General features: G+C 40.1%; 1 protein-coding gene and 1 long non-coding RNA gene across 2 annotated transcripts; both read left to right on the top strand.

Annotated features, from left to right (window-relative positions):
• The first annotated feature begins 59,967 nt into the window (after positions 1–59,967).
• LOC126751959 (tubulin monoglutamylase TTLL4) lies at positions 59,968–68,530 on the top strand. Its single transcript, XM_050462437.1, has 11 exons — positions 59,968–60,100; positions 61,863–62,474; positions 63,206–63,758; positions 63,829–64,206; positions 64,272–64,458; positions 64,644–64,814; positions 65,652–65,776; positions 65,852–66,291; positions 66,358–66,801; positions 67,663–67,915; positions 67,980–68,530. Exons 2-10 carry the CDS (start codon positions 61,884–61,886, stop codon positions 67,819–67,821), a joined length of 3,048 nt encoding a protein of 1,015 aa, XP_050318394.1. The 5' UTR covers positions 59,968–60,100; positions 61,863–61,883; the 3' UTR covers positions 67,822–67,915; positions 67,980–68,530.
• Positions 68,531–68,591: 61 nt separating this feature from the next.
• Positions 68,592–143,710, top strand: LOC126751962 (uncharacterized). The gene is made up of 3 exons (XR_007665950.1): positions 68,592–69,109; positions 123,264–123,314; positions 143,476–143,710. It is a non-coding gene; the product is annotated as an uncharacterized LOC126751962 (long non-coding RNA).
• The last annotated feature ends 469 nt before the right edge of the window (positions 143,711–144,179 follow it).

Here is a 144,179-nt window from a genome sequence, read left to right as displayed (position 1 = left end):
TGCCAATTCAGGCCGAAGTATCACCTGTTGGCAAGAGTTATTCTGCGTTGGATTCAACAACAAGTACTTTGGAGTTTATAAGAATCTTAATGAACGTCAGTAGAAAAACGATTCGTATTTAGTCAACTTTATTATTTTACGGAGCCCTCCAGTTGTCGGGAAGTGATCCTAGAAATACTATATATAATATATTCTCAAGTCTGGTGCCGCACTTAGACATCAGAGATCCAAATTGCTAGACGAGTTGATAACGAGTGTGTTTTTTCGAAAGACTAATCAGGCTTAAACAATAGTCATTCAAGCCCATGTCTTAAGATTTAGCGATCGTTTTATCCTCAGTAAGATCCCTAATTTTGGGGCTTTTAACGAGTCATTGCTCTATTGGCGTCCACACAATAAGGCTCCCAGCCTACCAAAAGTCATCTGCAGAAACTGTACGTAAGAAGATAAGGTGGAAACACTTGGCAGCGCATACATTCAGACATCCCACCGAGCTGGCGGGAATGGAAATTAAACGCCTGTGCAAATTTGTATTGGCTGCTAAGCTTTTTGTTAATTTAAAAGTTTGATCACAGGAGTTCTTCTTTTCTATGACCTTACAAGGGGCTACAAGAATACATATAGCAGTCCACGTGCGATCTTTGATCAGCCATCTAACCTAACCAAACAGTGTCTCATACTAAATGTTTCGAAATATGCCACGACATTATAGAGATTTCGACCTAATCGACTAAATATTATATTGGAGTTTGCCTATCCACATGAAACACGTCACAGAGTTTGGAATGCACAAAACATGTTTCCAATTTTAAATTATTTTTAAATAAGTTAGGTTCGGTTAAGAGATTGATCCTAACATCCGTCTCACTTGAACAGCTTAGAACATCGGTCCGTTGTGTTATCTGAAACTCGTATATAATATATCATAAGACCCTTACAAATTGACAAGGCGCTTTAAGCCTATCGCAAATTTGTTGGGACGGCTAATGTCAGTTTCGGTTATGCTTTCTTATTCGCCGAAGGTAAAACAACCGAGATGTTTCTACCTCTGTTTTGTAAAGGCTGGATAATGAAGGAGAAAGTGCCTGGATATTTCCGCTGTGGGTCGTCGACCAACCCCTTCTAAGTGCATGCGGAATCCATTAGTTTAGTGCTCGACTGCAGCACGCCAATAGATCTCGAATTCGGTTCCATTACATGTCTAGATGTTTTCGTCGCGAGTTGTCGACCAGCTCCTTCTAAACGCATGCCAGGTTTATTCAGTATTAGTACGCAAGACGCCAATGCAGCTCATTCCAATGTGAGCGGGACAAGGGTACCTCCTTTGTCTAGCAGTTGTTAGCGATTCCGCTACGACGAGGCACCCAATTGACTCTGTTGATGAAGTAGCATAATGTTATTTCTTGTAAGAAAAGCCAATCGTTGATTAGCTTTGAACACATAATAAGCGAGATTAGCGCTAGTATCGGAGTGAATGCTCACCTCTCAGAAAGATGCTGCACTTCGTAGTAGTACAGTACCTCTGTCAATAGGAATATATGTACATATGTTGATTCGATAAACAAGAATGTTGCTTGCTATTCGAGAACCTTCTTGAGCTGAGCTATTTATCTGACATATGAAATTCTTCACTCTTCCACTGAGTCAAAAGTTCTAACGGTATATTTTAATAGGCGTTAATATCCATAAGAAAGTCAGTTTCTATGGATGACCAATAACTTTGAGTTTAGTAATTAGGGACCGGAAGAGAGAGAATGTCCGTGAATGTCGCAGTTTAACTGACGAATTTGTTCCGTTTTGTAAGATAGTTATTGTTGCTGTTGTTTTTGTAGCGGCAGAAAACAGTCCTTAAGTAATTTCGAGGAATGGTGCCAAGTTGACAATCCTTGGGCGGTTAAAAATCCGGGTCCGCTCCGGTTACTTAGACCCAACGGTCGTATTTTGAATACTTTGTAAGATAGTCTTCACCATTGATGTTGGAATAGGTTCAAAACACTTTTCTAATGACAATCGTTGTGTAGAAACCCTACTCGAATATCTCTAAGAGTAATATTAATAACCTTAACTATGCCATTGTCTCAGGTCCACACTTCATTCGACCTCGAAACATGGTCCGGGTGTAGAAACAAGGTTGTAGCTCACTCTTTAGCCTTCCTGCTAGTGCTTGCGTCGCATATCCAGAAGCAACACTGTAGCCCATAAAATCTCAGCTCACTTTCTATTTACCGAGCGAACGGAAAATGATTCCGTAAATTCCCATTAAAAGCACTCAAGCAAAATTAGAAAATTATCACATATGCAAATGAGCAATTTCATAACCGCATAGATGTAATAATAACAACAACAGCAATATAAACAACAACAACGACAGCAATAAAAGGCAGGCAAATGGAGCCACGGAGCCACGGAGCCGCGCAGCCGGTTTGTTTGACAAGCTAATTTCAAACAGAGATCGCAAAAGTGCAACCGTATGGGCGAGTAATTGCGCCTAGTTGCAACAACTGCAACTGTGACGGCAGCAACAACTGATTTGTGCAACACTTTGTAATGGCATGCAACACACCTTAATTCGCGGTGCAGTGCGCGTCACCGGGCAATCACCGGTCAATATGAGGCAGAAAGCAATTGGTGCGCGCCTGAAAGCCGGCGGTGAGCTGCTGAGTATGTGATTATGGGATGCGGACTTCTGAAATTTATATTTGCCACTAGTGGAGAGTGTGCTTCGGTGCATGCGTGTTGCACTGGCGACTTGTTGCATACAGCAATTTTCGCCAAACAAATGAGAGTGTAAATTCGCGTGTAAACACTTGGAACACCTGCTGCGGCGCATGCGCATGCGCACTGCACATCTCCGAACCAACCAACGGCGGGCGGACGACAGCGGCCGCCAACTGCCGTCCGCCAATTGCCGACTTTGGGCTCTCGGCTGTGGAGTGTCAAGCGCTGGAGCGCGATGCTTGCGGCCAGCGTGTTTGTTAGCCACTGGCGGTGCTTCCGTTCCAAGTGCCGGCAGCTTGCAAATTGCATTTTGCAACATAAGGATATCGCGCAACAACAAGAACAACAACTCGTAATAATAATAACAATAATAACAAACAACAAAGACGTCAACGACCCAATCGGCAAGACGACGACGCGGCTGCTCCGCATTCAGGCAGTTGGTTGCCGGGGCTGAAAATGTAGTAGTGCATGTTGTTGTTGTTGTTGTTGTAACAACGCGCTGCGACAATAGGCAATCATCGTAGCGCTACTACGCTTTTTGCGCTTTACCGCAGCTACAACACAATTACAACAAAAAAAACTGCGCATAAAACGTAAGCAATGACACCGCAAACGAGCATCTACAATGCAGCAACAACAACAAAATGCTTTTATATGCACGTGTAACGGTGTGTACGGGCCATGAAATATAAGCCAATATCGCAAGTGCAACAACAAATGCGAAAAACGCTTATTAATCGCATAAAGCGCACGGCAAACGTTGCAGTCGGCCAAGAGAGTCCGCAATAACAACAACGCTGCACAACAACAACTAACACAAATCTATGTATATGAAAAAGCACAACTACACGCCTGCGCGCTGTGTGCGTGCGCAGTGAACGCGAACAACGAGCGCAACGAAACGCAAAATGCAGCGGAACGCGGCAACAACAGCGCACGCTGGTGATAAAAAGGATCACAGCATGTCGCCACGGATGCGTTGATCATTCATTATTTGAGGATTGAAAAGTTAATTAACATTTTTTACCAAGCGCGACTCCGGCCGGACCGCGTTGCTGCTGCGGCTTTGTTGGCTGGCAGCCCCTGTGGTTGGCGGTGCGCAGTGGGCTTTGGACGCATTTTTCGCATGGCGACAATGATGATGAGCTCGGTCGGTTGGTCGGTGGGTCAGCCGGCTGGCTCATCGGCCCTCGTTCGCATTCGCAACGACTTATTTATTGAAATTTCAGTAATGCAAAAGCAAATTATTATTATTGATAATATTTAAGCTGCCTTGGACCCTTGCGTTGCCGCGCTCTCAGACATTCCCATATATGAAAATAATAATGAAGCCTAAAAAGAGTATAAATAAAGGCATATCCAATGATTGAGACACAATCGAATTTGGTTCACATGGCGCAGCAGCAGCGCATATAAATATGTAAGTGACAAAGTTGGTGTATGCAAGCAATTATACAAGCGGCTGCTTTTTAATGGAAAAAAATTGAGCAGAAGTTCATGGCACAACTTTTTTTGTAGCACATCTTATCTTCAGCGGGCTGGCGTGGTATTGCGGAAAGATTTTGGCTCTTCCATTAAAGGTTTATTGTGATATCTAAGGGTTATATAATATGAGGTGTAGTGAAGCATCTTTTATGACAATATATGGCTTTAGTAATCTATGGATCGGTTGTAGAGGTGTAAAAAACTTCTCAGATGGTTTTGTGCTTGCTAGACTCAGTTTGAGTACACGTCAAAGATGAACACCGGCAAAGAGAAAAAATTGCATTTTCTTTGATAAGACGAAAAAACAAGACAGGTGGCGCAAAGCGGAGGCCAAGTCAGGATTGAACGGCAGAAAGGTCTTGCTATGGGTTGGGATTGGCATTATTTACTTTTACCCTTACGGTTAATTAGAATCCATCCAAACAACTGAACCGCTTGAAGTAAGCGATACCCCAGTAGTGGTCAACTTAGGAAAGGAATTGTGTTCCTTCAGAACAACTCCAGGCCATTCACATCTTTATTGACCTGACAGAAGCTCCAGGAGCTTGGTTGGAAGTTTTTTTTTATATCCATTATATAGCATAGTGCGGACCTGGCACCGAACCGTCTCAAGTGAAGCTTGTGAAAATTGACTGTCATAGTTTTTTGCCAATATGAACGAAGAGTTCTTTGAGCGTGGGTCTATGTTAGATTAAAAGGTCGTTCATAACAGGGATCTCACTTGGATCGCTATTGCTGAGACGGCCAACGTCCGTTTCACCTAGTTCGCCGAAGGTAGGATTGCCAAGATGTTTCATCCGCAGTCTTGCAAGGGCTAGCAAATGAAGGAAAAGGTGCCTGGATGTTCGTTTAGAATTTATTTTTAAAATGACGAACATGTTATCGAAAAAACGATGCAAATTTGACCTAAATCGAATCTTTCTAACAAAGCTAGCAGGCTTATTGAAAAGTCCCGGGTCTTCCATGGTAAAAAACATTTTTTTGGCAAAAGTTCTTTTTTTTTATTCAACGTGGTACATTTGTTGAAGTTCGATTTGACCCTTGCTTCAAAAAAGGCCTCAGTTTCGGCGATCACCTCTTCAATCGACGAAAATTTCTTCACAGCGAGCAGTCTTTTGATATTTGAGAACAGCAATTAGTCGCTGGGGGCTAGAACTGTAGAAAACGATGGATCCGAAAGCAATTCGAATCCCAATTCATGAATTTTTCCACCGTTTTTACTGACTTGTGATACGGTGCATTGGATTGGTGAAAAAACACTTCCTTTTTCTTACAAGTCCGGCCATTTTTCGGCGACATCGTCCTTCAAATGGTCCATTAACGCTATGCAATAGTCACTGGTAATGATGCTTCCAAAGCAGTTGAGGAAAATTATTCCATGAGCATTCCAAAATACAGACGCCATAACCTTGCCAGTCGACTTTTGCGTTTTCCACGCTTTCGAGCGGGATAACTCGGAGGACTGTCGATTGGATTTCGAAGTGAAATGAAGGACCCACGATTCATCCATTGGCACATAACGGCGGAAAAACTCGGATTTATTTTTCTTGAACATCTCTAAACACTGCTCCGAATCATCAACTCGTCGTTGTTTTTGGTTGAAAGTGAGCACCACTCGGCACAGAGCTTTCTCGTAACCAAATATTCGTGAATGTTTTGATATACACGTTCAGTTGATAACTACAGAGTGCCTGCCATTTCGGACAACTTCATTTTTCGGTTATCCAAAGTTATTTTGGGGACTCTTGATGTTTTTGTCGGTACCAACCTCTATCCACTGCGTTCACCGCCTTCGGTGCTCATTTCACCACGTCTTAACTTAGCATACCAATACTTGATGGTTGATTTTCCTGGGGCAAGTTCCGGAAACTCGTTATCAAGCCAAGTTTTTGCTTCAAACTACTACTCTAAGTTCACTTGATCGGTTATTCACTTTACGACCTACATAGACATTAAATCATTGAGACCCCCCAATTCTAGCTACAATTTTTGTTCCTTTGAGAATTTCTGCAAAGTCAGCGGCCAACGGTAAACTATTGAAATCGGCATCCTCAAAGATTAAATAACTAATAGCACTGCCATAAACCACAGAAAGACTGCGACAGTTTTATATCATCCTATATATATGTGAGCTTTGTCCCTGAAAGAAGCTTCTGAAATGTTTCATTAATATTGATGGAAAAAGTTATGTTTGGGTTTTGAGCGAATTTCCGTTTTGCCTAATCTAATTTAAGGAAAAATTAGTCCTAAAAAGAAAATCTAAAATCAGCAATCTTTATTTACTAGTTTCTTAAAAACAATTTATAATTTTCTGCCTCAAATGACATTACTAACATATTTTCCACCCGCATTTTCAACATTTTTCACTATAACCCGCAGCATTTCTGTCACATTTCGAAGCGTTAAAGTTTCAATTCCAAGCATACCGCAGCTTTAGCTCCATCATTAACTGCACTAATGCATAAGTAAATAGAACACTTCATTAGGTCACAACTAGGCATGAGTACACTTAAGGGTTTTCCTTGAAGCAGCAGCATCATTTCAACAAGCGACGCACCGGAATGGCCCACGCGGCTCACACGGCGCAGAGCAAGGACTTGCAATCATAAGTAAACCGAACTATAGTACGAGTACACTACAAATACAACAAATGCAACCGTAAAGTAAGCCAAATAAGCTTTGTTGTTAGTCTCATATGTCAAATTGAGTGTCAACTGGCAATTTGGTGTTACACGCTGGGGTTACAAGCGAGTACTCGTAGTCAACGGCTCAGAAGTGTTTGTGTGTAAGGAAAAGTAGTACACTGAGAAGAACAAATGATTTTACATTACATTTATTTATACCAGAGACCAGTGGTAGCCAACAAAAGACTTATAGTTGGAGCGCTGAGTATGGTTAGCTGACTTACACCATCTTTAGTCCATCCACCTGATCCGCAATGTCCATTGTCTGTATTAGTATAGTCTCGTGTAATCTTGTTAGTATTCTCTAGTCTATATGTTTTTATGTTTTATAGTAAATTTTCGTCGGTTTCATCCAATGCTTAATTATTCGAAGTCCGCTCTCTAAGATCCGTTTCATTTTACCTGTTCTCTTATTGCTTATACTCTTTTGATCGTCTCATTTAGTTTCATCATCTACAGCATGTTCTTGAGTACCAGCTTCAGTCTACTTTGAGGCCTTCGTACAATTCCTTCGTTTTATTAGTCCAGCATATGATGTACAGGGTCGTCTAATGACCTCTGCATTTTGCTAGATGTCAAGTGTGGATGTTGTTTGATAGATGTTATCGAAATTGTTCTGCTTTCTTGACTGTTCCGTTCGTGTTTACCCGACTAAAGTAAAGTAGACTAAAGTATACTCAATGGATCTCACTAATTTAACCATCCAAGAAGTTCTTTGAAAGTAATCTCCTGAGTGTTTTTGTGAATTATTGATTGTCGACATATCAAGTTCAGACCTTTTCTGATATACTGGTATGTCCTTCAGGTCGGAAATCAGCCTAACCTAAGATTTCTCCGTATTGATCAAGTACTTTAAACTTCTTAATTGTCCTCTCTTGAGCGGGTTAAGCTCCTCGCACAATCCGCGTATTTTTTCCAGTGTACACTTTTCTGCATATGCCAGCATATGGAATCGGTTGTAAGCTGGCCACTTACGGCACCGTAAGTATCGTAAATAGCGCGGTGAAGTGCAATAGTTGGTTGCTTGGCGGTACGGTTGCTCGGTTGTTGGAGTGTCATATTTACTTTAAGCCTATTAGTCAAGAGTCAGAGGTCGGCGAATGCCGCAAGGAATTGTGGGTGTGCAACAATAACAACACGGAGTCAAATGCGTGCAACACTATAACTTGCCGCAGCATAATGAGGTGGAATCGGAGTGGCGTGGTGCGCACTGGACATGGGGTGGGTTTCGGTGGCAAGTGGATGCTTCAGCGGCGGCTTAGTGTGACAGCTGTGCGCGCTACTCAGTATTATTAGCTTATTTTTATTTAACATGTCATTTGCTTAAGGCCGATAAGTTGGAAAATCAGGCAATTTCATGCGCCAACAACACCAACAAAAACAGCAAGTAAGTATCGCGCCGGAACTACTTGTTCGCTGTGAAATTGTCCTCAATTACTGCTGGAAAATGTGAAAAAAATACTGAAGAAAGAAAATATCCTTGGCGTTCGCCAAAGAACAGCTGCTAGTTCTTATCCTTGCCACTCTCCGCTCGTTGTCGCTGAGGCAACGGCTGCAAGTCATCATGTGATACCTTCCGCTGCCGTCGCTGCTGCTGCGCCGCTCGGCTGTGACTGTCGAAATCAAAGTTGGTCAAAGGCGCAATCGCATATTTTCATACATTTGTACACACATACATACATACTAACATATATAAACTAACATATATGTGCATATGTATTTGGTTTGTGCGTTTGTGCCCAGGGACTCCTGCCGTCGCATTGTGGTTGGGCATATCACATTTCAAAGCCTTCTAATTTAACAATATTCTCATTAATGTGTACACAACCCGCTTGCCATTCGGCGCTTGTCAGTCGTAAACGCTTACCCGACCGCTTCCCAACTCCATCCATAAGTATATCGCTTGGTTTTTGCTCACAGTTCATAGCTAAGCGGACTAACATATACTTATTGTTGTTATTATTATGTATATTTTTTTGTTGTTTGCCCCGAGCAGGGAATTATGCGCACCATCAGTCCACGCAGCGAGTCATCGTCGTCGTCATTGCAATGCGGTAGAAACATTCAGTTGTGCCAGCAGAGGTGGTGCGCTTTGACTGTGCCTATTGGCTGTTCGGTAATGCTCGCGATTTCGCACAGTGGGTAAAAGATGACCAAAATCAAGTTATTAAGGTTCAGAAAACATCTAACATTTTTCGCAAATTGTTTTTTTTTGGTACCTCAAACATCGATTTATGGCTTATGTTTTTTGCTCTCTTTCTTCTACTTAAAGTATTAGGAAGCGTTTTGGGAAATATTTTTATTCTCACTGATTGCACATTCCTTTTAAAGGGGCTTATTGTCCTCATCGTGGGTATGATAATATTTATAAAGCTGATTAAGGTGTCAAATGAACGCTTTGGTTGTTTTCTGAACTCACCGACCTGTGTTCCTAGATCGATTTTACACAGCGTTGGACTTCTTCACTCCACTCCTTCCACCCCTAAGAGCTTTGTGCTTGAACTTGCATAAAGTTTTTGATCATCAGATTCACAAAATCTTTTGTAGGTGTCTTAAAACGGACTCTACGAACCTTTACTTATCATACACGCCCTCGACGGACAATGTCGCGACTACAACGGAAAATAAGGTAGGTTGGAGTGCTGGTGTCATGCGCTCAACTAGCGCTGAATGCGCTATTTTTACCTTATACTATCCCCTTTCAAATCATTTGGTACTCTCGGTGAAACTTTTGTCCACTATGCTTTTTGTAGACAACCATTCAAGGTTTGGTGCCTGATGGGTTCCTAGTATTTTGTATCGGGTTCGTGAAAGAGGTGAGCATTTACAGAGAAAGTGGAAAAATAGGAGTTTAAAGCTTCCCTGCAATAGTTTACTACACTGGAATAATTCCCTGGCGTCGACAAGGTCAGCAGTGGTGTCTGTATATGGTTGCTTTCCGTGCCCTCCCGTGACTATTCATTAAAATTCCATAGGTCTTCTCTATACCTAGAACTTCCGCTTGGAAGATGCTGCCTGAGTTTGCAGGCGAATAAAAACAGTTATATTAAGATATTTGGAGTATACTCCTTCCCTTACCCTGCAGTATATTTTGGTCCCGGCGGCATAGATGGAGGTAGTATATTCATCCTAATCTCCATTCACGTCTATAGGGTGTACTCGCCCGAAAGTGACTATTGAAATCTTACCTTGGGAGGGTACAGTCTGATTTACCTAGGTTAAGTCGGTTCAGGATGGCACTATGTCCATATTCTTTCCTGTTCCAATATCCTAATTCCCTTATAGTGAGGCCGAACTTGCAGCTACGTTCCGAGTGAACTCATCTGTGAGCAGTTGATGCAGATCTATGGGACATGACTTAATAGCCCCCTGAAATTGTTGTACCATTGAATGAGAGAAGATTAAATTGAGGTACTTTTGTTTAACTCGTGAACTGCATCAGTTTCGTTTTACTAGGGTTCACACCTAGTCCGTTCTTCGCGGCCAGTAGAAGGAAACATTCCTGATACCATCAGTACTTTTTCGTTTGCATATGGTACTGCTTACACTCCTCCTCCATTAAGGCGAAGTAGTATTCCATATATCGCCACCACCTATGTATAGGAAAGGACACCTCCTTGAGAGACGTCTCTGCTTACATAGCTTGTGTGTGTCGTTGAGCCATTTGTTGGCATAATCATTCTACAAAAAAAGCTGTTCTTCCTGAAAAACTTCCGTCAGTAGCACAAGGTATTTATCAATTTCCCTTCTTTTGGATAACCGACGTTCGCAGGGCTTGATGCTCATTTGTTCGGACAAGGAAAGCGAATATTCGAACGATTGAGAACGAGCAGGTGTTGTGCACTAGGGCGCTGAACCTATGATCCTCACCCGTAATCAGTAAGCGTTGATCAGCAAAGCGCTTTGAAGACCTTTTTGACCCATTCATAGGAGTTCTGGGCATCACAACGGACAAGTGTCTCTGGCAGTCCAAGTGAAATTGTTCGTGGTCTCACGAATATCAGCCTATTTACCTAATCTAACCTAACCTAATAAAGCATAAGAAAATAAGTACGAGCACAAATTAACCCACTGTACCGCCACAGTAACAATACCACACACAAACACACACACATACAAATAAAATACGCAAATTTACATTTTGTTACAATTTCACGTCGGTTTTGTTTGTGCAGATTTCAACAGATAAAAGGTACACAAAAACATTTCAATTCTACAAATGCACAAACATACATACATACACACAAACATACTTATGCACATATATGTATCGTATCAGATGTCCGATATGCGATATAAGATATCCGATATAACTAATCAGGCAACCGACCAAATAGTCAAACAAGCAAACGCCCGACTGAACAGTCAGTTAAACATAACAAATTGCAATAAAACAAACAACGTACAATATGAAGCGGTAATACGCGGTAATACACAACAACAACAACATATAATAATGCGAGCAGCCGGCAGAGGGTTGACGGCGCAGCGTTGTTGCCTCGTTTATTTCATATTGTGTAAATAGAAATGTAAATAGATACATAGGCGCACACACAGACACATATATGTTGATGTTGATGTATATATATATATATTTATATAAATGCGAATATCTCAATCTGTGCGTGTGTGTGTGTTCAAAACAATGCAGTCGATTTGAAAATTAGAAAATCGTTACAAATTTATTTGAGACCGCCTCACTTTTAGCATTTGTGTTGTATTTGTTGTTGTTGTTGTAATTGAATCTTTTTGCACAATATTTGCCTTTTGTTTTTGTTTGTTGTTGCCGTGTTTTGCACATTTGTTTGTCGGATTTAGGCGGTTCATGCAATCGCTCATGCGCAAAGCTACTCACGCACACACATGCATGCATACATACATATACGCAACCAAATGAAGTCCCACTTTGCGTATTATCGCATTGCCGTCTGCCATTTGCCGCTTGACATACAAATTAATGGCTAACAAGCTGCTCAAGCGGCGCACTTTACTGCTGTTCGTGCAGCCGCTGCACCCCTCCGCGCTAACTCCATACCTTCAGTGGAGTCTTACGCAATGTTGCCTTTTCACTGTTGCTGCTCGCAGGATTCACGTATTATTGCATATTTGCTCGGAGCTTATCAGCGATCGTAATTCGATACAATTTTTATGAATGCGCATACTCACGCACACACTCATACATATACACACATTCAAGCGCATGGCCATATCTACAAATATGCTTCGCAAGGACGTTGCCTTTCTTTGCTCTGCACTACTTTTGTTGTGTTGTTACTGTTATTTTTCGCTGTTGCTGTTGTTAATACGCTTATTTGTTGTTGTTTTTGCAACGCCTGCAAATATGCCACGACAGAAGTTTATCAGCAATACCGTTGAATTATTACAATTCCAGTTGGTCAAATGAATGGACATTTGTTCGCCGAGGACTCAGTCAAAACAGCTCGAATTACCTGCTTTGTTGCTGCTTATTTCGGCTTTTGTTTTATTTGTATATGTTTTCTATAGTTTTTGCATAAATATATGGTTAATTTTCTCACTGATTCGTTTCAAATGTCAATACATATGGAATAATATTATACAACATCCATATAAACATATATAATTCTATGGATGTGTTGAGCTCCTCATAAAATAATATATGAGTAGATATGTATGTATATAGATATGGTAGGTATCAAGTTATAAACTCGTCTTTTAAGTAGAGAGTTTCATAGACCGAAACTGAGAAAGAAAAATGTAAATAAAAAATTTTATTATAATATCCTACCATTTCATTTTTCGCAATCAATACTCAAAGTTTCTTTAAATCTTATTTGACTAACTCATAGCAATCATAATTTGAAGTCATATTACATACGCCCAAAAACCTTCAAAGTATGTCTCTAATTTTATCTCTACTGCCTATATTGCGAACAATATCTCCTGAAAGCCACCAATTGGTTACATAACCAGTTAACTACCCATTAGCTCTGCCAGAGCTTCTGTTAGAGTATTTATGAGTTTTTTAAGCCCAATTCGCAATTCTAACTGAAACTTTATCCCTTTTTAACAAAAATACCTTTGAGTTACATGGCGTGTATGCGCATATTTTATATATTGGAGTTTTAGTAACCGTAACTTTCTAGGTATATGTATATCATCTGAGCTCAAGTGGGTTTATGGCTGCCCTTAGAAAAAGTTAGTTCAGATCTCTGAAACAAGCCGAAACGTCAAAAGGTAGAATTCAATTTTATTATTTTTTTGTGTTTGGTTTTAATTTGAGAATTACCATTGTTCTGTGCGAACCCCATTATACTGAATAATTGTAAATTAAGTTACTATCTTGTAAAATAATGCCCAGTTTATTAGGGATTCAAGATAATTGCCCCAATCGCGTTATAATTTTTTGATTATTTTATACAAATTTTCCCTGTACAAATATTCCTTTGTAAAATACCTAGGCTCTTTAAAAATTTTGGCTCGTGGTACCGTACCTACGGAAATCAGTCATTAATGCTTTGAATAGGTTTGGGGTTGAATCGATCCTGAAGCATCTGATCTTCAAGGTTTTCTGCGATAGAACGATCATGGCGGAATGGAGTAGTGCGCGGGCACAACGGAATTTGAGTAGGGTACAAAATTTAGAGTACGCGGACGAAGTAGCTGTCATGATTGAAGGAAAATTTCTGAATTCCGTGTATGAGTTAACTCAGGGGTATCTTAGCATCGTGGCAACTGGTTGCAACTGGGGTGCTGACAACGACCTTTTCATAAATCCTAGCAAGGTGTATAACCTCGAAAGCTGCCCTCGGGCTCAGAAAACCTAGGCAATTTGGAATATCCACACGCTTTAGTTTTATTCCAAACCTCTTCGATTACCAAAACGCTTAGCCCGTGCTCTACCCACTCTGTTCACATATTTTCGAGGAAGCCATGAGAGACGGATTGGTGGAGGATTATACTGTCGGCTACTTTCCATAAGCTCCTGTTTTAGGCTTTCTGTCCACTGCAACGTCTTCCAAAAGTAGGTGACTGCCATATAGGTAGCAGTAGATCTACAGTTCTGAAGTATAGTCTCCTTCAGAGTGGTGATTATCTACTCCGACTGTGCGCTCAAGACTAGTGAAAGGGCATCTATCTACACTCCTTATCTCTAGCATGCGTTATTTTATCTAACCAACAACAGTATATTCGCAAAGTCCTTCTGTATCAACGTAGATCGTAATTGGTGCAGGGGACTTATCAGTAAGGTTCAAGTACCAGAGTTCAACGACTTCTTTGTAAAACTAACCTGATACTTTACTTACATATTTTATACAAATAAAATGAAGTAAGAGAAAGGAAGAGAGATATGCAGATAATAAGAAAGAAAAACGGTGCTCCACAAAGAAAGCTAGACTGACTTCATTGACAAATTATTGAAACAATGTTCAGTATAGTGAGATAACTTTCGAATAGGACCTCCTCGCACTAAAGGTAACGATGGATCTCGCTTGGTTAGCTGTGAACGTTGCTCCTTTCTGATACCCAAAAACTCCTAAAAGTGGATCCACAAAGCTTTATTAACTAAGTTATTCTAAACTATATATTCTCACTCAAAATACGATTTTTTCAGAGAGTGCGGAAATCCATATTACATCTAATAGGTACTACACATGTGTATATTATACAAAGGATTTACAAGACCATATGGAGTTATAAGACCATCGGTAGGGAAGACTGTAGGAACATGATCGGTATACTAAGTGGTCACTCTCTGGTGGCGACACACGCCCGCAGAATAGGGATGACCGATCGAGATGACTGCAGGAAATGTTTAGTGCAAGGCACCAGGGAAACAATGGAGCATCTCTTGTGCACTTGTCCCGCATTGGCAAAACTACGCTGTTAGAAAATGCGGTCCTCATGATATGATACGCTGGAAGAGGTATCGATAGTCAAGCCGCAGAGTCTACGGACGTCAATCGCAGACATTTTAAAGGATGTCTACTTCTCATGGACCTAGCAACTGAACTCCATCTGGTATAGCAAAGGACCAAAACTGGTCTATATGTGGATTAACCTAACCTAACTTACAAGACCACATATGTACATATATGTACCTAGTTATATAGTATACCATAATAATATGTATGCCTGCCACTTGACAAAGACTCTTCGAGTGCTCTTCATAGAACTTCTTTGGTAATTACCTTCCAATAAAGAGCGTTCCCCAAAGTTTTACCACTTTTAACTTAATTATTTCATAACGTAAGTGCCACTCAGCGTGTGTTATATGAGTAGAACACACAACCATAATATAATATATAGTATACATACAACAACAACAGCACTGTCATCTCGGCATAATTGCTGTGTGTTTATGTTGTGCTTTGACGCATCCTGTATCTGACAAATAAGCGACCATTTAACTCAGCTGACATGCCCACAAACATACATACGCGTATGTGTGTATATACAAACATATATACATATTAATATGTGTACCATATGTGGCTTCACTGCCGATTTAGGTAATTCGTACTGATTTGCACACATTTATTTAAATTTATTTTTTCAGCTCACTTTAATGCATTTCCCCCCAAAGAAGAAACAAAACAAAGCAAAAGATATATGGAAAAAAATGGCAAAAATATACTTCAATGTTTCGCTGCTCACTCGCTTGTGTGTACAAAACAATCACAGCTCCACAAAATAAATGCGAATTCGAACTCGCGCAGAAGGACACGCTTTTTTGCACTTCTGCTCCGTTGCTTCCTTGCCATCAGCTGCCATTTGACCGGGTTTATTGTTGCTCTTATTGTTGTTGTTGCTGCTTATGTTTGCTCGTGTTATGCTCAAAGTTTCGTTTCGGAAATCTTCTGTTGAACTCAAAGTGGTGCGCTTCTGTTGTTAAATAAATTAAGCGACTGGATTAAGTAAAAAGATATCGAATTACACACCTGATTGCCACATTCAATGGAGGACAAAGCCACCACTACATATGCACGTGCATATCTATGTATGTATGTATATCAAAACTTTAAGCAAAAGGCTTGGCGAACACATATAGACACATATTCGGTTGAGTTCGTATACTTACATATGTTTTTTAGGCCAATTTTTCAGTTGCTTCTGACAATACATAGGTTAGTCGTGAGCTTAGTGAGCCCAAGTTTTTGAGAGGGGATCCCGTTATATTAAACTAGAGCAGTTCCTGGTATAATAAGAAAAGAGGTGATCACTAATTTAACTTCGTTTCATAAGGTGGCGTTTTTAAAAAATTGGCTACACGGACCCTATGCGCTATAGAACAAAGATCAAAAATGAACCGGATTAATAAAAAAGACTACTATGTGGAAATACTTTAGTTCATATCTTTATTATCGCTTTTAAAATTATCTTTAAGGTCATATGTACCCGAGGCACTTCGAGACAAATATCATAATTGACCCGGACTGATAAAAACGTAGATTATATTCTCACGTATTGTAATGCAAATCTTTAATAATAATCCTGAGCCAATACACACAGATCGCCTGCAGTGCCTTTAGCGAATTTTGGTTTCTTCGGTTCCCGCCCATTTTTGGAGCGCCATTTCTTAGGTAGCGGACAGTTTCGACGCAATTTTCATAAGTCCACATCTCGTCACTATTAATGGTGCGTTTGATGAGTGTAGAGTCCTCAGCTCGATCTCAATTTGTCAAGCTTCTTTTTGCGACCTCTGCACGACGTCATTTTTGGTGCGCGTCTAGAGTTGACCTGATTCAAATCCTAAAATACTTGTGTTCGTGATAAAATAGATTCCATCAAACATTTCGGCGATCATTTCGATCGATTTCGTAGTCGTGATTCCTTAGGAAATGCAAAATTTCAAGCAAACTCGTTGTTAAATTTTTTTCCATAGCAAAAATCGACGGACAAATTTTTCGCGTCTATCAGACTTCACACGAACACAAGAAAAGGTCGTACCAAGTCGGTATCTATAATGAAGTTTTCGGACGTCCTCAATTCTCGCTCCCCTGAGGGTTCCAATAAAGAACAGCTCAGCAGGAACACCTATGTTCGAAAATTTTTCGAAGAACAGATCAGCGGAAACTAAAAGACCTAAAACCTTTAGTCAAACTAGATGGTTCCAAATGGATCATCCGAGTGGACGAAAACACTCCAGCACTGAAAGTTTTCGACGCAGTACCCGCCGGGGGAGCAGAGGAAGAGGAAGGCTTCCACTCCGTTGGAAAGACCAAGGGGAGAAGGACCTGTCTTCGCTGGGAATCTCCAATTGGCACCGTATTGCGAAAAGAAGAAGCGACTGACGCGCTGTTTTAACTCGGCTAACAAAGAAGAAGAAGAAGATGGTTCCAAAGTTAAAAATGTAATATGAGTCTAGGATATGGATTCAAGACTTCGATGAGAAAATGGTCGACAATGGTCTGGGCATCACCATGGGCAAGCGACTTTAGCAGTCTAAGTGGGATCATTCGTGGTCTCACGAACATCTGACTATTTACCTAGCTGATCCTAACCGACCTAAAGTGGTAAGCCAAAAATACGAAGGGAAAGTGGCTCTAATTTCAAGTTCTAAAAGTCCAATTGTAGCGAAACAATCGTGTATCCGAAGGCGTAACAGATATCCACGAGATATTTTTCAAGCATTATATTACTTTTATTTGGAAAACTGCCATAGACCCATCAATCAACAAATTCTGCGCTCTTCTGTATATTTTCGCATAGAGTTCAGCGATAGCGCTCATATTCGTCTACCACCCTTCATTTGTGGACACTTTTTCAGCATTCAATTTCAGGCACTCAACACCTAATCGTCAAGTAATTACGCCGCAACGGTACTACGTCGCGTTGTGGGTACACAACAACCGTAAACCCCTTTCCGGCAATAACTTTTGCGCACCGCAAATGTGCTGTTGAACAACCTGTGCACACACTTACCTACAAACAGCGCCGTTCATATACACGCGGCTGCACGGCAACTTGAGAGTAGCAACAACAAAAGCAAACCGCTGTTTGTTTGCTGTAACAGCGTTAAAATGTTGTCAACCAACTGTTGCAACTTACAACTACTGCTGCTGTCGCTGTCATTAATGCGACGGCGTCACAGCGCGCGTCCTGCACTTTTCACCGCGCCTAAAATAACCCAAAAAGAGCCGCACATTCGCCGACCATTTCGCTTGTGCACGGCTGCTTACTTTAGTAGTCCTAATGTTGCCACCATTTTTAACGGCTAATAACCGTCGGCAGTCGACAATCAGAAATACTTTATGGGTATTAAAGCTGCAACTGGCAGCGATTTTTCGTGCAACTTCAAAAGCGCTGTGCCGCAACGCCGACAACCGGCGACAAACGGACAGCGGCGAATGACAATCGGCCAACGGCAGTCACTTCTCGGAGCCGCCACGACAGCAGTACATGGCAAGAACAGCAAAAGCACTGGCAATGGCAATAGCAATAGCAACAACGGCAGCCGCACAAATCTGCGCCGCCAATTTAATGTGTCGGCATGTTTATCGAGCTAATGAAGTTGACAACACGCGGATTAGCGCACTTAAGAGCTGGCCGGCCGGCCGGCCGAGCTGCGAAAGACCGAAAAGGACGCTGCGGCTGCCGTGAATCGGCGAATTGATCGCAATGCGCGCGCGCGCTCGCTGCGGACGGTGACGGAAGGCTGGCGATTCGCTATGGCGCTGCATGATATCGACTAACCAAGCAACAAATCGGCTAACCGATCAAGCTACTTGTATGCCTGCTTATTGCCCCCGCCGCGGTTAGTTAACGAAAATTTTTGTTGTTGGCGACAAAACTGTATTCGGTTGTCGGTTATGAGTGGAGCTTTCTATGCGATTGGGTGCGGCGGTGTTAGTCGGGTGGGGCGTGCAACTGGCTTGTTCGGCGCACAGGAGTAGAGAGGGTGGCACTTGCGGCTGACGATAGCGGTGATTATTATAATTAATATTGGAATGTTTGTCGCATTGTCGGTGTATTTGTGGCTCCCAGTTTGCCTTTTGGATGGGTGCACGGGAGGTGCGGCAGAGTGGTGTGAAGACAGTGGGATTTCATAGTCATGAACTGTGATTTGAATTAGTTACCCTCTTGTCTTGCTTAGGCATCTTGAGCTTCTGAAAATATTTGGTAGATATTTTCTCTTACAATGGTTATATGGTATCTTCTCGGTTCTCCGTAAGGCACGAAACATACTCACATTTCTATTACCTTCTCATAACCTTGACTTTTAACCCAATGTCCTCATTGGAGTCAAACATCGAAAACCCACCCTCTCACCCAAAGTGGTGTTCTGGCTCTAAGTAACCATAGCCAATTAAGTTTTCTGGGGTCGTTGTCTCGTGAAGGGTGCCTGGAAAAACCAGTAAGCTGAATAGCTGGAACAAAGAGCGACCTTCATAAGTCTCTATGTGCATTAACGACTACCCGAACAATGGCACTCAATACGCTTTGCATCTGTAGGCATAACTGGTAGGTGCCTGGCGGCGAAGCCTGCTATTAAATTTGGCTAGGCTAAGTATACAAGGGGCCATGCATGACCTCATTAGCAACAGCTTCAAGCATCTTCCTTATTAGACTCTTATGGGTGCCCGGTCACAGCGGATTCACTGGAGACTCTAGTCGATGAGCTGGCTAGCTAGGGCGGCTCTTTCTTCAATTTCATCCAACTAGAGCGGAGTCGATTCTCCGATGTCTGCTTGTATTCTGTCGTTGGACCTCCTATGAGCTCAGTAGGTGGTTGGTCAACAACAAGAACTTGTGCGACCGCGAGATCCTTCTGGCCCAGAAAAGTCAAAGTGTTGTAAGTGTTCTGGCTGGACATAGTCTAAAAGGTTTACATCCGGTGCGGGTAAATATTCTGTCAGACGGTCTTTGCCAAAGCTATATGGAAGAAGCCGATGTGGAATCACTTACTTTTCTATTGCCAAGTTTTTTTTATACTAATAGTGAAATATCTGATTAGTGTCCGAGGGAATTCGCTCCTAGGTTTGATTAAGTTACGAGCTCACAAAGAATCCCACTTCATAATTGCAAAAGTCGGTCCTTAGTAATGCCAAGTACTTCGAAGATTGGTTTAAAACACCTTAATGTATCATCTAAGCGCTTTGTGGATATAAATAATTCATCCGGATCCAAAGGTAAGACTCTCAAAATCAAAATCCGATGAAACCTGCGCTGAAAAACTGCAAAAGGTATGTGCAAAACGAACCGGAAGTAACCGAAATTCCGATTGGCACTCGCAAAAAGAGACTATAGGAATATGATGGGAATACTAACTGGTCGTTATCTGGTGGCGACGTAGGATGGGGCAAAACGAGAAGAATGCAGGAAATGTCAAGAGCAGAACTTGTATTAGCAAGACTGTAAGCAACCTGGGTCCCCACGGTATGAGGAGATATCGATAGCGAGGCCGCAGAGTCTGTTGAAATTCGCGTCAAACGCAGGCATTCTAAACGTTGACTACTCCTCTTGTACCTGTTGTACTGAACTCCATCTGGTAACGCAAAGGATCAAAACAGGTCTATGCGTGGCTTATTGGCCTACCGGATTAACTGAACTCTAAATTTTTCTCCAGTTATTACTACCGCGCGCTCCACTGTGCTGCACCTCTCAAATATCTTAATTTACCATTCGAACTTAAGCCTTAGAACACGATGCTTTGCGGCAAAAATGTAATGCGTCTCATAAATGCAACAAAATTAATGTGTGAGAGTGGATGGTGACAGAAAGACGACGCCGTCGGTGAAGAAAATTAAGTGTGGATATTTTTATACGATTAGATACTCGCTTTTGTGTTTTTTTTTTTTGTAGACAATAGAACCGCTTTACCCCTTTTACAGCTTATTTATGCAAATTTATCAGTCAGTTGGTGCGACAAGCCAATCAAAGTTGTATGCAAATAATGTTGCAAGCTGGCAAATGTTGCCATAAAATTAAATGTAATATTATAATAAAATTACAAACAATTTATGAGCTCGCTTAGTACCTCATTCACTTAAAAGTTAGTTAAAAGTTAGTAAAAGGTAAAATATGTGCAATTGACATTTAATTTCATGCGGTACTCAGCGCCGCCGCCTCGCTGCCCGATAATTTGTACCGCTATTAGCGGCTGGCAGTAATGTGATGAAAATTGCTATTATATATGTGCTCACCTAATGCCCGATCGGAAGCTAATGGCGTATGTAAATGGATATGTGTTTGAGCTAATAGTTTAATGCACAGTTTTACAGCGACACATTTTGTTATTGGCAACATAAAAGCGGTAGCAGCAATTAGCAGGCACGTCAGCAAATTAGAGTGCTTCCTCACTTAGCTGGAAATTATAGCGAACACCTGAAAGGCGCTGTGGCATGCTAACCCAATACGAGCTTGAAGTTATAGTTGCGTCTAAGTATTTGAATTTCCATCTTGTTCTTAAAATAATCGCATTTTCAAGCTGTAAAATTTATATTTGCAAGCATTATTGGCATGAACTGCAGAAGTTCGCATTTAAATTAATAAATTCTTGTGAGAATTGGCATTAAGCTAATTGAAATTGTTGCCTAACATGTTGTGATCCCTGCAATATTGTACGCGCATGCATGGACCATGGCCGGCTTGCTCTTTGATGGCTCAAGTCTCCTACTTCAAAGGTGTTAGCGGTGGACACTTCACAGGATAATTAAAAGTTAAGCACTTTGTATCCTTCAAAGGATAATTAAATATTAAGCACTTTGTTTCATTTAAGTTCATGCTACCATTTCTATTATAACCATTTACGCTTATGGTCTTGCTATAGATTTACGCTTTAATGGCTTACACTGTTTCTTGTTCTATTTGGCAAGCTGTCTGTCATTCCATCATATAATTGGTAGCATGATCATTCTACAGTTTTACTGCGCATTCCAGCTGCTTGGAGTCAGCTGCCTCTATAACGAGTGGAGCTCTTGTGATATTTCCAAGCAGACAAGGTATAGTTTATCGTGTGATCTCCGAGCTTGGATCATTTATTCGCACTTTGTTTCTCATATACTGTAATTAAAGCAGCTAGCCGAAACAGATTTCAGCTGTACAGTCTAGTTATATTTTACCGTAATACATTTTAGCGTCCTCTTTCATTATACTTTCGTGATACTGAGTGCTACCGATTAGAAGTTGCTAGTTGAATTTGGTCGACGCAAAGAAGCTTAGATATTGAGCTTCTGGTAGAGAGCTTCCACGCACTTGTCGCAATTATAAATTGAAGTGATCAACTTTCTGCTAACACATACATATCTGGTTTTCTCTTCATATAAATTTCAACTAAGCTTCTTGCTAGCTAAGAATGTATCGGCTCTGTTTATCTCATTCCATCTTCTGAAGTCGAAATGCTTGTCCAATTAGTATTTGATAGAGAGCAGTAAATGATTCAGCTCTTATACCAGACAGAGTGAGGTTTGGTTAGGCAAATAGGATGGTATTTGTGAGACCACGAATAAACCCACCTGGACTGCGTGTCCGCTGTGATGCCCAGAACTACTGAGAAGAGATCAAAATGACGTTCATATATCTACAGAGCGGCTAGAGCCAGCCATAAATGTATTCACCTAGCGATATCTACTCCAGCCATTTCGCCGGGATCGTAGATAGTATGGTAACCTTAGTCTGCCTAAAGTTGCACAGTGAAGTCGAAAGTATCTAGATGTTTCCTTCTCATATTTCTCCTTGCAACTTTAACAAGTTGCGTCATCTAAAATCTTTAGCCTCACCGCGTGAATGCCAATGGAACAATGTTTGGACACCGATCATTGCAGTCAAGTGAACCTTGCTTGAGCAATTAGTTGCATGGATCTTTTGTAGAATTATTTTCTGTTTCAACACAAAACTCTTTATCTAATTACGAATTGACAGACTTTATTGAGAATTCTGAACGTTTCTAGAACAAAATTGCATTTAGAGATCATTAGACTCCTGATCCCCCCATAAACAATCTTATAGAATACACTCGCTGAGCTCAAAAGAATCCTCTCCAGCCAAAATTTTTAGCGTCTCAATCTCCAAAGCAATCAGAAAGATTTTTATTCTAGATGCGACTGAAGTAACCGATATTAGTTTTCAATGTAGTATTTGGGGCTCATAAAATAGAGAAAACTTAAAATGAATGGAAAAGGCAAAGAGATAACTGAATATGGAAAAATAGTAAGATGACTTTACAGTGTTGACTACTAGAAACTGGTGGCTTTCGGAGTCAAGATGTTACTAAAGCGATAATGACTATAAAGAGATTAGAGTAATGATGTCAGTGTTGAACGTATTTGGGTCTGAAGACATCGAAGCGACTTAATAAAACGGGTAACGGTAAGGGGATAACTGACTGTGAGAAAATAGTAAGACTCTATAATCTTGAAGACTTGGCTTAGAGTGGCTTAGAGTAGAAGGCAGGAGATTTACGGAAACACTTGCTTTGAGCAAAGTTCATCTTGCCGCAATCGGCAAATTTTACTGAAAACTGGCCAATAGGCATCCATGCTAAAGATCCTGTTGCATCCAGTTGTCAATAGAGGAGATAGTAACATCTAAATTCTCCTCCCTTATCGAGAGTATATTCGGAAAACCAGAACACATTATCGACACTGGAACAAATTTCTATAGTTTTTTAAATAGTTTTATGATAGTATATATAAAGGATCGAAATTAACCTAAAAGAAGTTTCTAATTCTCAAGATTATTGAAATTTCAATTTACTTAACCAGCGGTCCGAGAGCCGAGGCCGTAGTCATAGCGATATTTAAAATTCCTCACGCTTACAAACACACCTTCATACACTGTTCGTAAAAGCGTGTAGAAATCAAAAACTTACAACTCATTTTCACGCTATCCACCCATCGGGCTATTTAAGAGCCATTATCCCCCACCGAATTTTGTTTGTTTAATATTTTTCTTTTATCTTCTATTGTAGTCACTTATTGTAATCCTTTTAATTTATTTACTTTTCAATTTTTCAAAACATTTGTGCCAGAGTGTGTGTGTGTTAATGCTTTACTGGTCACTCTACAATTAGAGTTGTTCGTCATCTTTTTCTTTCATATTTTGTTATTGTAGGCTTCTTTGAGTGTTTTCTTGTTTGTATTGTTTAAACAAAGCGTTAAAGTCCAAAGCAGCCTAAAAAATTTTAAAGAAAACATTACGAGATGAAGATTAGAGAGAAGTCTCAGTTGGTATTTTTTATAATATCGAACATTTTTTTCTTTTTTGATATAGAAACCGAGGCAAATTGCTAGGTATTTGCTAAGTAAATTCGATATGTTTACAGATAAGGTATAAAATAATATATCCCCAATAGTTCTTTCTTGATAGGAAACTAGACTTTAGTGTTGGTTAATTTTGTATTATTCCCGTTATTAACTGCTTTTCATCTCCAGTTTGAGAGAAAATTGGAATTTCATTACTGAGAAACAGAAAACCGTTTCTTCTGTTTAGTTTATACGAAAAAAAATTACTCCGAATTATTCCGAATAACTCCGAAAATTATGAGTGTCGCTACTAATAAAAGGAAAACACATTTTTAAGTGTATTGACATCATATTATCAAGAATAAACCGAAAAAAATTAGTCCGAATTGTTTGTTTAAGACAAAAATTGTGAAATGAAGTAGTGAATATGAGGCCGCTATCTAATTTTCAATTCAAACTTCTCATTCAAAATTTTTATTGACTCAGAAAAAGTTTTAATTGCTCCGAAAAATATAAACTATTCGGAAAAAACATAACTACTCCGAAAACTTATAGCCTTAAAGCAAGTTTTCATAATCGATGAAATTTACTCCGAATTATTCCGAATAACTCCGAAAATTATGAGTCGCTCTAATAAAAGGATAACACAATTTTAAGTGTAATTAGGTCATCAATCAAGATTAAACTTAAAAAAATTAGTCCGAATTGTTTTTTAAGACAAAAAGATTGTACACTAGCACCTCGCGTACCGAATATGAAACCGCTATCTAATTTTCAATTCAATCTCTCCATAATACATTTTTTCTATCCAGAAAAAGTTCTAATTACTCCGAAAAAATCTAAACTACTCCGGAAAAATTCGAGGTATTCTTGAAAAAGCCTAACTATACCGAAAAAAATGTTAACTACTCCGAAAACTTATAAACTCAAACCAAGTTTTTATCAATCCTGAATATTTTACTGTATATAATACCATAACCGTAGTTCCAGCCTACTTCTTATATACTAATCTTGATTTAGAGCCTTTAAATGAATAATACCAACGCTAAACACAGCAAAATAATCGAAAAGTGCCACAGCGTTTTGCCTTTTCTCCATCCAGAGCATTACATAATGATCTCCATACAAATGAAATCAAATTCACTCATAACACTGTTTGCCAGCAATCCGTCACTTTGGACTTCAAGCATCCACCGACAGCCAGCGAGGAAACCACAAAACGCATACCACAGCTCACCAGCCACAACAACAAAGCGAATATTACACACATTTTTGTACGTTTCGAGTATTTGAAGCATTTTTTTCGGGCCATATTGATTAATGGATCAAAGTCTTTTGACACGAGCTATTTTGGTTTCAACAAAACAACCGAAAATAAAACACCGAAAAAAGCACAAGCGCAGAGCCAACGAAAATCCTTTGTTGATTTCGCTGTGTTATAAACACATTGAGTATTTAAAGTACGTTTTCTTGTAGTTGTTTTTGTTTTTTTTTTTTTGTATTCAATAAATTTTCAATTTTGACTGATTGTGAGTGAGCCAAATGAGATCGCCACAACAATTGCTACTACTACAGAGCGAAATGCTTGAGATGCGAGTAACAACAACACAAAGGGAGAAAAAATAACAGTTAAGTGGGGTAAAGGTGGTCGAAATGCGGGCCAAATTGACTGTTAGATATATGTATACTGATCTTTCCTTCTTTTAAGTAATTTTCGAAGCTATCATATATGACGATAGTTGGAAAATACATACCATAACCTACACTTAAGGCACTCGTATTACCGTTTCGAAAGAGAGCTTTAACTACTCCGAAAACTTATAAACTCAAACCAAGTTTTTATCAATCCTGAATATTTTACTGTATATACTAAGTTGTGGTGGAAGTTTTTACTGTCAGAAGCTCTCTATCAACTCCAGCTTCAGACTTCCTGACTATTGCAGCCTTGAACTCATTAACAGTGCGTTCGGGTTGGTCAAGGAGTGCCTAACCTCGTTATGAATAGCATCGAGTCTCTTTGTGCTAAAATTGGTAATGGGTGTCTGGTCATAGCGGAATCGCAGGCAATTGTAAAGCTGATAAGCTAGCAAGGAAAGCCTCCCTAAAATCGCTATCAGCAGAGTGGGAGCGGATCGGTGATCCCGTATCGCTTCGCCAGCGCTGGTCTATCATCGGATCATGCGCTGTCGCAAAATCCTTTGATCCCAAGATCGATCGCAAGATATCTAGCGATCTTTTTGCCGTCAGTAAGGCTCGCCTCTTAGTTGTGGGGGTTTTAACAAGACATTGCGCTATTGGCGTCCACACCGTTAAGCTGGGAATTTTACCAGAAGCTATCTGCAAAAGCTGAAAGAAGACAAGGTGGAAATAACTTCCTTCTTGACTGTGATGCTTTTGGGAGGTCAAGGCTTCAACACTTCGAAGTGCATACTTCCGACATCCCACCGAACTGACGGGAATGGAAGTGAAACAATTGTGCAAATTTGTATTGGCCACTAAGGACTATATATAGCAGTCCACGAGCGATCTCTCTAGATCAGCTATCTAACCTAACTTAACCAAACTCGGTAAAACTTTTTGGCTTTCAAAACGCACCGTTATTAGGAAGTTAGGAAGGTTGTGAGACCGAATCCCTTATGAATTAGAAAAAGCTTCGGCTTTTATTAAGATATTTCGGAAATCAGGCTGACAGAACCCTATACTGTTCTTTTCAACTAATAGCTCCTACAAACAACCGTTAAGTGGTACAAACTGCAATAACTTATTTAAAACAGCATTGCATTCGGGTATAAAAAGCGCGTTGGTTGGGAGTTTGGTTGTCCAAGTGTCTCTGAATGAAGCGTAACGGATTGGTGTATTCTTTTTTTATTCGAGCACCGATTGTCTTACTTCATAATGGGGGTTACAGTGCGTATTCCAAAGATCATACACTACGAGTAGTAGTTGTTTTTGTTGTTCGTGTTGTTTGCTCGATCATTTGTTGTAGGTGTTGGTTGCTGCATTGCCACCACTACAGACTGCTCTCTCCGACGCTTTGTGAAGCAACGCGCGGCTGCAGTGGACCCGGAGGCCACGTGCGGGTGGTTGGACGACGAAGCACATACACACAGGCTTGGCACTGCTTCTTGTTATTGTTATTGCTGACGGACGCACGTTTCATGTATTCGTCATTGCATTATGCGCCGTCTGTCCGTCTGGCGCGTTGTTTACAAATCGTGAGTCAAGTAGTTGCGGCGGCGGCGTTGGCGGCGGCAACTATTGTAATTGCAATGTAATTCGTTGTTGTTATTGCTTTTAGTGGCAATATCGACACTAATGTGCTGTTATTGCTACTCCAAACACACACACACACACATGTCTTTAATTTCGTTACATTCCAACAATATATTTGGCGTTCCGCTGTGATCTTCTGTTGCATTTGCTGTTGTGGTTGCGCTGATGAGTAGATGGATTTTCGTTCATCTCGCGCTGGTGTTGTTATTATTGCTGCTTGTCACTATTATTTACGTATGGTTACTGTATGGCTGTTGTGGCAGCATGCATTGTTGTTGATCAGTATTGTTGTTAAACGATGTTGTTTTGTTGTTATTGCTATTTGCTGTTATTTTGTTGTTTTGGTACTACCAGCAGAGGTACCCAATGCCGATCGATTGCCACCCTATGCCACTGTGGGGTTTTTTGAGGTGTCTCGGGCGATTATAGTCGCGTAGTTCGCTCTTTCTACGAGCTTCTACGTAGATGGTTGGTTGTCAACTTTCCAAGATAAAATTATAGTAAGAAGTCCTCTAAACCAACAGATCGACAATGCATATGTAAGGTCGGAATAAGTTAATGTCCGTCACCGACTTTCCGAAAGCTGTGGCAAGGCATATTCCGTTATCCGAAGAAAGTATCTACTTTCGGTGAAGTCAATGAAGAGGGTGGCGACAAGTAATATAACGATTCTGGGTCCTGGGACATTCGGGTCTACGTAACAGGAACGGTCTCTGATTCTTATCCGGCCAAGGGTTGTCAAATCGGCAGCATCCCTCCAAATTACGTCAGGAATGTTTTATGCCGCTCTAACAAGAACAACAATGGTGTCCGTAAGAGAGTGTTACCGAGGGTTGGAAAGTAAAACAAGTCGAGTGTGTATGAAAAAAGATTTAACAGTGGGAATATATTTTGTTTATGAAAAAATCTCTGGTTCCGGATATGATATTTATTATACATATTATACGAGGTTATACGCCTTTTTATAAATTTATCCATAACCCTCCGATACCACACTTTTGAAATACAGGGTTTGTCCGGAAAGTAATAGGACTGAGTCGATTTAAAAAAATTTATTGAACCAATCGTTACAATTCTTTAAAAACTTTCAAAATAGGCTCCTTCTGCGTCGATGCAGCGCTGTCAACAGCCTTGAGAGCCGAGGTGCATGCTGCTTGGATCCCTTCTGTCGTCTTAAAATGCTTGTCTTTCACAGGCCTTTTCTGACAAGGAAACAAAAAAGTCCGGGGGCCACATCTGAGCTGTAGGGCGGCTGCGGAAGCGTTGGGATGCCGGCCTTAGTTAGGTAGTGTCGTCGTAATGCAACTTCCAATCGGATGCGAGGTCTTGTCAGACCCGGGTGACTCCACGAAAAACTTTGTGTTGATGGTTATCCAGGAGGAACAAATTCATGGTAGACGATGCATTTGATGTCAAAAAAGACAATGAGCATCGTTTTCACTATGGATTTGCTCATTCATCATCCTCCAAAAAGGCCTGGTGCCTGTTACCGAAACACACCACTGCTTGCTAAAGCAACATCTGGGTAAGCCTGCTTGATCATATCAAACGTGTCTGTCGCAGATTTACCGAAGTGTTCGGAGACAATTGACCAGCCGCTCGTTCGTTAGCTAGGAACGCACTCTACCGAATCCAGTCGGATTTCAGCAATCTGAAACTAGTGAAACTAAGAAATAGTCGCTTGAGGTTAGTTTTTTGGAGATTTCGGTTTTCAAATGGCCCAAAAACGGTATGTCATATCTATTTCAAAAGGACTCATTTCCAGTAAAATTGGAATATATTTTCTTCAGACTTCTACGCAAAGCTCTTAAGCCTCCTTAATTTGAAGTAAAAGCTCAACAAGCTCGCAAGTATTTTTCTCGCGAGTCAATCACTGTGCATTGAGTAATCCATCTCGCTTTAAAAGCGCTTTACTGCTCAAGCCTTTTTGTGCTGTTTGTTTACAAAGCGCCTCAAAACTTTACTGGTTGTTGGTGTTGCAATTGCCGCAGGCTGTCGCTTCCATGGCTAGTGGCTATGTGTATATATGGTCTCACTTTTGTCAGCCATTGTTGAGCGATCAAAGCGAAGCGCATTCCTACTCCTTTATTGTTGTAATTGTTTTCTCCTTACTATTGTTGTTGTTGCTGCGCGAAATGAAAGCAAACCACCAAACGCGAACAAGTGACTTTGAATATTTTTGGTTGCGCACGCGGCCACTTTTGTTTTTGTATTAAAATGTAATTACTCATTTACACTCATTTAAATGTCAAATCTAATTGTGCGCGCGCTGTGACCTAAAAGAGTTACAGACACTCGCTTTTCACTGTCCGCTGTGTGGCTTCGTGTGTTTTTCTAACGCCCGCTAGCCCTCGCGCTGGCATGCGGTCAACGCGCAACCCCGCCGACCCGCCAACCCACGAAACGAACGGCACTTGAGTTAATGTGGCTTACCGTAAGCGAGCGCTTTTCAATTGTTATTGTAGTTGTTGTTGTTGAGGCCTCGATTTGGTTATTTGTGTAAACAATTGACGCTCGCGCGCCTAAAAGTGCACCTTTTTCTGTTTTGAATTGTAGTTTCTTTCTTCAACTCTTTCAATTCAAGACTTTTTAGCTTCGCTTCTTCTACAACAAAGCAATCAACAACAATAATATGTGTGCGGTATAAACGAAGAAGACTAATCGCGGTTGACTGCCAAAGACTGATGATGATGATGTTGAGTTGTATGTGTAGCTGTTGTTGTTGTTAACTTTGTTCTTGTTGTTGGCATTTCGGTGTCTTAACTGCTCTGGTAAATGATCTGTTAATTGTTATTGTTATTGTGGTTGACCACGCGTTACCGTTATTGCTGCTGAGCGTGCCTTAAATATGGCTTTAGCGCTGCCACTGTTGCAACTCCATTGTTCACGACCTGACTCATGCACGAGCATCAAGTAGCCGAGCGCGCACAGCAAGCCAGCGCGAGCAACATCATTCATTTTGTTGCACAAACAATAAGTCATTGATTTAGCTTTATCTTTATCTTTGCGGTGTTTATTTATTCATTGTGAAAGTTCGAGTTCCGAGGTTCGCTAGTTTATACCGAAAATGTCGTCTTCATATCTACATTGCGATCCCGGTAACGTTTAATTACGATAAATGTTTGTAAAATGGCGTTTAGTCTACTGACCCACTCAAAAGGTGGATCTGTGGATCTATTATGTATAGATCACTATTATGTGTATAGCCTTTCCTTATATGAGGTCTAGACGTTTGCCTGCTTTTAGAGCAAATATGTAGTCCGAAAGACGGTGATTGTCTACATCACTCGTCTTGCTTCTCATTGCAGTGCATTTTCATTTTTACTTACCGACACTTCGCGGCCTGATGGAGATCCACCGAATATGTGCCGAATAGGCTTAACAATTACTCGATAAAAACGAAAATGGTTCATACAAAAAAGTTATGTAAGGACCCTTCGGATTGTGTACGCATCATGAGTCTTGGCATCCATTATTATAATATATATTTTGCTCTGGATGGAGTAGATTGATAACTCCGATTTCTGGTCGACCTGAAAATAAAATAGGATATAGGATGCGGTCAACTGATCCCTCTATTGTTGGAGATAAAATTTGCAAAATATTGTTGCAAAACATTGGGCTGCTCTGAGAACTTCGAGATCGGGAGCGATTGTCCCGGATATCTCCCAAAACTCTGATTCACTGCTCATGGCCAAAAATACCACTATTTTTTAGGATTATTCCGATCCTAATTTTGCCTTAATGAAATTAATAAAACATTGATAGTGCCTTAAAAAAGAAACATCGGTCTTTCAACTTATCGACACCATTTTCATAGTACTATAATCTTTTGATTCAAAAAGCCCTTAATCTCGGCTATTACCACTTCATTGCTGCTACTCTCTTTAACTAAGTGAATATTGCTTTGAAGTCTTCTTCTTCTTCTTCTTTATTGGTGTAAACACTCCTTATACGGTTAAAGCTGGGTTTACAACAGGGCGTCAGTTGGTCTTCTTTTTTGCTATTTGGCGTCAATTGGAGATTTCAAGGCCTTCTCCAACTGGTCTTTCCTACCGTGTGGACGTCTTTCTCTTTTTCTGCTGCCCTCGTTCACAATCAGACCCATTTGCTTTGCTACCTTATACAGTCTGGGTACGATTTCGATGGAACAGATGGACGAAGGAGCTCTCTGTTAATGCCAAAGCTTACTTACATGAACGTCAAGCGAAATCGGTCCTGGTCGAATCACAGGGAGCCGGTAAATTGGTGGCCATGTTAGGATTGACGGTCGGGAACTTTTTACTATATTATTGGTGGGCTTGGCAGGGAATCATATACTAAGAGTTATTCACCTAGGACCAAACTCTTAATGAGGACCTGTACTGACAACAGTTGACCCATTTGAAGGATGCAAATGCTCAAAAGCGGAAAGAATTGACAAGTAGGAGAGGAATTGTGTTCCATTAGAAAAATGGCAGGCGATACAAATTGACAGCGACTTGTCCGAAGCTCCGGCAACTTAGTTGAGTTCTTATGTTCTTATGCAACCACCTGCGGAAGTTTATTCACGCGTGTATCGTGTCAAGCCGCCTGTAAACTTATGGTCAACCTAATACAGCTTGTAAAAGAATTGAAGCCGCTCGACTCCGACTTTTTCGTGCCAAATTTTGTTCAGCGATAAGGTCTATTTCTGGCTAAATGAGTATGTAAACAAGTAAAATTGCCACATTTGCGACGAAGAGCAACCAGAAGAGATTTAATAGCTGCCATTTCAACCAGAAAAAACAAAGGTTGGTTGAGGCTTGTGGGCCGGTGGAATCATCGGTCCATATTTCAACAAAAATGATGCCGGTGAGAACATAACTTCAATGGCGACCGTTATCGCGCCATGATAACCGACTATTTGATGCCTGAAATTGAAGCTCGTGATCTCGGCGATATTTAGTTTCGACAAGACGGCGCCACTTCCCACACATCGCATCAATCAATGGATTTATTGAGAGAACACTTCGGTGAGCAGATAATTTCACGTTTTGGGCCGGTCGATTGGCCACCAAGATCGTGTAATATCACACTGTTAAGCTTTCCAATGCGGATATGTTAAGTCTAAAGTCTATGCAAACAATTGCGCTTCGATTCAGACCTTGGAGCAAAACATCACGCGTGTCATTCGCCAGTTACCAGTTGAAATGCTCGAACGAGTCATGGAAAATTGGACTCAACGGATAGACCATCTGAGACGTAGCCGTGGCCAACATTTGAAAGAGATAATCTTCAAAAAATAAATGCCAAAGAATGTTCTTTCGAATGATAATAAACATTTCCCATTAAATTTGAATTTTCTGTGTTGTTTGTTTTTAAAAAGGAACCTCGAAATGGATCATCCTTTATTATGCAATTACCTTCAAAATCATAAATGAATAGTATCATTCTAAGTATGATAAATAAACCTTAAATTTAATGCGAAAATAATGGATTTCGGTTTCGAAGAACCTATGTATATATTTTATAGATGGCACTCGATATTCCTTTTTTGTGATGATTTCGGCTTATAATTTTTCGCTAATATTTTTTCTAATTTCTATAATTTATACTAGTTCACAATAGTTTTTATAAAAATAAAAGAGAGTGTATGAGAGATCTTACAAATGAAGGGTGCGTCTATGCAACTTATCAAGGGTTCGCACTCATCTCTATCCAACTGAAGCGAAGTTTTGCGAAAACAAGTTCTCAGGCTGGGCTAAAACAATAATATGTATGTATATATAAAAATCACATATCACATATATATTTTTATATGTATGTATGTATGTGTGTATGCATGTGAATCAACATAAATGGCAAGGTATGAATGTATTTATTACCTTCCCGGTAGTTGCAATTGTTGCCGACTGCCATTGTTTAGCGCTGAAATGAGCATTCATGCGCCGGAGCTAAGCTCAATTCAACTCCCCTCAGTGCCCGCGCTGTCCTCACCTCTTTGTTTGCCAATTCGCAATTTTTTTTGCTACTCCATTATGTTGTTGGTTGGCTGACTGGTTGAATGGTTGCATGGTTGGTTGGTTGGTCGGCGGTTGATGCATTGCTGCGACAGCAATTGTTGGAAGATGGTAGCTGCCTGCCATCATTTAGTGCATTTGTGCATTTACTGCTTGTTGTTGTTGTTGATGCTGTTGTTGTTGCAGTTGATTTCGCTGTTAAACAAAATCATTTATTTCATTTGTTGTGTATTTGTGTGCAAACCTTGTTGACAGAAATCCGCACAAATCATAATCAATCAAAAATATTTGCAGCGCTTGCCTACCCTTCCAACCGTTGCCGTGCGCGTCTCCCCCCAAGGGCGGGCAGTGATGATGAGCGAGGTGACAGCCGCACAAAGGGCAACGGAAGAGCGCTGCATCTGAATGCCTCCAGAGAATTCCAGCAAATGTAAATATGGATGCGCTTCAGCGGCTACTTGGAACTGGAAATCCACATACACAAGCGCTCACTCACACACACAAACACACATCTCGGTTCTCAATAGCAAGCATGTGTCGCTGTGTGTGTGCGTTTTGATGCATCGATGCACTGCTGCGATTTGTTGGCAATTTGTTGTGCGGAATGTCATTGTCAATCAGTCAAACCGAGCGTGATTGCAACAAGCCTTCTATATGTTTGTTGTTACTGCTCTTTTCTTGCCATTCTACTTGCCACTACTGCACTTGGTCACTTGCTGTGCCCGGAGGGCCGCCTCTAACCGCAATCTGCGTAATCAATTTTCTGCCGACAACAAAAACAAACAAACAATAAGCGTGCAAGTTGAGGAAGGTACAATATGCAGAGTTGCTCAGAATTAAAAAAAAATTCAAGGAAGTTAAGATAGTTTGATTGAAATAACATTTTACTTAATACCCTTAAGGAGGCAGCTTGCTTTAGAGGCTTCAAAAAATCGATTTTTTGAGGATTTTTTTTGGGAGGGAAAGAAATAAATGATTAAAGCGAAATTTCTAGGGTTTATAGCTATATGTTTAAACATAATTCACAAATTTTTTTGATACGAAATCTTTGATATTCAGCCTTAAAGCAATTGCCCGATGCATCTCGCATGTGCATTTGTCGGACGGCGGGCAGGATGCAGGTCGCATACAAAAAATTCAAAGAGATTCATATTTTCTAATAATTTATCCTCTAGTTAAACTAAAGAAACTCCAAAAAAAGTGTAAAATTTTACAAATTTTTTTAAAATTGAAAAAAGTGTGGTTTTTGACCAAAAAAAATTTACTTTACATTGTTTAAAAATATGTCCAAACTTGGCTTTTCTCAGTTTTTTAAGTTTAAATAGAAGATAATTTTTTGCCAAAGATACTAAACTTTGCCCCAATTCCATACGACGTTTAGTTTTTCTCTATCCTGCCCGCCAATTAAGAAAGATCGTAGAAATGAAAAACCGAGAAATCGCCCGTCAAATTTTTCGCTTTCTGCCCAATTGCTCATACATATGTACATATATCTGCTAGACGCTCGATCACTATTTCCCTTCTAGCTTCGAAAATATTTCGAATTCCCATCTAAAACTTTGGGGACATATTCTTAGATTATTTTTAAAGAGATTTAAGCAAAAAAAATCCATTTTTTGAAGCTTCTAAAGCAGGCTCCCCCCTTAAGACGGTATATTGAGGTTACCACCAAGTTTGTAACCCTAGAGGTGCATCGAAGACCCTATGCAGTATAAATATAAATGATCAGCGTGGCGAGCTAAGTCGATTTAGCCGTGTCCGTCGGTATATTGGGTAGTCGAAAAAGTCTTTGCGTATTTCTAATCAAGCTTCAACATTTTTTTTTTTTATATTTATAATGAACTTTAATGAACCAAATATGTACCATTTTGGTCGACCACTTTTTGTCATTTTTTCGCTAGAGACATTAATCCATAAGTATACAACTTTTCGGGTTTCTCGTCGAAAAAATGCGACAAGTAATTATCACAGGCTTCTCTTAAAGCCAACTTTACTCCATTAAGGGATTTCTGCATTGACCGAAACAAATGGTAGTCCGATGGAGCAAGATCAGGACTATATGGTGGATGCGTCAAAACCTCCTATTCAAACTCTCCCAGTTGTTGCCGAGCCATCAAAGATGTGTGTGGTCAAACGTTGTCCTGATGGAATACGATGTCCTTTCTGTTGATCAGTTCTGGGCGTTTTTTTTCGATTACTTGCTTCAATATCAACAGTTGTTGACAGTAAAATGTAGAATCAATCATTCGACCAGGCTGGAGCAGCTCATAGATGATTCCTTTCCAATCCCACCAAGCACTCAGCATAACCTTTCGAGGCATCCATCTTGGCTTTGCGACCATTTCTAGAGTTTCACCATGCTTGGACCATGATTTTTTTTGCACATTATTGTCGTATTTGATAATTTCAGCAAAGAACTGCAGATTCATCAGCTCCTTGTTTTTGATCAAAAGTGAGGTCGCACGGTACCCGCAGAGCTTTCTCATACCCAAATCTTTTTGAAAGACATATTGAACACATTCAGCTGATATCTTTTGGGATTCCAATTCCAGACCGCCTCTATGAGTCTGGCCGGGGACTTTTCAACATGATTTCAGAGAAATGCTTAAGCTTTTCGAATCGATCAGAGAACAGCCGAAATATGAAAATTTGATAGTGAAAACCGAATGAGATCTAATAGGAAACCAAGGCGTCATAAAAGTCATTTACCTGGAACATTAGCCGACTATTTGCCTGAGCGGATCCTTTGGCCAATTTTAATATTAATTTCCGTAATTTTTATATTCCCAGTATTACTGAAATTGTTTCCAACCTTCAATTCATCTTTGTACACACTCGCGTCGAGTCCATTATGCATTTTTCACAGGATCATGCGACTGTCAAACTTCATCCGAAAGATGTCTGTATGTATGCATTTAAATCCATAAAGATTTAATAAGCAAAATAAACTGTCAGCGAACAAAACAAATCAACACAGTAATAAACACACATTTCCAATAAATCCGTACAAATACAAAGAGTACACATGCGCACACGAACAAACATACATACAAGAAATCACGTGGTGTATTTACGGATAGAAGCAAACGAGTATGTCTCAACGCATTAGCGATGTAGCAATGTGTGAAAGTAAGCATATTCGCAAATAAATCCATGCGGACATATTTACACAGCGTGTAAGAGCAACGCATGCGCAGAACGTCACACGGCATGGCACAGCACAGCAGAACATAGCACCGCACAGCAGCCAACTTGTCCAGCTGTCCGTCTAAATGTTGATATAATAGACGACGGCAAACAAATCGGTAATCCAAATCCCAAGTCAACAGCGGTACTACAACGCCATGTGACAATAAGGGAACACATGTATATCCTCGAACAGGGGGCTCGAGTAGTAGAAGCCGGAATAAGCAACAGTGGCAATGCGTGAAACAGCAGGATATGAACGAGGGGCAAGTGGAGAAGTGCAAATTTGAAGATGAAGATGAAACTGCGCTGACAAAGTGGCTGACAAAGAGGCTATCAGCCAGCCAGCTAAGACACAGTACTTATAGGACACCTGGGAGAGGCAGCGGGCAGGCAAATGAGCAAGCCAAAGCAAAGATAGAGATGGATGGATGGATGGATGAATGAATGGTGGAAGGAAGCAATAAAGGCTATGCAAACGAAATCATTTGAACGGCAGCAAGCAAATTTCGGACGATTGACCGTTTGGCTCGAATGTTTTCGCCTTTGTCAGCAGCGGGATAAATGCCAAAAAACGTCGAAGACAGTAGTGCGGACCGAGGCAGCAGAAGCCAAGACGGTGGCTAGTGGCTAGATGGATGACTGGATGTCCCGCTGCTGATTGGATGCATGCTTTACGCCGGTATAAATGTCACTTTCAATAGCAATTCGAACATTTGCGACGAACTGGCTGTTGAGCGTAAAGAGAATAGCAATGCATGGGGCAATACATCATCGTCGCTTTGTTGTCAGCGTCAACAGCAGGAACAAAAACTACAAAACGAAGTGTCTTCACGGAAAGGCGAACCTACAAATGTACGCATGCCAATGTGATATGGAAGTGGAATTGAGTTGACTTCACTTGACGCGAACGCGCTCGGCTGGAGCTGAAGATCCGGACGGAGACTGCTTGCTGCCACAGCGCAGCAGAGGCAAATGATGAGCTGCTAAAGTGACGTAGACACATATTCATATGTATTGTTTCGGCCACGCTTGTGTCCTCATTTCGCTTTGTGTGCCATGCCCGAACTGTCAGTGGGGGCAATAGATCGATCGCATACCATTCGACGAAACGCCAGTCGGCGGTCGGCGGTCACCGGCTGCTGGCAACAGTTGGTCTGCTGTTGCAGCAAAATAAATGTGTGGTGTATGCTCAACGAAAGAGTAAACGAGAATGTTAAGAAGGATGCCACATCGCGTATGCCAAAGAAGCAGCGGGTGTTCGCCCGAAATTCACGAAAATCGCTCATACACAGAATTCAAATTGCTTGACAGGGATTAAGGCATATTTGTTAATACAAATTGGGTTGTTGTTGTTGATTTTTGGTGAATTTTTCGTGTGATGTAGTCTACAGCGTGAGAGAAAAGAGGCAACTGGAGCTTAAAGTAAGCAGCTTGTCGCGGGAATCGGACCGGAATTTTGTTTATATGATTAAAATGTTAATTTACGTGTTTATGTATACCTACGAGGGCGGTTTGAACTTGAAAGGCTTAAAGACGCCACTATCGCAAGAGAAATTCATTATCTTGTAGTATAAGAGGCCGAATAGGACGTAGGATAGGAAAACTGGAGATCGGTCGATAGTTCCATTCTTGTTTTTATTAGGGAAATCCAGCACTGAAATCCGAGAGTGCTTAAACGCTGTATACAGTGACTCTTCTTCTACGATAGCGATCGTCGAAAATTGGTTTAACATGATCGCAAAGCGGCTTATGATCAACCATGTCCGGGAGTCCCAAAAACGACTAACACGGAGAATGGCGCAGCAAAAGTAAAGATAGCTGAGTAAGTAGAAATCTCAAAAATCGGAACAGTCAAAGTCTGTAGTAAATATGGGCATTTACTCATTCCGGACAACAAGCGTAATCTTGAGACCACTTCACAGCTGAATTTGACGATGCAAATCCGAAGCAATCTCTCATTTTTTGACCCTCGACGATATTTAGAACCACATATGCATACCTGGGATCAAGAAACTTTCGAAACACCCGGCGAACCTGTTCCGAAGATAGCTAAGCGTGCCGAATTTTTATCGGCCAAGGACTGTCAACTCGGCTCCAACCCTCGAAATTACTTCAATAATGTTTTCTGGCGCTGAAACAGCAACATTCCCAAGATAAGATCTATGCCTACCATCTGAAAAAGGATAAAACGTCTGCCACTTTTTTGGGGCCGTTTCGACGTCGGATTACTGGAAAAGTCTCCGTTTAGCGTGAAAAAAGTGCTCTTACGCCTGAACATCTTTTCGGATGATACCTCTGCCGTCCACAAGGATTAGACTAAGAACTGCTGTCATGAGATTTTAGAGACCTGGGTTAAATATATTGAGTCAAGAAGAGATCACCGAACCATTTTTCAAAACCTTCCGAATTCCGATTGGCAGCATTAGGTGAATTCTTTGCAAGGATCTTTGACCATACCTCAAAAAAGTTAGACCACATACCAAAATGTTTCATTTGGGAGAGAAGGTATTACGTCACACTAATGGAGGGTTGGTGGCTCAGAAGCCTTCGACCCATTAGCGGAATTTACAACATCTATACAGATGGATTCAAAATGGCTAATGAAGTGGGAGCCGGAATCTATTGCTCGGGGATGGATGTCAGTTAACCCATCAAGCTTCCGGAAAACTGCTGTATCTTCCAGGCAGAAGACTTTGTAATTGGGAAAGCGGCCGAAATAGCTAACAACGCAGGAAACAAAATTAAATGGATAAATATATACGTCGATAGCTAGGCAATTAGGGCAATAATGTCATATCGCATTATGTCAAAGTATGTCTTTAGAAACAAGGAAGCAGGGAGATGGAATGTCTTAAGTACATGCAGGATGCTAAGATCTAGTACGGAGCCCCTTCCGAAAACTCGTATGCTTCTTATTCACACGGTCTCCAAAGAACTGCCGGAAGATTGTTGGTCTCTTGAGAGGTCACAACCTGTTGGAATCACATGTGAGCCGGATGCGGCATAAGTTACGAGGATACATTCATAAACGCTGGAACACCTCCTATGTCGCTCTCCAGCACTATCTAGAACTTGTCTTAAGTAACTAGAAGCTTGGAAGTTCAAGGGACTAGACGAAGTATAAAGCGTAGATATCAAGTCGCTCTTAAAGATCGCAAAAAGCGTTGACGTCCTCTATGACGGGTACAGCCAACAGCTCAAATTAAACTGAATCTCCAGCTGGCATTACTAAGGACTAGTAGATCTACGTATGGCGTCCAACATAACCTAACCGGATCTGTGTAAGCCAAGTATTTATCCGACCTCCACCGTATGTATAACTTTACATACATACATATGTAGGTATGCTATAAATATGTGTCATATTTGTGGTCACTTGCATCTCAAAGAGAAAGTGCCGACATTTCATCATTCAACTTGCCATTGAATTTTATATTATGTGTTTCGCGCTTTACTATTTACATAATCGATAATAATGCAGATCGCACACACACACCACACACACTGCCAGAAGAGAATATTGCGTCTGTTTCTGAGAGTGTGGCTGAAGACATCGCACTTAACTCATCTTGGTGTAAAACCGTATAAAATACACGTCGGTACTAGACTGTTTGCGTGGTTTGTACGCTGGTGGCACTCGGTCGTAAAACTCAGTGAATGGGCCCTAGAAAAGCTGGCAGAAAATCCGCTTTTTTATCGTTCAGCGATGAGGCTTTGGCGGCAAGTAACGCTTTGATATGCCTATAAATTCTGCATTTTTCCATATCGAACTCCGCCTTCAAGTAAGAAAATTATGAATTTTATGACTTTTTAATTTCCTCGACGCGCATTTGCATCGAAAATGGATGGATTGGTGCAACCGAAAAGGGCGCAATGAAAATTTACATACATACATACAAACATACTATATAGCTTTGGATAAGTTTTCGATACGCCAGTTTGTATATTTCTGCCTCGACAACTAAATAACAATACAGACACCAACAACATCGTTATAATCATCATCTTCACCGGCAATGTTGACAATAATAACAATCTACGGCTTATTAAGGCGCATGGACTCGCCTGTCGCTGCCGCTGCCGCTGCCAACTGCCGCACAAACAACATATTCATTTCGTTATAAATGTCAGCAAGAAGGTCCATAAGAACGTCTGTTCGCCCGTTCTCAGGCACACACACACACACATACACATCCGCGTGCATAATAATCGTCATATAAAGAATATAAAGTAATAAAGTCGTAATAAAAACAAAAGCAAATAAACTAAAACGAAGCGCAACGAATCAATTCGTATTGTAGCGATTTGAATGCGTCCAATTTGAACTCCGATCATACTGATCGCTGCGCCGACACACTGACATTCTCTCTGACAACAGCCGGTAAATGGCACAGACGGCAACGCCGAATGCACGACAGACGTGTAAAGTGTTTCAGTTCGGGTTCGGTTCACAACTGTGCGATGCGGGGCACACAGCGACGCGCTGTAATGTTATTTAGTGGAACCGGAAGGTGGTCCTGCTGTGTGGTGATCGGCTAGTGATCGCCTTGTCGCTACACTGACACTTTGTAATTAGAAGAGTGTTATTTTAATTTAAGCGTTGTAGGGTTACTTTCTTAATGGTGCGATTAGAAATTTTTATTAGCCGTTATCATATATTTCTGAGCTATTTTTCCACCCTTTAACTATCATAATTACTTTTCTTTAAGTTCGTTGAGTTAGCTAGAAAAGTGCTGCGTAAGAGCGTTAGTCAAGAGTTAATTTTGCTTAAACTTGGGGCGTCTCTTCCCCTGGAGCCTAGTGGTGAACGACCTTTTGAAAGAACTTGTCGTCTGCGAGGCTGCCGTGTAATTGCACTCACAGACGACGTAACTCTTTTGGCAAAAGAAACATTTTTGAACACCGTCTACATTCTTACTCAAGTGTGTCTAAATGTAGTTACCAGGTGGGTGGAAAGAATTTCAAGCGAAGCCAAGTCCTTCTCCACCTGGTATTACCAACGGAGTGGAGGTCTTCTTCTCGGCGAGCACTGCGTCGAATACTTTCAGAGCTGAAGTGTCTTTGTCCATTTGGGCGACATGTCCTAGCCAGCCTAGCCCCTGTCTCTTAATTCGCTGAAATACATCAATGTCGTAGTATATAGTGAAGAATGGAGTGATATGTCGAAGTTCACGCAAGTGACGAAAGTTCTCTGACTACCATTCACTTGGGAGGGACAAGAAACGATTCTTTTACATACGACTCAAGCAGCTCACGACTCCCGATCTTAGATCAAGTATTGTCTGTGCAACCAAAACACATCCGTTTAAAGGCGGGCTAAACTGAGAACCATCCTTCCCCAAGGTTGTACGATGGGTTTGGGACCCGCTACGAGCGAGCGGTGGAAAACGCTTGGAAGAACCACAGCTGGAACTTGTTCAAAAAGCGCCCCTCATAGGCCTCTGTGTACACGAAGAATTATCCCAATACTATTCTACATGTGGCACCTGTAGGCATGGTTGGTAGGTGCTTGGCAGCGAAGGTTGCTATTAGACTTAGGAAAGCTAGGTATATGAGGGCCCCGGGCAAGGACACACTGAAATTCTCCACTTCTTCGATTGCATTTCTTACAACCTAGTTCACTTCACCGCAGAACCTTCCATGACAGTTCCTTCTCGGCTCACATACCTGCGTGATATTTGTGGACAGGGCGAAGCCGTTGAATTAGAGGTGCTTTGAGCTTCGTGATGGACTGACTGAAGTTGAGGGGGAGAGTAGGTAGTATACTGTACTTGCCACATGTAGCAGCCGCAACTCTTGTATCAGATTACCAGACAACTATATTTCAAGCGAAGGTGGCTGCCATCAAGGCATTAGTGGATGTACTGCTCCGGAATGCAGCTTCCTTTAGAGACTTATGCAATCACTCCTACAGCCGAGCGGGTAGACCGGCTCTGTGCTCGCTGACTAGCGCATGGTCTTCAAGCTTCTTTCATATTAGTCTAGTTTGGGTGCCCGGCCACAGCAGAATTGTCGGAGTTAACCGTTAGAGATCATCCGAACTGTCTCTTAGCAAAGCAAATCGCGTAACAATCCCTTCCGCCGAAAGAAAATTATTTGATTGAAAATCAGTTGCCGAGCCATAAAAATCGTATGCTCCACTTTATTACAGTTAACACTGTACTTGCCACATGCTGCAGTCGCAGCTGCTACTCTCTTCACACAAGCCGCTGTCGTTTTGTCATCAAAGCGCTCAAATCTGCTTAAATATTTTAACACAGGCAACAAACACACACACTGAGCCACAAGTGCCACAAAGGCCAGCCAGCTATTCGGCGCGTCTGTCACTCATACTCAGGTGTGGAATGGTAATTTGGAATTATGCCGGTATATGTGTGTGCATAATAACGCGTAACATAACAACAAAATATGCCACAACAAACGCATCGAAGCCGATGTCAAAGCGAGCGACCGCGTCCACGATCGCCATTGCAACGGGCAACAACAACAACAGCGGCAGCGGACACAGCTTTATTGCTGCTACCAGGATGATGGCGATCGAACCAGCGGTGAATGCAATGAAAATACAAAACCATAATTATATTTTGTGATGTCTTCATTTGAGCGAGCGACAAGCGCGAGCGGATGCAGCGAAGCAGCGCGGCGGCGGCTGACCAATATTTATGCGCAGCGCGGCGATAAATAAAGAGTTGTGCGTTGACTCAGCAGCGTCATAACTTCTTTGGCAGATAATACAGATTTCCTTGTTGTTGTTGTTGCTATTGTTGGTTTTTTTTCTTATTTAAATTTTTATTTATATTTCTTGGCTTTTTATATGCTGATTGTGCACCGCATCAAAGGCGCCGACGCAACGCAGCGCAGCTCAAACACATATTTATGCTTAGTCAATTGTGTGTTTGTGTGTGTGTGTGTGCATAATTACAGCCGCCGCACAAATAAGCCAGAGATGTTGACAACACATGAAAAGGGCACAAAGAGACCTGCCTACAACAAAACAGCTTAAGTCCGCTTAAAGTTGTGGTCAAGCGTGTATTTGTTGTTGTTGTTGTTGCAGTTACGTTGTTGTTGTTGTTGGCTGATAAGAGCCTAATAACCAAATAATGGTCGTAATGTGAACAAAGTGGAGGAGAAATATGTATGGGGAACAACAACATTAACCACAACAACAACAACAACAACATTTTTGTTGCTGCCTGCCACCACATACCCAAACAAATAACAACAAATCGCTTTAAGTGAGTTGTTTAAATAGGAAAAAAAATCATGTGTGACCCCTTTACCGGCAACCCGCGCATCCACCTGTGTTGCATGCCACAACTCAGCGCATTGTTGAAAGCCTTTTTGTCGCTGGTCCAGATTTTATGACACCAAAAAACGCATGCAACAAGTTGCTTTTACATGCTGTATACTCTATATATGTATATATATGTATATATGTATGTATGTATATATGTGTGTTTGTGCAGCTTAGTTGGAGCTGCATGCCGCGCCTGCCCCAACAGTTGCCCAAATCTCATTAATGTGTATCTCTATAATTGGCTACTATAAATATTTGGGCTACCTGTCGTTTGTCGTCGTATGATCACTTAGGCAACAGCAACAACAACAACAACAACGACTATAATATGCTTGTATTTACATATAAACAAACATACAGACAGACTTTACTTGTTTCTAGGCATAAAAGTCGTGGCCGCCGCCATCGCACCATTTTCTCGCACACACACATGCACACACTCATACATTGGCAACCATAGAGTCTTCGTCGAATTTGCATATTTTTCCCATAGTCGCATTTTCGAAACGATTATGGCTTAATGCAATTGAGAAATAAAACGCGTCGCTGGCTTTTGAGTGCCTCTGAGGTGAGTGAACGTGCAGCCAGTGTTGTAATTATACATAAATACATATATATACGTCTATATATAATGGTGGCATGCTTAGCCGGTAGTAATAGCTGGCTGATTGAGTGATTATGAGCGGGTAAATATAAGCGTGAGCGTTTGTTAAAAGCCATGCCACTAAATTGGTTCGGATAGAAGAGCCATAAAAATTAAGTTGTTTAACCCACAAACGCACACACACATATGTATATACACAGAAATAAGTGCCACTGCTTGCATTTGGCTGCATTAGCATATATTTAAGCCGTCGCAATAGTTTGTTTAGATAGCGTTCTGTTAAATAATATGCAAGCGTAAATGCTTCACTTAGCTTTATAACCAAAGTTGGTCAATCAGCCAATTATATGGACAACAACAACTATAAAAAAATATTTTTAGATATGTCATTTCCTGTTCACACAGATTCTTATGCCGTTATAGTTACTTTAAGACGAGAATCTTAACCTAATTCAGATTCTAAATGTCGCTCAGTGCATAGTGGTTTGGATATTCTGAAAAGAACAAGCTTCTCATTAAACTTCATGCTCCAGTTGTAAGGCTGTAAAGGTTGGACAGTTAAATTTTCTGTTATAATTTGTTGTTATTTACGAAGCGTCATTGAAAATTTTGCAATGAGTTTAGCAGAATGATGGCGAGATAACAATTCTTGGTCGACTGTATGTATGTATATATAGTATATGTATAGGGTGATTCATTTCGAGGTCCCCTACTTTGGCTTCGACTAAGTTTCACATGGTCCATCCGTTGAGTTCAATTTTCGATGTCTCCTGCAAGCATTTCGACTGGCAACTGGCGAATGACGCGCGATGTTTTGCTCCAAGACCTGAATCGAAGCGAAATTGTCCGCATAGACTTTATTTTTTACATATTCCCACAGGAAAAAGTCTAATGATGTGATATCATACGATCTTAGTGGTCAATCGACCGGTCCAAAACGTGAAATTATCTGCTCACCGAAGTGGTAAGTGGAACCGTCTTGTTGGAACCAAATGTTGCCGAGATCACGAGTTAACGGTTACGTTTTCACCGGCATCATTTTTGAAGAAATATGGACCGGTCATTCCACCGGCCTACAAACTACACCAAACCGTTGTTTTTTCTTTATGAAATGGCAGCTCTTGAATATCTTCAGGTTGTTCTTTTCCCAAATGCTGGTAATTTGCTTATTTACATACCCATTGAGCCAGAAGTGGGCCTCATCGCTGAACAAAATTTGGCTCGAAAACGACGGATTTTCTTAGAACTTTTCAAGACCCCATAGAGTGAGCGATGTCGCTTGGGAAGGTCGAGCAGCTACAGTTCTTGCGCAAGCTATATGGCACCCGCTAAATGTCTCAGTTGCCATTTCTTCTTCTTACAAATTACTCCAAAACACTAAAAATAGCAAACTCGGGGCTCTTCAATTGTCTCCTTTTAGATAGCGTGTCCTGTCGAACATTCTATTTTCGGCGATAATGCCCACCATATTTGAAATGGGTTGAGGTCTGTTGTCCTTTCCGTTTCTCCCTCCTTTCAAAAGTTTAACTTTTTTAAAACTACAGCATTAGATTCGTAGATTTCTCGAATATAGCCTGATTTGACCCAATTTTGGATCATTTCTACCGTCTACCAACGTTTCAAGCTCAATTACAGCTCACATACTTAAAGTCTCTCAATTTCTCAATAGAATCTGATATGAGATAAACAAAGATAAGTAATAGACAAGATAAAGGTAAAACCGGGGTATATGATATTGACATAGTATATCCTAACAACAGAGCCTACAGCGCAGCCTTTTTCTGCCTAGAAAAAGAAGCAAAAGAAGTGAAACATTTTGCTTTTGTGGTGAACGAGGGCAAGCAAAGTTCCCTTTGATGAGACACAAACATTCTTTGCATCTTGGAAACTACGTCACTGTTGGCAGCTATCCATTTGAAGAAGTTTAGGTCTTTGGATATCTCGGAACCAGCATAAATTCTAACAATAATCTATTTTGGAGATAAAGCGCAGAATAACTCTTGATAACAGGTGCTACTTTGGCACTGGTAGGCGATTAAGCAACAGATCCCTCTCTCGACAAATAAAAACTTGTTCGCGTGAAAATATCGAAGAAGATGGAACCACGAACTGTATAAGCTCTACGGCATGATAGACGAACAAAAATTACAGCCTATAATGCTCTTATCATTCCCATCCAATTATACGTAGCAGAAATATGGACGATGACGTACCGAAATGATAAAGTACTTAGAGCATTCGAGAGATCTGTTCTTCGCTAGATGTTTAGAGTTGTCCGTATCAGCGATGAATATCAAAAAAGATGGGACCACGAACTGCATGAGCTCTACGATATGGATATAGTTAGAGAAAAAAAATTAAACGAGTGCGCTGGTTCTGCCATGTCGTTCGCATGCAAGAGGATTCTCCCGCGATGGGTGGATAACGCAAGTAAAGGCGACCACGCAGCGAATGGAAGGACCAAGCGCATAGCGACCTATGTGAACATGGGATGTACAACAGGCGTATACAATTGTATATTCGCGGCCCAGACCGAAGTACGGTTATTGTGCCAAAGAAGAGAGAAAGAAGAAAGGCAAATCTTTACCATATATAGAACAAAAATGGTTTTTGGTTCGTTTCCGAGAAGCTTAAGCCGTAAATGGTGTTTCGAACAAATATTGGGAATCAATACTAACTCTTCTCTTAAGTTTCCTAGTTTTCTTCTAAACTGTATGCATGTGTTACGGTTAATTCTCTCATTGATGCATGTTTGGTAGGTAATATAATCTCCGCATAGAGCAAAGCAAGGCGAAGCTTCTCTAACAGTCGTAATGCAGCTACGCAGTAGTTTAGTGCCGTTAGTAGATATTTATCTTCAAACAATGTCAAAATTTATCGGCCTATTAGGTGCTTAAATAAATTTTGGCAGTTGAGCTAAGTACCGCTATAATTCGTGGATTCTTTATACGGAGGTATTATAATCTTAAAATGTAAAATTAAAAGTATGTACCAAAATTATTAGGAACTAAAATGCCGTAGCAAATTCCGATCCCGAAATTTCGGAATTTCAAAATGTTAAGACATAGTATAAATGAGCTAATGGCTAGCAAGAAAACTATAATCCTAGCTTCCCAAAGTAGTTTCTAAGGTATCATAAGAAGATATAATATTTCGCTCAAATTTAACTAAGTCAAAAGTAGCCAGTTATAAAAACCCACAATGAAAAATATACCTCTAACATATATAATTCTATACCGAAATCTGTCACGAAATTATATGACATTAAAATCCCGAAATATTTCGGGATCCCGAAATACAGTTATAAAAACCCACAATGAAAAATATACCTCTAACATATATAATTCTATTCCGAAATCTGTCACGAAATTATATGACATTAAAATCCCGAAATATTTCGGGATCCCGAAATTTCGGGATCCAAAGCAGCGGTACAATATCCGAATATATCGATCTGATCGGATCACTTTAACTTATTTATCAAAATAAAGAAATTTTTATAGCGTCTCATGCTATAAAAAAGCACCTGTGACGGCTATTAAAGCTGCGGTGCAGCCGAAGTTAACATTCCTTTCTTGTTTTCATGTTTTTTTGCCATTAAAAATTTCAAATTAATACATATTTTCCATTAACAAAGTTTTCTGTTTTTACCAACAAGTCAAACAAATTTTTAAGTGAAAATTTCTAAACTTTTTTTGTTAAGAAAAACTTTCTAAAACTCCCCTTGGACTCATTTTGCGCACGACATATTCAAAGTTTTCACAATAAAATTGTAAAATCAATAGATAAATTAATAAATAGCAATTAAACCGTTATAACAGTGTGTATGAATATGTGGACATACAGGCTATATGACCAACAATCGCCTACAGTTGCTGTTGCGCGTCTTTAAAATGCCATAAATAATGCAAAGTCGCCAGATATACTAAATGACTGACAGGAAACAATCAATTTTGTGTACAAATATTATTCGTTTATTATTACAAAAGCCAGCAACACATTTCACGGCGGCAGGAGAGCTTCTAATTGCACGCACACACTGGCGTGATAAATGTGTGTGCGTGTGTGTGTGTGCGTGCGCTAATTTAGTGGTCTCCCCACACAATTGTGACCATAATTAAGGACATGTCAGCAATATGCAGTCCAAGTTATGCGCCTTCGCATACAGAAAGTAGACACGCTTGGAGATGAGCTGCGCGGCGGCACCACCCACTGACCACAAAATACGCGCAAAGCGTCCCCTTCACAAGTATAACGCATATTAAAGAAATTACACGAAGACTATAGTTAGAGCATGTCATGGCAATAGCAACAACAATACGTGGTCAAAGCGGGCATGCGGCGCAGTTCGAGTCTCGAGTGAAGCAAAAACCATAATTTAAAATTTAAAATCAAACAAAACGTTTGGTGGTGGGTGGGTGGTGGTTAGTGGTGCATGAAGGCTCTGGCAGTTCCATGTATCATCCTTTTGCACGCCACACATATAAAAATCACTATGCGGGGGGAGCCAAGTGACAGCGTGGAGACATGAAATAAGCACCTTCCACTTGCAACACTTCCGCTCGCCACCCACAAAGCACAAATAATGCCACTACAGTCAGACTATATGTGGGTGTGTGTATGCGAATACGTGTGTATGTATGCAAATATGTATGTATGTGTGTGTTAGTGCACCACCTCATCGCTGTTTCATAACGCGGCGCTTGTTGGCGCTGTAATCAGGACACATGTGTTGGTTCACACCAATCACAACGGTAATTTAATAAGTTACAGTTATTATTAAATGTTAGTCGTGTTGTTGTTGTCATGCACATCCTGTCGTGTTGTCCACCGTGTGCTATTGTATAATTTGTTGTCTATACACACACGCAGCTGGGTGGAGTCGAGCGAACGCTTTTAAATCACATCAAATTGCTGCGCTCTCATTTAAATACAGTTAAGCGCACATGCTAGTACCGTTAAACAAGCAAAAAAAAAAAAATTGAAAATATTTTCCTTTATCAATTCACTCAGCGCTCAGGTGGGACTCCCACGCAGCGCCTGTTGTCTGCCCACACACTCGCCCCCGTCCGTCTATTCATCACTTGCTCTCGGTTGGCTGATCGCCTCGGTGCACAGGTGTAGGGTTTTATATAAGTTGCACAGCTTGTTATTTTCAAATATTTCATTTGATGATACCCAACATTTGTTGTTGCATTGTTCAAAGAGCTTTTGTATAATTTAACGCACCTGAGCCGTATTTGCCTTTGTTATTTCACATATTATGCAATATGAGATTTTTAAATTTTGGTTTTTTGTATACTTTGAAATAAGTTTTTAGTTTGTCTTGTTGTTGCAAGCAAACAAAATGTGGCATGGTAGCCAAGTCCTTTTCAACCTGGTCTTTGGAAAGGGGAGGAGGTCTTCCTCTGCTTCCCCTGGCGAGTACTGCGTCGAATACTTTCAGAGCTGGAGTGTTTTCATCCATTCGGACGACATGATCTGGCCAGCGTAGACGCTGTCTCTTAAACGCTGAGCTATGTCAATGTCGTCGTATATCTCGTACAGCTCATCGTTCCATCGAATGCGATATTCACCGTGGCCAACGCGCAAAGAACCATAAATATTTCGCAGAACTTTTCTCTCGAAACTCTCAACTTCGACTCACCAGTTGACGTCATCGTCCAAGCCTCTGCATCATATAGCAGGTTGGGAATTATGAGTGACTTATAGAGTTTGGTTTTTGTTCGTCGAGAGAGGAATTTACTTCTCAATTGCGTACTTAGTCCGAAGTAGCACCTGTTGACAAGACTTATTCAGCTTTGGATTTCGAGTTTGACGTTGTTGTTGGTGTTATTACTGGTTCCAAGAAAGACGAAATTATCTACGGCTTCGAAGTTATGACTGTCAGCAGTGACGTGGGAGCCAAGTCGCGATTGCAATGACTGTTTGTTTGATGGCAGGAGACATTTCATCTCGTCCTCGTTTATTACCAGACCCATTGCTTCGCTTCTCTATTCAGATCTCGAATAACTTTCTCCAGAAGAAGGTTGAAGAAGTCACACGAAAGACAGTTGCCTTGTCTGAAACCGCGTTTGATATCGAACGGCTCGGAGAGGTTCTTCCCGATCCTGACGGAGCGTTTGGTGTTGCTTAACGTCAGTTTACACAGCCGTATTAGCTTTGCGGGGATACCAAATTCAGACAACGCGGCATAAAGGTAACTCCTTTTCGTGCTGTCAAAAGCAGCTTTGAAATCGACGAAGAGGTGTGTTGATTCTCTTTTCACGGGTCTTTTCTAAGATTTGGCGGATGGTGAATATCTGGTCAGTTGTTGATTTTCCAGGTCTAAAACCACAATGATAGGGTCCAATCAGTTTACGATAGAACCTTATGTGCGATGTTGAGGAGGCATATTGTGGGGTCTCCCTTTTTGTTGATTGGGCAGAGGACACTTAAATTCCATTCGTTGGGCATGCTTTCATCCCACCATATTTTACAAAATGCTGATGCATGCTCATAATCAGTTCTTCGCCACCGTGTTCTAATAGCTCTGCCGGAAATCTATCGGCCTCCGCGGCTATGTTGTTTTTCATAAGGGTAATTGCTATTCGAACTTCTTCAAGGTTGGCCAAGGAATGTCTACTCGATCGTCATCGATATGGAAATCGGGTTCGCCATCTCCTGGTGTAATGCCTTGACTGGCATTCAGCAGACTGGAGAAGTGTTCCCTATGGGTATCAGTAACTAGGTGACCTCTGGAGGTTTTACAAGAGTATGCTCCGGTCTTGAAACCTTCTGTGAGTCGCCGCATCTTTTTGAAAAAAATTCGGGAGTTTTCATTGGAGACGTTTTTTACGTGACGGGTCTCAAACCCATTGTACAACCATGGAAGGTTCGACTCTCTTTTTAGCTGGCCTTCAAATGGATGTTCTTTGCCTATCCAGAGGATACTTGGTCTAAGACCGGATGCCGTGACCTGCTTGAGCCATATGTTAAAGAATCGTTTCTGGCCACTCTTAAACGAATGACGATCAGAGAACTTTCCTCACTTGCCTGAATTTCTACACATGACTCCATCCTCATTTGTTACTTGAGTAATCAACCATCCACCGCCCACCCCCTCATGTTATAGGGCAGAAGTATTTATATTTACATTACTTAATTGCCAAACATTCCAAAAAAATCTTGCAAAATTTTATTGAGAAAAATATTTTTATTTTCAAAAGAAACGTGTGAACTGAAATACACAAATTTTGAACTGAAAAATCAATAATTACGCTAAACGGTAAAAAGTGATTTTTTTCTGCTTATTAGTCTAGAGCAATTGTTTTCTAGCGAATAAGTTTAAGTAAAACTGGAATTTTCCATTTACCGAAGTTAGTCGCACAAAATCAAAATATTTGTGTTCGAATTTCGAAATTGAGCTAAAATAAGATTACATCACTATAAGCTACTAAGTTTCATAATCATTTCCCTTCACGTAAACCGTTATATCCACTCTTACACTCATAAACACATACACAATACACCAATACTATATTAAACAAAAGACTTAAGACACAAACTCGCTTTTCAAAAACCAAATTTCCCATTAAAAATCAGCCCATATACAAATCACATACTATACCTACACACATTTGCCTTCACTGTAAAAAAATATGCAGGCAAACGCCGCCGAACATCGACAAATTGACAAATTAAATTAATGCCGCTCTATAAGTCATCAGTGTGCGCTGTCAAAATATTGAAAACTTTTGCTAAATTATCAATGTCAAATAAACAGCTTCTTAACATGCTTTTAAATTTCATTTTATACCATTTGCCTGTCTCGTTTGCAGATAATTTTAAATTAAAATTTTAAACACAGCAAAAACAAAAGCAAAAATCAACAGAAAACAGCAAAAAACCAAAATCAAAAAAAAAATCTCAAAGGCAGCGCACACTCATCAGCAAGCACTAATTTTTATATTTTATTGTCGCATTGTTGTTGTTGTTGTGTTGGTCAACGCTTTAGCTGCCTACAATGATGGCGACGCGCGGTTCATATGCAAAACAACGCGTCCACCGGCCGCTAATCCCGCGCGCTATGCGGTTAGCTCCTCTCATATTTATAGAAATGTGTGTGTGTATGTATGTGTGTTTGAATATGAAATGTTGGGATTCCGTGCCTCATAAATTTCCAACTTTATTTCGTATGTGTCGAAAATTCGTTTAGCCAACAAATCGTTGATAGGTAAATATTCACCTTAAGTTTCGCGCTTGCGCACCCCAAATATATACAACAACAACTAGCAAACAAAATTAATGAATAAAATAAAAATATTTTTACTTTTTCTTTGTTGAGCCTCCGTAGCTTTACCATGCAGCAGAGCAAATAAATAAATAATAATAAGAGAATTGAGTTGTCAACTTTGAATGGCTTTTTTAACTAGCTATTCATGAGAAGCGTTCATGAGTGCGGTGTATGTACATACATTAATACATAAATATGTGTGTTTATGGTTATATAAATGCAAAGTATGTTGTAGATGATTAAAGCTTGCTACTGGCTTTTGTAATTCATAAATTCGTATTTGAGATATGTATGTATATATGTATGTATGTATATATACATATATGAATAACGGCGTATATATGTATATGTATATGTACAAAAAATATAACTGCAAATCGTTAAAAGTTTAACTTATTTCCGCTAGTAAGCTTATTATTTATCAATATAATTAAAATCGTTTCTAAGAAAGCTCTACAAGCAAGCTTTGCGAGCTTTTTTTTTTTTAATTGTAATAGCAAATCGAATCGTTAAAAGCTTAACTTCAATTCTATTGGAAGCTTTTTGTTTAGCAACATAATTAGAATCATGTCTATGAAAGCTCTATAAACAAGCTTTGCAAGCTTTTTAACAACTCAGATCAGAAAAATATAATTAAAAGCCAAAGTCCTAATAAACTTAAAACATAAGCTTATTACTATTCAATACTACTAATTTTGTTTCTACGAAAGCTCGAAAAGCTGTTTTACAACTCAGATCAGAAAAATTAATTGCGAGCCAAAGTGCTGATACACTTAACTAAAATTTTCACATAAGCTTATTACTATTCAATACTACTAATTTTGTGTCTACGAAAGCTCCAAATGGAAGCTTTATGAGCTTTTTCATTACTCAGAAAATTTCAGCAACTTTTTTATTCGTTCAAAACAGGTTACCAAATCACTTTATGCATTTTATTTGCCGAACTATATACATTTGGTCGAAAAAGATCACCGAAAGCTCAAACAATTTCCCAAAATCCACTTCTTGAAAAAGATACAAGCAGAAAAATCTTGCTCATCCCAGACAGCTTCCTTCGGAGGTCCTTCTGGATATCGTCTACGGGATCAAGGAGCCTCAAGTCTTTTAAGCCTGTTTGGAAGATGTTCTTCTGTCACGAAGGATTAATGTTAGGTTAGGAATAATGACTTTCGTCAAAGTTAGTGAAGAAATGACTTGATCTATTAGTGGATATATCATCCTATTTCACAATAAAACTGCAAAGGGCTCCCGTACATAGTGATATCCTTGGGAACTGTGAAGCAAATGGACTAACCAGTTTTTTGACCATCTGCAATTAGACTCCGGTTGAGAGGTCAGATGCAGATATTTTCGCATACAAATATGTTATAACCGACTCTTAACTCTTCTGCTCAACTAGTTTTCACGACTTTAATGTTAGGTTAGGGATAATGACCTTCGCCAAAGTTAGTGAAGAAATGACTTGATCTATTAGTGAATCTATTATACTATTTCACAATAAAACTGCAATTGGTTCCAGGACATAATGATAACCTTGGGAACTGTGAAGCAAATGGACTAACCAGAACAGGCACCATCTTAAAACTATGAATTCTCAGATGTTCAAGCCTTGATCTCGCAAAGCCAGGGGAATTAACATATACCTCGGCAGATATTTAATCTATTATTATTTTTTGCTTTTGTAGATCGTCGGATGAGGTTTTCCAAGTGGTAGAATAATAGACTTAGCCGAGACGCATACCTCGAACACTTCCTAATGCGCTAATGCTCTATCTTTCTTGCTCAGTTTACTATCAAGAAGTAATGAGTTTGTGTGTTAACCAAAAAATTGTGAATATCCCTTTGATGAAGGCTGATTTCAAGTAGACAGATTTTCAACAAAGTCAGGCAGACTAAGTCCTCTGGCGGAGATGTATTATGGAAAATCAAGCTTTAAAAAATAATAATTTTTTTCGAAGACAACTTGCCACAGAAGGTGTACCGTTATTTTCCATTATTACGAGGGTATGAAACTAGAAAATACGATTTCTCTCTTGGAAAATATTCCATCTGCATTCATTTATCTGATATTTTCCAGGTCTTTTTAATTTTTTTTTGTTTGAAAATCGCAGGTGTTCTCAGCTGAAATCATACCATGGAAGATTACGTATCACTTTTACTCCTTTTACATTTCCATTCTTTGCAAATTTATCAGCACAACACATCTTCTACCATATCTTCCCCATTTTCCGAACATCTTTAGCCACTTTTTGCCCGTTTTCCGCACAGAAAATTAGCAAAAATCTTTCAATTATTAACATATTAATAAGTCTCGATGAAAAGGTTCGCTGTCTTAATTGAAAAGGTATAACATTACCTCGAGCAGCCGTAAATCCTTTAATTCTCTTGTAAGAAGTGGGAAAATTGCAGATAACGCCCATTTGCTGGTATACCACTTTTTAATCCGCACACATAATAACCCACACGATATCGACGCTGCTACTCGACTTAATGGATCAACAATAGCGACCAGCCTACAAATTGAAAGCGAGCACTTGTGTGTGTATGTGTGTGTATAAGTGCGTCGGTATGAGCATTTGTGATTACCAACCCATCAATTAGTGGATAATTTGGAGCCGAATACACTTGGTGAAATGCACCTTGAGTTTGGTAAGCTGATCCACCACCACCGCCGCCGCACACCGCACTCAACACTCGCTCGCTGCCTTGTCTGCCGCTCCCCCTCACAGTTAGCGATAGCATTTGGAAGCCCAAACGCTTTGCACATTTGTCGATCGCGTCGATCGGCGATTGTTGTTGAGCGCGTCGAAAATCTCGTGTTTACAAAAAGGTGCCGAAAATAGCGAAAGGATAATGCGATGCGGCGAACATGTTGGCGCAATACTCATAAAAAATGCGGCAAAACACCAAACAAAGGCAGAACGTGAAGTGATGTAAGAAGAAGAGAAGTGAAGGCAAGCATGTTCCCCACAGCAGCTAGAATGTCTGGCGAATCCAGTTTTCCATTGCTTTCGAAATGTTTTGTCTGTCCAAATTAGACATATGCATTTTCTCCAACTCACAACGGAAAGCTGAAAATAAAAACGCGCGGCTTAGATGAAGGAGGAAAACGCGCTGAAACCCGGCACTTCAATTGGCATTCAATTGGCAAATTAAGAACACATATGCCGCGGAGGAAATGCGATATGCGCGTAGAAAAGAGTAGAGAAAAGGAGTAAGGTGAGGTACAAAGTGCCGCGCAGGCGCTGTCTGCTTCACTCATTTCGGGTTTCGGAGTTTGGTAGCTGACGTAAAGGTTGCTGAAAACGTGGAGGTCATGAACTCAGACTCTGGCCGCTGCAGAATAAATTGGAATGGCGTGCTTTGGAGCTCATGAACTTAGACTCTGGCCGTTGCAGACACAGTATCCAATCCAATCTGTCCTTTGTATTCGAAATATTCCTCTGATAGTCGTCTTTAGGCTTGAGATCTTCAATTATTTGGCTTGAAAACTTCTTTTTATGCTTTGGCACTACATGCATGGGTCGGTCTAGGCCGAGAATACAAAACTTCGTTCTTTGCTTTTATGATTTGTGGGGTCACGCCAGTTGTATATTCAAAGTGCATTGCGACCTGGAGGCTTTCATTGGATGCGTGGGCGTCTTTGGGCGCTTTTCGACTATATCCATGTTGCTGTAGAGCTCACAGAGTTCGTGGTTACATCTTTTTCGATATTCATCGCTCATGCGGACGACTCCAAAGACTTTGCGGAGACCTATTCTTTCGAATGATCCAACTGAGACGAGAAGTCTCCTTTGGTTATCGTCCATTATTATGCGCAATATAGTAGGACGGGAATGTTGAGAAACTTATAGAGAGATTGACCTCCGAGCTACTCCAGGTACTTTGTCTTGCTTGCGTTCACCACAAGTCCAACAGCTTTCTACGAATGACTAGCAACATTCACCGACATGGTGTGAACGGAGGCTTTTATTTCGGTGGATCCCCACACCATAAAAAAGCTGCTCTGCAAGGATGAAGCAGTGGGTAGGGAGAAGTATTGGCAACAACTCCTAGGCATGCCAAGTTGCTAATGGGTGGTTACAACCATAAAAGGTTAAAATATGTAAACGGCCTCCCAAGGGTGAAATTCAGGCTACTTGTCGCCTTCTACACTGGCTATAAAAGCTCAAGAAGCACTTATATAACACGCCGGTTCTGCGACTTGGAGTCTGAAACTCCAGAACACCTGCTAAAGGACTGCACAGCAGTCTGTAGGCTAGGGTAAAGTCCCTTGGATCCACGATTCCAAATAGGGATTACATCGTCTCAGTAGCACCGAGCAGCAAATGGGAATTTATCAATTTGCTGGCGCTGAGTGGATCGTTGTGACTTAGGTGAAGGCACATTAGACCTTAGGTCGCGGTCTCATTCTCATTTACTTATCTGATCTAATCTAAGCCTAAGCCTCCTCCAAGTAGTGAAATTAGAAGAGTTTTGTAAAGGATCAAGGCTGGACTCTGAAATTCCTGAAAATTCCATTTAATTCTCTATATAGAGATCAGTTGTCGAGCCCATTCTTGGCAGAGCCGCTGAAAAAAAGACGCAAGAAACCGTTTCATGGATGAAGTTGATCCAGGCTATATATTTTATGGTCTTAATATTCCATAAACAATCCTAAAATCCTAATGCCTGGCATTGGCCTATCAAAGCTTTATAAAAATCACCAGAACCGTTACAGTTTTTTGATACTGGAAACGACGATGCTTTTGGGATTAAAGATAATTCTTAGCGAACCAAAACTTTATAATATTTAGAGATATTTCCGAAGGACTTCATCCCATAAGTTCGAACACAGAGTTATTATGAGATTAACGCGAAATATTCAGTACATTTGAGTAAAATTTTATAGAGCACACTTTGTGGAACATTTCAAATACTTTAGAGCTCATCTCCTCTCAACAGAAGCCGCTCGAAGTTGGCTTAAACGTGTAAGAAAAGATCAAAACGCTCCATCCAGGTAAAACTCTTCGAACACAATCAAACTTCAATCTCTCAATTACGACCAGCTGTCAGCTTCTAATGCCAAATGCCTACCTGTACCGCTGCGCCGCCTTTGGACCTCCTCGAGCGCGTGTAGCGAATCGTTGCGATAAGTAATGGACAACCTTTCTCCACCATTTCTCATGCCATGGCAATAAAATGTGAGGTGTATGTCGGTGTTTGCGATAATTTTGTCATGATGAAGTCATTACAATGTCATGCAACATGGCAATATCCAGAAGCCAACAACAAAAATAGACATTTCTCCACACATACGCATACACACGCGCTTGCTACGCTGCTGTGCTCGCCACTGATTTATGTGGCAGGCAGCATGGCCGTTTAATAGGCCATAAATACACGCAATAGTCGGCAAAAGAAGTAGCTGCGGTGGCGGTGCTGTTATTGTTGTTGTGGCTGTTGCTGTCGGTGCGCCAAGTGTGCGACATGACTTTGAGTGGCTTCCGCGCGGCCACCTTTGCTTTTGATGAGATACCAATCAAATGGTGCGAACGCATGTCCGCAGCTGAAGACCTACCCGCAAGCAACTAAATTTATATGACCGTATATATACATATACATACATATCGGTATCTCCGCCGACATGTAGGTCATGTGGCAGTAGCCGGTGATTGGTTGATTGGCTACTTGCTTGCGCAACGCTTTGATGCAGGCGCTAAGCCGACACTGCCAACACGGCGATGGCCGTCGTTGGCGTCTGCGCGGATCCTTGTGCGGGCCTCTGGCCGCTTTTCGGTTTTTTGTCGGCACTGCTGGTCGAATGGCTTAATTGATGAGTTTATTTTGAAAATATGGGCGGACAAGTTAACGATTTGGGATTCTGGTTGAAACGGTGCCGTCAGATGTTTGTTTATTTTATTACCAGAAGAGTATCCTCCAGGTAAATATTTGATTTGATTGTTATGAGGGAAAGTGTAATCGGGGAATCTCACAGCATTCGGTTGTGTCTAATAAATTATTGTATTAAAATGGACCACCAGCAGCACCAATGCCACCAATTGGGTAACCATAAATATATTTTAAATTGGTTGCGCTTGGTGAAGATGTTGGCTATCGGTGAGGAATCGTCGGCTTCAGCAAACAAATCAGACTGTGAGTGGCTTTCATACAGAGCTTGATGCCAAAAAAGCTTTCTAAGCGCGTTAGCGTTGTTGTTTTGTTGGGTTGAAATGCCGAAGCAATAGTTATGCGGTTATAAAGCATTTAGAGAAGAAATGAGTAGTTCACGATCATTTGTCTTTTCGGTATAGAGACTTGTTAACTTAAGGATAATCACAGGGGGATATGTGAACCAAGTAGTTGGATGTAGGGCTATAAATAAGCTTAATTGTACACATATAGTATGTCTTGAGGTTTAAGGCTAAAGGGTGCGCAAAGTCTTCAAAGCTTTCATTTGCAAAAGCTTTAATTTTCAAAAGCTCGTTGGAGGAGCCAAAAATAGCTTCCACGAAAGAGTTTAGGAGCGACTACAAGCTTAAAAATCGGACTATAAGGGTTCGCAAAGTTTTTAAAGCTTTAACTTCCAAAAGCTCGTTGGAGGAGCCAAGGCTACAATCTTAAAAATCGGACTATAAGGTTTCGGAATGTCTTGAATATAATCTATGACCAGAGACTTACAAATATTATAGATGGCAAGACTTTTCTGGTCTGAAGTCGGACTTTCTCGTCTAGCTTTTTTGTAAACTCTTTCGTAAGAATAATGTTAATGCTTTCTACAAGAAAAGAAATTTAGATTAGTCCATCAATTTTGAATTTTGCTTGGACACCATTCTCCATATGTACATATGTATGTTGTAGGGCACACAAACTTAGACAGAAACCAATTATTTTATATCAAACCTTAAAAAAAAGGTTGTTGTATTAGCTTTGCCATAATCTACGCTCTATTACAATTCCAATTGTATTACCAGAGAACGTATATCAGCGAACGTATTTACATATACGTTCTCTGGTTCTCTACTATTACCGACACAGGGTGGCCTAAATAAAAGGCTAAATAGAAGTGCACAACTGAAGTATTTTTTAACAATCATTAAATGTTTGCGCAATATGTCAGTCAGAAAATATTATTTCAAATAATTTCACAACATTTCTTGAAAATTGCGTAAATGCTCTTACTTACAATTCAAATTTTTATATTAATTTCTATTAAAACCAAAAATAACTTCTGGCAACGCGTGGTGTAAATTTCCAGCGCAATCCCGCCAACAATTCGCTGCTGGCAACGCCAAACACACATTCGTCTGTCTCTTCGACAAAGTAAGCAAGAAAAATTCTGTTAGATTATTTCAATTAATTTTCAATATTCAATGTCGCTATTCGAAATTTAGTACAGAATAAATAAACAAACTAAATTAACTGTGTGTGATTCATAAGTGTGAAGGTGAGTGTATACATCCAAAGGAAATTAGCAACAAAAGTGCCAGTGTCAAATTGGAAGGGGGCAACAAAAAAAAAAACGAAAAAAAAATCAAGCGTGGCTGCAGGAGCGCCAGCATTACCGGCAAAAATCCACCGAGTCACGTCTCTACGCACCGCATTTGCCAACAAACAAAAATGCTCTCAGCAAACTGTTTTGTCGTAATAAACAAAAAATAGAAAATTTTATTACTAATACGAAAATAAAAGTGTCGCTGCCAGCACTTAAATAAGTTGATTATTCATATGTGAGCATATATTTTCTACGAAATGGATACTCTAGCCAAGAATTGGAATTTACCAGATGACAACAACAACTACAATTTGCACAAAGTATGCATATTGTATTATATTATTTGTTCAAGTGTGTGGGGAAAGCAGTGAGAAATGAAAAAAAGAAAATAGCGGCAACGCATGACAATTCTGCCCAGCAAAATTTGCGCGAATTTGTTTGTTTCTGTTGTATTTGTAATATAACCTCGTTGCAACATGTTCGATTGTATTAGCCAACAGTGGTGAACGGATGCGGATTTGTGCGCCCTTTTCCGTTGTCATCTACACACACACACACACAAGCAATCATACAAATTTCTTTACAAAACAGTTGTAAATGGAGTTTCGAGTAAAAAGTCAAAATTTATAAAACATTTAAAATTTTGTGATTTTTTAAATATAATTTGACTGTGCACAATATTTTTTCATTAACATAATTAAAAGCACATGCATTAATAATAGTGAAAAAAGCATAAACAAGATTTTATTATAGCACAATTAAAATTGCAACACCACGAAAATAGAATTGTAAGTCATCACACTTGTAAACCTGTAAATATGTGTATTAATATTGCACGTGCCCCAGCTGTATTCTGCGACATTGAACTTCATTGCCATCAAAAAGCGTTGCTGTGTCAGCTCTTAATTGCATGCCGCTTGCTCAACTGTGCCAGACATTGGCGTCTTCGTCTACCTGTTGTAGGCGGGAATCCCTGTTTTTCATCCGTATATTGGGATAATTTTAAGACATTGGCATCAGACTTGCTGCTTGCTTAACATTACGTCCGTCCCGTCACGATGTACAGCCCGCTCGCATAGCCATGCACACACCGACGCACACACTTGGTACATTATTGCGACAATTCATCAAGCGTTCAATTTTTACTTTGCGCCTGATCGGTTCGTCTCATCCGAGACATTCAGAGTATACAATTGATTTGCTTCGATTGCTCAATCGAAAGGCGAATACTTGTGCTCGTGCCATATTGTTTTTATTTTGGGCTTGTTGCTGGTATTGTTAGTATTATTAACTAAGAGGTCTGTGTGGCATGCTACCACGAAAATAGCTTCAGTTATTTTTGTGTGCTCCGCCGCCATACACAAAATCATCGCCACGAGTATAGACGGGGACAGCTTCCATTGCACATCGCGCGCTGAAAGATTACTCAACGCTGTGTGTTGGATTTATCAATTAATTTTCGACTTTCGACGTCGGACAATGAGTGAGAACGTGGGCGCAGTTGCAGTTAGTGAGGAGCGCGGCAGCGGCGGCGCGACATTGCAACAAGTTGTTACTTTTGAATTACCTTCACTTTATTTGTCTGTCATTTTCGTTTTTTTTTTGGTTCATTTTTTTAAGCTTATCTTTTTCGGCGCTACTGCATATTGTTTGCTTTACATTAGCTGTTTAACATAATTAATTTCTCTCTTCTTTATGTGCTGTTTTGTTGCAGAAATCAAAATTCAAAGTGAAAATGGCACCAATTAGTGAAAAAAGGCCACAGCCTCCAAATACGAATCAAATCAAAGAGAACGGTCACACAAGTCATGGCCATGGTCATACGCATCTTCACACTCATACAAAGGAGAATGCCAGCAGTAATGCATCTGGTGGTAAGAGTGCCGGTGTGAAAACGAAAGGTTTGGAAATACTCGATTTCCATGAATCATGGCTGGAAGAAGTCGAACTGTACAAGGATAAATTGTATGTGCAAAAGAATCTTTTGCTATCATCACACAATCACGCTCATACTCCACATGGTTGTAAAATCGATGCACCCAATCATTATATCAGTATGAATAATAAGTATATGATTAATGTACCACCGGGACACAATGAACATCATAACAATAACAACATCAACAATAATAGCAACAATATTCTAAATGGTACGAATGTGAAACGTCAAAGAGGTGGTGGCACACCGTTGACTGGGCCAGCTATAGATCCGTCAATAATTAGTAATGCCTCGCTGAATAAGTCAAATAGGATTAGCATTCGTAGTAATACTGCAGCACCATTAACGTCCTTTTCAGACGTCACCACGCCGATGACCGGCGTACAGGTATGTAGAGCTGTGAAATAATTTATACGAAAAAAGTATTTCAAAAGTTTAGTGTTTTTGTATTTCCGAGTAGTTACTGAATCGATTTGAAAGCGGGATTGAATATTTAGCGAAAAAGTGTTTGTGTGTGTTGAATTGCCTTTTACGCGTCTAACGTCCATCGTCCACACCATAAATCCGCTCAGCCTGAAGATGGCTGCCTTTCGTGGTTACAGAAAACGGGAAAGAGATTTCTACCCCAGATCGCCAAAAATAACTTTAACTTTTGTAACACTCAAAAGGAAACGTTGAAATTATCGCTTCGAAACTATCGTCAAATCACAAACATCTCTCCGGTTGAAGCATTATATTTTTGAACTTTAGCTATTCAAATCGATTCAGTGCTCTCGTTATATTGTTATTAGTTGGTATTTCACTATAAAATTTGTTGTATAATTTTGTTTAACCCTTGTTTTAGTAATTTGGAAGTAATTGTCACACTTACATTGTATATGTAACTAACCTAACCTAACTTTTGTGTACCGATTTTGTTTCTGTTCCTTCCTTCCATAACCAATGGCACACACACCTACACACCACACGATAACTAATGCAAAAACCGTTATACAACGCTCCTGCGTATCCCGTACGTGAATTGATGCTGTTGCTGTGTTGTTTATGTTCCGTGTTGCGCTGTTTATTTGTTATATTCTCATTGTGCATGCGCCCTAACGCTATAGTTGCTTTTAAAGCGACCCCGCGATGAGCCGGTCGGTGCGTCCAAATCAATTGCGCATAACTCCAAACGCCATTCCCATCCTCACCCGCATACACCGACAAATGGCAGTCCACGGCGTTCGGTATCACCACCCAAACGTGCCGCCGGCGGCGGTGGTGGCGTTGGCGCCAGTGCTGGAGGTGGCCTAGGTGTTAATGCCACCAATGCTGCTGCCATCAATGGTGGCACCTCTGCCCTAAGCACTGCCGATAAGTCATACATTGCTGCACCAACCCAGAAAGCATTAAACAAAATCATTGTGAATCAATTCCACGCTAGTAGTTTGCTTAATCATAATGATAAGAAATCGGAACTGCTTACGCAAAATGGCCTTAATAAGACGGCAGCAACCGCTTATGAGACTAGCGTTTATGCCGCACAATATATGCCACACGATAATCGCAACACCTATCATAATCGCCATCCAATTGCCGATAATTCAACTTATGTGGGCGTTTCTTTAGCTAAAGGCGGTGACGGTGATCGCAGCAAGCATGGCAACACACCCGAGGATGATCCCTGTGCTGGTGAGTTGTGCACAACCCAAACCATAAATAATCAATTTTATTTACAAAGATATTTCTCCTTTATTTAAAGCAATCGACGATGTAAACGATTATACCGATAGTGACTCGGACGAAGAATATACCGGTCATCCATTCTACCTCGTTAGTGATTTAAATGAAATACACCAAAGTAGAAATATACGCTATCTACCACCCGAACAAGTGAGCAACGACGTAACGGAAGATAGCGAAGCCGATACCGAAGTAAGCGAATACTTCAAACCGGAATGTATATTGTCGCCAAGTATTTTTCCAAATGTGCCACCCTATTTGAATTTCTCATCGCACGCCGAAAAGGGTCCAGCTGTGCCGCCAACACTGCATCGTGTGCTCAAGTGGAAACTTAGTCCCGTAATGCCGAAAATAGTAAAACGTGTGGTGCTCAACTCAGGTTTTCGCATTATTAAAAGTGCGTATCAAGGCAACTCTGTTTATAATTTTTTTAATAATATTTTTGTGTACTCTGTTTCTTAGACACCACCGACTGGATGGCCGTTTGGGAGAAACACATGAAAAGTCCAGGCTTCCGCACAATACGCTCACACCAAAAGTACAATCATATGCCGGGTTCGTTTCGAATCGGCCGCAAGGATAGCATGTGGCGGAGTATACATAATAATATGAAGAAGTTTGGCAAAAAGGAATTTGGTTTTATGCAAAAGTGAGTAAACGAGAATGTTGAGCAACATAACCTCAATTGTTGATATTGCTGAGTAGAATTTTTAATTCTATAAATATTAACTCTTTAAAGTGCATAGTGTAAAAAAACATTATTTTGAGGTTAGCCGTTTTCCAAAATTCCTTCCAAACGCGTAGATTGAGTCATAATAAAATATTTCTCCGCAGATCTTATGTAATGCCTGATGATTTGGAAAATCTTCGACAAGTCTGGCCCAAGAATGCTTCGAGGCTGACAAAATGGATTGTAAAACCACCAGCAAGTGCACGCGGCACCGGTATACGCATTGTAAATAAATGGAGTCAGTTCCCAAAAGATCGTCCGTTGGTAGTGCAAAAGTGAGTGTGTGTATATGCAATTTTATTATTATTATTATTCCCTCGCGGATACGGAGAAAGCCCTACAATGAGACTTCTATTTATTTCGAATCACTTACATCATACCTCCACCCATTACCGACGATGAGCTCCAGTTGTCACGAGAATCTAGAGTGACCTTTGCGCAACTTCGTTCTTGATACTGTAGAATGTTAAACTCGTACTTATGACGAAACGACCCTGACTAAATGTATGTCCAGCATGCAACGAGTACTCGCTTGACTCTTGCCACCACTTTCAATGTACCCACTCATCTTACAACTAATACCCTTCTCTAAACCCATCGGAACAGCACGTTACTTGACTTCATTAGCGGAGTCTTAAGTTTGGTTTTTGTTGCTGTTGTAGCGCCAGAAAACATTCCTGAAGAAATTTCGAGGAATAGTGTTAAATTAATAGGACTTGGCCGGGTTCGTTTCGGTTACTTAAATCCGACTGTCGTGGAAACGGCTTAAGTCTTGGTTGTTGTTGTTGTAGCGGCAGATTTCTGCTGAGTTGACAGTCCGTGGCCGGATAAAATCCGGTCCGTTCCGGTTAAGTATGTAGACCCGGCTGTCGTAGGAAATGTTTAAGTCTTGGTCGTTGCTGTTGTAGACACATAAGGCAAACTCCAAATAGTTCTGAAGAATTCTGCTGAGATTACAATCCTTTATTGGATAAAATACTCAATCTAGAACTGATTGTCGTGGGTATAGGCATAACCTAGTTGTCGAGCTGAAGTCACGACGGCGATTCCGCTTGAACCTCGCCTTCATTACTTGCTTTATATATTTACATATCTTTTTTCTCTTTATGCAGATATATCGAGCGTCCACTGCTTATCAACGATAGCAAATTTGATATGCGTATTTATGTGGTGCTTACATCGATAAATCCCTTGCGAATATATATGTACAAAGATGGCTTAGCGCGTTTCGCATCGGGTGAGTACCTTTCTCTTGCCAAACATACCTACAAGTCCACAATTATAACTCTTCCCCCCATTCTATCTCCCGCAGTTAAGTACAGCTCGGAGCTGACTAGTCTCGACGATCGTTGCATGCATCTCACCAATTATAGCATCAATAAATTCTCACAAAACTATTCGAAAAACGAAGATTTCAATGCGTGTCAGGGTCACAAATGGACACTACAATCGCTGTGGTCATGTCTGGAGACACGTGGCGTGAATACGAAACGCCTCTGGGCGACATTACGCAATTTAGTGATTAAAGCCATTGTTAGCGGTGAATCGGGCCTGAATCGCATGTATCGTCAGAATGTCAATTTTCGTTATAATTGTTTTGAACTCTTCGGTTTCGATGTTTTGCTGGATGAGAATCTTGTACCATGGTTGTTGGAAATCAATATCTCACCGTCTTTGCACTCCGAACTGCCACTGGATTTGCATGTGAAGGGTCCACTTATACAAGCTGTGTTGAATACAGCGCTCTATCAGGTGCGTACACCAAATTTTATCTCTACTTGCATACCTTACCTCGAATTCTATACTTAAATTGCGCAGGTGCCGCCAAAACTTAATGAAAAGCAACAAAAAGACATACAACAAGAGCTGAATCTGACGGGTCCACTGTGTCACGATAAGCGCATCTTCACCACCTGCCTCACTGCCGAAGAGGTGCGCAAACACAATCAATTTACGAATCGTTCGATTGAATTTCGCGAAGAATATCTCGAACCCATACTCGCCAATCTACTGCCAGACGATGTACGCTGCCTAATTATCGCCGAGGATGAGAATGCGCGCTGTGCGCCACTCGAACGCATCTTCCCAACCGCCGACACACATACCTACCTAAAATTTATCGACAATCCACGTTACTATAATCGCCTGCTGGACGCTTGGGAAACACGTTATGCTGATTACCGTGCGGAGGGCATTGAATTGCTGAAACGTTATTGCAGCGAGGGCTATCATTTGAATGTATCCGATGCGGCTTTGGAAAAGGTGAGTAACGGTATTTTAGCATGATATTTATTGAATTTCTCTGCTTTCACTCAACATCGGTGCCCAACTATTTTTTTAAATGCCTAGTAGTATGAAAATCTCACCTCTGGTGTGGTGAATTTGTATATTTGAAGCCACCAAAGAGATTACAAGGGTCTCAATATTTTTTAATAGAAAGTCTAAGGGTATCGTTTTTTGCCAACATGACGAAGGAGAGTGGATAGACCCACTCGGGGTAAGCGGGTTACAGGAAGAGGTCGTCTATCACTACCAAAGAGGAAACCCTTTTCTGTATCTATAGTCTGGTTCGGTCTCCTAAGAACTCGCTCCTGGCAACCCTATTCCCAATGAAGTCAATATTCCAAAAACTCTGGAGGAAGAGCAGGAGTCGTGCCTCGAAATCCGAGTAATCCTACTATCCAGTTTTAGATGTCTCTTAAATAGGGTCGGAAACCCTGTTCCGCTTAAGTGTCTATATTTAAAATCCTTAACCACCTAATTGATTTCACTTCCAATATTCTGTTTCTGAATCGACAAGTACCTTCAAGATCGAAATCAAAAACCAAAAACAGTACATAAAGACCTAGAGTCGTGTCTCGAAACCCGATAATAGCTTTTATGAAGTTGTAGACTGATAAACTCCGCTCTATACAAATTTTATGCCGGCATATTTACGGATAGTAACGGACCCCCTTGGTCGAAAGTCCTCCTGGTAGCAAGTTCCTTCGAAGTTTCTTACTTAACACCTCTTTGTTCCGCGATTTATAGTCGCTTTCTGTTCCACCTTTAGATGACTCTCAAGCAGTGTCTGAAAACCCGTTAGAACAACAATAAAAACAACATGTCATTCTTATTCCGCAGGAACCTGATGTGGCATTAACCGAAATCGATATGTTGCATCAAAAGAAAAGCGAAATTACACTTGTACCCGATAACAACACAACCGGCGACAGCGCATTGGCCTCCAAAGCGGGTTCTCCCGAATCAACGGCGGACACATCCGTGCGCTCGCAACACTAGAAACGCTTGCTGCAGCTCATGCTATGTGTGTGGCATGTTCTATTGACATTCGCCAAATAAATGTACAACCGCTGAGTGGAATTTACGCACAGAGGTACACATACATACAAATATACATGTCTACATTCAAAAATAACGGAAATAAATATTTTTTCCAGCTACTGTGAGAGTAAGGAACTAAGACTGAACTTAGCTATCCAACAACAAATACCTAATTGAAAAGTAATACAACAAAAAACTGCAAGAGAAAAACAACAACAACACTAATTATTGTATAATTTAAACGCAAATGATTATCAAGTCAAAACAAATTGAAGTCATTGAAATTTAGAAAATTTTTTTGGAGTCTGTATATCATAGGGAGCAGCGCGCTTTATATTAAGTACTACTACTACAACAAGAACAACAACAACATACCTTTAGCCACACTTACGTACAGTGTTAAATTTTGTGCAAAACACACACACTGAAACCAACAACAACAACAACTAGTAACTAATGCGAATATAATAATGCTAATATTAATTATGAATATATGAAATTGTATTTTGCTAAGGATATTTAAAAAAAGTGTAAATCAAAACCAAAACAAAACGAAAGACTCAAACAAGAGAAGAAGGTAAGCACAAATTTATACATAGATCAGTGTATGTATGTATGTATGTAAATGCGCGATAAATAACTACTATAAATAATGATTTTGATTTTATTTGTTTCATTTTTTATTTTTCAAATGAAAAAAATATAAAAATAGAAATAATAGAAAAAAAAATTAAAAAATACAAAAAAAAAAAAGAAAAAAAGATCACAAAAAAAACATAGCAAAATTAAATAAAGAAATATAAAAAAGTGTATAGGTGGCAACAGCGGCAAACAAAAAACCGTAATTTATGGCAGTAACGGTGTGGCACACTTCGGCAACGCCTAAAAAGCGCAGCTGTATGGTCAAAGTCATTCAGGCCTTTGTTACAACATTGAATCCAGACTTTACACCGCACAAAAATTTTCAAAACAGCGTTATTTGTCAGCCAATGATGCCAATATATCAAGCAGACATCAGCATGACACTTTTATATAACCATTTGTGATAAAAACATATTCACCTCTTGCTCATATTCACCATATGCAGTTGCTTTATATACAACAATCCACTTACAATAACTTTCATATCATTTACAACAACATATAAAATAACAAAGCAACAATCAACATTATATACCATCTCCATATGGGATACATTACATAATACCACCAAAATTTCAAACAAATCATGACAACATCTGCTCATGTAAGTGACAATTTTCAACACTCATATTTACAAAGGCTTAAATTTTTTGCCTTTTGTGCCAAGTATAATTAATATATTCATAATATAATTCTATGAAGTCAATATTACAAAAAATGATAATTTTTTCAAAATGTTTGAAAAAAATCGAAGAATCAAAAGGCAGTAATTTTAAGCCTTTTTATTGTAATGTAGTAGTTGTTTTATTTTGCTGAAATCACTATTTACATACAATATCAAACACTCATTTCGAAAATACACCAAACATTTTACCAAATAACCATTTATGAAATGGTTACCCCGCTAGTATTGAATAATGACAGGAGCCGAGAATACTTGTAGTCTTGTTTTGATTTATTGGTTGTTGTTGATATCGACTGTTAAAGCATAAAACACATTTGAATTTTTAATACATTGCTACCGACTATTCACATAGCATATACTCGTTTGTACTCACTGAGCACTCGTATGTACTCACTGAGCACTCGTATGTACTCACTGAGTACTCGTATGTCGTATGTACTCACTGAGCACTCGTATGTACTCACTGAGCACTCGTATGTACTCACTGAGCACTCGTATACTCACTGAGCACTCGTATGTACTCACTGAGCACTCGTATGTACTCACTGAGCACTCGTATGTACTCACTGAGCACTCGTATGTACTCACTGAGCACTCGTATGTACTCACTGAGCACTCGTATGTACTCACTGAGCACTCGTATGTACTCACTGAGCACTCGTATGTACTCACTGAGCACTCGTATGTACTCACTGAGCACTCGTATGTACTCACTGAGCACTCGTATGTACTCACTGAGCACTCGTATGTACTCACTGAGCACTCGAGTACTCACTGAGCACTCGTATGTACTCACTGAGCACTCGTATGTACTCACTGAGCACTCGTATGTACTCACTGAGCACTCGTATGTACTCACTGAGCACTCGTATGTACTCACTGAGCACTCGTATGTACTCACACTCGTATGTACTCACTGAGCACTCGTATGTACTCACTGAGCACTCGTATGTACTCACTGAGCACTCTTCGATGTTGTGGGAACTACTCTCTCTCTCTCTGCTTATAAGTACGCGTCGTTCTCTCGCACATTTTCCCTCTCTCTCTCTCTAAATGCGCATTTCTCTTTTTTGAGCTTACATATATTATAGTCCCCTATTTAAACTTAAAAATTGCACTGCTCCTTTCTACTATAAGTTTTCGAAAACTCGAAAATTGGTTTGAATCTAATGGCAGCTCTAATAACCTTTCATTTCTTCGAAGTTTCGCGCTAGATGGCGCTAAAATATGCATATGGTTTTTGTCTACACTAGATTTTAAAGTAATGGCCAAAGTTGTGACCACTTTCTACAAAACGGGATTAATTTTAAACACTTGCAGCAGATGAACACTGATTATTAGGCAACAATTTCTAAAGAATTGAATTTCATCTAAATACTCCAAATGGTTCATGGATTTTGTGAGTAACTTTTGAAGGAAGAGATATCGGGGTTCACTTTTGTCTGGCAAGAGGCGCTGTTACCATTGGTTAGGTCGTCCTTTGTATTGCCAATAAACTCCTAAAGCGTGGATAACCAGATCCTCATCGATTAAGCTTACCGCAGACAGAATATTTAGCCGCAACACATGTGTACGCATTGGACAGAGTCCAGTCAGAACTCTTATAATTAAGGTGAGATTGACTTTACCAAGAGTCGGTAGTTGGTATGACCTGTTACGGTTGACTCTGTGCGAGAAAGATCTTGCAATCGCATAAGTTCTGGTTGTTGATCAGAGACTGACGTCGCCTGAACACAATCAGACATCAAAGCACCGACTCAACTCAAAACCTTCCGACTGCTCCTTCAGCTACCATTCCTTCAGTCTCTCTTCCTTGACGCTAAGCTCACTATAATTCCTCATTTCCACTTCACGATTTGTGCTCATTTGCCTTCCGAAGAGCGAACAAACTTTGAATTATGAGAGCAAATGAAATGTGTAAGTGTTTTTATGCAACAAGTACTTGTTGCAACATTGTTAGCTCTGACCGCAGGCGCATTCCTTACGCATTCAAAAAATAGTTGTCGTTCGCAATTCTCGCCACATTTCTACAACAAAACAACATATTTACTGTTTATATGTATGTACATATGTATATATTTAAGTAAATATGTTTAGACCTACAATATACATATGTACCTGTACTTCTTTGCCGGCCAATATTTTATTATAATGACAGCGACAATCTCAGTAATGGCCGCAATGACGACGAACTGCTTTATTAGTCCGGCAGCGGCGCGCGATAAAACCACGCGCATGCGCAGTGCGCAGTGCGGTGGCAATAAAGACGCAGCTTCCGCCGCGCAGCCGCAAACAGTAGTCGGCGAGTTACCACTCAAAACGAGTGCAGATGAAACGAATAACCTAATAACAACAATAAAAACACTGCACGCTTATGCACTGCACGTTCGGCAATAAATAATATTTTTTTGAAATGTGAATTTATGAAAAGGTTAAAATATGCATATGAGTGTCGGTTTTTGGCCACTGGCTTAGGTAGAAATTGATTTCAGGAGGGGGTCATAAGCATATTTTTGCTTTAACGAGTTGCTCATATTAAATGGGAGTTTCTTACAAGTCAAAGTTATCGTTTTGGGTTTGAATATCACTTCTAGAACTACTTCGTTTGATTTCGTTTTGCGTTTACAATATATACCTGCTGGTTTTGGTTAACTTTATATAAAGCTAATAGGTTTGGCCTCCCCGAACTTTTCTCTCGACGACTTTTCTTTCTTAGCCTAGTCGTCGAAATTTTTGCCCCAAAGACCGTGCATTAGGATCGAGATGCCTGCCAACTTTTCAGCAAAAACTCAGTCGGACTACTCTCGCTGGCATTCTCTTTCTGCGTCCAGTTGTCGGAATTCTTCCCGTAAATACCGTGAATTAGGATCGAGAACACTTTAGTATGTAATCAGAAGTCTTACGTCAATACTAACTTAAGAAAGTTTCAGAAAGAATTTCAGTCTCTTTTCATTCTTCAGGACGATTTAATTGTCAAAATTACCCTCGGTAAGATATCTAAGACCATACGAGTAGAATCATTCCTACAATTGATCCATCGATTTGAAAAATACTCAATTCTTTTTCTAATAGTGTTCAGCCCTTGACACATATAGACAAACCTCCCATTGTATTTCTGACAAATTTCTGAGAAATTTTTCAATTAGACCTTGATTTCTATGATACACACCACAATTATAAATATTACTATATTAAATTGATTAAAAAGCTCTGATCTCTGACCAATCCTTCGATAGGATTTTGTAGATCAAATCATCGGAGGGAAGTAAAGCCCCAGTCTGATAGAACTTGGCTACTTAGTAACTACTCTTACGGCAGAAGTCGTTGCTTAAGACAATATAATGCGTGAATCTAATGCCTTGTAATTCACTTATAGACTTTGTTTCGAGAATTAGAAACCCACTAAGGGAAAGAGTGCTCTAAGCAGCCCACAACACTTATTTAATAACTCAACAACCTTTCGGTACTGAAATCTTCAGGGTTCATAAATATTCCATTCAGATCCGCTCGACGAAACGTCACTATATCAATTGACTGTAGCGGGGTTGAAGCCGTGTTAATGGTAGATGAGTGTCAACTTCAGTTAAAGTCGTTTGAGCGATATATATAACATAATCTGGGTCTAGGCGGATTTTATGCCATTTTTCAAGTGTCCTTGGTTTGGGATTCTTATTGAAAGACCTCAAGTTTTTTTAGGTTAGAAGTATTATGTATAGAAACCGTCCTTCTAAAGGCCTTTATTTCTCTTATGAGACCAGTTCTTCCTGGTTTTACTTCCATCGAGGATAAAATATCTAACCTGTCCCATAATTCATCTTCGGGTCTCTACAAAAAGTTGCAGTCAAGTTTCAGCGGTTAAGTTCCACGAGATTCCGATCACATTGTGGCAAATAGCTCTTAAAGTTGAGGTCACTGACTCCGAATTTCGGTAGTAAATTATAATAATATCGACTCGTTGTTGGATCCTATATCTTTCCATGATGAAATGGCAAACCTAACTGAAGAGAAATGTCAAAAGAGCAGGAAAAAATATGCCGTTGTTTGCCGTCCCTATCGGTCTACTTTTGTAGCGTCCGTATTGAAAACCCCATTACATAATTTAAAAAGTTGAAAGCAGGTCTCTGGCTCTGTCCGTAGATTAGCCGAGAGGCATCGAAGTCTTGTATAAATTCTAAAAGAATGTAGAATTTTGAATAATTACTCCGAGTTTTTAAATATCGTGGGTCGCTTGGTGGTTGAGCGCTCCAAAGCGACCCCTCCACAAAGACGTTTGTCCGCGTGCGTTCGCCTTTTCGTCGCTGTTGTTTTGGCAGTTGAATTTGTAGAATTTTTGATCGGCAACCGCTGATTTTTCAACTTCACCTTGTGCGCAGCGAAGTATTCCGCACTTGTCGGTGGAACTTTTTTGCGCCTCTTCTTCCCCAGCATAAATATATTTTATCGCATCGCAATGCGATTTCTGCTGCAGCTGAAATATGGTTTTGCTGCGCTCTCGCATTATTGTTTTTTGTTTGCTCTTCAAATTATTTTATTTCATTGCTTTTTTTATTGCTGCCGCGGACCCGTCGCCGGACCGCCGCTGATCGCATATGTCAACTGTCTTGCTAAACACATGTAGACATAAATGTCATATGTCTGCTGAAATGCTCCTCTTCAACTGCCGTTCTGCAGTCGCCAGCGCAAAGTGAGTGGCCCACAACACAAACTACAACAACCAGATTGCCAAAGTTGCTGCGTGCGTCTGCCCGCTTTGGCTTGACATTGATGTCCGGTCGGCTGGCCGGCGCATACCTGGTAGGCGCACTTTTCATCCTTTTTACCTTAATCGATTATCATTTTTAATAATCGATTTCATTTGGACACCATAAACATGCGGACGGACAGACGGACAGCAAGACACATATCTCAAGCCTGCGCAGACGTGATGCGCGCAAACAAGTCAGTCAGTCAGTCAGGCAGTTAACTCGGCGTCCACTTACATATGTAGGTATTTGTGGCAGTTGCAACATGTCCACTTACATATGTTGCAACAACACTACACAACTTGTTGTTGTTGTATTATTGTTGTTGCTGTCGGTCGCATTGTTCTCGTTGTCGTCCGCTTGTAGCAGCTTTTGCTTTACAAGACCTTGCCAATGCTGCCGTCTGGCCTGTGGCCGGCATGTAGTACGCAAGTTTAGTGACACCAGCTAGACATTTATGATTGTCATCATCTTCGGAAAGTTAACAGGCAGCCAAGCGACAGCACAAATGTGGTCTAGTTGAAAAGGGTAGATCACATTAATTAATTGGTTGATAGCTATGTATGAGTTTTTCTTCGCTTATTGTAATAAATAAAATATAAATGTTCACTCCATATATGGTTGGACAGCAGCAGCAAGCTGTGCTTTTTCAGTTGAAATATTTTTTTGTGCTGAAAAGCGCAAACTTTTAGGCGCCTTACACAATGACAGCCAGTGGGATGCCTCTTGTCATGCTGGTGGAGGTTCTATATAAAATAAGTATCGGAAGTTCTGTGATCTGACTTTGGAATCCAATTACTCTAGGACCAACGAATCTCAGAATACTGTCTGATTGAGCCCACGGATTAGACGGAACTCGCACGTTTCACTTGTCACCGCTCTTTTTGGTACTTCAGAGACATAAACGTGTTTACCTGTTTCTCTTTATGAGGGGGAGAGAAGAGAGCCGTTACGATTTATTCCAGTAAAATTGGACATGTTAGGTTAGATGGCTTATCCCTCAGGATCACACTGCTCATCACACATATCGTCGTCTTCCTCAGACTCCAACTCCCCCTTTTTAGCTTCTTCCTTCTTTTCGACAGCAACGCCAGCATCAGCAGCAACAAACTTGCTGGGGTCCTTCATGAATTTTGATCAAGTAGCAGCTTCTTAAGCGAAAGTCCTAAAGTTGAATATCAGCTATCGGCATAAGCGGTCAGAACCTGATCTGCTTCTGTGTTTTATTTCTATTTTCTCTATATCACCTGGATGTATAAATATATGTCTTCCGAGGTATTTTTGCTTTGATCTGGTAAAAGTGGAAAATTAGAGGAAGAAAGGTTGAGGTGATTCCATCTCCTCTTCTTGTTGTTGTTGTAGCAGCAGATTTCTGCCAAGTTTTTAGTCCTTGAACGGATAAAAAATCTGGGTCTGTTTCGGTTACGTAGACCCGACTGTCGTGGGAACGGTGTATCTCATCTCTGATCAACTGAGGTTTCAATCTTACTGCATGAATCCCGATCGGACAGTGTGCAGTTAGAATTCCTGCAAATTGAATGGTTAATCTTGCTGAGAGAGAAGAGCTTCTAGATCTTCTCCGATTTACTACGGAAGGAGCTTGCAACGGCTGCTAGTTGACCAACGCTTGCTGAGCTTGTCTGAGGCTTAACAGTCCAGTGGTAAATCAAAAGTAGCCAACGGAGCTCCTACCCCTTCCCATTCCGTAGTTATTGAGACTGAAGTACGTCCTAGCAAGCTCATCAGCCTTACAGTTTCCTGCAATATCGCTCTGTCCAGGCATCTAAATCAGTCTAATTGTAAAAAAGTTTAAGGCTAGAGACAAAGAGTCTAGTTATCCCTTCACTAGTTTAGAGCGTACAGTCAGCGTACTCAAGACTAAATCGCGGACCTACTACCGGAATGGTTATTCACCACTAGGAAGGTGGCTGCGCTAAGGAGCTATAGATCTACTGCTACCTTACATGTTTGCTAAACAATTTTGTGGTTGTTGTAGCGTCAATATTGATAAATACTATCGATTTGACAGTCTTTGGTTGGATATAAATCCGGTTGCGTCCGGGTCTCGTAGGCCCGACTGTCATGGGAAAGGTTCCTATGGATCCCTATCAAAGTTATTCCTCATTTGCTAGAAGTACTGGTTTCCTTTTTGAGATAATTTTTGATATGTGAACCCTCATTCGGTCTTTTATTCAGTGTCTTCCGCAGAAGTACCAAGCAAGGCTTAAAGCTTTCCGCGTAAAAGACTTTTGCAACTGTTTCCACAAGAAATCTTTTTGAGGTAGTTTGGGCAAAGTGATAGATCGCACTTTTTCCTTTGTTATCGGGGACATCGTTTACCTTTCTTGGAGAACGCTTTTTAACCTCATCTAACTTTTTGAAGCGAATATCCAGGTGGGGATGAAGGTCGGATACTCGGACGAAATGCCTGCGGAGAAGACAGGTTTAAAATACATAGTAAACCTTTGCCTCAGCTTTCTATTGTATTTGACCACAAATTTATACTTTCCCTATCCAGAAATGGCTTAAAGAAACTAAAAGGTAATTTTGATCTTTTTAATTCAAGACCTACTCAACCGGCTCGCTGTCATTTTCTCCCTACAAAACGCTACCAAATTAAATTGACCTCATGTCCAATCATAAACAAATTTATCAAGAGGAGAAAGCAAATTGTATATGGCTGATCTTTATTAGTTTATGTCAGCGGAATATTTTGCGTCTTATTTATTTAAAGATAAATCTCTTTATTACAGTTTTAATTTGTTGATTTATGTCTTCATCAACTTTCACCAAAATCAAATTCCCCACCCATTCACAAGAAAGGCGTACAGCCTTACAGCCCAGGCACAAAAAATGCCACCCAAAAGTATGATTAAAAACACAGGTAACACTGTGCAACAGCGTAGTGGAAATGATAGTTTCGGAATTGGCTTAGTGGTTTTCTAATAATGAAAACACTGAACTGCTATAAAGAACAAGTTATGAGAACTTTCGTGAATTTGTTTTGAGAGATCTAACAGTTACATATGTAGTCGTTCGTTACTTTACTTTGATGTGAGAGATCTAATGAATGATCCAACATAGGAACTCTATCCTGTCTGTGGTATGGAAAAAAGTGTATTTGTGAGTCTAATTTTATACAAGAAAAACTTCGAAGAAGAAGATAACGAATATTTTTTGAGTAAACATTTTTTTGTGTCTTCTTTTCTCTTTTTGTTTTATGATGAAACTGAATACTATATAAAAGTACCATAATTTTGATCTATGGACTACTATGACTAAGTAGTGTTTCGCATGAATTCACTTTTTTCATATTAGCACAAGTCAATTTGAACTCTGGACACACAAAAAAGTGGTCTCATCACCGGTAATAGCACCATCGTGGCATGAAATGTTAAGATAGGATCTTGAGTTGGCTGAGATTTTGGTTCCCAAACTTTATGGTATTATTTATGTTAAGTTAGGATCTTGAGTTGGTTGACACTCTGCTTCTCAAACTTTATGGTTTTATTTGAAGACGAAATCGTTTAAGCACATTTGGGTATCATACTTTTCTTCTCTTTAGTAATCGTAGTAATCTTTCGTAATCGTTAAATCCCATATAAAATATAGTAGTTTTCTATCTTGGCTTTGGAATTCCATACTAGACATGGGCGATTAAGCATCAGTGAATAAAATGTTGACCGATGAATTTATATGTTCGAAAGTAGATCCTATTGAGGAAATGATGCCTCAAAATGTAAGGGGAAACGTTGAAACTATTGATATTCGATTTATGAAGTTAGAAGAAGACTTTATTAATATAACCAAAACCAAACTAGTGACCCCTGGTAACGAAAAATACTCTCAAGACTTCTTACAGTGGTGCCATATTCGACTGACTTTTATACTCAGAACAGGGTATATTCAGTTTCCCAAGAAGTTTGTAATAACCGGAAGGAAATATCACGATCAGGATGACGAGCTGAGTCGATTTAACGATGTTCGTGTATTGGTCTGTATATACGTGGAATAGTGCTCAGATTTTGAGATATCGAACTGAAAATTTGCGCATATCGTTTTTTCACAGAGAAGCTGCTCCTTTGTCAGAATCGCCGATATCGGAGCACTATAACATATAGCAGCTATAGGCTATATAAACTGAACAATCAAAATCGAGTCCTTGTATAGAAAAATTTTTCTTTTGACGAGATATCATAATGAAATTCGACAGGAGTCATAGCCTAAAGAAATAGTGCAATCTCTGTGGAAATTGTTTAGATCGGACCTCTATAACATATAGCTGTCATACAAACTGAACGATCAAGTTCGAGTCCTTGTATGGAAAACTTTTTATTTGGCAAGATATCTTCACAAAATTTGGTACAGATTGTTTTCCAAGGCATTGCTACAATTTCTGAAGAATTTGTTCAGATTGGACTACTATAGCTTATAGCTGTCATACGAACTAACCAATCAAAATCAAGATAAAACTCTTCTCATACACTTTTAGACTATACGAGAGGGTGTTATAGCTTCGGTGCATTGGAAGCTAAATTTGTTCCTCTTTCCCAAAACTTTGTTCATGCTACACAGTGTAATTATTGCAGCCGCAATTTTGGTATTAAGTAATTTTTCAAAGCAATAAAACAAAACTTTAATTGCGCGCCGAAGGAGGCGCAGACGAAAATTCATAATAAAATATGAAAAATGCATATTTTGAAGCAGAGCAATTTGCAACAATACAACTTCATTTACAAATGCAGACTCACACAAACACAAGCGCACATTGTTGAATATTTGATATACGAGTATTATGCATTTGTGGCATGCAATGTTGCATACATAGTATGTGTGACCGATAATATGGCTGTGTGTTGAGGCCTGGCAGGCGCTGAGCGCAATGTGGATGAGCCGAAATGTCAACGCTGACAGCTGACAACATATTATTAACCTGAAATATATGCGTGTACTGGCGAGCATACAAAATTAATAGCCTGAATTAACTGCACACACAGCCAGAAATGTAGGCAGGAACACAACAACAACAATAATAAAGTATGCTTTAAAAAAGTATGAACCATCAAAATCAGTTGAAAGACAATGAATGTGGCACAAAGGATGACAGACGCGCACAGCTACAGCACAACACACAACACATACACATGCATGCGTATACATATGTATATGTAGGTGTATTAGCGCGCTTGCCACTATGTGTGTGTGTGTGTGTGTGTGTGTGTTGGTGATGATTTTAAAAACGTTATTAAAAATGCGTAAATTTCACCGCGCCGCCACACAGACATCATTGGGGCGTGCAAATATTTCTGTATGACATAACCGGAGAACCGCGCCGGGCATCCTTTGTCTTCGGACAAATCGCCCCACGAGGCGCTCGTGGCATTAGCAGCAGCCAGAGCGCGCCATTCAACGAGGCCAATGACCTATTTCATGACCGCGCTTCATTTTTATTTCATTTCATTTTTCCTGTTGTTTTTGTTTTTATATTTGTTAATCAAATTCGAAATTAATTACGCGCAAAGGATCGCAAGTCGCAGGCGCGCTCCACAAGCAGGCTTTCGTTAGCTTTTTTTTATTGGTTTTTTGGTTGCCCTACTGAAAATGCCTGCGCGACTGCTGCGCTGAATTTATAATGCGCCTGCATCAAAAAAAACGCGACGCGCACATCATCTGCTCGTTGCGCTAAACGTTTTTCGGCAGCGCGCCCTTCGCGCAACAGCCGAAGGGTAATTAAAAAATTTCAACTTAAGCGCCAGACGCGCCATTGGACGCAGGACGCGGCTGTCGCTTTGTCTGTGCATCACCTGAGAACGATCAACGTGGAGCATGAGCAAAATAGACGGCTATTTATGAGTCTCAAGGAAAAAAGTGTATGACAAATGTAAATTAAGTAGCAGGTTCGGGTCACACCGAAGCTGAGTTTCGCTAATGTGATATTTAGAGATCGAGTGGAAAACTTTAGCATCAAGTATCGTATTGAAGGTTTCATATATGTGCGTCTCCGGCAAATGAAGAAATAATTCGAAAGCATAAGGTTTACTTTTGTGAATAAGAAGGTTGGGTCAGTTGGGTCGGATTCGCATTTCTGCTTTAGCTTTGTATTTAAGGCCATTCATTTCGTAGAAGGATCATTCCTTTCCAGGTTTATTTTTCATGGACTTTACTTCATCTGAGATAGTTTTATAGTGCAATGTTTTGCATGAATTCACTCTCTTCATACTAGCATAAGTCAATCTCAGCTCCGGTCAGACAAAAAAGAGGTACCATCCACGGTATGGCATGAAATGTTAAGATAAGATCTTGAGTTGGTTAAGACTCTTCATCTTATATCATTTGAGTTAGTTTTAAAGTGTTAACTGAGAGCCCAAACTAAGTTTCGAACTTTGACTTTAAAACGCCGTATTAATCCACCAATCCTAAAACCGAGCGAAGACCTTCTTACTCCGTTTGGGGGTAATGCCATCCAATCTTACTATTTTTAGCGTACTTTTTGATTACTGTTTCGAGAATTCCGAAACGACATTTCGTTTGTTCTCATCCTCATTGACACCCAAGTCATTTGGATGAAATCATTTTTCTCTGCACTCAGTTTTCTTTTGATTCTGCATTACCTATTCTTTTGAGTTGAAATATTTCTTGCAAATATCCATTTATTCTTGTAGAATCCTTGCTAGATCTCGACATACCTTTCCTTAAAAAATGTGATCCATTTCGAGGTTCCCCACTTTTTTAAAGAAAAAACATAGAAACTTCCAATTTGTTGGGGAATGTTTATTATCATTCGAAATAACAACCTTCGGAATTAATTTTTCGGTGATTACCTCTTTCAAATATTGGTCGTGTCTACGTCTCAGATGGTCCATTCGTTGAGTCCAATTTTCGATGACTTGTTCGAACATTTCGACTGGTAACTGGCGAATGAGTGACCTTGCTCCAAAGCCTGAATAGAAGCGGGATTGTCCGCATAGTCTTCAGACTTTACATATTCCCACAGGAAAAAGTCTAACGGTGTGAAATCATACGGTCTTGGTGGCCATTCGACCAGCCCAAGACGTGAAATTATTTGCTCACCGAAGTGTTCTCTCAAAAAATCCAGAGGTCGCCATTGACGGTTACGTTCTGATCGGCATCAATTTTTAAGAAATATGCACCGATGATTCTACCGGCTCACAAACTTCACCAAATCGTTGGTTTTTCTGGATGAAATGGCAACTCTTGAATCTCTTCAGGTCGCTTTTCGTCGCAAAAGCGGCAATTTTGCTTGTTTACGTACCCATTGAGCCAGAAATTGGCATCATCACTGAATAAAATTTTCCCCGAAAACGTTGCATCTCCTTGGAACTTTTCAAGAGAAATTATAACTACATGGCTAAGTTATCTTTAATCGTTTGGCTATTTAGTTTGAATATGTTCGATTTTTATAAGAGAATCAGAGAGTTCCTTGGTCTAAACGAGGTTCAACCATCTAGGTCCTGAGTGGTTTGAGCGGTCACGGTGAATCGTTGTATTTCATGTTATGATAATTGTTGAAGTTGTCTGAAAGATGGAGTGATCGACTTACTCCTTAACTGCCTTGCTTTTTGGATACTAAGTAAGTTTCTATACTAGTGAGAGTTTATCAAAATTTTTAGTAATTAGGTCCACTATGATATCTTGTTCCTGTCTAAAGAGAGCACGATAATCCAGCTTATGAATATTTCAAGGGCTGTTCCCCAGGGTTTCAATTGTCTCTGAACTGGTTTCACAATAGTTTTGAGATCAATGAGATCTCACATCTTCCCTCTTTCCATATATGAATTACATACAAGTTCAGTATTCCCCCTCTACTGTAGGGTATACTAAATAGCAGAACGTTGCCACATCCGCGCCATCGTGCCATCCGTGCCATCTCTGAACTGGTTTCACAATAGTTTTGAGATCACTGAGATCTCACATCTTCCCTCTTTCCATATATGAATTACATACAAGTTCAGTATTCCCCCTCTACTGTAGGGTATACTAAATAGCAGAACGCCGCCACATCCGTGCCATCGTCGCTCAACATTTATCTTCACTTTGTTCCGCCCATAGGCAGGACAGCTGTTAAGTATACTAAATAACAGTCTACCGAGCCAGCGATAACCCACTTAAAGCATAAGCTTTTATCGATCCAACCTTAATGCGTCTCATTTTGAGCTGTCCCACGTCCTTTGCACTCCAACCATTGTGACATGACAAACCACTTTCGTACCTTCAACCATCCATCCATCCGCACGTTTATCCAAGCACTTGTGCGTCGCTGCGTGCGCGCCGCGTCCACCTGTGCCGCCGCGTCTCATCATCGCGTGTGATAATTACGCGCATCGTTGACCGTTTTTATGCCATTTCATTTATTAATTAATAATTTCATATTTTTATGTTGTCTCCCCAATAATGCTGCCACAAACGCGACAAATCGAACGCTACTTACGACCGGCCGTGGCATGTACGTGTATGTTTGTCGGTATACGGCGGTCGGATGACGTCCACAATGGCGTTGACTATGGCGCTGCCAGGCGGCTACACTTTGGCGACATTGATGCCGCGTCAATTTTCGTTTTTGCTCCACTCAGCGCCGTTGATGATGATGATGATGTGATTAGTTTCCACTTGTCCGGTTTGCCCGATGAGTTGTGCGGATGTCTGGTTTCTGGCTTGAGGCTTCAGGCTGCTGGCGGTTTTTGCGTCTTTTCTGGGGGTTTTCATGCCTACGTCGGAATTTGTTGCAAGGTGTTGCTGCAACATGCAGTTGATTAAAAAATTAAATAGCAATCTTTTCGGTAATTTCAGCTCGGGTAATATGCAGTTAATTACTCGAAAATGTGCCAATTATGTGGTGAGCGGTTGTGTCTGCCGAAGCGCGTTAATCGTTTGTCCAGCGTTTTATCGGATTATGCTTACGACGCGGATTCATGTGGCTAATTAAAAGTTGCTTTTGCTTTTGGTTTTGTTTTTATTTGTTGTGAGTTCACTTAGGGCGCGCAATAAATTTCAGTTTTGTGTAGAGGCTGGTTAATTAGATTATTTGTGGAGTTTAGGAGACATCTGCTTATTGCAGAGATTGCAAAAGTTTAATTTAGTCAATCAATTCTCGATTGCTTAAGAATTTTTATAGCGTTTGGCTGCTTACAATAGTGATTTAGTTAGCTGCTAGGTGTCTTTAGAGGGCGCCTGCAAATGGAGTTCGTTTTTGAAGTAGGCGACTCCATTTATAAATATATGTTTCCTCGCCGTAAAGAGCATTGCTTGGTATTGGCCAGATAAAAAATTTCACAGTGTTAAATGTCCACGGATGATAAATTCGGTACATTTTTGGTATTTATCTCATAGCATCAAAATTGTCAACATTTGAGTAGAATATTGACTTTATTGGGTCGGCTGAAGTCAGATCTGAGTATAATGGGAGCTCTCTCTTTACAAGATATGTCGTCATAGACAACTTGAGAGACTAGAGACTACAAATAGACGAAAAGACGGGCATGGCTAAATCAACTCAGCTCGCCACGCTGATTATTTATTTATAAATTTTATAGGGCTTCCGACGTTTCCTTCTGGGTGTTACAAACTTCGTGGCAACTGTTCAGGATATAAAACGAAATACGTACTTTCGAAAATAGTTTGGTACATGTACCTTTTTATTCTATGAAGACTGCACATCGACGTGTTCTTTTCAAGAACCCTATTTATTGTCTCCAAATTTTAAGAATGTAAATAAAGTTGATGACCTAGCAAGAAAAGGCACCCTATAACCGCTATCAGTAAAATGGGAGCGGGTCGGTGCTCACGTTTCCTCTTGTGTTCCCTTACTAGATAGCTGGGCTCCGCGGTAGCTTGGCTAGCGCTGGACAACCATTGGTGCATGCGCTATCATAAAAGCCTTTAGGCACAAAATCGATCGCAAGAGATCTAGTGATCTCTTTGCCCTCAGTAAGGTTAGACTCACCCGAGTTTAGGGGCTTTAAGCAATAAGGCTGGGAATCCTACCAGATGCCATCTACAGAAGCTGTATGGAAGAAGATGAGGTGGAAACAACTCAACACTTCCTTCTTGGCGCGCGTTCGGGAGGTCAAAACTTACACACTTGGGAGCTCATATATTCAGACATCCCACCAAGCTGGCGGGAATGGAATTTAAACGTCTGTGCAAATTTGCAATGGCTGCTAAGCGTTTTGCTAATTTATAAGTTCGAACACAGGAGTTCTTCTTTTCTATGGCCTTACAAAGGACTACATATAGTAGTCCACGTGCGATCTTTGATCAGCCACTTAACCTAACCTTCAAAAATACGTTTGGGTCTGTGCATACAGGTAATGGGTCCAGTATATTCGTTCCACAATTTTCTACTCTCGTTAACCTCTGCGATATCGCGTTGTCTGATTGCCTCTGAAGGAATATTGGAACCCGTTTGGTGAAATAGTTTTTGAGGGAGCATGGGCCTGAGAGTCCTTCGTTTCTAAATTATTAATAATGCTGCTTAGGTGATACTGCTGCGAAGAAGAGGTTAGTTCCTATTACTGGAATTATCACCCAACTAATTTATCGTCTACTTCTAGTTATATTCTTACATTACCCAACGTGGGCGCTCTCTAAATGAACATATCTTCCAAAAAACTGCAGCTAACTTAACCAAATTTTCCGAGAAGAAGTTGTTTTAGCATTTCCGCATACACTTTGAAGATCAAATAATAATCAGACAATAACCACGCCCACTCCCCATATAACAGTTATGTTGAATATTACTGAAAGTGCGATAAGTGACTGAATAAATGAGCCACCAGCATTAAATTTCACAGCCAGAGCGGCTGGGAAGGGCTTTATGGGAGCTGGTAGAGAATGGGAGTGACGCCGTCCACAACCACGCCCACTTCCCCTCTGAACAAACTTTTTATTCCATCTGATTCTTTCACTTTACAGTAAGAAATCTTAAAAAATTTCAGAAAGAATGGTTGAAATCACAGCGATATTTTCAAGTCCGATTTCAAGTTTTTGCCTACACCTGTAGGTGTTTCCCAGGCTTTAATTCTTGCAAGTTCGGTTACGCCCGAACTTAGCACTTCTTTTACTTTACTTACTCTTACTTGTCTCTTCTGTCTTTAACCTATTGATCTTTCAACTGCGATCACTTAAACGAACCATTTTGGCTATCGTTAAAGTAACAAATTCGCAAGACGATTTTGGAGTGTGCGACTGACAGCAAAAATGTCGCCATTTGATTGACGACGTGTGATATTTGTCAAAAATTTCATAGACTTATTGCTAAAGTTGTTGACCAAATTTAGACGCGCCACGGCAGCTATTACGAGAATCCATGTGGAATTGCCAACTGGTTTTTTGTCGAGTGTGGTGATCGAGCCATATTTGTGGCGAGTAATTAAATACTTGTAAAATGTTAAAATACTAAGAATTGTTTGGTGGCAATGCCGCAAAGTTTGAGAAGAAAAACCAAGTAAAATAAAAATTAAATGTGTTTGTGGTGTTAGAATTTGTACGAATTCTTGAGGTGTTTTGCGTTTGGTGAGTTGTAACCAGTGAGGGAGTTAGAATCTGAAACGAAATTCGAAAACTATCGACGAACTGTTAAACAATACCAACAGCTGGTTAAACTTATAAAGAGAACACGCCCAGGTCTTTTATGTATATGTCTATAACCTAGTTAAAATTGGGAAGCACTTTTCTAATTTCTTAGTACCAAACGAGTATTTGTGCTGCTATTTATTCGTCTATATTCATAGTAATCGAGAATGCGACAAAATATCACTAGCCATCTAACAGACGAGAGATTTGTTCCTAGCAAGATGCGCTCTACATTTTGTGCTCATAAATACAAAGTTGGGAACAGTTAACTCGGCTATAATCGCGTAAGCGGTGTCTACGCTAATTAAGAAGAAGAAGAAGAACAGTTTTGACTATTTTTCTTCTTCTTCCTCTTCTTAACGGGCGTAGACACCGCTTACGCGGTCATAGCCGAATTAACAACAGTACGCCAGTCGTTTCTCCGTTTTGCTATGTGGCGCCAATTGGATATCCCAAGCGAAGTCAGGTCGTCCATGCCTCTGCACAATAAAGCAGCCCGGGGATGATGAATAAATTATAGAATTTGACCTTTGTTCGTCGAGAGGGCTTTACTTCTCAATTGCCTACTCGGTCCGAAGTAGCAGCTGTTGGCAAGAGTTATCTGCGTTGGATTTCGAGGCTGACGTTGTTGTTGGTGTTAATGCTGGTTCCAAGATGGACGAAATTATCTACGACTTCGAAGATATGACTGTCAACAGTGACGTGGGAACCAAGACGCGAATGCGACGACTGCTTCTTTGAAGGCAGGTGGTATTTCTTCTTGCCTTCATTCATTACCAAACCCATTTGCTTCGCTTCTTTGTCCAACCTGGAGAAAGTTATGAAAAATCATTTGATCAGTTTTATTAACTATAAAATCAGAATTCAAAGAATCGAAATAGATCGTAGGTCAGCCCGCTTTCACTGACTCCATGGATAAGGCACTTCCACACCTAAAATATTCAGTACTAATCCAGCAGACAAAAGCACAGGCAGAGAATATTTTTTGAATTGAAAAGACCAAGTGAGAAAGGGCTTCATTCAGTGTTTGTCTTAGGTACTTAACTACTTCTGAAACCTTGCAGCAACTGGTCCCTTATACTAGACACGGTAAAAGTTGTTTGTTTGTTCGGTGTCAAAAAATTTGAAGTTCTCCATAGGTTTGTCTCGAAAGATATGTTTCTAAAGATCATTTTGGGTTTATTTGTTGATTACACTACTCAACAAAAATTTGTGACTGATGTGCTAAGAGGTTTGAGTTTAAAAAAATTCCATCACGTACAGAATTTTTTTTTTCATTTTGGTTGTAGCGACAAAATTCTGCCGAGTTGATAGTCCTTGACCGGATAAAAAATTCGTTTCTGTTCTAGTTACGCAGACCCGACTGTCGTGGTGATGGTTTGACTCTTACACCCCAACTGAAATAAATCTTACGTGTTAGGAAATGTTTACTATATCACTTTTGGTTCGAGCAACCTAAAATTAGCAAGAAATGGCCTCGAAGCATCCTTACACTTTTCATAGTTCGAAAACTTGTGGTGCTCTAAGCCAAAACTAATGTGTATTAATTTGGTTCTGACCACTAAACGTTCTATGAACATTGGAGCCGCTGACTTCAGAGGTAATTCAACTCTATTTTTCTCTTAAGCTAAAAAGGTGATGAGGTCTTTTAAAGAACAAGGATTTCGTAACTTCCATTGCATGTTCTATTTGAACTTTCAGAGGTTACAGAAGTCTGTAAAGGCATGTTGTATCCACCTACTTTAGAAAGGGTTCATTATTCTGGAGGGAAGAATCGACCTGAGTTTTTTACAATGATCATCAAGTTTTGGAAGCATTATGGTATACGGGCTTCAAATGAGTTTCGATGTCAAACACTTAGTAAATATATTTTTTAGAATTCGTCAGCATTCTGTTCTCGTTAAAAAGATTCCCCTAATAGCGCGCGACGAAGCCGCAAACCGGCGAAGCTCCAACCAAAAAAGAACGAAAAAGGTGCAACATCAAAAAATTCGACTGCAAGAATTTACACGAATTTTCAACAAAACTGCGTTAAATATTTTCTACATAAAAAGATTACAACAACAATACAAAAGCAGCAGCTTGAGCGGCGTACTGTTATTGAATTTATTTATGTGACGATTTTTTGCCGAGCAGCAAATTGTCGCTGCTGTCATTTAAAATCACCTTCAGCACGGCAAACGCTGAGGAATGCGCGCTGACAACAACAGCAACAAAAATAGCGGCGTCGCAAGTAACAACAACAGCAACTACTATGGCAAAAAGCGCTGCGCATGCGTGCCACCGCAACAGAATTGTAACAAATGCATTCGCACCAACGAACAACTTCAGCAGCAATGTGCAACAACTTGTTGTTAAATTGTTTGATTTTTTGTTGTTGCAACAGCAGCAGCAACAACCACACAATGCGGTGGAAACGAAAAATTCAAAAGTACTACGTACAATTTCCAGCGATTAGCCGCCACAGCCTTATCAATATTCCAGCTGTGTGCCGCCGACGACAACAACAATAGCAGCAACAATGCGAAAAAGCACAAGAAGAACGGTGGCAGCTGGTGGTGGCATTCTAAATAAAGCACGCAATTGTCTGTGGCAACATTTATTGTGGCGATGCTACTGATTGTTGTTGTGCATTGTTGGTTATTGTTGTTGTTTTATACCCTGTACGGGGTGTATTAAGTTTGTGTCGATTTTTGTAATACTCAGAAGAAAACGGAGGAGATCCTGATGATGTTTTATGATGAGTTTATTCGATTTAGCCATTTCCGTATGTCTGTCCGTTTGTCTATCAGTGTGTAAAACCGAAAACAAGTCCCTCAGTCTTTGAGCTATCGATCTGAAATTACATGCACATCCTCTTCTCCCGAAGAAGCTGCTAATTGGTCGGAACCGCCGAATATCGGAACACTATTGCATATAGCTGCCATATAAACTGAGTGATCAAAATCCGGACTTTGTATGGACAAGTTTTTTATTTGATAAGATATCTTCACGAAATTTGGTACAGCTTATTTTTCAAGAAAAGGCTAAAAACACCGAAGAAATTGTTTAGATCGGACCACTATGGCATGTGGCTGTCATATAAACAGGCCGGTCGGCTTCAAGTCCTTGCATGAAAAACTTTCTTACTTGACGTGGTATCTTCACGAAATTTGGCACAGTTAATTCACTAAGACAACGGTAGGTTCTCCGAAGAATTCCTTTAGATCGGATTACTATAGCATACAGCTGTCATACAAACAGGCCGATCGACCTCAAGTCCCTGTATGCAAAACTTTTTTATTTGACAAGATATCTTCACGAAATTTGGCATAGTTCATTCTCCAAGGCAACGCTACGATCTCCGAAAAAATTTTTTAGATCGGAGCACCATAGCATATAGCTGCCATATAAACTGAACGATCAAAATCGAGTTTTTGTATGAAAAACTTTTTTATTTCACAAGATATCTTCACGAAATTTGGCACAGCTTATTTTTAGCAATATCTCCGAGCAAACTTTTCAAAATCGGCCATATAAACTGAACGATCAAAATAAAGCTCTTGTGTAGAAACTTGATTTGTGAAAGGTATTATGCTTCGGTGCAACCGAAGTTAACGTTTTCTCTTGTTGTTGTTGCTTTTGGTATTGTTGGCAACATAGCTGTTTATGTGCTGCTGTGACTACTGTCATTACAATGTTGTTGGCACACCAACTGGCGTGCTTTTGTTGGCTGATACTTAAATTGTCGTTGGTCTTGTTGTTGTTCGTCTTGTTGTTTTTGTAGTTGTTACAGCCCGAGCACAATTGCAGTTATCCAGCGGTTGTCCGCCACTCACTCCACTGTTCTTTTCTGCACTGCTCTGCTCTCTCGACCCATGAAATGGTCAAAGGAATGCAACTTGTTTCGCATGCATGCGAATGCGGCATGCATTTGCGGTATGCCACAAACGCCCCGAATTGCATTGCTGTCATGTCCAAAAAAAATAACAAAAAATAACATACATATATAAAGAACAACAACAGAAGCAAAAGGAACTCAAAAAGCACGCATTTTCAAAGCGTCAAAAACCGCATTTAAAAAACTTGCCACAACACCAACAACAACAACAATAACAACGCAAAAAACTGTCACTGCTACGGCAGCAGCAGGTTCGCAGCAGTCAAACAAAAACACCAGTTGCTATCTTCGTGCAAAAAGCTGTTTGATTTGTTGCTCTGCCGGGAGTTACCGCAATTTTCGGCACTGACTGACAGTCGCCACAGCCTCCGTGTTGTCTGCCTTGTGCCGCCGTCCTCACCGACTTGTTGCACATTACAGATTTCGCGTTGCGATTGCACACGCCGCCAGTCGAAATCACGAAAATTCACGAAATCACAAATCAGTTGCCACCACATTTTGGGCGCATTTTTTTTGTTGTTTTTGTGGCAATGCCTCGAATTTCATACTTATGCAACTTGTTGATTATTTTCTTGTTTTTGTTGCGCTCGTTTCATTGTGGTGTGATGCGTTGCCGGCGATCAGCAATTCAACACGTCAAAAAATTATATATCAAACAAGTGAGTACTGTTATTTGAGATGCGCCATTACATACATACATACATTCATACATACTTACATTTGTTTGGTTGGAAATATCACATGTCGTTGACTTGCCATCTAAAAAGATCGCCAAAAAATGTGTTTTTTCTGAAATGTAGGGGTCTTTTAACCAGATAGTTTTAGGCAAGCTGTGCTTCGAAAGTTTCTACATCGCAAGTTTTTCTATAGGTGAGCTACTTTTACTTCTCTCATCCCACGCCTTATCTTAAAAAGAGGAACAGAAGTATTTTCATGAGAATATTCTGAGACAAGGAGCTATTCGAAATGTGTTTGTATCTAATTTTACATTAGAAACTATATTAGAAAGGTAGAATACAGCCAAGTTTTCAAGGCTTCCTGTAGCGATCTTTGCTTCAAAACACCGAAAAAACGTCAGAGTATCGTCGTTAATCATTTCACATTCCCCCAATGAGGCCGTTTGTTTAGAAAGATTTCAAATTTTCTCTTATTAGTTTTTGAAAATTGTATGATATCTAGCATTTGAACAGAATGTCTGGTACTCAACCAACCCGACGAGGCTCATATTTTTTCATAATTTTTTCTCTTTTCTTGCCAATACCGATTTGTGGTTTCCAAGTGGTTAATCGTAGATGGTTTATAGATATACAAGTAGACCATTGAGTTGACGTACTCCACGAAAGACTATCAACTGAGCGAGGTAAAGCAACCTGGTCAAATTATGCAATCTATTGACCTGACTCGATCGCCCATAGCGTATCACGATAAAGTGACGGTATCATGAGATTTGTAGCACCATCTGTTGGAACCCTTTAGTTTTTAAACCATTGATACTAATGGAATAAAAGCCATGACTTTAGTTCTCAGAAAAGTTAGTTTCATATTCTTTTTTAAACAAAGTTTGGACAAATAATAACTTTTAATCCCAGATATTTTACTCAGAAACCTTGTTTTGGAAATAATAGCCAAATAGACAATAAAAGTCAAACGAATATGCCCTTTTTTAAGTGGGGGAGGCATCAAAAGCTGGAGTGCGGAACTTCATCCGCTAAACCTAACCTACTGCCAACTCCAGACTCTCGCTCGGAACCACCTGATTTTGTTTTACTTCGTGGGAATCTATACCGATAGCTTCTAAAGCATCCATGTCCACTTAGTATTTGGGTTAGGTGGAAATCCAGGTCCCCATGTCTTCTGCCTATCCACAACTTGAGGATGTCCGGTCTATAGGTCCATCGTCCTTAGAGTGAGGTTTGCCACCACTGCTGTCATATTGTCAAAGAACTGTGTCCTGGTTAATCAACCACTAAAGCCTTGTGTACTTGCCGTCAGGTGAATTGCTGCGAAGTGCGCTCTAATGCTCAGGGAAGCTGATTATATGAAGGGGTCCTGAAAATTTGAATCACAGCGTCGCAGAGGCTACTCCTTACGGCTTTTTCTCTGCACATACTGACGAGAGATATATGGATGGGGAGGAGTCGCTGGAGAAGAGACGCGGTGAGCATTTTCACGATTGGACCAAAGCTAGAAAGAAAGGTTGGAAAAGGAGTTTTCTGTAAAGAGCTCTCTGTTAATCTTAGCTTTAAGCTAACGAGCTACTGTAGCGTTTTTTAGGCAATGGCTGCTATTAAGGTGGCGGTAGAAGTACTGCACTGAGCTCGCTAATTGTGCGCTCAGAACTTAAAGAGCTTCTGTCTTCACTAGAAATAGAATCAGGCTACCTCATCAGCAGACTCATTTGGGTGTCTGGCCATACCAGGTAACGCTGGCAACTGCAAAACTACCGAGTTAGCCAGACCCTTGCGCCGCTCGCATTGGAATGGGACCGAGTTGGATCTCTAGTGACATCTTGTGTTCTAGAACCGAACCTATAGACCTCGTGTGTGCTTAGCAGGCGTTGGTCGACGACTCACTCCTGTTCGACTTCAAAATCTTTTTGGCCTAGACTAGAACACAATAGATCTTTTGAACTAGTTGCCATTAACAAAGTTTATCTTGCCGCAATAGTAGTGGTTCTTACTGGACATTCTTAAATAGACATTCATGCGGTAATACTAAAAATATGGTCGGAAGCGAAATATCAAAGATGACTGGAGTAGTTTGAGGTAGACATATTCAGGCACTTTCACCTCCATTCTTTACAAGACTGAGAAAAACTCGGCAGCTTTATCTTCCGCGAAGTGGGAGACCCAGCCGAAACTGACATTAACCGTTAAAGCTCTTTGTCGATTTGTATAGGTTTTATAATTTATTATATAAGGGCTTTAGGTAGCGCAACAGATCGAGGTTCTGTCCAAGTTCCTGTTACGATTGACATCTTAACCTAACCTGTTACTTCTTCCAGTAAAGGTATTTTATTGAGATCTTTTCAAACCATCCGATATATTTTTAAATTTTTGCTCTGGTTAATCCGTTGCATCTAAATTATTGGGCCGGCAGAATATTCGGTTTTTTAAGCGGAACTTCCCCTTCTAACACCACGATAATATTTCGTTGTCTCTTATGGACCCGCCATTTTGTTCTCAAGTCCACACAGTTGTGAAAACATGCTGCATTGACGTCATTCCATGCTTATTGTTCACATATTTTATAAGAATAAACAAACTTCTGTAAATATCAGTTGAAAACATTCAAATACTTAGTACTTAAAACCAATAACAAAATGGCGTTCACAGCCGAAATGTGTTACCAAAATAAACACTGCTGGTTTTTACGAAGAGTGGTTTTATCTGGCTAAAACTAGCGATACTTGGCCTTCAGTGTAACGTTTTCAAGACTTCAAATGATAATCTGTTAGTACAGGTGGCACAATGAAGGCCAAAGACTAATAGATATTAAGAAAGAAATGAAGAAAAAAAAAGTCGTATTGACTATTGGATATTGGGAGGGTGGCTGGATAAATCAGTAGCATATTGATATATATTTCTTTTTTTTTTATTAATTTTTGATCTTTTTCACTTTTCTTGTTATTATCTCTATAAATTTTTTGAACGCGGACCTCGTAGAAGTTACTTAAGGTTCCCATTAGGCTTAGAAATGTAGCTGAAGTAGTTCGATAGTGAAGCTAACCATTTTCCAATTTCATGAGCCAGTGATCGGTTCTGAATCTCAGGCACGTTTTCGGTCGTCCAAATAAAGTACAAAATATTTTTATTGAACAACGCGCAGCATTTCTACCATCCCACCTTAAAAAAGTTTAATTTTTTACCAATTTCGATCAGAAAAGTTTTTGTGATTCACGCGGCTTTGGCCACTTGAGCATACAAAATATGGTACATGTCTGCAAATATTTTTGGATATTTATCCAATGGTTTGCTGTAGTTTAATTAAGCTTCATTGTCAACTGAAATTGTAGATCCAGCTGCTTAGCTCTGACGCGTGACTACCTTAAATGGGCATCGCTATCCCACTGCAATATAACGACCGAAATGTTGTTTATCGTACTAGTTAGTATTTCCATCTGTTTGCATATTTACGCAGTCTAAATTGGCTTTGAGCAAAACATATTTAGAGCTTAAATATTGAATAACAACTTAAAAGAACATATATGTTTTTCCCATATTAATTACTGCCTCTTAGTAGCCAGCGATCGGCAAACTACGGGTAGGCCGCGAAGGCGAGAATTACTTATGACATTATTGGATTTATTTTTTGGGGTTTTTCAACAAGATGTCTAAATTTATGAGAACCCTTGATCTGGCAAAAGCGGGATATTCGATGAGGAGATGTTGAGATTTGTCTATCTCATCTTCATCCAATGCAGCTGCCGTCCGGTAAAATGCTCAATTTTACTGCGTGAATCCCATCCGATCCGGTGTCCAGTTAGAATTCCTACAATCATTGAAAGGTGAACCTTGCTGAGAGCGAAGAGCTCTCTTCTTCCGATTTAAAGGAGCCAGAAGAACATTGCCACCTTGACAGCTGCTGGCAGTTGACAAACGTTTTCTGAGGTGGTCTGACGCCCAATAGTCCAGTAATAAACCACAAGAACCCAATAACAAGCTATTGAGACTGAAGTATCTGTTCTAGCAGGCTCATCCGCCTTACAGTTTTCTGCAATACCGCAGTGGTCAGGCACCCAAACCAATCTAATCATAAAATAGTTCGTTGGTACGGATAAGGAGTGCAGACATATCTACACTAGTCTTGAGCACACAGTCAGCGAACTTAAGGCGGTCCTTCTGTCAGAGTGGATAGTCACCACCACTTGCAATTGGAAGACGCAGTAGTGCTCAGGAAGCCTAAAAAGGAAAGTTCTCCATAGCATACTCCTCCACCAACACTCTCCGCAAGCTTTGATCCATCCGTAAAAAAGCTTACCGCCTCTCTCCACCAGCGAGTCTTTCCCTCCCATGCCTTCCTGGAAAGTATGTGAGCAGAGAAACTACAGCCGCGACTAAATTCGGCGGCCTATTAATCCAAGTATTTTGGAATAAGTACTCAGATTTTCTGAGTCTAATGAAACCCTTCGCGGTCATACACCTTGCGGCCAACCACCGGACAGTGGACAGTGCTATTCGCCATACAAAAATTTCGTAGGTCATTATGCCTTAACTATTGTTTCATAGAGCCAAATAACTACCATAGTTGAGAGTCGCCATCTTTTGCCAAAGACTCGCCTGCTGCAGTGCAAGACTACATTTGCCTTCCTTGCTCTTTCCTCTATGTTGGGTATCAACGAGCTTTTCCTGTCTAGGCTTTATGTACTAGGCCGAACTGTCATCGAGGTGGGTTTCCGTTGTCCAGAATATAGAAGAAATCTTTGGATGTATGAAATCGTGCATACACTATGTCGAAACAAAAAAGAAGAAGATATAATTCAATCATTTCCAAAATTGTTTTCATTATTATGACTTTCTTGCCCTTTGCACATTCTTATTTAACCTGTTTGTTAAAAAATCACTGACACTTACTCTAGTGGTTTCTTCTCTCCATCGGTATCTCAACAAAGTGGTATTTCCAATAAAAAACGATGCGGAATGATGTGAGAGGTGCCCACATACTGATATCAAAGTTGCTACTCGAAGTTCTCTCTTTTTATTTTATAAACGTTAGAAGACGTCTTTTCATCAGACGCCGATTTGACATCCTCCGATATGTTGGTCGATTTCCGACGTCTCTCGTGATAAGATTATCAAGCAAATAGTGTTTTATGAAAGTAAGATGAGGTAGCTTCGTTGAAAAATCCAGGTCATGAACGGAAGCTGCAAGCGGCTTTGAATATTAAGGTTCTCACTGATTTTTTTAACTAAATACTGGGCTTCTTTGGTGTTTTTCGAGGCCAGTTTAGCAAAAGTATCAGGGTTATTAAATAAGGAGATCGGGTCGGAAGTTGTTTCACCAAGAAGAGTCCAATAAGACGACAGCAGCATTTTCGAAAATGGTTTTTTATGGTTTGTGTATTTTCTTATTCGAAGCTAGTTTTTGGGTGACCAACAAAGCTATTATTTATCCCTTCCTTCATCTCGGCAGTTTCGCTTATGCTTGTTCTATCTTGAAATTTATGCTCGCAACCATTTTATTTGCTCACTTCAAAGCTTTTCCATCAATTTGTTCGCTTGTCAAAATCAATTTTGTCGCGTTTTGACGCGTGAATTGACAGCAGACGCAGTTTGCAGCAAACTACAATTTTAGAAAACGGAGAGCAACAACAGCACCAACAACGGACAAACCGTCATGCCACACCAAGTCGTGCTGAATTCGCTAAGATTGCAATTGACAATTTGAAAAATTTTAAATTACAATGCGTAAATTGGTAGCTACTTTACCAATAGCTGCGCAACTCGGCCACGCCACGAGACCTCAGTCGACCAGCTAACCGGCAACCGAGCTTCAGCAATTTAAGACCTGGCAGTCTTATTGCTTGTTTCACCAATGCGACTTTGTAGGCACAGCGTTTGCTTGATCGTTGATCTTGCTAGCGATCGCTGACGTGTTAACTTGCCTGTCGTCTGTCGTCGGGCCGCGTACAAATGTCGTTCGAGCGATTGTTGCCAATCAACGCCAAATGCGCGTAGAACATGAAATACTAAAATTGCTGAAATTTTTGCGCCGCATTGTACACCCCAAATTAAAGGTGGAAAGAACCAGGCACAAACACACCGACAGAGAATTGAACACAGGAACCCAACGGTAGGCATGTTGCGCTGCTTCTTTTTCGGACAATGCGTGGACGACGATGGTGACTTTTGGCGGCGGCGGTGGTGGCTCTGCGGTATCCGAGCAGCGATCGCGCGACACACTGCGGTCGGAAAGCGTACACACACACACACACACGTAACGCTGAGTGCGTGCGGCGTTGTGGCGCGCCAACACCGAAAAAGGATGCAAGCGATGCCAACTACCATAAAAATATGCAATCAGCCGGTCCAGATTGATCGCGTTGATATTCCGAGAAACTGCCAAACTAACCGGCGCATAAATTTACTGTGAATGCGAATGCGAGAAATCAAAAAGTGGAGACAAAAAATTAAATGATGATTTTTTCTACACGCATGCGTACGAACCGAGTCAGTATAACTCGCGAAAAAAGCGCTCAAAAATCAATAAAACCAAACCGAAAAGCCGCGAAAGGAAACAATGCCGGTTCTGAAGTGCGCCATGCGCCATACGCATGTGTGGATTTATTGCTTACAAGTGGCGGCCACGCCAACGACCACAACGCGCGCATCAGGCGGTAGTTAGCCGGCGCGGCATCATGCGCCAAATGGTTGTCGGCCCTCGGCTGTTGTTTGGTAGGACAGTGGCGCAACAAAAGTAAGTCGAATTACGCATTGATTGCTTATCGCCGCAACGCGCGATTGGTCGTTTGACCGCGGCGGCTCCACATTTATAAGCAACCTGGCTGGGGTATGGCAAGTCACGATCGCTGTAGTCGCCGGTTAGCCTTACCGCCGGACAACACGATTGTGTTGCTGAAGTGGTGGTGCTACCCAGTTGACGCTGGAGGCGCTGAATCACTCAGTGCGGTAATATAAAGCGTATGAACATCGTAGTGATGGGAAGGATGTGGGAAAAGAAAATAGAAGGCACAAAACGAGCAGCCGATAGTCGGGCTTTTATTATGAAGCTGGAAGCAGGAGGAAGTATTATGAGGAAGACAGACGTAGAGGTGAAAGATCATATGGTATAGAGTGTCGAATTTTAATAAGCAATGTAGCGGTTTTCGAAAAGTGTTGGGAAGCCAGTGGGTACGTGAAAGTTTGCTAGGCTTTCCCTCAGGTTTGAATTGTTTCCATTTTGGTCTTAATCTTCAATAGTTTGGAAGATTCTCTCTTCGTAAAATTTTCGAACATTTTCCCTGTCGGTCAGTTTGTCAGGCTCTTACTCACGCATTTCGATCTCTCTCTTTTTTGTCTGCAAAGCGTCTCGCTTCTCTTTTTAGCTCCCAGTATCTATCTCATCGCAGCTGTACGTTGCGAGGTAGGCGGTCTGTTTTTTCTCCACTGTCCATTGACATAGTTCAGCGAATTAAGAGACAACGGCAACACTGGCTAGATCATGTCGTCCGAACTCCAGCTCTAAGAGTATTCGACGCAGTACCCGCCGGAGGCAGCTGTGGAAGTGGAAGACCTCCAAAGACCAAGTGGAGAAGGACCTGGCTAGACTTGGAAAAAGAAGAACGACTGACCTGCTGTTGTAAACTTGGCTATAACCGCGTAAGAGTCTACGCCAATAAAGAAAGAAGAAAATGATCCTAATTATATTTATGTATTTCGACCATACCTGCTTGGTAAGTCAACTTTAGAAGTCTGTCTGTGGCTTACCACCACATAAATGCTCTGCGTAGAGCAGGGTTGCTTCAGTACTTTGGACTGACGTCATTTTTTTCATTAGGCCTTCTTGTTTAGATTCCATTTCCCTCTTTCTAATTGTAACTTTGTTCTGCTGGACAAATACTAAAGTTTCGAAACTTGAAAACAATTTAAACGCAGACGGTTACGAAGTGTGGTGGAATTATTAAAAATTAGCATATTCCAAAATTATCTTTAAACAAGTACGAACCAAAGTTCTTACATTACTATCAGACAGACAATCGAGGTTGCAAGTCAAGTAAACCGCTACTTAAGAAGCCTACCGTAGTTAGTCCACTATAAGCTCTGAATTAAAACTAAAATGCAATGTTCCACAGTAATGTTCTCTAGACGCTGACCAAATTTGGCAGGCTGGCAAGTATGCCAATTGCCGTTGGTGCCTTCTGCTGCCGACTGCCACTTATCGCTGGGCCCAGATCATCACTGCTGGCAAAACAAAGGACACATAGACCTTTTACTTTTATTTGCTGTTCTCCTTTCCTTCTGACCGACTAACAATTGAGCTTGAGTTTGCGGCGGACTGCAGCCAGGGAAGCGCACCACGAAGCGTTAACTAGCTAGTTAGCTAGTCGTCAGCTAGTCATGCGGGAATTTTCGCAAAAGACAAATATACAGACCCATTATGCGCGTAACGATTTCTTGGCACAGCCAACAGGCTGTCGGTAGCGAGTGCGCCAAATGTCCTTACTCCATATGTTCCACCTTTATGTGACAACAACAACAACAATAAGACGAGTGAATGTCGTTTTTTGTTGCTACATTTGTCTCGCTTGCCAAAGCATTTAACTGTCTCTTCATCTGTCCGTCCTGTCGACCGCCTGATTTGCTCACTTTTTCCTATCTCGCATGTGTGAATTAAATTGTGCTTCGGCTGCGGCCGTGTCTAGTCCAATTGCCCATTTTTGGTAATTGAATCTTGCGTCGAAAATGGCAATGGCATTTAAATATATATTTACTGGCGATCCTAGCGTTCTTCGGCTGGTTGCTTGTCATTTCAGAAGTGCCACTGCAGAAAAACTGCTGCTGAAGCGGCAGCGCAGAATTATTGGTAGTTGTTATGCCCAGTGCTTGCTGCTTTAAGGGTGTAATAAACATGTGATTGGGTCTCTATAAACGGAATTATAAAGAAAAATTCCAAACTTTTAATAATTTTCTTTAGTAATTTCTAAAAGGTCTTTATAAGCAAAAAAAATCATAATACCATATTTCCTAATTTAAGTTACAATTCTGCATTGACCTCGTTGACTGTGCATGATCTCATTAGCAATAGCTTCAAGCTTTTTATATGGGTAACCTGTCACAACTTAATCGTCGGAAACTGCCTCATCCACTTGAGAGCAAGTCTTTTCCGTTGTCCTCTTGAGGTCTTGTGCAGTAGCTCGGTTGGCTGGGCAAGACAACAATCAGAACTTATGGGACTGCGAAATCTTTCGGGCCAGATTGAACCGTAAGAGGTTCTCCCAACTACTTGCTTTTCTTCTTCTTCTTTATTATCACTCTTGCTTTAAGCAGAGCATATAATCTCACCGCAATTGTATTCCTTCTGACTCAACACTGTCCAATAGATTCACACGCGATGTGGCTAAATAACACAAAGCACGAATATCTGCTCAAGTGAGATCCATCGATTTTGGAGTAACTCTATGACCTAAACTAACCTATCTTAACATTAAACCCGCAAATTTGTCTAGTTCGTCTTTGCCGTCTTATGTGATTCATATTCAATTACAACATCAGTGCAACTCTCTTGGTTGTTCACTCTCTAAAGCTAGCTATAGAGCAAACTATAAGATAAATCTGGCTCCCTAGGATTTTTTTTCTAATGTAACACAAGGTTAACCTTAAAAGCATTTGAGGCCTAAACATATTGGAAAATCTTTGATACCTTAATATTATTGCCCACTGCTGGGTATATGTATATTCCTAGTCTGAGATTTGAAAGGTCGGATCCTTTAATGAAAAATCGTTTATGGAACCGATAGATCGGTTCATCCATTTGAAAAAGTGAAAATTACTGTTATAATCGATAGTGTGATCAATTTTAATCTGTGAGTTCAATATTTTACATTTGAATGTAAGTCACTGGTCATTTTCGGAGAATACTAGTGTCAAGCTGAGGACAAAGTTGTATATGGTCTGAAGAGAAGTTATCGAAAATTAGCTTGATAGTATTGTTAGACGTACAGCTTCTCTAATATTTAACATCTCGTTTACAGTCGACATTTTTTACATAGATAACAAAATATTTAAAATAATCGTGTGTTGATATTTTAACTTAAAAAAACGATTGCGAATTCTGATTAGCTACTCCTTCCAAACTATAACCAGCATGAAGACTTGCAAGTATATAGGACATCTCAATTTTTCAACTTTTTCGACCTTTCTCTTTCTCTCTTTTTCTATTCGCTTTAGTTCAAATGAACACTAAATTCTGGTAAAATTTTGCGGGATTCCTCATCGAAGATATTGCTATGAAGGGGTTAGTAAGACTTTTCTGTCTAGTGTTCCACAAGTTCAGCTGGAAAATTTTATGACTAACAGTAATTATCTCTGTCTCAACGCCACTGAAAAAAGATATGCATACTCAAAGTGGTTAGCATGATTTCATTCGACAACTTGTTATCTTTTTGACTTCTCAGCTGGTTCATGCAAAATTTTTTATAAGTAATATAGGTGAGTCCAGCAATTTATGTGAACAACGAACGCAACTATAATGTACCAGTAAGCCAAAGCATTTTGAGTAGGCTTGTTGCCCTCAGGGTTGCATTTCATAAATTAAAACAGTCTTCTCGGCTATCCGACACTCGCTTAAAATGCCGAATACTTACTTCTCAAATATGCATTGGGTATACAAGCTGAACTTTTTTGCTGCCCTGTTGTAGTTGTTGTTGGCGTAATTTTCACTCTTCAGTTGCGCGCTGACAAGCGATAACAATTGCATTGCCATAACCTATCAAAGTGTGCAACTAAAACGATAACAACAACACCAACAAAATGTGCAATAAAGTGTTGCAAAGGGATCGCATAAACGTGCCACAAGTGCGTCATGCAGCACAAATTGTCATATAACTTGAGTAATTTTTCACTCTTCCCCCACTGAACATCGCTCAGCACAACAACAACACACAATCACAGCAAATGTTGCCAACTCTGCACATGAGTGTGTTTGTGTGTCCGTGGTAAGTGGTGACTTTGTGACTTGTTGAACGCTTGCGCGACAGTCACAACGTCTGATAAGATCAGCGATTTAGCGCCGCCATAACAAGCGCGACATTACGGCACGGCCACGTTTCGCCATACACTTGCAACTGAATGTGGATGTGTTTGTGTTTGAGTGTTGCGCGTCTGCTTGGCGCATTGCCACATACGCGTGTGGCAGGCAGCTACTCAATTGCAGTGGTAATCTTTAATTAAAATTAAATGCGCCCATCAGCAGCACAAATCAGTATCAATGTGGATGGCGCTGACGTTGTTGCCAATGTTGTTGTTGTTGGTGTTGTTGTTAGTGTTGCTGACGATGAAGAGATGATATGTTTGTTTTACCACGATATTGTTGTTGCTGTTATTGTTAGTGGTGTTGTTGTTGTTGTTGTTGTAAAAAAAAGTTTGTTGTTGCTGCTGTTATTTGTTGTGATCGTCAGCGCGCAATTAATGGTGCTGCGAATAGTGCCGTTGATGGCCGGTTGGTCCAAGTATTGGGCAATTTCCTCAAGTTTGTGCCGCGGTCGGTCGCTTAATGAGTATGAATGAGGCAATCATAAGCTGTAAGTATGCACATTTATTTAGCGATTTGTTGCGCTTGCAAATCACCACAAATAAACCACGTGATCTCATGCGCCGCACAACGGTCCAAACAACCACACCAAATGCAACAACACATCGGACACAGATACACTTGAAGTCTTGATTGAGTCATCTTTGTGAAACTGCTTAATAGTCACCTTCTCAACGCCTGCCACTTGGCCTTTGGCTTGACAAGTGAACCAACCGCTTAGCGCTCCTCACACAGCGTGGCTGATTGCCTGCCTGCCTGCCTACCTGTCAGTTTGAAGAGTTTTTTTCGCTCCCTCAGTGTTAGAATCAGCAAATTAATTTGATTCAATTCAATTAACGCTACTCACGCGACTCAGAAACGACTGACACGCTGCGCTGGTGTCCTCCGCGGCCTCGCCTACTCCTTCCACCGCCGCGCTACCCATTTTTGTTGTTGCCGTTAACTTTTTGGCTTTTGTTTCTTGCATGACTTTGCTATTTTTGTTGCCGTTCACCTTTTTGGTCGTTGCTATTTTTATTGTTGTTTGTTGTGCTGCGTCAACCATCCGACCGCCACACCTTCTCAGTTAGACGCTGCGCGCAAAATGTGAATGTAAATTGTTTGTTAGAATCGAGACCAGAAACATGTTTGCAAATTGCAGTGACACTTTTGGCGCTGCCTTAATCACCTGGCACTTGCCTCGTGTATTACATGGAATTGACTTATAGTGGTTCATTTGCATGTTGCGGCTGCGCGTGGCAAGCACAAGCTGTCAAATCGTCGAAAAAGGTGTTCTCTTGCAATGATTTCGTAATGATCTGTCGCTTAAGTGGCAGAAGCAGCTGATTTAGTTTCGAATTTTAGAGCTAAGACAGACAGCTTATTGCATAAGTTTAGCTTACAAGAAATTGAAACTTTGTAAGCGGTTTCACTTTATGTCACTCAGAAACTGTGAAATCGTTAAAATTTTAATTTTTTGTTTGCAACCCTGAATGACCCGTTCTAAAATCAGTGAGATCTCTGTGGACAAAGACACACAGACAAAGTTTGGTCACAAGTTTTGAGCCAAGGTATATGTCTGGTTTATGTATATTGCACTGAATTTCTAGTTCTGGATTTAAAGATAGAGATCGGGAGATTAAACGCCAGTGACGCGGAAGCCTCAACTATTTAAGAGCTTTGAATTCAAACTTGTTTGTCGCAGGAACCTCTAAGTCAATCGTGTTTTAAACATAAGTTTGTAATTTGTTTCTTTAAATATTTTTTTCAAAGTAGATAAAATAGGTATGTCCTAGAACTATTGGAGACCGGTATAGAACCCGTTCTTAGTCGGAAATCACATTCCTTAAATACTTATGTACTTCATTAGAAACTTAAAAGTGGGGGTTTGGAAAGAATAGACAGTTTTTGAAGATTTAGCTCCGTTATACACCTCGAAGACTCTGGTATGTTTGTTAGTCATTTTGAGCTGTGACGCCGCGTTCTTCCTCTTCTTTAACTTCGGTTATAGCCGAGTTTACAAGAGCGCCAGTCGTACAAGTATATCTCATCGTTCCATCGAATGCGATACTAGCCATAATCTTCCGCAGGACCTTTCTCTCGAAAACTCGTAGCTTCGACTCATCGGATGATGTCACCGTCCATGCCTCTGCACCATATAGCAGGACGAGGATGATGAGACGACTTATAGAATTTGGTCTTTGTTCGTCAAGAGAGGTCTTTACTTCTCAATTGCCTAATCAGACCGAAGTAGCACCTGTTGGCAAGCGTTATTCAGCTTTGGATTTCGAGTTTGACATTGTTGTTAGTGGTTATTCTGGTTCCAAGATAGACGAAATTATCTACGACTTCGAAGTTATGACTGCCAACAGTGACGTGAGAGCCAAGTCGCGAGTGCGACGACTGGTTGTTTGATGATAGGAGATATTTCCTCTTATAGAAATCCTTTTCATTGGTGGCGTTTTTTAAGTGGCGGGTTCCAAACCCAGCGCACAACCCTGGGGAGGAATAGTTCGCTTTCTCACTGTAGCTCGCATTCAAACGGATGTTTATTGACTACTCAGAGGATGCTTGGTCTAAGACCGAAAGACATGAGCTGCTTGAGCCATATGTAAAAGAATCGTTTCTGGCCCAACCCACTATCAAGTGAATGGTGCTCAGAGAACTTTCCACACTTGCGTGAACTTCTACACATGACCCAATTACCTAGGTGAAAAAAGTGTCTAATATGTGATCGTTGAACTTCTTTAAATTTATAGACCTGAAAGGTAATTTTTTTTTTGATAATCCATCAGATACGGTTCGGTTGAAGGAAATTTCCGTCAAAAAAGAGGTCATCAGAGAAAAAAGCCTAAAATTTGCTAAATCTGCCTTTCTATGCTGATTTGATCCTCAGTACTGTTAGTAAATTCCTACGATCGGCAGTAGACGAATATTTAAATCCACATCTCGACCCATACGGACCTATAAAACTATTACAACATTAACTCTTAAACATTATGACCATACTTCAAACCAACCTCAGCTAAACGCCTAAACAAGAGCATGTTTCTAAGTAATAAATTAGATCATATAACCGATTCCACGTGGAACTTAGTAATTGATCTTAAACGCTGATAACTCGAAGCAATCATTCGCTAAACACACACACACTCTATTGCCTGCAGAAAATATGTATGTATGTTTGTGCAATAATTTGCGCAATTAATCAGCCACATCAGTTAATCTGACATCAACGAAAAAATAAATCAAGATTTAAGGCGCCGACGGAAAGGAAACAGACATGTCTACAGACACATATGTGCCATATATAAACACCCAAAATTGGTAGTAAACGTAAAATAAATAGATTGTCTCGTGTCATTGCCACTGTAGCTACCATATGTTGGCGAAACTGCCACCCATCAGCCACCATATACGCGTATATTCGTGCTCATGTAGGTTTGAGCTGCGAGCAGCTGTACGATGTGGCGCCGATAAGCAGAAATATTATGAATGTGGGTCTGGAGGAATGTATGTAGTCGAATTGGCATTCAATTTTGCAGCGTCATGCATGTCAGCGGCAACCTCAACAACCTGGGGCGCGCAATCAATGACAACAACAACCGCCCAGATGAAAAGACACATTTACAAATCTCAAGCGGTTAACAACCGAAAAAACGGCGCAGCCAGTAACAATCACAATCACAGATGACAAAGTCCAGCTAATGCTAAAGCCGTCGTCGAACAGTTACTCAACCACCTCGCGCAGCTTTTGCGAACCCTTTTCGGTAGTAATGTGAAACTGAATTAAATTTTAGAGAAATTTTTTAAAAATATCGGATATACATATATAATTTCGGAAATCTAACCTTTAGTAGGGTTGTTCCTCATTATCCCTATCTGTGCTGAAATTGAGTTTAATCCGGACCCACATCGGTCAGTGGTACCACAAGCAATGGCTGGAGCCGTCTTCAAGTCTGTGGATTAGAGGGTACAGAGAGCTGTCCCCACTTAGTACAGTCCCTTTTTTCCTATTGCAAAGTGTAATAATATCACCTCGAATGATCCACTGACCACTACAGTTCTCAGGAGTTCAGTCAGACAGCCGGTCTTCTAGTTTGAATCGTCCATTTTTCAGGCTTCATCCTCACGAAAGTCATTGTTCTTTGTAAAGAGCAGTTTGTTCTCTATGTCAAACCCAAAAACATGAGAACATGTGGTACTATCTTGCTCTGAATTCTAATTCCGACAAATATGATTAGATGGTAATTGCTTATATAAACTAATTATAGATAGTTATCAGCTACTTTTACTGTTACTACGAAACTTTTCGTGAAAGCTCTTAAATATGAAAGTTCAAACGAAGCTTTGTAATTTTGTTTATTAACCGAATGCAGCCCAACGCAGCTAATTGTAGCACTTAAAGCTCTGAAGCAAAGAAGCTCTTCGAAGTTTTATGTTTCATTTCATTAGCTTATAAAATTATCACTTTCAAAACATCAATCTAGATCACTACTATTCCTACGAAGCTATCCGTAAAACCTCTGAAATATGAAAGCTCAAATGAAGTTTTGTGAATTTGATTTTTAACCGATTACAGTTTATCTTAGCTAATTATAGCACTTAAAGCTCTGAAGCAAAAAAGCTCTTCGAAGCTTAATGTTTTATTGGATGAGCTTATTGAATGTTATGTAGGTTATGTTATTTGTAGTCCTTTTAGCACCGATATTATTACTTTCAAAACATCAATATAGGTCAGCAGTTACCTTCGGTTCTGACAAATATGATAAAAACGAATTAAATTTATAACTTCATTACTACTATTATAGAGCTTTACAATAAAGCTTTACAGCTTTTGAGTTTTTTCTTATTTATTTTTTGTTATTAGCAAATTACTGTTAGAACTATCTTACTGAAGCCCTACAAAGCTATGTAGCATAAAAGCTTCCAAAAAGCTTTGTGATTTTGTTTAATAACCGAATACAATTATAACTCAGGTACTAACAACAATTGTTTTTTGGAAAAAGCTCTGGAGCACAAAAGCTCTTAAAAAGCTTTGTGATTTTGTTATTAACCATATACAATTATAAATCAGCTACTAAAAATCATTTCGCTTTTTAATTTTTTTCAAAAAGCTCTGGACCATAAAAGCTCTTAAAAAGCTTTATGGTTTTAGTCGATTAACTTAATTTTTAAATGGTTCACAGCAGGTTTATGATAAGTAAATTATATAAATATATACAGTAACAAAATGTGCAATTTTTGACTTATTTTAATTTAAAAATGCCGTAAAAGCTTTGTGGAAGTTTTTAAAAGCTTTTTGGGTTATATAACCAGTATAAAGATTTTACCGCTTTTGCATTTTCTAAAATTGAGAAATTTGAAATTTCCTACCGAAAGCTGTTCCGAACTTGATAACCTCCTCTCTTTCGCAAATTTATAACATATTCATGAGCTCCCACAGTAGGTGTATAGCCGACAGATAATACTCGTATGCATATTTTAATTTTCGTCTATTTTTAAATTTCACATTTAAATCTGTGTATTTTGAATTTATGTTGTCGTTGTTGTTATTGTTGCGATTTGATTGCAAAACACAAATGATGCAATTTCAGTCGCCGATTGCACCGTTTGATATGGACTTAATTAATGTTGTGGACGATTGACCGGCCAGAAGGCTGGATGTGCACCGCTCGTAGTACTCACATGCTTATGTGTTTGTATGTGTGAGTGTAGTTCCAGTGAATTGCCCGCCCGACAGGCGAGTTGTTTATTTGATTGCCTGTCCGGCCGACCGACGCGTTGCCACGCCGAACGGGCCTTAAGCGACTGGGTCAGCGCCACTTATAGGACAGCGCTGTTGGCTAGTCAATCAAAACAGTTATAAATAAATAATTTGCAAACAACAAATGTTTGAGTGGAAACAGATGAGGTGCAGTCAGCTTATAGACAACTAAATATGGGCGGTGTGTGTGTGTATGCGGATACAGTAAGCGGCACACTTGGCAATTTGTTTTAGCATATTAATAATGCATATACACTTGTATTGGTGTGTGTGTGTTGTGAAGTGTGACTAGTGTTGTTTAACTAATTGCTGCCAACTTAATGGTTGTATTTATCAAAATGATCAACCGAAAACATTTATTGGAATTGATTTATTTATTTCAACTGTTGTTGCTATTTTTATATCCATTTTTATTTTTATTTTATGTTTTCATATTTACCGTGAGTAATGTTGGGCGTATTTTCGCCACTGGCAGACAACATGGATGCATTTAGGTGAAGTGTTGGCTGTGTGGGTTTTACATATGAAAGAAAAAATTAAATGAAAAAAAAACATTTTTACATATTAAATTACGTCTAAATTCTACCACAGTTACGCTAAGAAAGACTTATAATATTCCTATAATGACTATTGAAATTAGGTGAGGTTAGGTCGTAGCGTTGATCCAAAATCGATGGATTCTTCTTTATTGTCGTTTTTCCTCTTCATTGTTTGGCGGCATTTGGAGATTCCAAGCGAAGCCAGGTCCTTCTCCACCTGGCCTTTTCAACGGAGAAGAGGTCTTCTTTCTCTGCTTCCCCTGGCGGGTACTGCGTCGAATACTCTCAGAGCTGGAGTGTTTTCATCCATTCGGACGACATGACCTAGCCAGCGCAGCCGCTGTCTTTTAATTCCCTGAACTGTGTCAAGTCGTCGTTTATCTCGTATAGTTCATTCATTGCAAATGCGCAAAGGACCATTAATCATCCTCAGAACCTTTCTCTCGAAAACTGAACGCCGACTCATCAGATATTGTCATCGTCCATGCATCTGCACCATACAGGAGGATGGGGATGATGACTTGTGGAGAGGATTTTAGTTCTCAATTGCCTACTCAGTCCGAAATAGTACCTGTGCCAAGAGTTATTCTGCGTTAGATTTCGAGGCTGATATTGTTGTTGGAGTTAATACAGGTTCCAATATTGTCGAAATTATGTACGAGTTCAAAGTTATGAAGATATTTCGTCGTGCCCTCGTCCACTACCAGACCCATTTGCTTCGCTATTCAGTCTGGAGAAAGTAGAACTAACGGTACGGTTGTTAAGGCCAATGGTATCAATATCGTCGATGGATCTCACCGGACGAAATATTTGTCTTTTGTGTTACCCAAAAATTCTTTAAAATTCACTTCGCCAGGTACTCCAAAATGAGAGTCTACCGAGATATTTTAATATCAGTCTGACAAAAGCTGGAAAATAGAGCAGAAGTGACTAGATGATCCCATCTCCCCTTTTTCCATACAGCTTTGGTACGTCACACCGCTTTTGTATCTATTGTACCGTATCCAGTCAGAAGAACTATAATTGCGGCGAGATTAACTTTGCTAAGTGCAAGTAGTTTTGAGGACCTCTTACGCTTCACTTTCCCAAGATCATTGGACCTTCATAGGTCCTGCAAACGGACATCGGAAAACCGACACGCTCCCAATCGGGTGAAATTGGGGTAAGAGTGCGGTCCCTAATCAGCACCTTGATGGCCGCTTGAAGGATTTTGTTGTGGTCTGGTAGCTTGAAACTAGATTTGATGTAAAGCTCCCGACAGAAGACTCCACCTACTACCCTTCAATGACTACTTGGTAAATCTTGAAAATTAGTGCTAATATATTTTTATTTAGGTTTTTCAAGTCTTAGGTCGCGTCCAATAGAGGATACTGCACTTTGGCCACATACATTTTGATCTTAATATTGACAGAAGGGTCATTCCAAGCGGAACCTTTGATGGTCAATATTATAACTACTATGTTTCCAAAAGAAAATTACTCAAAGTACATTTTTCGATAGTTGATGTTTACGGCGGCTGCTCAGTTATATTGGGAACACTTTTAAATACCATAGACCGATTAAAACAGCAGATGCCTGTATTTAAGTTAGTGACATTATCGAATATTATAGTTAGGGGAAAAATTTCATGTGCGACCAGTTTCAATTTTTTGGGAACAGATTTGTTTTCTTAACAGTTTCGATTTTTGGGAACACATTTAAACATTTCCAGCCTAAAATTTCTTGTGGGAACAGTTTCGATTATTGAGAACAGATTTATTTGGACAGTTGCGATATTTGGGACCACTTTTAAACATTTGTTGCAGGGCAGAAATCGAAATAAAATACTTATAACATAATATATAAAATTAATATTACAACAACAAAATATTTTTACATTGTCATGAACATTTATGCTTATTTGGCTAACAATGCTGGCAACAATGATTAACACAAGCTGCACTGTCAAGGCTAATGTCAAAGGAACTGCAGAATTATATATGTATGTATGTATAAGACTGTATGAATGTATGTGTGTGTATGTCAACAGTCTTCATTGTTCCATACACGCATTCAGAGTGCAAACAAAAAAGTTGTTGCAACAGCAAGACGCCAGGCGCCTACTCAGCATAGTCAAAATGCCAAGTTGGCGTTCAAGCTTGCCACCTCATTACCTGAAGCAACGAACATTAACTGTGGCATGCAACAAAGCGCACATGGCAAACAAATGCATACACATACCTGCTACGCTCCTAGCATGGCGCAAAAGTCACGGAAGGACAGACAAAGTTGGGTGCTCGAGCAAAATGAAAATATAAAAAAAACAAAAAATATAAAATAGCAAAAGGCGCGCGAGTTGCATTGTTTGCACAAACACCGAAGACCCATTCGTTAGCTGTGAACGCCACAACGGACCACAGCAATTGGCCACGGCTGCCACTGGACGCGGCGCAAATGATAAACAATAAGCCGCGCACACAGTTTGCAGGAGCGCTTGGCTGCCGTGTGGCTTCAACCCATACACGCCAACAAGCAGCGGCGTGGGTACCATAACCGGCAAAGCCGCAGCCAGCAACCGAACGACCACAGCTGGCCAAAAGGTATTGTGTAAATTATGTTGCGCGCTGATAAGTATCGCAACGCGTTAAGCGGCTACCCACATACCCAACCGATGCGCCTGCTCCAACCGTGGGAGGCACACGCGGATAAAGTGACAGCACAGCTGAAAGGAGACGCGCTTAACGTATAAGCCGAGCGTAGTTAAAAAGCCACGACAAAACTGCTGAGTGCGACCGTGTATGCGAAGCGCGCGACACACGATTGGGCTCACTGACGCCACCACCAAACACCATTGCGCGTACGCTTTTAGATGTGCGGAGCGCGCGAGTTGGGCGCGCGGCGTAGGCGACTGCAAAAATAAAGAATAACAAAATCACATGAAACTTATATGCAACGTTAGCCTGAGAAGGCAGAAAGTCGGCGCATGCAAACGACGCGCAAACACACACCAACGTTTGGCCGAAGGAAACTGCGTGTTGCACGCGTAAAATGTGGCTTGTTGGCGCGCACTTGTGTGTGGCGTACAATTAGTGGCGCTAGATGAGTCGGCCGGTGGCCAGCGCCCAAGCGCGTTGGAGCCACTATATATATTCGCGGTAGGGTGGTTTGCTGCGTGCGACAGTGTGAGTTGCTCACCAGCTGGTCTAAAATCACCTTCGCTGTGGCGGCGCAGTTTGTTGGCGCTTAAGTGAAATTGATGGCACTTGTTCAATTGCCGTGCGCTGTGTGTATGTGTGCAGTTATGCGCCCTTTTTGTGTGGTGCCTGCATTTTGTTTTGTTGTGCGCTGTGCTGGGTGTCAGCAGGCGCTTGCGTCGCACCGATTGTTAAATGTGGCGCCGTGTGGCATTTAGTGCCGCCGCTATAGCGCGCTGATTACTCTTGCAATTTTTTCCACTTATTGCCATTGTGCTTATTGTTTTTGTTATTGCTTATGCCATGAGAGTGTTGATGGCGCTATTGGCATTGTAATTACTTAGCGCGCACCGATTTGTGTGCATACACAGTTGACGCTACGCTCGGCCCTGACGCATTGAGTAATTGCCATTGAAGTTGATGAACCGTTCTAGTTCAAGGCATAGTTGCACATTTGGTATTTGTTGTGTTACACCTTTGCGTTGTTTCAATTAAGTTAATTGTTAAAACATAATTATGACCTTTAGTTGGGGAAACGCGCGTTTGTAGGAAATCCTCAAGCCGGAAACGGAGTGGAGTCGATAAGAAATGAGGAGAAATTATGGTTCCCGACTTGGGTTTGCTCAGTTCTTCGTGCTTAAAGAATGCCTCCCCTGAAATCGTTAATAAATAGTAATGTATAGTATAAATAACCTCTCCAAACTCAAGATCTGTCGTAATTTTATCGGAAAAGTTGTTCTATACCAAGTTCGGAGATTCCACGAAAGCTTATTCATACAGAGAATGCACTTTAATTAGATTTTTCTAAGCCGATTCATCAATTATGTCTCAGGAACATAGAGGTTCGCCGTAGCTGTTGGTGTTCTTGTAGCTGCAGTAAACATTCCTGAAATAATTTCGAGACATTGTACCAAGTTAACAGACAGACATGGGTTCAGATTACTTAGATGCGACTGTCTAACCTCCTAGTTTAGTGCAGTTCATTGAAATTATATTCAACTTCTCATTCCTTGCTAAAGTAAGGGTGGTCCAAAGAACCCTGCTCTAATGAAAGCATGAGTAGAATAACAAATAAGTCTCTGCGTGAGACTTAAATAACATCTCATCATTTGACTAGCTCTCAATGATCATTCCTTAGCATCGTTTCTAGTTATGGATGAATAGTCTCAAAATTGTTTTTCTTTGGCACTACAACCGTGGGTCGGTCTCGGCCGAGAGCACAAAATCTCGTCATTTACCTCTGTCCTTTGACGCCAGTTGTATAGGCAAGGGCAGACATGCTTCGTTAGTGCAGTCTTCGTCCTTTCATTGTATGCATGATGTCCAAAGAACCTTCTTTATGAAAACATGGGTCTCAAGTCGAAAAAGCATATTTTTACGAGCTCACAATGATCATTCCCTAGCGCTTTTCGTTATGATGATGGTCTTAAAATTTTGTATTTTTGTTTTTTTAACTACATATATTCATGTTGCCGATAGGACAAAACTTCTTCGATATTCATCGTCTCATCGTGGCCACGCCAGTTGCAAAGCACCCCAGGGCAAACTATGCACTTTCTCTTATGCAAGCTTGCTTCCGTTGTCTCATCTGGGTTCGTCATCGCCCATGTTTCTACGCTGTATGAAAAGAACTTAAATATATCCAGGCTAGGTTAACTGGTTTCACTTATTTGATATCAATCGCTCACCTGAATGGTTCCAAAGACTTATGCGGAGAAATGTAATGCTTTTGTTTGTAGAGAGATGAAAGACTTATAGAGCATAATTTTTGTTTTTGAAGTCTGCCTATCGATCCCAGAAATAGCACTTTGTGGCAAGAGTTATTCTGCGCTTGATTTCCAGGCTTAGTTTGTTGGTGGAATTTAGCTGATTCCGAGATATACAAAGTTCAAATTATACAAATGTATGTGACTGTCAACGCGAATCTTTTTAAGATTCGTTTCGCTGCTTTTTCTAGCTGGAAAAGATGATGACGCCTCTGTTGTCAAGGCCTAAGATGTTATTATTATCTGCGTAGCCCCTTAGCATTCTACTTTCTGAGTAGATAATACCACTGCAGTTCAGAATAGCGGCGCGGATCACTTTTTCAGTGGTATATTGAATAGACGCGCGAGAGAGAATCAATCACCCTTTCTAAGAACTCCTCTGGTATCGATTTTGACAGAGCTCATAAAACCGTTCTGCATAACCGTTTGAGTTTGCAGGCAGTCCAAAACGGGTTTGAAATCGACAAGAAGCTGCTGGGTGTCAGATCTGTTTGTTGAGGGTCTTCTCCACGGTTTAACGTTTGCTGAATGCCAGATCAATGTTGGATTTGCCGGGTCCAAAGCAGCACCGATGAGTTCTAATTGAAAATTTGTGAGAAAAATTTCGATATGTTAAATTTTTTTATTATAAACCGATTGCGCTTTTAATGAGTTTGAAATTTCGCTTTGCCAGCAATTTTCGAAGTATGCTTTCGAAATTCTTTCGAACGTCAAATTGCTTTTTAATTCACGACACCGTTACGTCGGGTCTTCAAGTGCCGCAATTACGCTAATAAAATGGCAAACACCCACTATTATTAAATTATATACGAAATAAATCGCAGCTGAACACAAAAACAATAACAGCAATTCGTCAGTCCAAACTGAAAACAAAAATCTAAATCAAATTAAGAATTAACGAAATATTCCAAAAAGAGTCGCAGACGTGAGGGCGTTTAGAGCAAAAGTTATAACAAAACAAGGAGACGATTGCACGCGCTCTCTTTTTTTCTTTTTGTTTTTTGTCTCACTCAATTCGCTAAGGTAAACGCCGTTCGCTGGCGTCGGTGACTTTGCTCCAATTAAAGTAATTCTTTTTTCTGCTTCAAATTTTGCGAAATAAGTCATGGCAGCGGCGCTGGAATGCCATCAACCGCTGAGTTGAACGATTTCGAAATGATATGGCAGCGCAGTGCAAAAAACAAAAACAACAATGGAGGTGGCGGCGGCTGCGTCGTGCGCTGTCGTGCTAAATCATCAGCGAAGCTAAGCACGAACGGCGCAGACGGACTTTAACTGCACTTACCGATAACCGACAGTCGTAAATGACGTCGATTTTCGAGTTCGAAACGTAAACAAAAACACATAATTAGCATTTCAAAACGGGTAATGTGCGAAAAAAGTATGTATTCTTTTGGGTTTTTCGACAGGCAGGTTTCTGCCGCCACGAAACACGCTAAAACAACGAAAGCGACAACATTATCGAAAGTGAAGTACCTGAAATATTTTTTAAGAATTGGCGCAAACCGAAAAAAAGGGATTTTACTTTTTGCGCCGGTTTTTGAATGCCGCCGACGCCGCCACCGCCTTCGAAAGTTGCCGCGGGCAAGTCTTCTTTCTTTACCTTTCCATCTTTGCATGTTGAAGAAATGCGCAGTTATGGCACTTTTTGAGCGCTCTTCATGCGTGAGAGAATTCTTTCGGTATTGTTTTGACGTGTGTTGGCAGATTTTTGATAGCTTTGAAAGCTGTCTACTGACAACGGTCATTCGTCACACATGCCTTCGGTCGGGCGTATGAGAAGCGTGTGAGCTGCGGAACCCACGCCGTCAGCAAACCGTGTTTGCTGTGTTTCTTCATTCCCGAAATTTGTTTTTGTTATGCCATTACGTTCAATATGAGCTTATTATCGTTGCATTTTTATGAGCAATTTTCTCATAATTTGGCTACTGTGCGGCGGTTGTCAGATTTATGATTTTTTCACCGCCAAATAAATATTAATATTTTTTGTTTACTCCAATGATGAGTAAATTACACCGCGAGAGTCTTTTGTTTTTGGTTTGAATGCTTCAAAAATCGGTTGGGGTTAATTTTCAAGGATTTGAGATCAACGTATGGATGTACTGATCGGCGCTACATGCTTGGCTCAGGCTATTACCACTACCTCAATGAGATCAAGCACTTCTAAGTCGAGGCATCACATCTGATATGTGTCTTCCAACAAAAATTTTGTAGACCTAGATGAATGAGCGGGGTTACTTCTATTGCTTGAAACCGGCATGTTTTTTTTTATTGAATTAGTTTTATCTTAAAACAAGCCCTGGCCCTGGTTTAATTCATCGATTAGACTACAGCAAGAACTTTGCAATTTAGGGCTAAGCTTTCGTGTTTAAAGGAAACCCCAAATCCCCAATGACGTTTTAGTAATTATTCACCGTTCGAAATTGAGAGCTGGTATTTAGTAAAATTCAACATAGTTTTCTTCGAGGCTGATATACTGATTATAGCGATCCTCCAACTTTACGATACCATTTTTGTAGTACGATTTGTCCTTGGCTTCAAAATAGGCCTCAGTTTCGGCGACCTTATTCCAGGCAAATTTCTTCCCAGTGAGCATTCTTTTGAGATCTGTAATAACTGTGGCCAGTTCTGGAGAAAACGGTGGATGCAGAAGTAATTTGAAGCCCAATTCATAGATTTTTGTCATCGTTTTCACTGACTTGGAGCATTGACTTTATGAGGCAGCACTTTATTTTTTTCAAATGCGGCCATTTTTCGAAGATTTTGTCCTTCAATTTCTAATAATGGTTTGTAATGTCGATAAAAAATATTCTATGCGCATTCCAAAATACAGACGCTATAACCTTGCCTGCCGACTGTTACATTTTTCCACGCATTGGTGAGGGTTCCTCGGGTGCAGTCGACTCGGATGACTGTCCATTCGGAGTAAAAAGATGGAGCCATGTTTCATTGATTGTCACAGGTTTACTACGCTTTGACATCTCCAGTTCTGCTATCTATAGACACCGCTTACGCGATTTTAGCCGAGTTTACAACAGCGCGCCAGTCGTACTTTCTTTTCGCTGTTTGATGCCAATTGGAGATTCCAAGTGTAGCTAGATCCTTCTCTACCGCCGGAGGGTACATCGTCGAATACTTTCAGAGCTGGAGTGTTTTTATCGATTCGGACGACATGACCGAGCCAGCGTAACCGCTGTTTCTTAATTCGCTAAACTATGTCAGTGTCGTCGTATATCTTATACAACTCATCGTTCCGTCGACTGCGGTATTCGCCGTTGCCAATACGCAAAGGACCATAAATCTTCGGCTTTCTCTCGAAAACTCGTAACGTCGACTCATTAGAAGTGGTCATCGTCCATGCCTCTGCAACATATAATAGGACGGAAATAATGAGTGACTTATAGAGTTTAGTCTTTATTCCTCGAGAGAGGACTCTACTTCTCAATTGCCTACTTAGTCCGAAGTACCACCTGTTGGCAAGAGTTATTCAGCGTTAGATTTCGAGGCTGACATTATTGTTTCTGTTAATACTGGTTCCAAGATAGACGAAATTATCTACGACTTCGAAGTTCAACAGTTCCTTGGGAGCCAAGTCACAAGTGCGACGACTGTTTGTTTGATCACAGGAGATATTTCGTCTTGCCCTTGCTTCGTTGGTGTATGTCGATGTTCTTTTTCGAGTCCTTTGCAAGTTTGGCGCATGGTAAATATCTGGACAGTTGTTGATTTCCAAGCCTGAAGCCACACTGATAATGTCCAATCTGCTTGTTGACGGTGGGCTTTAATCTTCCACACAATACGCTCGATAGAACCTTATATGCGATTTTGAGGACGCTTATCCCACGGTATTTGGTGCAGATTGTGGGGTCTCTCTTTTTGTGGATTGGGCAGAGCACACACACTTTTATTACAATCGTCGGGAACATATTTCGAACATATTCTTCAAAGAAGCGAAGAAGAAGAAGGTCTGTTCCATCGTCATAGTTTGGGGAATCGGGTTCGCCATCTCTCATTGTTATGCTTTCACTGCCATTCAGCAGGCTGGAGAAGTGTTCCCTCCATAATTTTAGTATCATTTGGACGTTAGGGCTAAGTAAAAATCGTATGGACTTAATTCTAGTAGCGCCATCTAGGCATCAGGACTTTTCAATAGCCCTGTTACACTGCGATTCCATCATCCACCTTGAAAATCTTAATTTTTGCCAGAAACATCTTTTTAAAACTAAACATTTTTACAAATGGCTCTTGAAGAAGAGCTCACTTTGACCAGAGTTATACCATACCATAGTTTAGATATAATTCTCCATACCTCATTTTTTCTAGTCTGATATGCCTTCCATGTATCCTTATCCACCGATCGTTTATCTCTTCAACAGTTTTTCGCCAAATTAAGTATTCAACGTCGTCTCTCCTATTTCGCACACCAACGCTGTCGTTTCTCAGAAGCCGATAGCATCGCCTTTCCAAGTACTGCCACCCACTCGAGTCGCCATTGCTTTTTTCACATCGCTAATTATTACAACACATTTGCCACATTTCCCACAGTCAATGCGCGCATTTGTTGCAATTTTTAAGGAAATGCAAACGCGAAATGTGAAGTGCGACAGACAGGCCGCCAGCCAGCCAGCCAACCCGCCAACTCGTCCAGCCGTGCAGCGCCTTTGCGACGCATGGAAATTATTAGCCGATGATTGGCGCCTGCAATGCGAAATGCAAACGCAATGCAACGCTGCTGCCGCGGCCGCCAACCAACGACCGCGCGACCGGCCCATGTGCTTAAAATTCAGCGATCGCGCCGCTAAACAGCGTACGCGCTGCACATGCATACACACGCGCGCCGCATCAGTGATGCCCTGGTGCATGCGTGCAAACGGTGCGCTCACAGACGCGTCACACGCACACGAACGCGCGCCAGCTTTCGTATAAGCAAATATAAATTATACGCAAACATTGTAAATTAGCACGTAATTGCGTATAATTTACAACATTTCGATTGTTACAAGCGCGGCGCATGGGCGCAGCGGCAGTGGCGGGATGGCACTGCGAATTTTCCACGCTGACGCTTGCGTTGCTGTTGTTGTTATTGATATTGGCGCTGTATGGTGTTGATTTGCTTGTCTCTCATATTCATTAGCTGAACGCGCAAAACGACATGCAACAACAATAACAACAACAATATCGACGTACGCGTAAACATATTATTGCCATTGAGGCTGCGAACACACACACACAGGCGCGCACGTACATATACATCCATATGCATATATGTATGTTTGTGTGCGCGCTTGTACGCATTTGTACGTAATTGATTGCTGGAATTTAAATTGACACATAGGTGGCGCATGCGTGACGCATTTGCCCTTGTTCCCGGCGACGATGGAGCAGGCGTGCCAGGGCGGCGGCAAACCCAACAACAACGCCAGTTCTAGTAATTGTCGTCTCCTCAATTGCTGCTTGTCCTACACTTTGTTGTTGCTATTCTGGTTGTGCCTGCTTATTGTTCTTGTTGCTGTTGTTTGCGCGTACGTGTCGCTTGATTCGCGTTGCATGTAATGACATTTGGCGCCAATTTAATGCATTACAATAACATTTAATATGACATTTAAGTGACATTAAGAATATTTTATTGATATGTTGGGCAGTTTGTTGCAACAACCAGCAACGCAGCAAATAGCAGATGCATGCATAGACGACAACCTGCAAATTGCAAACTGCGCGTTGTGTATTGCAATAGCAACAACATTAATAGTACTTTGTTGCATTTTATAGCTCACTTTCCCCTATTCCATTCGGGCGCGAGCCGGCCGTGGCAATTGTGAATGAGTTGGGTTTCTTGTGTGGTTTTATGCATAAAAGCATATAGTTGGGCATGCTTTTTTAAACGAGAAAAAGTTATTGAAAGCCTCAATATATAATGTCATTTTTGAACTTAACCTTAGTCTAACATTTCTTGATCGCCCGCGTGGTCTACTGATATTAGCTCGGGCGCTTGATTCCACATCTGATTATCGCTGATATTAAGCGTTAAGTATTATTCTCTTATACACCTCTCGTTATTTTCTACTGATATTCCTTTTGAATAGCAACCTGGCAAAGCTTGTTGTTTGCCAAACGAAGTATGTATGTATGTATTTAGATTCTATCCTCCAATTAACTGGCTCTAGAAAAGGCTCAACTTCTGATATCGTGTTAGATACCGTGCTATTGCAGCGGAAATGTATAAAAAGGACTTACACAAAACATGGAAAAACATATAAATAAGATATACATATATTTGGAATTCCTTCTTAACATCGATTTCTACACATATGGGGTAGTCGAAAAAGTCTTTTCGTATGTCTTCAACTTCAACTTTTTTTTATATTTATAATAAACTTTAATGAACCAAATATGTACCATTTTGATCGACAACTTTTTGCCATTTTTCCGCTAGAGACATTATTCTATCATAAAACTTGATCTGGTTTTGGCTGAAAAACTGCGGCAAATAACATTTCCGTCTTTCTTGAAGCCAACTAGTCCATTGAGGGAGTTTTGCATTGTTTTGAAACAAATGATAGTTCGATGGTGCAAGGCCAAGGCTATATGGTGGATGCATCAAAACTTCACAGCCAGGCTCTCCCAGTTTTTTTCCAAGTCATCAAAGATGTGTGTGGTCTAACGTTGTCTTGGTAGAAGACGAAGCCCTTTTTGCTGATCAGTTCTGGCCGTTTTGTTTTCGATTCTTTGCTTCAATCTCATCAGTTTTTGACAGTAAAATGTAGAATCAATCATTCGACCAGGCTGGAGCAGCTCATAGTGGATGATTCCTTTCTAATCCCACCAAACACTCAGCATAATCTTTGGAGGCGTCAATATTGGCTCCGCGACCAATTGTTGAGCTCCACCTTTTTTTCACACATTATTGTCGTATTTGATCCACTTTTCGTCTCCTGTTACCATTCGCTTCAGAAATGGTTCGATTTCATTTCGTTTCAGCAAAGAATCGCAGATGTTAATTCGGTTCATTAAATTTTTCATAGACAATTCATGTGGTGCCCAAATATCGAGCTTATTTTTGCAGCCAGCCTTTTTTAAATGGTTCCTTAGCGATGTCATGGCTGTTTAAGTTGCGGTCCTGGTCAATCTTTTCCATAATTTCATCGACTTTTTCACCGATAGGTCGACCGGAGTAAGGTGCATCTTTCACATCGAAATTTCCAGAACGGAAGCGAGCGAAGCATTGTTGTGTTACACGAACTGAGCATCGTCTCCGTAAATTTGACAAATTTCATTGGTGACTTGCATGGCATTCTTCCCTTTCGAGTACAAAAATTTCAAAATATAGCGGAGTTTTTTTTCATTATTGTTCTCCTTTTTTTCACTCATTTTTAAACAGCTGTACCTTTTTTTCAACTTCCCCGAATTAAATTTTGTTTTTGGTTAAATGAAGCTTAAAATCTCACTTTTCCAACACCATATGGTATGACACAATGTGATTGGTAGCACTGGAGATATACGACTGCAACGACATCTATTGACAAAATACGAAAAGACTTTTTCGACTATCCAATAGTATGTAAAGTAGGATCTTTGATAAAAATAAAAAAATGTTAGCACGAATTGGAAATCTTATAACATCTACTATATTATGTGTATCTATCATACGGTACGGTATCATACCTAATTTGAATGGCAGCCATATGCTATATTGCTCCTAGCTAAACAATTCCTACGAAAATTGTAGCGTTACCTTGGACAGGAAGCCATCAAATTTCGCGAATATACCATATCTTGTCACATAAACAAGTTTTCTATATAAGGACTTGATTTTCAAAGATCAGTTTGCACGGTAAATAAATCCTTTAGTGACCGGATATCAGCAGTTTAGACAAATGAGCAACATATTTGTGAGAAAAGTGCAAAATGTCAGATTGATAACTCAAAGACTGAGAGACAATTTCGAGTATATATGTATATAAACAGACGTTCAAGGCTAAAGCAACTCAGCTCGTCACGTTGTTCATTTACATATATATATATTTTACAAAGTAAAATACCTCTGGGTATAAAAAAATCGGTAAAAAAAATTTATAAAATTAAAGCCGTTTTCAAAATTATTACACTACATATAAGGGTTGTCCTGTCCTGTGTTATCACTGTTAATATCACATTACTATTTTAATGACCGTTAATTATGAAAAGCCGTATGGAAATATTAATTCGATTCATCCACTTCCTACCAATACAAACCGTGTTTTTTACCGTTATTCAAATATAACTGGTTTGCTAATTCCTTCCGCCAGAATTTTATTTCCCATAACCTTCCGAAATTGGCCGAAAATGTAGCAAAGAAATGTCATAAAATTGATATCATTACTGATAAGCATATTTTCGGGCATCTGTGTATTTCGCGCCAAAGGTAACAGTTTCAATTACGTTGCTGCACGCCCACTTGTCACTTAATTTATTCTGCGAAATTCGCTTCCACCGCGATTATTTGCCAGAGTGTTGAGAAAAAGTGTCAACCGCAGGCGTAAGCCTTACCGCGAAGAATTAATATTCAAAAAAAAGTTTTTCAAGTAGAATTTTATCTTAATTAACGAAAAATAATAACACATGCCGCCTTTCAGCTGTTTTGATGTCGCTTATCTTCACGCCACACTGCGTGCCAACAAAATGTGCTTTCTTGCATTCTTTTAAACTGCTGTACATATTTACATATGTATACATATGTACAGTTTGTATGCATATGTTGTTGTAACTGTTGAGTATTAAACATCTGCATTTCTAAATGCTTTTGCAGTCAAGTGGCAAGTGTAATGTTACAAACGTGAAGTATTTCTGGCTTTCCTTTACGCATATATGAGTGTACAGTGGCTGAGAAATGTTTTCGTACAAGCATAAAATAATATAAGTTTTCGAAATCCGACAAGAAGATTAAAGTTGGCGTCTTTGAAAGTGGTAAAAAGTGGGTCGATAATAAGCAGTATGGGTTAAAGTGACGGGTTATCCCAGAAAAATACACAGGTTCACTTTGACTTTGAGCAGTCAGTTTGTATGGCAGCTATACGCTATAGTGCTCCGATCAGAACAGTTTCTGAGGATATAGCGTTGTCTTGGACAATAATTTGTACCAAATTTTGTGCAGATATCTGACCAAATAAAAAAGTTTTACATACAAGGACTCGATTTTGTTCGTTCAGTTTGTATGGCAGCTATATGCTATAGCAGTCCGATATCAGCAGTTTCGACAAAAAAGTGGTTTTTTGAAGAGGAAAGAACGTGTGCAAAATTCCAGGTCGATATCTCAAAAACTGAGCGGCTAATTCGCTTATATACAGACAGCCGGACTTAGCTAAATCGACCGAAAGGTGTTCGCGAAGCAGCAACTTCCATTATGACTAAATTAAGCCAGCAAAATAGACGTCAGTCCGTCCGTGCTATAGAGGATACGTAAAAGGTCTTCTTACTCCCACGAAGTAATACCTCTGGTGGTTAAGTGGAAGAGTCTTGAGTTGAAACAAGTTTAGGTTTAGGGGATTAAAATTCCGCACTCCGCCTATCGATGCCTCTCCTTACTATAAAACAAAGAAAAAATTCGGCTCCCGCTCATCGTTTAGATATGCTTTATCAGATCTTCGATTCTTTTTTGAATATTTTTTACTCTACTGTCGTAACACACGTACTACACCTCATTTGCGCACAGTTTTATTAGCATTTTTAATGGCTTAGTAGCCTTTTGTAAGTTGTTGGGAAGGTGTGTTGTAAAGCGCAAATATTAGCCCCCAAGAACATCTGTGTGTGTAATAATATTTAAACGCTTATTGTTTTGCCTGTTTTTTTAACAATTACGCCTCATACTGCTGTTGACTCTAGCAAATACTTAACTTCTTGGCTTTTTTACTGCAAATAATTACACAACAGGTGAAATAAACTATTGTAAACACTGAAAAATAACCTTAAATTTTTACTACAATATTATAATAATATGCCCATAAGCATTATGTGACAAAGCGATTTAATGTGAATGAGTATGGAGTGCTAACTCCATCTTAATTATAGCTGAAACAGCATTTGTTGAAAACAATATATAAAAAGAAAATCAATTTATTGTTGGAAATAGTGCTGGGGAGCATATAAGTATATCCGGATTTCTTAATATTTTCTGTAATTATATATCCTATATAGACCGAAAAATGTGGTATCAAAGGAACCAGATAGCTATTCCTTATATTTGATATGAAGGCGTGAGGAAAACACTGATCGATTTTAGACTTATATATGCTAAAAAGACTATAATTTGCTAAAAAATCATGCCTTATCAATTAAATAAAGATAAATCATATATTACTCGATATTTGCTATATAAAATTCTACGGTTCTCATATTCGATAAATGAGGAAAGGTGTTGTCAGATTTCGATCATTATTAAATCGTAATTACCATATTTTGATTTATTGGTTGTTGTCTCGGCTATCGCTTTAGAAAATGTCTTTACTTTGGGAAGGAGCGTAGTTTTTATTCAATTTTCATTTTGTAACAGTGGTATGATGATTTAATAGATATATTATGAACTAAATTTCGCTTAGATTGGTCTGGTATGGTCTTTTCTGAAATAAGATATTTTAATATCGTTTTATGGGCGCGGTAGTTGTCTCAGTCCTTCCATATGCAGTACCAAATTCAATCGCCTGGCGATCGTGTTGATTTAATATTCTTATAAGCAATTATGTAAATTAGTTAGATGAATAGAAAAATTTGCAGCAAATTGTGAGCGTGCAGAAGTATAAAGTCACTACTTTTTTAGCAGTGGGAAAAATGCTTGTTTTTTTTTTATTATAAATGTCTGAGTTCTTGGTAAATGAAAATTTAATGAAATAAACATTTTTTCTTATTTTATTTCAGATTAGAGCGGTGCTGTTTTTTCGTCCTAAAACTTCGGTCAACGAATAAGTGGTAAGCGAATTTTGAATGTTTTTTGCTACACAATTATTCTATTAAACAAAAATTAATATATATATATAATTTTTTTCGCAGCAAACCTAACATTTAGCCGCTTTACCGTTATATCTAGTATTTGAATTGATTGATTAAGTAAGGCTTGTTTGTAAAAAAATCTTAAAATTTTTGTCCAGACTTGGCACCTTCGGACTATTTCTTGCCCGAGAGATGGCAAATGGTTTTGGATCGAAATGAAGAATATATAAATTCAAGACAATAAAAAATAGTGTTTAAATTGCATTAAAAATAAAACGAAATTACTTAGAGAACGACCGAATAAATGAAAAAAATATAAATAATTTTTAGACTATATGCTAAATATTACAATTTTTTCCATAAACCTGCTATGAAAAAGTCTAATACTTTCAAATTTTTCAAAATTCTAAATTTTCTGCAAATCATTTCTTGGAATTGCCAAATCAACTAAATTCTAAAGTCATAGACTTCCTCAGAATTTATCTATGTAATAACTATGATTGGTGGGCGACATACTGAAGGTAATTTATTACCGATCGAAAATCTTATCCGAGTCATTGTATTCTATGCTACCATTTGTAAAATGTAAATATTGACAACCAATATTCTTTCTCTTTTCCAAATATCTAATTTTTGCTACTTTTAGTCAGTATTATCGTCGAAAAGCTTGTGCCTTGACTTTCGTTCGGACATATCCGAACATGCCTTTTAAGACTCCGAAGTAAATTGCACATAAAACGTCGGAAAATATTGTGATTACGGTCGGTTTAGTGTAGACCAAATTCAATATTTCTTGTTTTTCTTGTCAGGCTTTACTTTGATATTGCTTCCTTTCTTTTTAAGATGTCAACCATTTCAAGATTCTACTTTTTTAAAGAAAAACTCAGAGAAAACATTCTTTGGCAGCTGTTGAATCTTTTCAGGTTTCTCTTCGTCCCAAATGCGACAATTTTATCTGTTTACCTACCAATTTATCCAGAAATTACCCTCTTTGCTGAGCAAAATTTGGCTCGAAAACGTCGTATCTTCTTGGAAATTTTCAAGAGCCCTTAGAGCGATGCGATGTCGCTTGGGTAGGTCGAGCGGCTTCATAATAATAATACAGCATAAGCTGTATTTTGAACGCTTTCAATTGAAGATCTCGATGCAAAATGCGCCAAGTCGTTCCATACGACATTATGAACGGCGTCGAGTCGACTCGCCGCGGTCTTCGTGTAGGTATTCTCCTAGCTACGGCTAATATATTTTCTTCACTGCGTACTGGGCGTAGCCTATTCTGTCGAATATTTATATCCAATAATGAATGCTGGGCCTCAAGATGGGTGATAGTGTTACGAATAGTACGCTCAGTAGGCCGATTATGTTGATCATTAGTTATGCGAAGCGCGCAAAACACGTTTTTTACCTATTACCTATACTTGAATCACCCGTTATTATTATATTAGCATGACCCGATGTGACGAATAAAACTAGAACTACGCGCTTTCAGCGCCAACTAACGAAAATACCGCAAGACTTTTTTGACAACCCATTACTATAGGGTCTCACAATCCCCCTTCTCTGTACATTATTGAGATATTTCGAGTGAGAGCGATGTAATATGACAAATGTTGGCTTCTCAGCTATATTTTTTAGAGTCGAAGGAGTCAAGTAATGTGACTGCTCATGGGAATTTCGAATAAGAAAATATTTTCCTCTTTCTCTTTGTTGATAAAAGTCGTATTTTGCCTGCAATTACAAACTTCGTCCTTTTTTGTGTCAGGAAAAAGGTTTGCATAAAATTAATCAGCTTTGCAGAGACAACTTAAGGCCTCTAGCAGCCTCCAAAAAAAACTCCGCAAAGCTTTTAGGAGAGGTGTAAGCGCCAACTATATACAAACATACATTTTCCAATCATCGCCAACTGTTTTGCCGCATTGCAATGCTACTTTTTATTTATTCAATATTGTTGTTTTAATTATTATTGCCACTGAGTCAACCTTTAACAGATACTAAACAAGTGGTCTGCGGCGAGATAAGCAAAATGTTTGTATAGTGTGTGTGTGCCTGTGAAGCAAACAATATGCGTACGATAAACGCTCAGAATAGCTCGACAACAGCCGCCACAGCAGCAACAGTTGTTGCCACAATTGCAAACTCGGCGCTGGGCTGAGAGCGAGTAATGCGCCGAATACATATGTATGTGTGTGTGTGTTTGTGTGGAATGTTTCCATTGGCGCCACATTTCAATTAAGCACAACAATAACACATCAATTGCAGCAGCAGAGTGCAATCGGCAGCAGGCAAGCGACGTCAGTCCGTCCGCCATTCAGCTCTGCAGTCGGCGCAGTCAGCCAATTGCAGGCAGCAGGCAGGCAGGCAGGAGCAGCAACAACAATCGATCGATTGCCATGCCAATTACAATTAGAATGCGCAGCTGAATGGCTGATTGACAGGCTGTGTGGTAGCTTGGGTTTGTGGGCTGTGGGCTGAGCAATCGCGTCACAGTGCGTCGGACAAGCTGACGATTCTGCTTGACAGCCATGTCATACAATTCGAGAATTTTATTTAATTTCACATTTTTTATTTTTATTTTTTTTTCTTTGCACAACTGTGTATTTGTATGTGTGGCGCATTCCATTCGTTGCATTGCCGGAAAAAATGCATTTCGCACATCAGCCTGGGAAGAGGGGGCAAGGAGAGGGCAGTGGAGCGGGTGTGTTGTCATTTAGCGCATGTTGGGTTAGGTTAAGTGTGTCTGACATGAGCGCCGCGTCGTCGTCGTTGTTGTTGTTGTCGTTGTCGTTGTCGCCCCGTCAACTGTCGTGTGTTGTTTTGACATTTAGCTAGCTAATAAACAAATTTTCAGGAATTACCGTATTTCGCATGAGAATGCAATAATTAATTTGCAATTCGTGATCGAATCATTTGGTAATTTCTTAAATAATCGCGCGCATATTAATCAAATGAACTATGTAATGTTTTGTGGGATTTTCTTGGTTCTTAGAAACGTGCGAAAAATTGGCAATAAATAGAGTTAACAGGCGATCGCGATGCCATCGTTTAAATAATAGATTAAAAGGTTTGAAAGAGATGTGCGACTGAAAAAGAAAACTAACCTAATCTATCGGGTGCATTTGCATCCCTTTCTCCCCAGGTTATAGCGCTTTTCAAGCGTTTGCAAGTAGGTTCTGTCGGGTTCTTGTTTTTCACACATATTAGACCTCCTCATAGACCTTTCCAATGACAGCCTATACAACAGCTGCATTCGCCAAAAGTATTATTGGATTTTGTAGACTACTGCAACATCTCGCTTTTCCAAAAGCTAATTTTACAGAGAAATACTTCTAACTTGGATCTCTGAGTCGCAGAGTCTACTCCTTGTAGCTTTTTCTCTGCTTACTTGACGACGAAGATATGTAGGCGCTAGACGAAGTCGCTTGAAAAGAGGTGCAGCGAACTTTTTCACGGATGGGTGGAATTTGAGAGGGAAAGATTTCTGTAAGGAACTCTCAGTCAACCTTAGTACCGGGCTAACAAATCACGGAAGTGTTTTTTAAGCTGAAGTGACTGCCATTAAGGTAGGGCAGATTGCCTCAGCGAAGAAAACATTCGCTACGACAGCTCAGCGGCAATACCAGCGTTGAACTAGCTTACTGTGCGCCCAATGTTAGCCAAGTAATAAGTGTATGTCTATCATTAAGATCAAAGTTCTTTCATTACCAAGTGGATGAGTTCGCAAGAGAAAACACCATTGTCCTAATTACATCGGCTGAAGAACGAGCTCGGTCTCCGTTGATCTTTAGCTTTCTAGCGTCGGATCTGTGGATCTCGTGTGAGCTTAACAAGCGTTCTTCAAGAACTAGCTCTTACTTCGACTGTGAGGTCCTTCTGGTCTAGAGGAGAACAAAGGAGATCGACTGAATTACTTATTCTTAGCAAAGTTCATAAGGCTGGAATCATAGTTCATACATGTAACAGATGAGACTAAATATTTTGTCGGACGTAAATCTTCAAAATTTTAGGAGGAAGGCGAGGTGGAGACACTTAGATACTTTCCTCTCGATCTTCCAGCTTTTGTACGACTGAATTGAAACTTCTCGGCTGTCATATTTTTGGCGAACCAGCTTCAAAAGCCCAAATTAATGAATTTTTGACAGGTTCAAAGTGTTTTGTCGTCTTTTGACGGTTTTTTGAATCAATACTTAGGAGTTATAGGTATCACAACGGACCGGCGATCTTAGCTGACCAAGTAGGAGCATTATTGTATTTAATTATTGAAGTAATCTGCTAACCTGTTAAATAATCCTTTCTATTCATACCACTGTGCTGATTATGATAGATTACGAAAAGATCTGTACAATGAGTTCTAATCTGGGCCTAAAATGGACTGGATTAAACTTTTGAATTGAGTCTTTAAACCTTCTAAATTGTTCTATTCAACCCTTTTCCTTGTTTGAAGGGGCTAAATATTTCGTCGGACTTCGGATGTTTTTACCATATAGACGAAATCGATACTGAATCAACCCTGAAAGAACTTGCTCAAAGCTGAACCGACTACCATGAGCTTTGAGTCGGACTTTCTAAAAAAGCACACATGGAATCTCATAGTCTACATATTGAAAACCATAAAACCTTTAAATAACATTCTCCAGGTCAGAGCTATGTATGTATCAGCATGCCAGTAATTGCCTCAAATAGTACAAAAATATTTTTGAGGTTACAAAAAGTCTATGTTGGAGAAAAATAATTGGTGTATTAGCTGAGGCGACTTGACTGTTAAACCGCTCCCACGACAGTCGGGTTTACGTCACCGGAACGGAACCGGATCAAGGGCTGTCAACTCGGCAGAATTCTGCCGCTACAACGACAACAACTTGAATGCCAGAAATTATCTTCAACGCAAATATTGCCTGAAGATTTACTCGAATTCTCTACTATATTACTTCTCAAGATCAAAGGGCTGTGCGCCAGTTGTGGCGCCACGAGGCTCAATCCACATGTCTCAGCAGACAACCGGAAATCGCTTCTGACATTTGCGAATATTTTCCATAACGAAAATAAATAAAAGAATATTACCGTTATGCTAGATTTGGCTCATTAAATTTCATCAATTAGTTCCACTTTTCATGCGTTAAGCGACCGCAAACATTTCATTTATCAACGCAGCCAAAAACCCCTAAACCCGAGACGAATTCTATTTTTCACCAGCGCAGAAATTCGCAAAAACATTTCAAAGCGAGCGCGCACACTTTGCGCCGAAATATGCAAACGAACTCGTTGAAACCAATAAAATTATGCAATTAAAAGTGTCGGACATCTGTTGCATGTAAAATAAGAAGGAAATGAGACTGGCATACCGCCTGTGGCAGCCAACTGTGCCGGGCAGCATGAAGTGTGCGCCTTGTCTGCTCGTTTGCGAGTCGTCTGAGTGCCGAAAAAATGCGCACAGCAGCAGGCAGGCAGGCATTGCTCTGCAGCGCCGCCGCACAAAAAGACCCCAAAGCAAGACGGAGGCAAAAATCTAATGAAATTTACTATTCAGAAAAATGCACCGTTTAAATTTAGATTCATATCGTGGCTGTGATTTTATTTTCTTCACTCAATTCTTTTTCGTTGCCACTCTTTTTTTTACATGGTTGCATTTGAATTTCATTGTTGAGCGGTCGCGGCTTTTTTAGCCGACAGCCAGCAAGCCATCAGGCCGACGCGCAACAGCCGGCGAGCTGCGGCAGCTAAAATATTTGCCGTTTCGGCCAGCCTGACAACAAATGAACTTTTGCGTAATTTCACTGCTGTTTGCGGCAGCGGCTGTGTCAGTGCCTGTGGTTGTGGCTGCACGCTGTTTGGGCCGACACATCTAATGGCTTTGTAGCGCGCCGCATTGTGCCAAATGTTGGCCAAAGAATCGCATTTGGCTGGCGGGCCGGCTGACAGTTGGCGGCCGACGACGTTAGGCGCAACGCTTGAATTGCGTTCGTTCGTGCAACAGCCGGCCGGGTTCGGTCGTTCTATCGGTCGTTGGTCGTTGGTCGCTGCTTGGCGGCCAGTCAGCGCCATGCAATTTTCTAAATTGGTCGCACTTTGGTGTTTGCTCGTGCGGCCACAAAAAAGAAAAACGCAACCAGCCAATGACAACAATAAATGTGACAGAAGTGTGCGCAAAATTATGGGTGACGAGGGGAGACGCGGTGCACTGTAGTTTGTTGCGTTAGTAAAATATGCGAATATATCAATATTTGATGAAGATCCATATTTCCTTTCTTGATTATGTAAATTTATTGAATTTTAGTTAAGTTTCGTTCATCTCTCAATCCGGTCTATAACTCTCATCTGGTTAATGTTTAAAATGCTACATCTTTATAATGATAATGATAATTATCAATGAAATATCTGTCCTTTATTTCCATTATTCTCGACCAGTACTGGTTGTAGGGATTCGATATCAACACAACCAAGTCACGACAAGCGCGAAGGCCGCCAAAAATCTTGGTAAATAGGTTCCCCATCAAATAGAGGCCTTTCGCGAAATGCGTCCGGGTTTTCTTCAACAGGCGGCTAACCTAACGAGCATTCAATACCAACATTAGAAGCATCTGCTCCAACGCCATCCCAATTTGGGATTGTGCCTCACCCCGACAACTTTTGAAGCTTCAATCCACGTATGTATATGCTCTGCACTTCCTCTGGTACGCTAGAAACAAACAGATCCCAGCGGAAAGCAATCTTCGTTCCATCCAATCGGCAGCTATCTCCTGCGCTGCAAATCGCTGCGCGTCAGTAGCGTCCTACACAAACCCCAGCATCATCGCATCAACTGTCCTGTCACTCTCAGGTGCAAGAAAATCGATCGCTTCAGAAGGCCGTGCATTCTGACAAACCCTTCCGTTCCACCTGAATAAAAACTGGTGTTTCGCTTTTTAGCGTCAGATTTCCTTGGGGACTACTCACCCTCAACCAAATCTTTCTCATACTTCCTCATCACCTTTCACGGGTTCATAACCGTTTGGAATCTGACACTACCCGCCAGAATGTCTTACAAAAGTAGGAGTTTTCACGACTTGTTCCATGGTCTCAACTCGGCTCACTCTTTTTTTTTAGAAGAAAGTGGTCAAGTTGAGAAAAATATGTACTCCAAAATAGTCGTCTTTATACTCTAAGCTCTAATAGTAGGTCGTTGGACTCCTTTCTGCGAGGTGCTAGGGCTCCTCTAAGCTCTAAATATTACAATTTCGAAAGAACATATAGGTAATAGATAGCCAGAGCTTCACTCCAAAAATTGTATTGGGTCTTTATACATTATTTTCGCACTAAAAAAATTTGTCAAATATTGGGTTAGGAAGTTAGACCTATGGACTTTAGACAATAAACACCGGTACGAGATGGCTATAGCCAACTTTTGAAAAAACCCGCCGAAAAGGTATTCTTTCAATGGATCTGTCGAAGAATTCTTTCTGAGACATAATTCAGAAGAATGGGTCTCTAGATTCAGTATATAACCGCTATGACTGCTCAGATCCCTTCGTTAGAGAGAGCATTTTTGGTACAATCTTTCCACAAATTGCTCAATCCTTTTTCGTTGATAGTCCAACGAATAAATAATGCTGATTCCGCACCTTTTTTCATCATTTGAGTGGCACTGTAGCACAACGGCTGGTTGGGTGCAGCGGACTTTCGTCGACACTCAAAGCAAATGAGCAAGAAATGCAAATGTGGAAACACAGACGACGGGCGCAGCGACGACGTTGATGTTGTTAGCGGCAGGCCGACAGCCGTGGACAGCCACACTAAAACGCGCGTGTGTTTGTGTGTGTGAAAATAGGCTGGCTGTGGCTGCGAGCGGGCGGACAGCAGCGGTAGTGATTTTAGTTAGACATATGGCTACATAAGCCGGCTGGCGCGCGGCTGTTCACAATGCAACAAAGGAAAAAGAATGGCCGACAACAACAGCGAACCGCATAATGGCCATTTGTGACCGTGTCTGTATGTATGTATGTTAGAGCCGCTGGCTTCTAAGCACAACAAAGTGGCAATGTGCAATTTGAGGAATTTTCGCGCGTTGCGTGTGTGCGAACAATGCACCGTCTATCCGCTATTAGTGCAACATGCCATGCGTACGCGTGTATGTGTGTGTGTGTGTTGTAGGCGCCAATTGTGGCTGGCTGCCACACGCATGCCCCACCGCTGTCTGGCGCCCGCGTGCACTGTGCAGATTGGGCGCCAAATGTGCGGCCAAAGAATTAGAAATAAGTCAAGAAGCAAAGTATTTCGATTTTTAATGCCGCGTAAGGACGCTAGCGGGCGCCGAGGAGCTGCGAGGCAGTAGAGCGCCAGACGGCAAGGCAGATGAAGTGCATTAGGCGCGAGATTATGCACTTTCTTCGGTTTGCTTCGCTTTTTGTAGACTTTTTCTTACACACTTTTGTTTTTGTTGTTGTTGTGCGACACTTGTAGAAAGTAAGAATGAATGCAGACGTGACAAAAATTACAACAGAAACAAGCACAATCAAAGCAAATCAAAAGCGGCGGCAGCCAGAAGCTGTGAGGGAACACTACACCGCGTACCCTCCGTGTTGCACGCTGGCGTTTTTGTTATTGCCCGCTGTGGCAGCAACTATTATTAATAGCCGCACCAAAAAGGCAGCGAACATGGCCAAGATGGCAACCAGCTGTGTGCATAAATTTCACTTTTTAGCCGCAAAATGTTGTGACTATCTAGGCGCTACGCCTGTGAAAGCACAAACGAATGCAATGCGGCGACCGCGCGGTTGGCCGGTTGCGGCTTGGTTTTGCGGTGGAGCGCGGCGGCTGGGCTGTCATTGTGTCAAAAATCGCCATAATTGTCATAAATTTCAAGTGGACCGCAGCAAAGCAAAGCACCGGGCAGCTGATAGACACTCATCATTTGGCGGCAACAAAAACAATAACAACGTGAGTAGCAACAGCAGCAGCGGGAAGCGCTCACTCGGCGTCTGACTGCATTAAGTAACAATACGAGCAGCAGCACAGGCCCACAAATCAAATAATATTATTCTTCCTCCTTCCGGCCTCCGTGCTCGGTGGAGCCAATGAGCCGCGCCGCCGCTAGTATCACTATCATTGGTGCTTTATAACTGATTACTGTCAGGTTGCGAACAATTTATTAACAACATTTTGTTGCTAACCAACAGTAGCAACAACAACAACAACAAAAGCATGTGTACTTTGTTTTCCACGTTCGCGAAATAAGTCTACAGGGTGACTCATAATTTGCTGGCTCTACTATTTTAGAAAACATATTTATCGGTTTTATTTTCTGCGGACGTACGAGGTAAGGGAAACGTCTTTCAGGGAGGTGAGCATACACTCTGTCAGCAGAGCGGCGATACTTGCTGACTGCTAACTGTGCGCTCCAAACCAGTCAAAGTTTGTCCTCATAAACAGCGTCAAGCTACGGACCTGGTCACAGCTAAAAAGCTGGTGACTGCGAGGCCAATGAGCTAGCCAGTGGGGGCATCCTTGACTCCATTGCCATCTTGCGTTCTAGCAGTGAACCAATGGACCTCGCGTATCATGCGCTGGTGGAAGGTCATCTTCTGTGCGACTGCGAGATCCGAGAGGACTGCGAGAGTTGTATGGAAGAGGGTGAGCTGGAAACATCTAAGCACTTTCTTCTCCATGGTCCACCCTTTGCATGCCTGAGGCTGAAACATCTCGGTTGTTTTACCTTCGGCGAACCGGAAGACATAGCCGAAACTGACAGTACCCGTTTCAACAGAATTTTGATAACCTCAAAGCTTATCGATTTGTAAGGGCCTATTGATCAGGATAAAGGAGATTTTTTAGATACCACAACAGACCAGCGTTCCAAGCTGTCCAAGTGAGATCTTTGTTATAGTCGACCTCTTACCTTTCAGAGACTTCTTCTTCTTCTTTACTAAAGAAACTTACCCACTTATACTAAAATTTATTTATTTTAACCTTGATCAGTGTTCGGTAGAGTTAATACTTTTCGGCGAGTTAAGCGTTTTGTGTAGAGTTTTGAAAGTTTTGAAAGTCAAGACATTTGCTGAGATATCAGAGGGGAAAAAATAGACTCCAACAATAGCTGGATAGTTTCTATAACACTTTTTCGATGTTAATTTAGAGGAATTGAAGGGAGAAAAAATGTATCAAAAAAAATTGGGCTCGGGCGATGAGGCGCTTACACAAAGCCTTCTCTGCAATAAATTGTTTCCTAACCCAAATGGTTCCGGCGATAGCCGAGTCTGCGTATTGTAAACGTACCCTGATTTACATCTGATCTCGGCATCGACAGTATTCCTCAAAAGGCTTGGTACAACAAAAAGACTTTGTATCTATTATCCACCTGTCAAAAATGTCGAAACACCACTTTGTAGAATAAGAAAACAAAGCAGATAAAAAGCGTAAACGAGATGGACTTAGATTTATAAATGATCTAACAGAAGAATCGATGTATTTCTGAAACAACAAGACCAGGCTTGGTAATATCAGCCTATCTAAGAGGTCGGACCACCGCTCTGTAGTTTAAGAGAGTAGATCGGATAGAAAGCTTCGGGTTTGTTTCACTTCCAGACGGTTCCCAGATAGTCTATAATAAGCGAGATAGACAGCTCTTTTCTATTTGCCACCCTGTATTATTTGATCCGTCCGTGCGGTCAGCAAAAATAGCGCTAAAAAAGAATGATTTTGCGCTTCAAAAAGCAAAAACAGAAGAGCAGAAGCTCACCAAATCAATAAACAATCGCAGTCTAAATAAAAGTACAGAAAAAGGGAAATACTTAATAAATATTTGTATTTATTTATTCATAATGCACGTGAGCTGGAAGCGTAAGCGAGCGCTGCGGCTTGTAAAAACATTTAGTCATATTTGTAATACATTGACAATAAATAACAACAATCAATGTTGTAAGCAAAACAAAAACAATCAGCATCACTCGCATACATACACATTGAGATATATATGTTTGTATATACATATATGCACTTACTGATTATCATAGACAAACAAATAGTCGAGCAGTAACTAATAGGTTTTCATGCGACTTACACAATGTTTAATTATATACTAGAATATTATCGACAACATGTAGCCCGTCTGTGCCAGAATCCCCGCTGAGGTGTTAAGAAATTAACAATTAAGTAACATGAGTTCGTGGAATGCGCGGCGGGTATTTTCGCGTACGTTAAGACACAGCTTTTGAAATTTACTAATTAAAGTAAATGTGTTTTCCATTGTCGTTATGGAGGAAATAGTTTTACTGCACGAACGTCGTTCTTTCGTTAAAGTTATGTCGGCGACCTTCAACAGACGGGAGCGCTGATTATAAGTTTGCTTATTTTCCACGCATTCACGCTTCAAAGTCCTCAAAATACCAGACAGATTAGTTGGAGTTCGTAACGTTTTTGAGAGAGGTTTTTTAGTTGTTTAGTTAGGTCTAACCTTTGAAAGACATCGGTCTTTATGTTTTACAGCTTTTCGGACTTTTGGTTCTGAGAAAAAGCAACCAAAAATCTACTAAAGAATTTTGAATGAATTGTGCTTATAATAGCCGTAAACAGTCCAAGATCCCTCCAATCCAAATATTTATTTAAAGTTCTACTGGTTACCCGGTTCATTTATTCACCCATTAGTTAAAGCGTTATTTATCCTGGCTGATTGATCGAAGATTTTTATTTATTCCAGCGTATTAAAGGATGGCTTACTCAATTCACGCTTTAGTCCGAGGTTCGCTGGTATGGCCAGATAACCGTCTTCGATACTTCAGAAAAATCACTGATCATATATCTTATACTTTATATTAGGCCCAATAAAGAGGAGTCTATTATTTTTCCAATAGATGGCTTTAGAAAACTCGCGTTGGGATAGCGCTACTAAAACAACATCTCAAGCAGTTTTGTGAATTAGTGGCTTAGTATGGTTTGATATTATCTTTTACGCGATCTCACACCATACTACATCACACAAAAGATAATATCAGAAAAGCTAGAATTGTAGGTTTCCTTCACAAGTCACCGGGCTGAAGATGTGATTAGTGTTTATAGATTTGATACTGTAGTAGCCAATCATGGGATTTTGGTTTCTAAAAAGCCAATTGTCAAAGATATTGACGAAATGATGGAAATCCGCGAGTCCGACCGGACTTCGAATGCGGAGGAAACACAAAAAACCCGTTTGGAATCATTTAAAGCTCGATTTATGGAAGTTAATGCAAAAAAACTTATGGACCAAATTGTCGCCATGAATCCATTTCTGAAAAGAATGGTTTATGGTAATAAAAAGTAGGTCGCTTATGACAATATTTCAAATCGCGGTGAATCCACACAAACGGTGGCTAAGACAGAATTCATGGTCCGGAACTTTACTATCAACAGTTGTGCCGTCCGCTCAGCTAATTATCCTCCTTCAGAGCAACGCCAGGTCACACATAAGGATAGTGAATCTCTAGAAGCTCCGTCAGCTTTGTTGTGGTGGGGTTTTTGTCGGATCTCAGCGTTTCGGACAAATGAGCAGCTTCCTAGGAAGAAAAGAACGTGTGCAAATTATCAGATCGATATCTCCAAAAATAATTTGTGCTTACGGACGAACGGGCAGACAAACGGACTCAGCTGACAAAGCTGGTCATTTATAACGGGAGATCCAAGTAGAGACTTCTTTCAATACCCTTTTTTGAAGGATCACTCAACTTGACGGTAGATCGCAGCAATTCGGACAGACATATGAAACGGCTTGACGCATTTTACGTCGAGAATTAAAATTGAAAGCGTAAAACATACTTGAAGAACAGTGGCCGCCCGACCTTCTCAAACGACATCGCTTTGCTCAATCTGCTCTTGACAAGTTCCAAGAAGATCCAACGTTTTCCACCCAAATTTTGTTCAGCGATGAGGTCAAAAAAAATCAATATTGCCGCGTTTGGGACGAAGATCAACCTGAAGAGATTCAAGAGCTACCATTTCATTCAAAAAAAAAAAAAAACAACAGTTTGGTGTAATTTGTGGGCCGGTGGAATCATCGGTCCATATTTCTTTCAAAATGATGCCAATGAGGAAGTAACGGTCAATGGCGACCGTTATCGCGTCATGATAAATCGACTATTTGATGTCTGAAATTGAAGCTCGTGATCTGATCTCGGTGACATTTGGTTTCAACAAGACGATGCCACTTCCTAACCATCGCATCAATCAATGGATTTATTAAGAGAACACTTGGGTGGACAGATAATTTTACGTTTTGGGCCGGTCGATTGGTCACCAAGATCGTGTGATATCACACCTTTAGACTTTTTTCTGTGGGGATATTTAAAGTCTAAACTATATGCAATTCCGCTTCGATTCAGGCCTTGGGGCAAAACATTAGACGTGTCATTCGCAAGTTACCAGTCGAAATGCTCGAACGAGATATCGAAAATGGGACTCAATGGATGGATCACCTAAGACGTAGCCGCGGCCAACATTTGAAAAAGATAATCCTCAAAAAATAAATACCAAATAATGTTCTTTCGAATGTTAATAAATATTCTCCATTTAATTTGAAGTTTCTGTGTTTTTCTTTAAAAAAGTATTGAAACTCGAAATGGATCACCCTTTATATATTTTTTTTTATAGAGTATCCTACGTTTTCTTATACATATTTATATTAATGTGTCAAAATTTGCATATCAATCGCTCAATATTCGTTTGCTGCAGCAGCTGTTGCAATGTATTTAATTGCCGCAAGCCAACAACAACAAAGAAAAAACAATTTATATTAATAATGAAAATAGAATGCAAAATTAAATTTGTTATTAATTGCATTTTGCAAAAACAAAAAATGCAATTTAATAAAATCGCGCAGTGTGATTCTGTTATAATTTATAGAAATTTTAAAATGTGCTGAGCATTAATAAAACGGGAAGCTATTTATGTGGACTTGTATGTGCATGAGTGTTTGTGTGTGTGCGTTTAATTGACACGTCAGCGTTTGCGGCAGTTGTCAACGCGTTTTACCTTCCGCCCATAAATACATGCGCCAGTTGCTGTTGTTGTGGTCGTTGTGTGGTTGTTGTCTCTCCAATATTGGTTTGTTTCGGCCTTTGCATATTAATATGCCATAACATGCGCGCCTAGTGATTTTTTAATGCCTGTTCTCACACATAAAAATGTCATAATTTAATATGATGTATGAGCGCTGACACCTACACCAACAACAGCACCAGTGTCCGCATGCCGGTTTTCACCAAATTTGTTGCCACTGTTCGCTGTCCATTGCCCATTAACCGCCGCTGCCGCCCACTGTCATCGCTACGGTGTTTGTTGTTATTGCATTTGTTATATTTCCACTTGTTTATTTGTGTTTTGCTGTTTGCTTGTTGTTCTTGTTATTGTTATTCTTCCGATCACTCAGAATTTAATAAATTCGATTTCCTCTACGTGTCGAAAATTCGAAATTCTGTCTGATTTCATTATTATTTTCCGATCATTAAACTTTAATATATATTTTTGATTTTTTGTACTTTTTTAAATTTTGTTTTTGCTTTTTTTTGTTTTTTTTTTTTATTTATGTGTTCATATTTTGTGTGTCTCTTCCACTACGGGGTTTCATTCACTAATCACCTTCAGCGGTTGCTCATGAATGGAAATTCTGTTTATTAGACACCAATACATACCCCAATCAATTAGTAACATTGGTCTAAAATGTATTAGCTGACTTTGAGAAAACAGAAATTTTCCGCTGAAAAGCTTAACGTAGCTCTCTGCTGTCTCTCTAAGACTGTCAGCAATATAATTGGGATATGTTGAATACTCCGAAAAAGATCAGTAACGTCATATTTTTTTTAGACTAAATCAATTTTTTCGAAAAATATGATTCAATAAAAATATAATTTATTCGTTTTTCGAAGTTAGCCCCGAAAATCAAAAATATTTGTTTCGAATTTCGCTTAATGAACAATGCTATCTCTGGTCAGGCAGGTAATTTTGAAATAGAAAGTATTATTTTTTTCGAAGATCCAATTTTGTCGATTTTGGTTTGGAGGCTAATTTCGAAAAACTGTTGAATTACTTTTTTGCTTGATAAATCTTTACTCATAAAAAAATAATTTCTTACTTTTCGAAGTTATCCTCGAAATTCGAAAATAATAAATATATCGATTTTCGAAATTTAGCTTATAAAAAATGCTATCAGTAGTCCAATTCGGGCCAGTATTTTTGAAATTAAAAGTTAATTTTTTTCGAAGTTTGTACAAAAAATGTTATATACCATCCATATATTTTTAGTAATCACGTACTATAATTAATAATAAAATTTTTGAATAAGCCTAATTTCGAACTTTCAAAAAATGCTTTAGACACTCGGATATAAAATAGATCCGTTATGAGATAATTTTGATATAGCGTTACGCTGTTTAACATTCGCCTGGGTATAGGACAAAACATTTTTTTCGAAAGATTTGTCAAAAAAGTTCTCATTTTTCAAAGTTAATATGAGTCGAAAATAATTCTCTTCGAATTTCGAAATTTAAGCTTATAAAAAAATGCTTTCAGCGGTCAAAGTCTGGCCAGTATGTTTGAAATTGAAAATTCAATTTTTTTTTTTCGAAGTTCCCACTTAATCCCTTATATTGCAGTAACTGTCTTATAAGTTTCATCTAAAAATGTTATACACTATCAATATTTTTTAGGTAACTACTTACCATAATTAATAATAAAAATTTTCAAGAAGTCTAATTTCGAAATTACTTACTAACTTCGAAAAACAGTTAAATTACTTTTTTCCTTGTGACTCAATCTCTCGAAAAAATTTTGCTGTCAAAAATAAATTTGGGATGTTTTGGAGGCACCGAAATACATACATACATAGATCTGTTACGCGATAATATTGGTATTGTTGTTGGTGTTGCAAAAATATATATACCTACATACATACATACATATGTATAAATCATGGCATAAATTCCGATACTCACTCGCCTGGGTTGTGAACAAAAATAAATAAATTAATTAAATAGTTTCACGTTTTTCAAAGTAATTCTCGAAAGTCGAAAATATTTTTTCGAATTTCGAAATTTAAGCTAATTTTTTTCGAATATCCCGTATCCCAACTTCTCCAAAAAATTTTATTCAGATATAACATTGGAATGTTTTGGAGATGGAGGCACCTAACTTTGGTATTGTTGTTGTTAAATACATTCCGATCTATACATCCAATTTCGGATTGAACAAGAACACATTTTTTTGAGATGAGTCATAAATAAAAAAAATTGTCTCCCCGTTCTTCGTTAACCTCAAAAATAGAAAAAGCTTTCGAATTTCGAAATTTAAGCTTATTTAAAAATTGTATCATTAATGAAAATCGGCCTAAAACAAAAAATGTCATTTCTCATATCAAAGAAATTCGGATACTGAAATCTGCCGAAAAATAAAAAAACTCGAATATAGGCCGCCTAAGAGCAAATCTCATTTCTCATATCAAAGAAATTCTTGAAAGTAATTAGTGGGCTTCTACTTCTACAGCTACTTTTTTGACTATGAAGACACACATAAATCAGTAATCATCAGAAGTAAAATCTCCATAGTCATATCCGAGACACACACCAATGTCAGAAGCGCAAGCTCGATCAAAGACTCATTTCAAGTGTTAACGTCATAATTTTACTTTGTTGTGCTTGTTTTTGTTTTCAATCCGTTCGATTAATTTGTGTGGCGTCAACGGGCATCTCGAATAGTAAACAGACCAATAATTAATTAGCACATTTAATTCACAATTGTAGCAATCAATCAGCGGTTGACAGGCATTACACAGGTGATTTCTCTCCGCGATTATTTTATATCAACGAATTTACTGTGTGGACTTTAAAAATTAGCGCTTACGCTAACCGGTTCACCGGAGCTACAGATGTAGCGTTACGATTTGCAAGCTACGCTAAAGAAAGACATAGGTACATACATATGTAAGTCCCGATTTAGCAGATGTTAATTCACAATTTATTTATATTTATTTATTTCATCGTTTTTTATAACAGAGACTACTTAAGATAACTTCATTCGTAAGGTTGCCATATGGCAAGGATTTTGTAAAGATTTCCTCGTATTTTAATGTTGAAATCTTGTTCCAAGTAATATCTTTTCTCAAGAAACTCTAATTATCTTCTATAACCTCTTGGTAAGATAAGAGATAGGCATAAATCATATCTGTAGAATACGTTGAAAGCGCTAACAGTTCCAAAACTAAGTCCTAAACCTGGTTCCAGCTGCGTATAAGGAAAAATAGATCTTGGTTTCCTTGATTTTACTAATGTGGGTTATTTTTTGTTCAAAGCTGTGTTTCATGCTTCCGTTATCCTAAGATCTGTTTGCCATAAATAATTTATCCTGATAATATCGAGTTCTGGATTCATTAACTTCACTTCCTGCGAAAGCTTCGAAGGAAGGTCCGAGTCACTGTTAGGACCTCGAAGCGTACGCACCTCTAAAACACTGGAGACGTGTCTTCCGTCTGTCACAACATGATCGATCTGGTTGGTGGCTTTTCGATCCGGAGACAGCCAGGTAGCTTGACGAATTTTCTTATGCTGGAAACTAGTTCTACAGATAACAATATTTTAGGCCCCTGCGAAGTCGATCAGCCTCAACCCATTTGGGGATGTTTCATCATGGAGGCTGAATTTACGGACCGTTGTGCCAAAGATACCTTCCTTGCCCATCCTGGCGTCAAAGTCACCAAGCACGATTTTGACATCGTGGCGGAGCAGCTCTCAAGCGCTTATAGAAGACATCTTTGGTCACGTCGTTTTTCTCTTCCGTCCGGACGTGGGCGCAAATCATCGATATGTCGAAGAAGTTCACTTCCACCGCGGTGAATGCCAGGGCACAGCGACGGAGTCTCTCTCCCACCACGAATTCCACATCGAATTTGCACTCCTTTATAAAGCCACTGGAGGAAATGCCACAAGGACCAGCCTGTCTTAATTCTTGTCCTGTCCGTCGCAATTCTTGGATGGCGGTGATGTCAGCCTTTATTTTCACGAGGACATCAACCAGCTTGGCAGCGGCACCTTCCCAATTAAGGGACTGGACATTCTAATTGCATGCCCTTATTCCGTTTGCAGTGGTCGTCATCAAAAGGGGTCTCTCATCCGAGGCTGTTTTCTACTTTTCATTGGGCACTTTTTTTACGTGCCGGGTCCAAAACACAGCGGACAACCCTTTGGAGGCATGTTTTGCCTTCAAGGTTTTTTACAATTTAGTAAGATAATTATTCATTTTTACGTGTCACAGGATTCCAATACGTAGTTAGGAGTCTTACAAGTCCAAAGATTTCATCGCCGTCAGCTCCTTATTGACTACTCACGTAAAAGGAAAATTTCCAAAGACTCAAAAAAATTCAATTCCGTGTATTGAACAGTAACTGTTCATTGTTTCTCAGCATTTCGTACAGCTTTTTTCGTTTTCGCACTGCGCAAGCGCAGGCTACTAAATATTTTACGATCTTATCCGCAGCGCATTCAATGCAGCAGCCACAATGCGCCACTAATTGAGTGCCGCAGAAAACAGTAAAAGCGAGCAAGCAACCAGCGCAGTTGCCATTGTCATTGGTGAAGGGCCACTACCTCGACATTGTCAGTGGCGGCGGTGGCAGTGACAGTGAAATCGGCAGTAAAAATTGCTTAATGTTGCAAATAAATCTTATTAATATCACAAATGCAGCGATGCGTTCGCGATCCAACGTTTTGTTGTTCATCTTGCATTTGTCATTTGTTGTAGTTGTTCTTCCACTTAGAGTTGTGTGCGTGCGACCGTTCCTTTGCTTTTGATTGCTGATGCAGAATATAAATTAGTGCTGTTGCATTTTTAATGCGCGCCGAAAATTTATTTCGTTAAATTCTGATGAGTTTCGTGATGGTGATCGTAAATTTTCATTCTTCTTTTCTAGATTTGTTTCGCAAATGTGTTGCTGACGGTTTGGTGGGGTGCTGTGGCCCTTCGTTGAAGCGCAGGTCGTAAAATATAAAGAATCTCAGCGATTGAGAATTCAGAATTGAGCTCTTACAGTTCTAAAAGATTGTCCAACCAAAATTTGAAAATATCTGTCTGAAAACGATCTCTTACATGTCAATTGGTTGTTTCTTTCTTTTCATAAAACTTCTATAATTAAGCTATGTGTGTCTAATCTATCGCAGTTGTCAGATTATGACTATGTTGAGGTTACGTTAATTCCAAGAAAACATCCAGAATATGAGCTAAGGCAGCCTATTACATATGTAACGCTCCTGTTGTCGTTCAACTTAATTTTCTGAATCATATAAGCTTTCCATCATTATTACAGTTTTCGACACAGAACTTACTTTTCTCAACTACTAATTTGATTTGTTCCTTTGTTGACACCGGCTTGTATGAAGCCCTCTAATATCGTCTCGTGTGTAAAATATAATATCTCTGGCGCATTTAGTTCTTTAGTTCTCGAGCTTTTAGTAGATTTTAATATAGATATTTATAATGTCGATAAAAGTACTTAAGGGATTTGTCGTGAAGATTTTGGCTCTCTTGCTTTACTAATTTGGAATATATTATATGTATAAATAGAAGGTGGGGTCATGCATACTTTTTCAAAATTTTTATGCCACAGGTACTCCTTGCTATTGCGATCTCCGTACCAAATTTCAACTTAGCTTAAACTTAGTTTATTCTAAGAAAGACCCAAGTTCAGATTTCATATGAATGCCGCGTATAGCCGTAGAAATTTATTGTAATGAAGAGTTTTATCGAAGAAAAGTGAAAAATTCCATCGAGGAATCATACAGCTGATTAATATTCCTAGATCTCTATTTCCCTCATATTTTTCATGTTTTCTTTTCGCGATTAATTGCTCGCAACGCAGATTTGCGCTGAAAATATATCTTCACCACCTCAAAGCAACTCAGTTTAATGTTAGTTCAATTTTTTCCCAAATACGCGAAGGTGGCACAGTCGTGGCTAGGATCTTTGCTTCAGTCTATTCTGATGTAAAGATTAACATAACGTATGCCACAAGTTACTCTTGGGTTTAACAAATGTGTTTTTGAACGATTGCGAATACTTCTATAAAATCAAGTACATTCCCTTTATTTTTATTGCGTAATAGCAAATTTATTAATTTATTTTCACTTAATAAATAACTAATCTGATTTTTTTCTATTTCCAGAACGCGAGCCGTCGGTTAGTCATAACGCGTAATAAATCGTTTAAAAGTGAATCACAAAAAAATAGTGTATGAGTGTTAGAATATGAATGTTAGGGCAGTGAAAAAAGTGATAACGCGAAAGAATAAATGTGCCGTGAAGGCATTGCTCGATATGTGTTCCGAATAGGTCTATCGAAAGTGAATTGTTTTGTATGAATATAGGAGGAATATAGAGAATATAGAAGGAAATTTTGAAATTCAGGTAAGTCATTAGTCATAATAATTTTCTAATTTAAATATTTGAGACAAACTATATTAAAAATTTTGAAAATATTTTTTATCACGTGAGACCTCCAGCATTAGATCGAATCGTTTGATTTTTGTCGTTATTACATTTAGAAATATTCCCATTCACATACTTTGTATATATATACCATGTCCATGTGTGATCCACTTCGAGCTTCCCTATTTTATTTAAAGAGAAAATTTAAAATTAATGAGGAATGTTTTATCATTCGAAAGAACATTCTTTGGCAGTTATTTTTTGAAGATTATCTCTTTCAAATGTTGGCCGCATCAGATGGAACTGAGTCCAATTTTCGATGACTCATTCAGGCATGTCAACTGGTAACTGACAAATGTGAAACGCATGGTGTTTCGCTCCAAGTCCTCAATTGAAACGGGATTGTCCGCATATGCTTTGAACTTTACATATCCCCACAGTA

Source organism: Bactrocera neohumeralis, chromosome 3 (assembly GCF_024586455.1).
Source record: "Bactrocera neohumeralis isolate Rockhampton chromosome 3, APGP_CSIRO_Bneo_wtdbg2-racon-allhic-juicebox.fasta_v2, whole genome shotgun sequence".
Lineage (NCBI taxonomy): Eukaryota > Metazoa > Arthropoda > Insecta > Diptera > Tephritidae > Bactrocera > Bactrocera neohumeralis.
The sequence above is the reverse complement of the archived record's forward strand: the minus strand, read 5'-3'. Positions and strand labels throughout refer to the sequence as shown.

Excerpts from the sequence above, each read along its gene's own strand:
- LOC126751959 (XM_050462437.1), top strand. The coding sequence starts at position 61,884 with ATGGCACCAATTAGTGAAAAAAGGCCACAGCCTCCAAATACGAATCAA. Across the intron at positions 62,475-63,205 it reads CGCCGATGACCGGCGTACAG|CGACCCCGCGATGAGCCGGT; the intron begins GTATGTAGAGCT and ends TTGCTTTTAAAG. Across the intron at positions 63,759-63,828 it reads CGAGGATGATCCCTGTGCTG|CAATCGACGATGTAAACGAT; the intron begins GTGAGTTGTGCA and ends CTTTATTTAAAG.